Here is a 103,922-nt window from a genome sequence, read left to right as displayed (position 1 = left end):
ATTATTACCGTAAACATACGAATATGCCAACTGAAAATTTTGTTGCCGTGATACCGAAACTACAGCCAGAAATTAGCTGTCAATTTACATTACGTTGATATATTATTTTCTAATTCAAATTAAGCCAGCTGTTAAATGTCTTAAGGTTAATATTCACCAGCCTGCCTACGGTTATTAAAATGTAGACCAGTGACACCACATGGGATTTTTTTCCCTCATTTTTTCCCCACATTTGCTCTTTTAAAAAAATGTCATATTTATGTATGTATGTGTTTGAGATGATAATTATATCATTCAGGCGTTATGCCCATTAAGATGTTTGTAATCTGTTAAATAGCTGAAGTACCTGAAATGCTTCTTCCTTAGGAAGCAACAAGTACCCTACATGGAGAGTTACTTCCCACGTTTTACAAACCCATGCAGTTTAAAGAGGCCAAAAAGACACATTTTCTTTATTTCATCCCCCAGCATGGAAAAGACAATCATTCAGGGCGTCTCTGCAGCGCACAGCCCATGTTAGACGAGGGGGTTTAGCTCCAGAGAAGGACAGCACAGGTAAGCAGGGTATTGGATCGCTCTTGGAGGCCACGACGGAGGGACAAAGCGGCCTTTGCTGAGCCGGTAAAGGAAATGCTGTGGCGGCCAGGAATTAATCGAGTTTAAACTATGCAACTGTGCGGCGCTCACAATGTTACAGTCATGCTATTTGCAGTTTTTGCTATTGTTTATTATTGATAATAGTCATTCATTTTAAGGAGAAAATTACCAACATGCAAAAAACAGACCATCGTAAACAGTATTCTTAAGGATTCATTACTTTGGCATTATGTTTTTTGTGTAGGATACATGTCATTATTGTGTATAGTGGGTATTTTGTGTAAGGATGGCTGTTAGTGTAGTGGTTTGCATTTTTCCCTTTAGACTGAAAGGTTGTAGGTTCAAATCCCCTCTCTAACTGTAGTACCCTTGAGCAAAGTACTTACCTTAAGTTGCTCCATTGAAATTAACCATCTCTGTAAATGGGTAAGTAATTCTAAGTAACTAAATGCTGTAAATTTCTTTGCAGAGAAGCATCAGCTAGATGAATAAATGTAATTCTCCAACACAGAAAGTTAATTTTTTCAGACATTTGTGGAAAGGTTCAGACTTCAACACTACAGCACAAATGATAGGTTTCAGGGAGGAAAACGTGGAATCTCCTTCTCACATAACATATGCACAATAGGAAAAGCAATTACTGCAAAATGAATTTGATCATGAAAAACTGGTGGCTTTACTAAGGAATGTGATTGAGTGTGCCTACTAGGAAAATAGTATAAATTAATATGAAATATACACAAGTAAAAGATAACATCATTGCATATAGTTTTATTAGACCATAAGCATTTGTTTTTCCCCTGCACTGTAACACTAGAAAAGAACCAATTAGATGCAAAGGGTGGAAGTTATAGCTCCATTATACAGTAATTATGAGGAAATAGGGCTTCTACAGCAGTATTACAGTGATCTGTGGACCAGAAGCTGTCCTCCTTTGGTTCTGTGGAGCAGCTGATGTTAAAGAAAAACAAGAAGATGAAATTGAAATGATTCAACGCATTAAATGTACAACTGAATCTGTACATGTGTTCTGTAACTGTTGCAGACAGCCCATTGTGTGCGAAGCAGGATGTATCAAAACTGCGCCCCCAAGGGGTAATCGACACTGGCTGGTCCTGAAAAACAAGAAAATAAATAATGTTGGCAGGTTGAAAGATATGCTGAAGGGCTGCAGGGTGCTTGCTATATGATGTGTATAACCTACTTTAGCCTATAGGAAATGTCGTAGATAAATAAGTAACAAATTAGAAGTAAAAACGAGCTGAGCACGCGTTGATCATGCAAAAAGAAAGCCAATGAGAAATGCTGGATGGAAAATTGGATGCTCGGGGAGACTCCCTAGACTCTGACACAGGGGACAGGGAACTCTCCCTCCAGCTGGGGTGAAATAAAGTAAGATACTCTCTCCTGTCTTGGGTCCTTTGTTTGAGTTATGTCGAATTTCTTCCACACTGATATATAACGGTGGCTTGGGAAGACACCGAAGTCAACCGCGGCACCGACCACATCAGGGAAGCCGTTACTGTGAAGCTTATGGCCATGTAGCTCTTAATGGCATCGACAGCAGAATTGTCATGTCTTTGGGCACTTCTTTATTTTTTTACCGAGCCCCAGGGAACAAACAAGTTGAATAGGCATCAGGCACGTTGTGGTTTGTGCAGCCCTTCCTACATCATTGTTGATATTAGTCGTCCTTTGAATAGAGGCTTCGGAGAAGAGGAAGGAAAGGGCTTCGTTTTTTCCAAGAGATAAAGTGCTCTCCCACCTGGTTTACTGGCAATTGAAAACGCCTAAACGTGGCCTAGTTCACGAAACCAGCCTCTGGGTTTTAAAGCTTTGCCCATCATGAAGCTTGGTGTTGCCATCATTCCCAGGCAATCCAGTCACGTAAAAATCAAAAAAGTGGTGAGAAATGTAGACAGCTGTAAATTAATAACACAAACATGGTTATGTAAGTCTGTATTTGCTACATGACATCACTGCAAAACATGGCAGTGCACAGGCCTTTTAAAGAGCAGCTGAAAAAAGGCTGCAAACATGCATTTCTGAGCTGGCCACAAAGCGCCTTTCGGACAGCGTGGCCAGAAGAGCAGGGACTTAGGCTCTTGTGCTCATTTCTCTGAGGAGTGAATGTGCAAAAACTGTATTTTACTTACTCTGACATTGCATGAACATGATCCAAAGTTGTGGATAGTGAATGCTTGTCTGATGACTGATAGAATTCACTCAGCTAACATTACTGGACAGGTTGACAGGTCTGCCGTTGTTAATCCAGCAAAAATATTCATTGTTCACACTGGGAAAAAGCAGATTTTATTTTCATTTAAACAGACTTTAATTGATCGGTTGAACTCAGGGGCACTGCAGAAATCTGTAACACTTATTTCCCTTGGAGGGCACAAATGTCATCCACTGAAACAGTATAATAGAATGAGCCAATGTTTGAAAATATGTGGCTGCACTGGAATTTAAAAAAAAAAGATATATGGTAGCTTTAATGGGACTGAGTTATGCCCTGAAATATAGTGATTTTGCTTTAGACGTATTACTCCTAGCTGATATTCAGTGCCACACCATGTTAATGTACATTTCTAAGGTTTGGGGCTGTAATCCTAAAGTTTTTCTCTGTGTTTAAATTGTTCTTTGTTGCAATACGTTTAGAATAGGGCAGACGTACAGTATAAAGGTTAACATATGATTAATTCAGGTATATTTTACAGATACAGCATCCCTGATTAAATACATGTATGTAGACATTCATTCATTGAGCAGGTGCTTTCCTCCAAAGTGATTTATAATGAACATGATTTAAAACTTAAATTGAACAAATACCAATTTGATTTCCTGGATTTAGGCCAACACATGCAAAAAAGGCAGAGACAGAAGCAATTCCTTTTCTTTGAAAATGGCAGCAGCTTGACTGGTGTAGCAGAAGTCATTACCACAAAGCTGTGGTAATCTGTGCATCTCAGGCATTGTGTCCGTAATCTCTCCATCTCGGTGTCCAGGTGCCCATTCTCACCCTTTCTCCCCTCAAAAGGGGAAGTGCAGGAGGCTGTCGGTTGATATTTAAAACTTCTGTGGTGCTTGCATTTGATGGGGACACTTCTCAAAGAGCTGCTGTTTGTTTTGAGAGGAGTCGGGATCTGTGTCGCACACACACGTTGTGGCATTATTCGAAATTAGCTGTTTTTACGTGCCCTGGTTGAATGTGAGTCATGGTCATTCATTGGTGCTCAAGCAACCGATCCGAACACTTTCTCCGCGCAGGACTTTGTTCTTTTGTTCCCAAAATGCTTCAGTTCACCACTTTCCATTGCGTGTCAAGTATGATATTTTAATGCAATATTCCGTCACAAATAATTAATCTGTAGTTGTAATAATGGGTTGAATTCTTTGAATCTGACTTATTACGAGTTCAATAAGTTGAATTCATACAAAGGAGACACTTCTAGTTAGATGGGACAGCTGCTAGTAGAGTGGTAGTGCTACTGCCTTTGGATCGGAAGGTTGTAGGTTCAATCCCACCTCTGCTTGTAGTACCCTTGAGCAAAGTACTTACTGTAAAATACTACAATGAAATTACCCCCCACTAAATGCATAACTAACTATAACCTTAACAGTGTAAGTTGCTTTTGAGAAAAGCATCAGCTAAATTAATAAATGTTAACTGATGTGCGTGAGTAGTGTGTACCAGCAAAATGATGATATGACAGACACAAGATGTGTGTGTTAACATCTCTTTGTCTTTTGTTTACTTTGAGTTGCTCATCACTTTGGACAAAAGCATTTGCTAAATTAATAAATTAATGAGATAAAATGAATGTAAATGAAGAAAAAAATCAGAGCTAACCCCTTCCTATATCTGTGTTGGTGTTAGTCAGAAAGGCAGCCGTAAAGGAGGTGGGGAGAAGAAAGTCAGAGGTAGACGGTGCAAAACAGAGGCCCATTTCTCACTGCGACTGAAACAGGTTTCACCACTGAAGGTAAACAGGCTCCAGCCTTTCGTATGATTTAAAACCGATCTTATTTATAAGGTAGGATGTTCTGCTTGTGACACATTTTTAAAGTGTGAACAGTAAAAGCTTGAATTTATCTCACTCTACGTGAGAGATTTAAGGGAACTAGAATCCCCTCCCACTGCCAAATCATTCTTCTTATCGCTCGCTGCATTGTTCTCCAGGCTATAAGTAGATGTCTTTAAAAAGCAATCCCAGCAAACTCCGCTCAAAACCTCTGGACAATGTGTAGGTACTACGGCCATGTTCCTGGATCTTTTGTTATTCACTGGACCAGCATAATTCAATTTATCCATATGACATAGCAGTAATTTGTGTGCAATGTGCAACCAGATTGATAAGAGCCCAGAAAAACATCTATACCATTTCTTTCTAAGCTGTTTTCACATTAGAAATGCCCTCCTCTTAAATATGTGCTGGTGTATTGGTTAGAAAACCAATAAAGCCAAAAGGACACACACTCTTGAGGAAAGTGCACCATTTGTTCAGTGGGTTATTTCAATAAGGGTGGGTGCGGTGGTGCAGTGGGTTTGGCCAGGTGCTCTGGTTTCCTCCCACAGTCCAAAGAAATGCTGTTCAGGTTCTCCCATAGTGTGTGAGTGTCACAGAGAGAGTGTGTTTCACTAATGAATGGATGAGTGACCCATTGTAAGTAGTGTATCTATCAGTGTAAGTCACCTTGGTGAATAAGGTGTGTGGGCTGATAACACTACATAGTATCCATTGTAAGGTGCTTTGGAGAAAAGTGTCTAAGTGAATAAATGTAAATTTCAATAAAATGTCAGCTGCACAAATTATTGTTATGCATTAATCACAGTCCAGTTTTATTGCAAAACATCATTCAAGCAATTTTCCAATGAGAATGACAACAAACATCACACACACAGGCAGAAGCCACTTGTCCCAGTTGGGGTCGCGGTGATCCGGAGCCTAACCCGGCAACACAGGGTGCAAGGCTGGAAGGGGAGGGGATACACCCAGGACAGGACGCCAGTCCATCACAAGGTACCTCAAGCGGGACTTGAACCCCAGACTCGACCACTGCACCCTGCCTCTACAAGAAACATGACGTATTGAATTACTTAATTCATGCTGTACAAACTGTAATCATTGTCATGCGTGTAAAGCTTACATGCGAATAGGCTGTGTCATGTAAATATTTCTAGGCCACCTGTGTAAGTGATAAAATGTGTATGTAATTTCTGGCAGCAGTTCCTGTAAGCATGATGGCATCTGTACAGTGTCACGCAGTTGTTAAAGAGGCCAAAGGTCATTCATCCATTCTGTTCTCCAGGGGTTAAAGGGGGCCAGCATTACACTGATATATTGTACTGTGTGATATCTGGTATTCAGATGAGGCCTGAATTGGTTAAATCCTGAAAGCTGTTCAATGATTAAAAGTTATTGTCTCTTATGAGCACTAAGTATTGTGATGGAAATGAAGATTATGCAGGAAATTTGGCCCGACTTCCCTATGTTTGCCATACGAGAAATTATAACAGTCAATGTTACCATGCTAAAATATAAGGGTAAGTATCAGAGTAAATCCTTCAGCATTGTCCATTTTGGGCTATTGACATTTCTCTAATAGCTTCACACGTGTTCTGTGCAGATGTGCAGCAATCATCCAGCAAAGGTGTTCGGTTTCAGAGGATTCGTAGCCTGAGTCCGTGGCAATGTTCATATGAAAAGGGTGATTGTGAACTGACTATCTGATCATTTACAAAAAGAGAAGTTTACTCCAGCTCTGCTTGTCCTGTGAAGAGGTGACGTTGTATTTAAAAAGCAGCCTATGTCTTTATCTGACACATCACTTGTTAGGAGGGACAGAGGTGCTCATGGTATATATACCTGCATCTTACCTGGCTGAGCTTCACATCCATTGGCCATTAGCACCACTTTTATGCAATGGTAAGGTATTTTTTTGCAGTTAACGAAAAGAATTTGTCTCTGGGTGTTTGCGGATGGCAGTAGCACTCACTGGTGCCTTGAATATATATTTCACATATTTATTACGCTGAAGCAATATTAAACAGTAGTGTTCATTATATTTCAGCAGGCAGCGGTAGATACTTATTCCTACGGTATGAGTGTACAATAAGCTGGTGTTTGAACATTATTTGTCCTTCAACAGAAATGCTTTTACTATTTTAGTCACTTTTTAGTTGTATGTATGTGTTACTTTTAGAACCACCTGGACCAGGATCTTTTGAACCAGGACTTCCAGGATGCCATCGACGTAATTCAGCGGGACTCTGACAACCCACAGTATGAAACAGGTATTATTACGACGCAATAAAACATTTATTATATTGTTTTTTTATACTTGCTCAGTGTGAACCTGCTCTTTGGCACGTGCTTTTCTTTGAAGTGATGAACAACACAAGGAAGCAAAAGTATATTCCACATCAGACAGAGGTTTTAGATACAGACCCAAGATTATTAAAGCACTGCTTGTTTGTTTGATACCTCCTTTTTCCTAGCAAACATTTTCAAGTAGCTAGTTAGTGAAGTGGCACAGGAACAGAAAAATATGTAGATAAAAGCAGCTGATGGTGAAAGACTAACTCGCGTAGCCATTATTAACTCAGGAGGGAAATGGGTCTGAAAGAGATGTGTATTGAGAACTGTTATACTATGCTCTCTTATTCTTTTAAATAGAAAGCAATTAACCATTGATTGGTTAACCAATCATGATTTCCAGTCCAGTGAATAAATTACTTTATTGCGTACATAAAACTACTGTTATTTTTGTATGGGAAACATTACATTTACATTTATTTATTTAGCAGACGCTTTTCTCCAAAGCGACTTCCAACGAACTCTATGTAGTGTTATCAGCCCACACACCATATTCACCGCGGTGACTTACACTGCTAGATACACTACTTACACTGGGTCACTCGTCCATACATCAGTGGAACACACTCTCTCTGTGTCACTCACATTACATTTGTTCATTGCATTAATTTGTTCGTTTTTATCACTTTGTGGTCTGGAGGTTTATGTTAGCAGAGCTGCAGCTAGATAACTCTGTGTATTTCCATGTTCTCAGAATCTAAATGCTACGAGATCCTGGGCGATCAGTTTCTGACTGGACGGCCCAGTGTACCCTACTACTCTATTAACCCCATCCCTGATGCTCCCGGACCTGCGTACAACTGGAGCGAGACTCCTGTGAGCATACAGTCAAGTTGCACCTTCGCATACCCTTTTTAACAGTGCTGCTCTTTATGTGTACACCTGTTTATCTTCTCGTATGTTCCAGACTGCATATTTTACTTTCTGTACAGTCATGTAAATCAGTTATGTTCCTGTCTCACAGTGCATCCCAATGTTAATGTATCTTGTTAATGTATACATGTCTACGTGAAAGGTTGATCAGTATCACCAGATCATCTTCTCTTCTGCCCTCAGTCCTGGGCTCATGGGGCACCTGATAGCCATATCGCTTCTTCTGTGGCGTTCCAGACTGCTCAGGTCTGCCCTTTCTTCCCTTTAGAGCGGAGTGGAAAGAGTGGTAAAGGTAAGTAGTCAGGCCTTTTGGGAAGTGAGGTCTTTAAACACTGTCCAGGATTTGTGCAGTTTTGCAATGAATGCATCTGAACTGGAATGTGCCCAACCCCCAATCCTAGGTCGTAAGAAGTTACGTCTCTATGAATACTTGCATGAGGCCCTCCACGATGTCAACATGGCCGACTCCATCCAGTGGGCAGACCGGGGAAGCGGAACCTTCCACTTTGTGTCTAAGAACAAGGAGAGACTGGCAGAAAGCTGGGGCAAGCGCAAGGGCAACCGCAAAACCATGACCTACCAGAAGATGGCACGTGCCCTACGAAATTATAGCCGCACTGGCGAGATTGTGAAGATCCGGCGTAAGCTAACCTACCAGTTCAACCCCGTGATCCTGCAGCGGCTCAGCTCCGGGTACACCTCCTGCCACACCCCCATCTGTACAGTGAGCCACAACCCACGAGAGACCCTTCCACATCACAGCGGCCCTGCCGAGCAGGTGTACTACGACACACTAACACCCACTTGGAACGGCTGGTATGGACAATACACCAGTGACAGCAGCTATGACCACAGCTTCACCTACACATGTTCCAGTGCAGCTAAAGTTTGAATCTGCGCTTTGAGTGCTCTAATATTGGCAGCCATGTCAATAAACATTAAAAAAACTGTTTTTTTGTCTGAGGATGACATCACAAATGGTGAACTGTATACAAATACATAGCCTTGAGGTTGCAGATTTATGTTTCATTTACATTTTTGTCCTCTGTGAGAAAACTGCTGTGTTTTGGTTTGCTCTGCTATGTATTCCTGATTTACAGCATAATGCAGCTAGTTTATGTTTAGATAGTGTATTAAAGCTATCTTGCACATCGTATGTAGTAGTTACTCATCATTGCATTGTCTTGCATAACTATTTATTAGTTATCAGTTAATGCAAAAGTATTGTTGAATGTAAAAAATATTTATATTTTGATTTTTGGGAACTGGTACTTGCATTCTTTCGGAAGGAATCTAATTTCTGTCTTTCCCCTTTGGACTGAATCGAATGGCACCAGCATACGAGCTTGTGAAAAAATAACTAGAATGAAATCTTTCATCGCACTATAAATATGAAAGAAACTATTAATCTGGAGAAAATGGAAACACTGTTTTTGAAGAACTAGCTAGCTATTTTTTGATTCGACGTCCAGATTGTATTTTTGGAGAAGGATAATAAACAAATGTGCGTTCATTGTTCTGATTCTTTTCTAGTCCGTAGCTGAGATGTGTTGAACGGGACTGCCGACAGGGGGCAGTAAAACTTAACTTAAACTGCAGGCCGCGAGACCGCGGTAGCGCACCGTACACGCTTGGGTTCTGAACGTGCTGCGCTCAACGGGAAGCGCTAGGACATTTCCGTGCCACAATGCGAAGTGCTTTTCGCTCATTTGGGAACTTAGGTCTGATAAAGCAATGATTTCCTCAATTTCGGACAGTACGTTTAATAGTTTCACATCTGAGGCTTCAGTTTGAACTATTAAAATACACAGTAAAATTCTTAAGTTAAAATTCTTTAGTAACGATAGATCTATTTACGACGCTGGGTAACGTGTAAAACTGAACAGTGTTAGAAGTAAAATCTTAAAGCAGCCAGTTTTCCATACGCTCCCTTAGACTTAGCTGTATCTGAAAACACTATTCTAAGATACTTTCTGTACTGTTATGTATTTACTTTTCTCTGCACTGCATGATGATGGACATTTTTGTGTCACCCATAATAAATAACACGACCATTTTGAATTTAAAGCCAATAAGTTTTTCGGCAGTAACGCTATAACGCGTAATAACGTATTCCTTTACGTTATTATTTTAATAGCTTTTTAGCACAATGACGAACAGTAAGAGAGACAAAGCAAAGGTACGTTGGGTCGGGCGCGCGGTGATACCCCGTCGCGTGCCAGTATAGGAGCGCGCGGGCGCGCTTGGCGCCAGGAGATATGTGAAAGAATTTTGACAAAGTTGATCTTCTTTTCAAAGCCTGACTGCCTGAAATAAGTTAAGAATGTTTGTATTATGTCGAGGATATGTGGTAAGACTGTAAACTAGAGCTTTAAACACTTTTTAAAAGAATCTCTTAGTGCGTTTACACTTACTAACGCAAATTAGAAGCCCGCCAAATCATGAAATTTTACCCTGAGGCAGCGGAGCCTGAAATCATTACAAAAAGACTCAGTTGATATCAGTTCGGCTCCCTGAAGCCATTGTTTTGTTTATTTCTTGAAAGGTTTTTACGTTCTCTGCATCTCTAGACTTATTTTTTTCCGTAATAGTTGTCAGCAGGAGGATGAGAACTCAGGTTTTGGACTAAAAACGTAACTACTAGTAGTTCTCTCAGAGGAGTTACACACACCTACTGTGTTATACACACTGACTGGGACGACTCCTTAGGCTTGTTGAAACATCCCATCTTGTTAAAGGCGTGACAGTCAGTGATTTGATATGTAACTGTCCACTCAGGTAGTGCTTTAACTGACCTGTATGGCGTGAATGTATGTGTTGTCGAACCCATCCGGTTTAACCCCTGTGATGGTTAAGCAGTTTTTGCAGCTGTCTGCCGTGTGGCCGCTCCTCTGCACTTCCTGCCAGGTGAAGCATTCTTATGAGGCTCGCCGATCAAGGTGGCCCACCTTCACAGACCCATATGATCTCATGAGTCTGTTTATGGGACCTAGTTCGAAAACAAAGGTGAAGCAGATGAAGGGAGGTGTGCTCTTCTGAGAACACTGGGCATATTTTTGGGCCACAGAGCGTGTGAGTGACAAGCCAGAGGGGTCAGGTATCACGACCCAGAATACCTTTCCTTTCATCTCATCCAGACTAACTGATGACAGTCTCTTGGCAGAGAATTTGGTGATGTGCAGTTTGTTATGTGTCTAATTATAGGGAAAAGCCCCATATACACAGTGCTTTTCAGGGATGGGAGGTGGGGGGGGTGGCTGTTTGAAGAGATTACTCGGCAACGAGACTGATTTTCACGCAGCTGGTAGAGGGGAGCAATGGATCGTGTGTGCAGGAATACATGTTCTCACTAGTAGATCCTTTCTCTGAGGCCAAAATTCTAATCGTAGCTCCGGGTCATTTTCCATCTCCATATTTAATAGCAGAGATGGAAGAATCTATTTATGCTTTCATTGACCATACCATCCTTGTTGGGTCAGAATTTCCTCTGTTCCACAGGGAGTGAAACTGAACAGGGAGCAGGAGACAATAAATGAATGCCCTTTTTCGCAGAGCATGTTTGAAGCTCTTTGTTATTTCATTAATTTTTATATATGAGTTTTACATTGCTTTAAAGAAAAGCATCCGCTAAATATAATAATGTAAATTTAAAGATGTAGGGAGGAGGGGGTGTGGTGGTGTGATGGTGTGGTGGTTCAGCGGGTTTGGCTGGGTCCTGCTCTCTGGCAGGTCTGGGGTTCAAGTCCCGCTTGGGGTGCCTTGTGATGGACTGGTGTCCCGTCCTGGGTGTGTCCCCTCTTCTTCCAGCCTTATGCCCTGTGTTGCTGGGTTAGGCTCTGGCTTGCTGCAACCCCCCTTGGGACAAGTGGTTTCAGACAGTATGTGTGTGTGTGTGTGTGTAAACATGTAGGACCCATCTGACCATATCTTCATTATCTGTTAAAAGCCTGCATGCCTCTGAGAAACAATGGTATGTACTATAGATTGGTGTTGGTCAGCAGGGGCCACTGTAGGTCTTTGAAAGTCTTGTCCACATGGCCCATGCCTCCTGTCCCCTGCCCTCAACTGCTCAGTCTACGATGATGTCAGGTCTAAAACCAGTTGATGATTCGAGTTCTTGTCTGGCTTGGGCACTTCCAAATGGTTTTGGAGTGCTTTGTGTCAGACCCACATGATAATGCCCTAAGCCCTGCATTTCTGAATGGAGTCCACCGGGGAGTTATATATGGGCCTATGTCTGCTACCAATAAAGGGCACATTCTTTAGAAAAGGCCCAGCTCTAGAACCTGTTACATAATTCAGCTTTTCAGGATCATTCTCCTAACTGTGAGAACTGTTAATTTTCTGTAACACAGCACTGTCCTGCTTACTCCTCAGAGTCCTGCAAAGATAGTTGTAAATAAGACATGGAATTACCAAGTTGGTAACAGTGTGGCATTTAATTTTCATTAGAGGAGGCTGACTTCGTAAATACCAGGGGACTTATGCTGTAGTATCAGTAATTAACACTTTCAAACACATAATGGTTAATAAGGATTTCAATGGAGAATCTTATTTGATCCTTTCCAATGTATCTACCTTGATCTGATTACACAATTGCAGTCCATAGATGACGCCTCATTTTCTGCCTAAGGTTCAGATGTCTTTTTGGATTACATTAGGATTTCTAACATGAGGGATTGTAGTTTGATGTAAGATAAAGAGATGCATCTGGAACATATTGTGCGTTAATGTTTACTTAGGCCTCTAGTAGTCGAGAACTGCATAATTATTTTGCACCTGTCATATTGAGATTTCGACTGGCAGAGAGACACAAGTTGTATTGTAATCATAATCAGATGACTGTGATGCATCTGTGTCAGATGTTTTGGCCCCCAGTAAAACGGCATGGTGTGAGGGTAGATGAATATACCCCTCAAACTTCTTTTGATTATTCTGTCAGATTTTAGCCTTGTTGCGCAAGCTCTCAAGGTATGGTGAAGCCCACATATTGATTTATTACTTGCACAATGCGTTAATAGATTAATTAGGAGTTCAGCAATGAAATAAGTCTTAAAATTCACAATCAACCCCTTTTTCCATGTCGGATATGTCAAATGTCAAGGTTTATGAAGACTTTCTATGTATAGGCAATACTTCGAGCTCCCAGGCACCCCCCTCAGTATTTATTGCTCTGGCTGTTTCAGCCTGCTGCTCTTGGATCATATCCCTACCAGATTAAACTGATCTGTGACTTGGCAGGAGGTCTGCAGACTCATTGGGTGGCTCAACATTTCACGTATAGGCACTACTCATAAAACCCTTCATTAAATTCAGAGTTTTGCTGTAAAGGCTCTTTGTGTTCCGTTTCAGAGAGCATTTCATGATGTGAAATTTCTAAGCCAGATAATTTAGGATATGAGAAGAAGGGAGAAACATTCCAACTGGATATTTGATTTTTGACTTGTTATTCAGCCATGTCCTATTTAAATATCCCGTACTCATTATATTCAGTTTGAAGGGGCGTTAAGTATGTTCTTATTACATAACATTCAGATACAACAGTATTAAATTTTGTTGAAAACAAAAAGTATTGTCCAGCATAAAATGCATTATTATGAAATCCTGACGACAGCAGAACACCCCCATCCTGTGTCTCCCTGACAATATGACACACTGCCAACGCTCACACTCTCCACTGTGTGGCTTTTAATTTAGCAATGCTGATGTTATATCCTGTTTCATCATCGTCCTCAGCAGCACTCTATCCAGTTGTTATGTTAAAATCTGTGCTGCTTTTTATGGAGCTTGACAGAAACCAAGACCTCTTGTCCACATTCTGACTGACAACAGTGGACAACAAGGCAGGCTAAGGATATCCACTGAAGAACCAAGTCATATGGCAAGAAATCTAAAAATAAACAGCCTTAATTCTGTTTCTGTCATGGTGTAAAAATGCAGCCTGCTTTTGTTAAAAAAATACTGAGAGTGGAAATATCACAATGTGAGAACTGCATCTGATGCACTCTGATGTTTAAGACTGTAGAAATGCAATCTTCAGAGATAAAAGTTTCTCAGTGCTGTTGAACATAATCCTCCTGGATTCCCACCCCATCTCTAAACACCCCAGCACATGGCACATAAGGTGTGTAATTCAATCTTGTTGCCCTTGTTTGCCATCAAAGGTTCCTACAGGAGTTCCTGTGGAGAGACTTGTTATCCTAAACTGGCCAGCACACCCATTTATTGAACCAATTGGTTTATTCTGAAGGAAGTTACTGATGTGTGTGGGTTGGTCCAAAAGAAAACTGTAGAGAGGAATGATGCTTGAGTAGGAAAGAGTGGGCTACATTGTCATTTACTAAGAGGAGGGGCCAACAATCTCTCATATAAAGAGGAGGAGCCTGTCACCCCCTGATCTGTCACTGCACTGCCACTCAGGGTCCCTCTTTGTCCTGTTCACCCTCCATCTCCAATCTGATCATATTTGGTCTGAAGTTATCAGAGTATCCATTTTGAATCCTGCCTCTGTCTCTCATTCCCTCCAGGGCTTACAACCCTGCCACTCTGATCCTTTCTGCGCTGATAGTGGGACACCGTTCAAAATGCCAGAACCTACCAAAAAAGGTAAGAGCTTTTCTCCTCGATTCTCATTTTCTTCATCATTATCCTTGAAGAAGGCTCTGGTGCACCATGTGGTTGAAGTGACTGACTTTGATTTCTGAGTCAGTTAGTGAAATGTCAACCCCGTCAAAGAGGGTCAATCCCTTGGTCACAGTGACAGATGTACAGTCCATCTCATTGTATACTGTGTAGATCTTGTCCTCAGCTGAAGTGATATCTGTTTCTTTACCCTTGTTTCAAATTTTATGAAAAGCATTTCTTTAACTTCACCACCCTTTGATCTCTGCCTTTGACCACTACGTGTGTTGGTTCCTGCAGGCCATCTCTTTTTACAAGTTAGGGAGCCAAGACTGGCCTTTGACAATGGCAGGTTAGTTTTGTAGGTTCCATAAAATATGTATTCATTGAAATATAAGGGACATGTCTCAATGATGACCATAGAGGAATACTGATTAGGAGTTCCTGCTTTGTCTGCTGTTGTCAGCTTTTTGGAATTCAGAATGTAACTTTGGTATTCTATTTCTTCTGGCATGGTACTGGCTGGTCAAGGCTGGCACCACCCTAAAAACATGTTAGTAGATCCTAGAATTATGTGTAAAAATTTTAAAATTTCTTAATTTGGTATAGATAATGTGTTTTAGACTTTTACTTTTTTGGTGAGAGATGGACTTATGCAAATGGAAATGATATGCAACTGTCCTATCCCCGCACCCCACCAAACCCCTTGAATCATCCCACTGGCTAATGTTGGTTGACCCCTAACACCTCTCTCTTTCACACTATTCCCATGGGCTCCTAGTGGCACTTATTTGCTTGATGCTAAGGATAAGGATAAGCAGAGCGTGATGACAGTGTCCTTATATCACCACCTAGTCAGTTTCTCAATTTTCTTGTCCCTAGATGACTGCAGTAGAGGACTCATGATACCCCTTTGTAGTACAGAAAGAGTTGTGGATGAACATGTTTATCATTGTGCTTTTTGTCCGGAGCAAATGCGTGGCACTATCTGTGGCAGACCTGTAGGCGCACATGCAGACACACCAACACTGGAGGGCACAAGAAGGTATCTGCAGCTGCTGTGCAGTTCACTGTCTTGTGTATCATAATGGCTGTTTATAAATATGTCAGTTCGCAATTAGTGGCGCCTGTTGGCCACTCTCAGCCATCACTCTATTAGGTGTACAAGCCCTCCTTGATTGATAATGGAATTTGATTCCTGACGATGTGCTTCACCATTCTGCTTTACTTCTGTGCATTCAGACAGTCAGTGAGAAATCAAGGTTATGTAGGTGCCACTAAATGGACTGTCTTTCCAATGGGCAATAACACAGGACACTCGGCTGCCCCTGTTATTCACAGCGTGACTTTGGGTGCATGATTGTATTCCTTGTCACAGATAGAAGAGATTTATTACACACAGACACTTCTGCAGGAAGCTGAAGATAGTAGAGGTAGTACAGTTCCAAGCAGGTGGTCTTCACTGACAGCTGAACTAAACAGAAAACAATAAAATGTACATGTGACTGTAAAGGCAATAATTTCAGGAATACTGACTGTTAGACCGAAATAAACAAGGATCAGAATTGGCTTGAGTCCACATACTTTAATTTTATTGGGGGATATTTTATTATTTAAAGTACAAGAGCAAGACTGTGACTGCAGTACACTTGGGACAGGGATTCCAGATCCCCGGAATAGTCCGGAATGACTGCCCTTTTAATCTCTGTCCCCCTCTCTCTGTGAGGGAGCTTCAGAATATTAAACCCCAAACACCCCTGTGGTGAAGAAGATCCATCTGGCAGAGAGTCTCTCACACGCACACACACACACGCACACACACACACACACACACACCGTGCCTACGCTGACTTTGGTTGAATTACATGTCCTCAATTGACTGAAGTTATGGCAGCCACAACCCATTAATCTTGCTGCCTTTAGACAAATATAATCGTTTGCATTATCAATTCTGGGCCATTTGTCAGCCCTTAGAAAAACATCCCTGGTGGTATGCATTCTGCTACTGAGTGTGAGCCAGGGTGTCATTTTGCTCTTGTCATCTGTGCTCTTGTTGGATCTTCATTACTGCTGGGTAAAATGTCAGGTTTCCACTGGTTATTATGCAGTGGCCTGTCTCTCTGAGTGACCACACAGGGACAATAGGGTCTCTGCAGAAGACTTTGAGTATGTGTGTCGAGCCAATGAGCAATCACTCACATGTGAGGGTTGGTGAGTTTGTCTGTCTGCAGCAACCGTGGTGGTGACAGCTGAAAATACCTGCCTCGCTGTCAGCTGCACTGGGAGTTGTGGAGTTGGTAGGGGAAACAATAACTCAGTGAAGTCTCTGGTGTGGTAGACAGTAGCTATCCGTGGAGTCCGTGTAACTAACTCCACCCCTAGTCCTCTGTTTTGGTCATAGAGAAGATGGTAAGCTCTTACTAAATACAGATAATGCAGGGCACTTGGAGCAAAAGCATGGAAGGGGAGGGTCAACCCTTACAGGACTTCGACAGTGTCTCATGTTGGCACAGCAACAGTCGATATTCCTTTGGATCTTTAACTAAGACACTTTAATGGCAGCTTGTCGGAATCCACAGAGAACTGTGCCAATGCCTGGTGCTGGTGAGAGGAGAAACAAGATCAGAAGGACATCCGAGGGGCCAGATGTCAGAGAGAAATGTTTCCCAGGGCTCTAGTTCTCGCATGTTCTACTCTCTGGCTAAGTAGAGGGAAATGTGGTCTATTGCAGCCTCAGCCAGGTGGAGTATAAGCTATCAGTGAAATACAGAGATATTCATGCAAAATTATTGAGGAAAGTTATTGGGAATGCTTTGGTTAGTCCAACTTTTTTTGTTGCTCCATTTCCTCATTGTGAAGTTTTTAGAAAGTTTAGAATTTTGTCATATTGTGGTAGGTTGTATGATATAATACAAAATTTAAAGCAATACAGTCATGTTTAGTCTTTGTGACCAGTGCTGCTAGAAAACAGTGTAGTCTTGAAACTTGTATAGAAAGGACACACTCATCAGATGTAATTGTTTCTCTGGAATGAAAGCAGCTATCTCCATAGTATGAAATGAGGTGGATTTGCTGATGAGCCAAAGTAATAAAACATGTATGATACACATGGTGTAGATTGATGCTAATCGAGAAATGTGCCAGCCGGCACTGACAGGAACAGGACCAATGGGAATCTGTCTGCAGTATTAAAGCAGGGAGCTCCTATTAGATCCTAAGAAAGGGCATGTCCTCCAGGTCCCAGACTCTGTTTTTACCCTTTTCTTTCACAAGTGATCAAAATTCAGGCACATTCTAAGTTGTGTACACTACCCATAGAAAGTTCAAGGACACTTTCAGTCAAGTCAAACAAATTGCTGGTTATTTCCATTTATCACAGAATGGAGAGGCCAGACTAAAGTTTACATGGAAAAACCAACAATGGCGATATTCACTCACCCTCATTTTGCACTATTTCCAGTCACTCTGACCAGCAGCTTATTCGTCCATTTTGATGAATTCTCAGATGGTAGCAGCTGGTTGTCATTAATTTAGGCTGTAAGAGGCAGGCAATGGAAGGCCATCCATGAAGGTTTTCCCTTGCCCCCTGCCAATGAATCACCACTCACCAGCTTGTACAAATTTTGTTCACAGGTATTTGGTTAACATGTTTGAACAGCAGATTAGTCAACATTTCTTCCTTGCTCTTCTCGAGGAATTTACAAAGATTGAGGACATTTATACATTAGTTTGCTTATGTCTAGTTTGCCCTATACAAGTATTGCCCAAGTGTACTCAGACTTGGGGCTGCAGTAGTGCGCAGTGGATTTGGCCAGGGCCTACTCTCCAGTAGGTATGGGGTTTGAGTCCCACTTGGGGTGCCTTGTGATGGACTGGTGTCCCTTCCTGTGTGTGTGTGTCCCCTCCCCCTCCGGCCTTGCGCTCTGTGTTGCCGGGTTAGGCTCCAGCTTGCCGTAACCCTGCTTGGGTCAGGTGGCTTCAGGCTGTGTGTGTGTTTGTATTCAGACTTATGCTGGAACTGTAGGCTTGTACAAGGCTTGACTGATAACTTCCCTACATACCCATAAGGTTAGGGGAATGTGTAGTCAACCTTTCAAACAGGACTGTAAGTTATATTGACAGGTATTCCCTGTCAATATAAAATATTAAACTAAGCAAATCCTCTATCGTGCTCCATTTATGTAACGTATCACCATAGTTGATATGCATTTAAAAGTGCATAGAAACTGTCACCAAATAATTCTCAGATGTTGGTTTTTGGGAGTTTCTAACTGTCCTATAATAAATCTGTAAATATGTGGTATAAAGAAGCAATATGTTTTTTTGGCATTGTAAAAATATTGAAACGGATTGCTTTTCTTTCTCTTTTACAGATGAAACATCTAGTGCCCCCCCTGAAGGTGAGTCAAAGGAAACAACCCAGTATCCTCTCTGTCTGTACTGCAGAGATCATAGGCTAAGGGGTTTACTCTGCTTGAGGTTGGAAGTAGAGGTGTATAGATAAGGAGGCAATGAAGGTGTGGATGAATGAAGTGAATGAGTCTTGAGACTGGAAAGCAGAAACTGGATGTGACATTGAGGATGATGAAATGGGAAGTAGAATACATTCTTCTATAACTCATGACAGGAACCTTTAGTAAGCTGGTAAGAGGATTAATGAGGCAAGTCTGGGAGTTATATTATGTAAGTCCTCTTCAATTGGAAATACAAATAGTTTGATTTTGCGAAGGATGATCTACAATTGTTTTTCACATTAAGGTCCTGTTTCGTGCAGCACTGTTAGTGTCCAGGGAATGTAGTTCAAAGAGCAGCATAAACCTGTTAGCCTGCAAAGGGGGTTTTCTTACTTCACAAAATACTCCCTTGATGTAGTAGTGATTGTTTGTGTGTGTAAACATGGAGCTGAGCTGACAGGCGTACTGATACCAGCACCAGTGTGGAAATGTGCTGGTTGCCATAGCTGGGCCGGGTGTAAATGTGGAAACAGGGTTATTACAGCCATAATGGCTGTCTAGTTGTCCACACTCTTCCTGTGCTCATCAGACGCTGCCTGAGCTGCAGTTTTCCTTCCATGTGGAACAGATAGGATCCTCCCAATCCCTCAGAATTCCACAGGTTGATCCCAGCCTGTTGATTCAGCTGGCATAGGCCTTGACATGTGACTGTTGCAGTGGAGTCCCATTGGCTGTGGGCCGATGACTGGGTTGACCTTGGTGGTGTAAGTGAATTGAGCAAGTGGTATAAAAGTGTTATCAGTTGGCAAGGAGGGTGGGGGGAGAATATGGAAGTAGTAAGTATACTTTCCTCACTGCTTTCAAAGACAACTTTAAAACATTCACTATAGCTTTGAACATATTTGCAATACATTTTGTCCGGGTGCCATATCAGTTTTTTACCATTGTTCATGTATGTGCACACATTGTCAAAATTTCCTCCATGGAACACTCACAATGCTTCACACCAGACGCACCTTGTATTGCTGGCAAAGTTATATCTTGGGTGTCATACATAACCGATCCTTTGCAGGGGAATGGCTGTATAATCAAGTATATAGGCAAGGCATGATCACAGTTGCATATTAGTTCCCCACCATCTGAAATGAACCCTACTTTTAATGTGCCTTCATGGTGATTGTGTCAGTGTTCGTGTGTGAAGGCGTGTGCATCAGGTGAGTTTGGACATGACTGCAGCTAGCTCTGTGCCCTGCTACCATTGTTACTGGTTGTCTGTGGCCACGCATGCCTTTGCACTCTGTGACTTGCTGCCCTGCTCCAGTGGTACCAAGTGTCATCCAGCTGTGTTTGTCATGTGTTCAGAGAGTGTTGGTCCAGACAGTAGTGAAGCTCCACCCCTTCCTGAGATCTCGCTTGAGATTTCTCCACCAGGTGGGTAATTGTACACTTTGGTCTTACCAGTGCGGTCTGTCTTTATCATCTTTACTTCTAGTGTCTTCCTCATTTTCGGCCTCCCTCCATTTTCTCTAAGCCAACTCTATACTTCACTTGGCCGCTGCCTTTCTTGTCTTTGTTACACTTCCTCATTCCTCATCCCTTTTCTCTCTTTCATTCCTTCTCTCATCTTCCACTCTCACTATCCTTCTCATCATATTGTTACTACAGCCACTTATTCCTCTGTCATACCACTCCAGGCGTTTGTCACGTGTGTGGTTGTGTTTGACCACTTTTTTTTTAGAAATCACTTTGTGTTTGTGATCCTCCACATCTTCACTGCCATTACACACCTGAGTGTCCTTTATCCACAATGCTGTGGTCCCATCACGCAAGATCATACACTTACTTACCAGCCTCTAACAGTCTCATGTGTCCACATATGCACACATATACATCCAGAGTCATATTACCATATGTAGACAGTTGTGAGAAAGTTTATGAACTCTTTGGAATTAACCATTAATACAGAAATCAGGATAAGTGTAGCTCATAATAATAAATAAAGACATTATTATTTAACAAACAACATGCACAACATTTTACATTGCCACATTTTTAATGAACAAATGAACAAACATTTATGGTCACAAATGAGGAAAAAGTATCTGAACCCTTATATTTGGTCATTGGTGTAACTTTCTTTATTGCCAGTAATTTCAACAAAATGCTTCTGAAGCTGCCGATGAGATCTGTGCAGTGGTTGGAAGGTATTTTGTCTCATTCCTCTAAAACAGTTTCAGTTCATGTATATTCTTGGTTAAGTCTTGCTTGAACGCCTGCTTTGTATCATGCCACAGCATTTCAATAAGTTTGTGGTCAAGAAGATGACTTGGCCATTCGAAAATACAGAATTTCTTCCACTTGAGCCACTCTGTTGTTGATTTACTCCCTCATCATTATACTCCCATCTACCATGCTTCACAGCTGGGAGGAGGTTTTGGTTTTTTGTTTTCTGCCACCAAAACGATGTGTAGAGTTAGAAAAAAGTTCAACTTCTGTCTCATCTGTCCACAGAACATTGTTCCAGCAGTGCTGTGGAACATGCAAGTGGTGTTTAATAGATTTGAGATGGACAGTGTTTTGTTTGGAGAGTTGTAGTTTTCTCTAGGGTAGTGTCGCATTAATAGTGCTTTTGTTCGTTGTTCTTCGTTATGCTAAACTCACAGCCACAGACGTTATCAAGTGCAAGAGATGCTTGCCTATGCTAAGCTGTCACCATGCGGTTCTTTGTCACTTGTTCAGGATTGTATGGATCCAGTTTACGTTTGGACTGATTTTGTAGGATGCCCACTCCTAGGGAGACTACAAACGGTGCTGAATTTCTTTCATTTGTAATCAATCTCCATGAGTGCTGACGGTTGGAGGCGCAAGTCATTAGAAATCCTTTTGAAACCCTTCAGTTGAGTTGAGGAAGGAGTGGTAGGAATATCTGACTCTAGTAACTCCCTTTTCAATGACTTCCTTGTCACTGTCCTAGAGGCTCACATATTTTTGCCTTCAGTGACTTGGATTGTTTAGACAATTTTTTTAGTAAAGATATGAAAATGTAAAATGTGTGTTCTTTATCTTAATTTTCTTTATTATGAATTATGAAGATCAGTTAACATTTTCAGATCCATTTTTGCTGAAATCCCCATAATTCCAAAGTGCTCACACTTTCTCACAAGTATATGTACACTTTTTCACATACACAAATGCGCATGGTGTCAGACTCCCATCAGACGAACAGTCGCATTTTAACACACAAAGTCATACCCCTATATGTATATGATCACTCGCCATCTCAGGCACCGCTACACCCCACACAGTTCGTGCACGGCCTGTTGTCCAGCTACACAGTTGCTATGCCTGTCTCCTATGCATTGTTTGCCTGGTTTTTGCATGTGAATGAGGTGCAGAGAATAGAGGAGGCAGGCACAGGCACTGTTCTCGTTCCCTGTGCAGTGCAGAGCAGGAACTGCAGTGTTGCGCCCTCTGCTCAACATTCAGATGGGATGGGGCCATGGTGAGCATCTAGCTTGGAACACTCAGCATGTCTTTTATTCCTGACAGAAGGCTCTCACAGTGGGTGTGGGCAGTCCTTACTGTACAACATCAATTATATATACATCAAATTTATGACTACATATATAAAAATGAGTGTAAACATAGCATTTTAATTGCCCTCACACTTCAGACTCTTCTACACAGTGAAGTGCAGGAAGGACAGGAGAGTGGAACTCTGCCCCCACCATAGATCCAAAACAATTAGACTGGTGTCTTGCCCCACATCTCTGGGCCAGCATTCAAAGTGGAAGTAAACTAAGTGGTGTTCTGTTGTCAGGTGCAAGCAGATATTTATGCTTCATCCTGTCCTTATACTACATCCAAGTACTCTATGTAAGTTAGCTTTAAGAGGATGGGACCAATCTAGTCACTCTGGATCTATGCTCTGCATCTCACATACCACAGCAGTGTATTCAGTGTGTACATTCGTTGCCTGGGCGCTGTGTTGGAGGCCTGCTGCTGGAGCGCTGTATGTGCCGTACAGAGGCTGTAGAGGAGGTACTGGAGCCTGTAGAGGTTGAGGTGAAAGAGTCCATAGAGGCTGTGGTGGAGGAACCCATGGAAGGGGAGGTGAAAGAGCCATTACTGACTGTAGAGCCAGTAGTCATCGAGAAGGCACCTTGCATGCCCCCTCCTGCTGGTAAGTAAGTTGTTTCAGTAGTGTGTGCATGACCTCCCATTAATGGGTGGTACCGCAGAGCTGTTCCCATTCCCACAGTGCTCTTCAGTTCTCTTTTTCAAAGTGAATATACTAAAGTCAAATTTGAGGATATTTTGGGAGGACAGGGTTAAAATCTTAGCAAATATCATACTTGTTCACATGAATTATAAGAGATTTTAAAAAAGGCTAATCTGAAGGATAAAACTGATTCTGAATGAAAATCTAATGGAAATTAAATTGGTCTCAAAGGACTTGTATATTCTAATTGGCAGTCGATACCTTGTGCTGAAGAGCATCTTCTTAATTTTTCAGCTAACAAAGAGACGTCTTTATTCCTCTGTGCCGTAACTCCTGTAATTAGGATTTCTTTGAATGGGCTATGTGTTCAGCTGCATTTTTCTCTAGAGGTCCTCACAATACTGCAGTAAAGCTCATTATGAAGTTCATTAGCATAATTTTATTTTTATAACATTGCATGAGTTCAATCTGCATACTATATGTATTATACTGTTGCCATCCACTCTAGCATAATATTTAGAGGTATCACAATTAATTTTCTTCCACTTTAAAGAAATCAGTCAATAGGGGGCATTTTAAGATATCGAATTTAAACTTCGTAAATTAATTTAATTTTACTGAAACAGGAAAATTTTGTTTTGTTTGACAAGTTACAGGACTAATACAGTACAGGTGTGGAGGTCCCTACTCCTGCAGCAACCCATAGAATCCTTACAGTCTTTCATGTGTGCTGTGTAAAGAATGTATAAACTATGTGTATGTTTTTAATCTCTGTTCTAAGGTTCCTGTAACTGTTAGGTGCTTGCAAGTTGTCTCACACTTGTGTATGATGTGAAAATTTTTTTAAATTAGTGTGTAAGTTAAGCTATGTAATATAGCTTTGAGTGAGAGTTGTGCGTAATCAGTGTATGAACTATAAGCAAGTTGTGTGTAACCAGTCAGTAAGCTGTGAGAATACAGTGTGAACGGGTTGAGTTTGGTGAATGTAATGAGTGTCAGCCATGTCCCATCCAGAGCAGCCAGTAGCTGTGGAGGAGGAGGAAGCAGAGGCAGGCCTTGTGGTGGTAACCCTACCTCCAGTCCCAGAAGGTCTGAAACTAGGTGTCACCTTTTAGCTCTCTGTGTGTATGAGCGTTTATAAACTTGTGTGGTTGCGTCTGCCTCCCCATCCCAGCCCTTCCCTTGGAAAAGAATTGCCCCTCCTGGAGTGCAGAGCCAGCAGCTGCAGGATCAGCCCAAATAAAGAAAGGGTGGCTCAGGTTTCGTTTCCAGCAGCAGTGACATCACATAGAAGCCACACATAGTGTGGATCACAAAGACCTGTTGTTTTCCTGGAAGCTTCCGGCACCCTGCCTGTCACTTGTCAGCAAGGCTCCACTGACCTTGGACTGGGGGAGTTTTGACTGCATGGCCCTCATCTCTCCAGCGATCTTTGATTACCACACAAAAAGCCTTTGGTTTATCATCTGAAATGCACTGGCATTCATGACAGACTTTGCCTAAGCAACTAGTTTATCATTTCGTCCATAATTTTATTTTGAGGCTTTTCATCTGCCCTCAACTTGAATGCTGAATGAGATGACGTTATACTAAATGAGTCAACACAAGTTGATGTATATTATGTTTGGGCTGTCTCTGCTTCTGGGAACAGAATTCTGTGACCTTTTTTCTCTTTGAAAAAACAAAGCTCTCCTGGAGGATGTTGTGATGAGACGTCACTGTTCCTGAAATGACAACATCAATACAGCACAATTACCATGCAGTGCATCTCTTACAGGCATCCCCAGTGCTGTTTTCTTCTAACCTGCACCTATAATTACACGCATGTGGGCTTACACCGTCATGCTTCAGTGTTGCAGAACACGTGTGCTTCCACCACTATCCTCTGTGTCATATACACATTTGGCTTCACAAGTCACGCCTCCATCAAATGGAACTCATATGCGTTTACACCATCCGTTTTCCCTGTGCAGTACACATGTGTATCTTGACCATCACTCTTCCATCTCACAGACACGTGTGTTTACTCTCCTCACAGCCTGCTAGCCTTTCATGTTACAACATATGTGTGATCTTACATGTTGTGTGTTGTTGCTTGTTTTACTGTTCTTCCGGTGATGGACGTGGACCTCCGTGATTGGTCGGCCTGTTTGTCAATCACACCTTTATTAAAGATAAAGATGATGATGCTGCTGCCAGCACCCCTTCACCACAACCTCCAGCAGGTTGGTAACCATATAAACCATTTCCATCCCATCCCTCCCCTCTGTTTTGACAGTAACTGTACCATATGGTACATCAGAACTTTGAAGCACTCTGCATAACAGCATAGTCATAACATCAGTTACAACATAAACATCTCCATGATTAAGTTTTTTTTTAGAATAGCTTTTGTTCAGTAAGTTTCCTTCTGCCATTCAAGAACTTCTCTCCAGTACATAGAATTCCAGTTCTGCAATAATATTTTGAGGTAGACACCAAAACCATCTTTAATCATTTTTTTCAAGGATGTGCAGCAACAGTTAAATAAAGGTAAAGGGTACTTGCTAATCTGTTCCAGTGCTTTTGCAGCAGAGATCTTTGTTCAGCTTTTACAAACTAATGATATGTATGTAAATATGCATTACATACATAAATGCTATTTTTATGTGTGCTATATTTGTATGCAATATATTTAAAAAAAATATACTTGGCCATATGTTTATGTTTAAGTTTATGTAAGGTGAGATGTGAGAGCTCACATCTAACATATATACACAAACAATACATATGTGCTGTGAATGTATAGTCTGTGTATATATTTAAATGTAACACATATATGCTTGTACTGGTGTAGCTTTGTCTCTGTGACGATACCATCCCTCTCTGGTCAGTTTTTTGATGCTGAAAAGGAAAAATGGCAATATATTTTAGCTGGATTAGGTTCCACTAGGTATCAAGTATTTTGTGTTTTTGCATTCAACTGACAAACCTCAGAATAATTTACTACTATTTATTGTGACTTGCATTTTGTTTAATTCACACTTTTATTCTACACAAGCACACAGGTTTTCCTACAACCTCTTTAGATTGGAGGATTATCACCTGTTTACTGTCACTGTGCTTTCTTTCACAGAGGATGCCAGTTCACTCAAGAAACTGTCTATTGAGCTACCTAGTAAGGACGGCTACCATTTGTCTCCATTTCAGTTATGACTTGTAGCTTAGGTCACAATTGGAAAGATTGCCTGTTTTGCAGGAAACATGTTCTAAAACATGTTTATTTTTAGAAGTTCATGTGTGAATTTGGAAGCCACTGATCATTTACGAATAATGGAGATACAGTAAAGTGTTTATACAATAAAGTGTTTAATATTAACACTGTAATTTAAAGAATGCTTTCCTTAGCTGTTTTAATGTGACAGATGACCTACTTTGTCTTGTCAGTTTGTCCATGTCTAACTGAATATAAACTACTGTCTAATGTAGAAATGCACACTTGACTTAACTTGTCTTTCAGAATTCTTACACTGCCTGTTTTGTTTATATATGTGTAAATTAAAATTTAAGAAAATAATTATTACAAATATACCTCGGTTAAATTTTAAGTTGCTTGAACTCAAGACTGTCCTTCCTTCTTGGTGAAACAGTCTCACAATATCATATTCAGCCCCAACATATCGCATTTTTGAATAGCTACAAATAAAAAATGTAGCTGTAGCTTCTAGATAAGTAGGAAGGAAACTCCGGAAGAATGCCTTTAGGAGGAAACTGTCATGCCCCCAGCCGTGTGCCTGACGACTGCACCTGTGTGTGATTAGGGAGGATGGCCATGTGGTTGGGGGTGTGACAGAAACATGAGTACCTGGAAGAAACTCATGCAAATGTTGGGAAAACATGCAAGTTCCACTCTGACAGAGCCAGATTCAAGCTCACATCCAAACCCATAGCCTAGGAGCTACAAGGCACCAGTGTTACTCACTGTACCACCGTGCCTCATACTTACTTCACATAATAATAAAATCTTTGGGTACACTATAATTCAGATTTTATTAGGGACATCTGGTTAGAGACATCTGGGACAGCTACTTCCTTTGGATCCAAAGATTGCAAGGTTCAATCCCCACCTCTGGCTGTAGTACCCTTGAGCAAGGTACTTACCCTACATTGTTCCAGTAAAATTACCCAGCTGTGTAAATGGGTAAATAATTGTAACCTTAACACTGTAAATTGCTTTGGAGAAATCCCTCAGCTAAATGAATAAATGTAAATGTTCATATATATAACAGTTCACTTTTAAAATATACACTATTAATATATATAATAATTCATATGTAATAATTCACTAAGATCTTTTGATATGGATTACCAGGTGTATGAATTCAAGAAAGCAGAGCTTAGTGATATGTTTTTCTAGTTGCATGCCTGTTCCACGTGTACCTGTGTGTGCCTGCTGCTATGGACTTTACAGTACTATTGCACATAATATGCTGTAAATTTGTCTTTATCTTCGTTTAGATGATAGCGTCACTGAGTCATCCATGGGGAGAAAGGACTCAGGTAATGCCATATGACAGTAATTGCTATAGTAACAATAATAATAACAGCAGCAGCAATAGTGGCAATAATAGCAAACAATAACGCTGTGGCAAAGCACTGTCCAGCTTCTCAAGGGAAAACCCCATGGAACAGCTGTGCATACCCATGTCCTCCCAAGTCTGAGTTTTCTTGTAATCAGCTTGACATACTTCATCCTCTTGGATACCAAAAAAGTCCCAATATGTGTTGTCTCCCATATTAAGACTGGAAAAAAATGAGCTCTTCATCCTGGTTAGCTGCTTTCAGGAAGATTTTGCAACAACTTTGTCGAACGTCAAACCAATTTGGGGTACTTTTCTTGTGGGATGAGAATGAATGCAGATCTGTTGAACTTGAACTGCAAGGGGAGAAAGGGACAATTTCTGAGCAGGAACAACAGCAGATGTTATTCTTCACATACACACAGGACAGAAGAAAGAAATTTAAAAAGAAAGAGAGAAAAACAGGAAGAAAACACTAGAATGTTAATTTGAAAAGATCTTTTTTATTTTTTTAATTTTTTTGGAAGCATCATTCTGACGAGGCCTCTTTGTTCTTGTTGTTTGTGTTTTGTTTTTTCAGTCATGTTTTGCTTGTTGCCAAAAGATTTATTTCAGCAGGCTATGGAGTGGAGAAAGGAGAAGGAAGTGAAATTGATATTGGTTTCTGTATATGTGTGTTTCTGTCAGTGTTTTTGGTAAAGATGTGATCCCATTTCAGTTCTGCTATAGTAAGTTTTGACTTTTACTTGGACTTGGTCTGGTTATCCCTGTTCTCAGTGTATCATATGAGGGGACACAACTGTGTGTCAGTCTCTTGTGGATGTGTATAGATGTCCCTGATTCATGGAACTTCTCTCCTGAATGAGCAGTGTGGTCTCTGGGGGATGGACAACCTCCAGAGGACCTGGAAAAGCCAGTAGAGAACCCACCACTCTCCATCTTGCTCATTGAGAAACCCCTGAGTGGCTCTATCTCTGTGGGTGAGTCATGTACTCACAGATTACTCTCATTTGGGTGTAGCAGGGCAGTTTCTTGTGAAGAGAGACAGGGAAGCTTGTAGCTTTTTTAAACTGTATGCTGGAAAGCAGAGGTGCTTCCCAATGGAGCGGTTTAGCTTTTTGTTTCTTTTTTAGGTGGAGACATCACTTTTGTTGCCAAGGTGGAAGCCAAAGATCTGTTGCGGAAGCCTACAATTAAATGGTTTAAAGGAAAGTGGATGGACTTGGCTAGCAAGACTGGAAAACACCTTCAACTCAAAGAGAGCTTTGACCGCTTTACAAAGGTAAGCCTCAGCTGTTTTAGTCAACATCATCCAGTGACCTCTGTGACCTCTGACTTCCTTGTAAACATACTGGTACCACTTCACCAGTTTAACAAACTTTTATGCTTCATAAAGGTAAGTCTTGGTAAGTCCTTGGTAATTCCTAGTAAGTGTAGTCCAGTGTGGTCTCTGAGCACAGTGATTCTAAAACCTGGTCCTCGTACACCTTTGTGTATATTTTTTACTGCCCATGTCTTAATTTATTATGTTTTATTAAGCTGTCAATTGAATGAGCTACATGATTCAAAACGTGAAAATAAATGTTAGCAGATGGCATCGTACACTTACTATGAAAGGAAATTGTTAGAGGTCCATCAGTATAATGTTATAGCTCCTGTCGTTCTACTCCAGATCCACACATTTGAGATGCACATCATTAAGGCCAAAGAGAACTATGCTGGAAATTACAGGTGTGAAGTCACCTACAAGGACAAGTTTGACAGCTGTTCCTTTGATCTTGAAGTGAAAGGTAAATTGTGCTCAGTCCATTGTAGTTGGCCCTATAAGATCCCTGAGTTTAATGTGTGATAGTGATGAAAGAATAACTTGTGCTTTGCTGTCTTTCAGATGCCCCAGAGGCCTCTCAGAGTATTGATATCCGTTCAGCTTTTAAAAGGAGGTAACAGGAGAGAACTCATATTAGCCTGGAGTATTTCCTCATTTTAAAAAAGTACAGCTGGTAGTGTAGTGGTTAGAGCAACTGCCTTTGGACCCAAAGAGTGCACGTTTGGTCCCCACCTCTGGCTGTAATACCCTTGAGCAAGGTACTTACCCTCAGTTGCTCCAGTAAAAATTACCCAGCTGTATAAATGGGTAAGTGATTGTAGACATGTAATAATTGTGACCTTAAGATTGTAAGTCTCTCTTGGAGAAAAACATCAGGTAAATGTAATTATCTGAAGAACATTGGAGTAGTGATATTTCTTTCAAATGCTGGATTTCATCTCAGTTGTTCTTTCACTATGCTTTTACTTCAGTTAGATAAATATATTAATGTTTTTATCCTCATGTGGTATAATGTCCAATGATGAAGTGTTTTTCTTTAATATATTTTTGAGTAGAAATGAACATGAAAATAGGGGTATATTAACCAAGGATGGATTACCTTTATGGAGCTAATGAAAACACCATGCCAACAGTTACAATCTATGCTGCATATTCATTCCATATTCATGTAGTACAGATGGCTGAGTTCACAAATCTTATGATTCTGATTGCAGTGAACTCACTGCATATAAAATATTCTTGCAACTTGCTTAGGAAAATGTAAAAGGAAGTAAATAACTATTCTTGGTGCAGTCATCTCCCTTATGAAAGTTTATACTGCTGAAACACGGCACACGCACAGTGACTTCATGGTTGAATATGGGGAAACATTGAAAACCATGATAATTATCACAGACTCCTGTGACAAACCATGAGGAAGTATGGTTTGGCAAACTGCTTGATTGCCATGAGCCTTCACAGTGATAAGCCTTCATAAGGGGTATTCACATGTACAGCAGTCCAACCAACCAACCCAACGTGTTGAATTGTTTGAAACAAAAAGGCCAACTCTTGCATTTAGAAACCCTCCCAACTTTAAACAATGTTTCAGAAAGCAACGCAAACATCCCAGCTGGCACATAGCATTCTCACCACATAGTTTTGTGTAGCAGGATTGTTGGGATGTTGTGAGAATGTTGTTATGTTCTGGCTGGAATCACTGTCAGTCACCTTCTTACACAAACCAGTTCGTTCGTAGCCCATTGTCATGGAAACAAAGCGAAGGGTTTTTGTGTAAGCAACAACAATGCGTTAGTGTGGACCTAATGCATAGACTGCAGTATGTTTCTGTTTTGCGTTGTTCTTTTAGGCATTGTTACTGTAGTGCCTGTGTCTCCTCTGATCTTCATTAATCTCTTCTTGTTAACAACAGCAGTGAAGGACAAGACGATGCAGGAGAGCTTGACTTTAGTGGTCTTCTTAAACATAGGTGAGAATCATAGACCACCCTCTAGTGGTTGGAGCCTTTTGTGTTTTCTTAGCATTGCAGGCCCGTCCTGAGTATGCTTCTTTTTTAACCCCTTTTTTCAGACTAAGGATGACAGTATGTATTTACCATTGAAACATTTCTTTTTTGAAAATAAGTAACTTCAGTGATGTACAAAATAGCATATTCTCCTATTTACAGTTAAACAGAATATTATTTTCTCAAAAAAGGAGTACTTTTCATAATACAGGCTTCCCTCGCAAAACAAATGTAATTTGTTCCTGAAAATCTATTTGCAAGGTAAAATTTTGTTTAAAACTTCTAATTACATTAAAAAAAAGAATTAATGCATCCTTGTGCCACAAATTGTTGCTATTTTTTTCAACATAATGCACAAAATTACTGTCTCATCTTTAGAACACAGAAGAAATGTAATTTAAAACAAATTTCACAATATCAGGACTACTCTTGATGTCTTTAGATCCAGGCTTAAGACCCACATGTTCAAAATAATTTATACATAATACATTTGCACGCTCCCATATCTCGTTCCTCCCATCATTTATATTACTCTTATGTTCTCTTTTTAGTCTTGTGATCTTTAATTGTAATTTTTAAAGTGCTTGTATTTGAATTTCTTTGTTTTATACCTGTATCTCATGTCTCTTTTATTGTAAAGTGCTTTGAAAACCTGCCTTTAAAGGTGCTATATAAAATAGTGATATTAAAGTAATATATAAAACTAATAACTGTAATCTCTCCTAATGCTTGTAACTCCTTTCTGCTGAGTTATTGTGAAGTATCATTTGTGATAAATTAATAGTAAATCAATTCAAAATCATTTATAATAATTGACTTTCAAGAGAATTCAGTGCTTTTTAGTTATAAAATGATAGATAAAGCTTTCCTTTGTCTTTTTGAATTTTAACACATTTTAAAAATTGTTTTGTTGTAGTTCTCATTATTATGATAAGTGAAGGCTGTACACTATGACAAAAAGTTACAAGATTTCTGAGAGATCCTTGTGAGTGGGCACATGGCTGTGAAAGAACTGAGATGCATGGGAGAAGCCAAGCCATGCTGGGGTGGGAAGCTACATGCCTTGCGTGGTACTCAACATCACCAAGACTGATGTTTTGAATTCAAATTTGTTCTTGAAAAGGGCTTCTTGTAAAATAATTTTTAGTTTTTAGGGTACAAATTACATGTGCTAATAAGTCTGAATTCTCATAATATGATGGCTCGTTATGCGGGGGAAGACTGTATATAGCACAATTAAAAAGTTTTTCACGATATGTGTACTACAGTGACTTTGTAAGCTGGTATATATTTTTCAGATTGAGAAGAAATGCCTTAAGAAATGTGTTGAATATTTCTCATGAGACTTCAAAATATGGCTTCAGCAAGTCCAGCTCCATATATATGAGCCACAGAAATGAATAATTACCTTTTCAGTGTGGATTTCTATACTCAGGTTTAAATTGTGACACAACAATGTAATGATACTGGTAGACAGTGACTCCATTCGCGCTGGTAAAAATCCCTCTTCTTTTTTTCCTACGCATTCAGAAACAGCAGGTTAGTAGAATGAATAAGTAATTAAAAGATTAGGACTTACTCTTGGTAAGTACCATAAACCTGTAGTCTCACCAGCATGGAATGTACCTCAGTGAGCTGGACAAGCAAGAGTGTTGGCCTACAGTAGCCTGGTAACACTTCATTTAAAGGCAGCATTTATAAATTCTCAACAGCTAAGACCAAATGTGGGAAGGTAGCTCTGCTTTACAGATCTACTACCAACCATAGAGTTCACACCATTCCTGATTCTGGTAGGTTTTTGAACTCTATGGTACATCAAATACATCCAAGAAGCTCCATCTCACAGTTGTTTGTGTCCTGCTGATAAACAGGTTTATAAATGATGCTACAAAATAGTGTTACCACTACAGTGTCACTGAACTTCAGTTTTTATGTATGTATAGTTTTATATTTATTTTAGTGTTTTTAATAAGCTTTGGATATCAAACTCTTTAATACCTGCCTGAACAGAAATGTAAATGAAACCAAGATAAATATGGAAATGAGCTTTCTTGCAGTTTGCCTCACAACTTTCAGACATTGGGAAATGTCTGGGGAAAAGGACTGATGAAAAAATGAACATTATGATCACTGACTAATGTAACCCTTTTTCTTTAATTTTTAACACTGTTAACTGATGTCCCAGTAACAACGGCTCTGCTCCACTCACAAGTCTCCTTATCAAAGACTTCTGGGTGTTGTCATGTCTAACATATTATATAATGTGATGTCTTGACACCAGGACAGTAAACCAGGGGATGGGCAGTTGTTCAAGGCATAAATTTTATGTATAGGAATCCACAGCAGAACTTCCTCAACCCAGTTTCATATCCCTTTCCCATCTGCTACAAATAGCGCTGCATGCTTTGCACTGAAGCTTATGGTGCACACATCTTGGCTTCCAGTTATTTACATTTTTGATTTTCTGTGTAACTTTAAGATATCTTGGCAAAACAAGCCAGGATCTGAAAGATATATCTATATGCAATGCTTTTATTGATTAATTTGTGAGATTAATCTATTAATAGTTACAGCCCTGATAAATGCAATTATATTATGCTGCCAGAGGATTGCTGGTTTTAGTGACACATCATCAAGAAAGCAGAGCACTGTGTGACCACATACTTAAGGCTAGCCCCATAAAACTCAAACTCTTGCAACAACAGCTGACTAACATTTCCCCTAAACTGTGGAATACTCTGCTTTCCCTCCACCTGTGGTCCCATCTCTGGACAGGTAGAGTGTAGGCATAGCACTTCCCATGGTGTGACATGACCTGAGGAACTCCAGAGAGAGCTTGGTGGTAGAACAATATTTAAATCACAGTACGAAAATAACTGAAGAGATGTATTTATAAACTAAGTTTTGCTCCTGGATTCACTGAAAAAAAATGATTTTCCAATGCTCACTCCAAAAGGAGGAATTACAAGGATGGTGGTTTTCTGTCCGTAGTTCACTGTATGCTTCATATCTTCACATATCTTCATATATATCACATATGTTCTCCTGCTTCACCTCTAGTCTTTGCTTCCTGAAGGCAGTTCCTCAGAACATGTTGCGAACTCCACAAAGCAAGTCCCATCCTAACTCACCGTCTATGGTATCTGGTGCCCAGGGAACCCAAGCAGGAAGAGGTCCCCGAAGTGGATGTATGGGAGATCCTGAGGAATGCAAGGCCAGATGAGTATGAGAGGATAGCTTTCATGTATGGCATCACAGATCTGAGAGGCCTGCTGAGGAGATTGAAGAAGACCAAGAAGGAGGAGAAGAAAAGCGAAGGTAGAACCACTGAGCCAAGTCCTATCTAGGACATTACCCAGGTGTTACTAAAGTATGGCCTAACCATTTGCTCTGTAAAATCTGTGGACCCGTTAGTTTGCTGTAATTTTGTCCAAATGTTACCCTCTTTGGTTTTTGGGTGGCTGGTGGTCATCTGCTATTCTTTATAATTAATCACATATTAATAATCTTAGCTGTTATCCTTGCCAGCTTCCCAAAACAACAGGTGTGTCCTTGTAAGGGATCTAAGCTCATTAATTTTGATAATCAGTCAATTTAACTATCACTCATCTTATTCATTATGTCATGTCCAACTCTTTTGTGCACATTTACATTTTTCTGGATATATTTCCCATATACTTAAAATTTCAGAGATTTTCAACATTTATTTTATGGTGGAATTATAACGTTAGGGTAAATTATGACACATTAAGGCACATAAACAGTTATGACTTTGTCAGTGGACAGCCTTCAGTACATTCGCAATGTTCCATGTATCCTGAAGCTTTTGCCAAGAAGCTGGAACCTGCGTATCAAGTGGATAAAGGAGGGAAGATTCGACTTGTGGTGGACCTGGCTGATCCCACCGTGGAGCTGAAGTGGTACAAGAATGGGCAAGAGATTCGCCCCAGCCCCAAGTAGGTCCCCAACTTCTATAAAAGTTCACTATTATTACATGTTTTTACCTTCCAACTCCTCACAGATCAAAAAAAACACAAGGGGCACTAACCCTGTAAAATGAGTTTCAGTCATGGTCTTTTCCTCTCCTCTGGTCTGATATTCGTTAGTCACTGTCCCCAGATCATCACTATCATGAGCAACTGCCAGTCTAAACCTGAGTGGCACACAAACTCTCCAAACTTTGCCTGTGACTTGGCTGTCACGCTGCAATGTTGAGAGAGCTGTTTGTCAGCCGGTTAATGTGCTGTCATGAGCTACATTTGAGAGTAAATGTAGTATATGATGGAAGCAGTTCTCCTTGTTATTAACTGCAGGGTCTTCTCTGTTTAGGAAAATGGCAGTACCTCCCCCACAGGTCTTTAACCTTGAAGCGAGGTCTTCTTTACCACTACCAGGGAAAAACTTAGTCTTTTTGGGGCCAAATATCAAATTTTAGCAGAAGCTATAATTGATATTGAATATTTTGCTTCACAAAATCAGTCAGTATCCCATTAAATTCAATGGTGTTGTTTGCTTCTGACCACATTTCACATTTTTCAGGTCAACAGAAACTGCCATATAGATTCAGCAGAAATTGTAGCCTTAATTTACAGCTTAATAACTTACAGCTTTACAACTTTATTTTATAACTCTATAACGTATTAGCCTTAATTTACAGTAATTCACATACATACATAATTCCACATAATTATTTCTTAGAAAATGACTCTACAGGATATGCAACAGCCCATTTCTGACAATTTTGTTGTTTAAGTCTTATAAGTCTTTGTATGACACATTGTGGCACAAGAGTCTGACATTGACACAGTGACTGGACTGCAAAGGAGTGGAGGTCTCAGATTCTCTATCAGCATAGAGGAGGCAAGACTATTGCTGCATTGGTAGACTTAGTAGTGATATGGGGAAGGATGATAGCTTATTCACTGACTGTGAGAATGGTAGTATGAGAACTCCTCCAGGCCTGGTCCAATTTGAATAAGGTTAAAGCCATCTGGGAGGCTATTGCATTTTTTCCGATCCCCAGTCTCCAGTGGCACACGTTCCAGGATCCCCATTTCTGACAACTGTGCCCACTGCTTTTTGTTCTTGTTGTCGCTAATGATTCTTCCAGTCCCCTCTAGGCATGATGTCTTTCTTTCCTTCTGTGCCCGTTGTCTGTCATACGTTACCATGGCATTCGTTCCTCTGTGCCATAATCTTCTCTTCCTGCGCATTCTGCACTGGTGCCACCTCAACTGTTGCTGAACCCAAGTCAAAGAAAGTAAGTATGCCCCTCTGCACAAGACCCCTATTGCTCCTTGACAGATCTCCTTCCTGCCTAGGATACTAGCATCACCCAGTTGACTGGATATTAGAGCAAGACAAGAGAAGGAGAAAATGTGTTTATGCCCAACGTGTAAAGTGTCCATTTGCAGACATTTATTTTCCTGGAGACAAAGACCTTGAGTTTGGGATAGTGCCTCTACTATGAACATGAACATGGCATTATGTCCACACTCTCACTATGTGTGTCAAATGGAATACAGTGCTTAGGGGAATTGCTTTGATCGTACCTTTGTACTGCTTAGGGGATTCTCTTTAACTATATTTAGGCCAAGCCACTCTTGCTCTCCAAGCAAGGTATGTTATCCTATTCTGTGTCTGCAGGGCCTTCTGTGAATGGATAGTGTATTTTCTTAACTGAGAAATCCATTCTCTAGGTACATTTTTGAGCACAAGGGCACCCAACGAATCATGGTCATCAACAATTGTACCATGAATGATGATGCTGCCTACAGTGTCTCTGCTGGAGACGAAAAGTGTTCGACTGAGCTGTTTGTGAAAGGTACTTCTTCCTGTCCTAGCAAGGATAAATTTTGACAGCATTAATATATTTTATATCCATTTAGTTATGTAGTTTTAGCATTTTGTAAGTTGGAGAAATAAAATAAAATCGTTTGATTTTATCTGAAGTACATCAGTATCATTGTTACATGTACCTGGTAATAGTCTACTGATAAGAAAATTGTCCAAAGAGTGCACATTTGTGGTTGACTTTATGACTGCTGATGATGTTGCTTTTTTCTCACCACTGCTGTGTAGAGTTACCAGTGAATATTACCAAAGAGCTTGAGGATGTGAAAACTACAGTGAATGAACGGATTGAGCTGGAGTGTGAAGTGTCTGAAGAAGGGGCCCAAGTCAAATGGTATACTTTTTTCTTACACCACCATTACTAATAGTCATGGTTGAAGTGTCCAGATCTGATGAACATAGTGTGTGTCCCACTAAAATGGGGAGTACTTGCCTCATGAGTTATGTCGGTGTGCCATATTGTCTCCCAGGCTGAAGAATGGCGTGGAGGTCCCAACTGGTGTCCGCTCACGTTTTCGCACTAAGTGTGATGGAACTAAACACATTCTGATCATTGACGATGTCATGAGGGAGGACTCAGGCACCTACTCCCTGATGGCCACTGGGGGTACAACCCAGGCCAAAGTACAGATTGACTGTATGTACTATTCATTTTCTGTCTTTGTGACTCCATGGAGTCACAGGCTTCTTAACGTAATTCTGTTCATTTTTTCCATTTCCTCTGCTTCTGGCATTCCACACTATCCCCACAGTGAAGCCTCTGGTGATTATCCAGGATCTCAGTGATATGACAGTCCGCCTAGGCCAACCACTGAAGCTTCATTGTGAGATCTCCCCTGGGAATGTGCCTGGCCGATGGTATCGCAATGGCCAGCTGATTCAGGCCAGTGAGCGTGTCACCATCATACACAGGGCCAGGTGTGTCAATGCGTTTTTCCAATTAAACATTATCTCTTACTCCAAAAATGGGTTTGAAATCCTCATATAATTAAAGCGCATCAGTTGTTTCAACTAATTAAAGGCTCTTTTCAGACCCTGTTCCATTATCAAAGGGCTCTCTCTGCTTCTTAATTCAGTCAGTAGCTCCTTGTTTCCTTTGAGTGGAAAAACAATGTTCTTTTTCACATTTTCCTTTTGCTGGGTGTTGTCTTAACAGAAATCACAGACTAGAGATCGAAAGTTGCACAATCAGTGATGCAGGTGATTACACCTTTGTGCCAGAAGGCTACACTCAGAAACTTTGTGCCAAAGTACACATTATTGGTAAGTATTAACCCTTCACCTCACACTTCAGAGGACTTGTTCTCATTATGACTTGCTTCATTTCCAGCCCTCTAGTTGCTATGTCTCCTGTTGCCATATTTGTTCATGGCTGACTTTATCCTTGGGCTGTTCCTTCAGACCCCCCCAAGGTTCATCTGGACAGTCTGAACTTCCCCGACAACACTGTAACAATAGTGGCAGGGAACAAACTTCGGCTGGAGATCCCCATCTCAGGCGAGCCTGCCCCCAGAGTAGTATGGATGAAGGGAGAGAGGGTGAGTGAAGGGTAGTTAGAGGCACTGGGAGATATAGGATAGGTATAGGTGTATGTGACAGGGGATGAGGAATCTTGTAGAAGTGGCATGGAGAAAAAAATTTTTTGGGACTGCTTGAACTAGTTCAACATGTGGTAGTGCTAGACAAAGATAATGTGAATCGTGTGATTTCTTTAGGTAATCCTAGATACTGGTAGCCGCGTTCATGCCGAGACCTTCGCTGACCACACCAGCTTAACCATTGATGTGACTGAGCGGGAAGACACAGGCAATTACAAAATTGTTCTGCAGAACGAGGCAGGCGAGGACACAGCCACAGTCAAGGTCAAGGTTGTGGGTAAGACATCTAAACATTATTTAGATGGAGGTCATTGATTCAAAATGGTTACTAGATTAATGGTTAGGTTGCTGTGGCACAAGGGATATTTGTGGGACTTGGCTATTGTTTTAGTGTAAAAATCTGAAATGGATTATCTGATGGATTACAATGTTTATGGAAAAAAACAATAATTAATTTTTGTTCATTTTCAGAACTTAACTATTCAACATACATTGGCAGGGATAAGAAAAATATTTAAACTATGACTATATAATAGTCTTTACTAGTCCAGGAGTATTAAGTTTCAAATTAAATGGTAAATCTATGGGTCAGTGAAATGGATTATCCATTCTTAGATATACCTGATGCTCCGGAGGCACCCACAGTCACTGAAGTGGGAGGAGACTGGTGCTCTATGACTTGGAACCCTCCCCTTTATGATGGGGGCTCACCCATCTTGGGTAAGTTACCTGTATTTGATTGAATAATGGGGGGATGCGGTGGCGCAGTGGGTTGGACTGGGTCCTGGTCTCTGGTGGGTCTGGGGTTCGAGTCCCACCCGGGGTGCCGTGCGACAGACTGGCGTCCCGTCCTGGTGTGTCTCCTCCCCCTCTAGCCTTACCCTGTGAGTTGCCGGGTTAGGCTCCAGTTCCCCACGGGACAAGTGGCTCAGAAAGTGTGTGTGTGATTGAACAATTGTGTAGGGATTAATGAAGATTTTAACTCATTCCAAAGCAATAATGAAGATTCCAAAAGTTTACCCCATGGGTGATTGACAGGAATTGACGTGTTTGCAAGCATGGGTGTTCATATAGGCTTTGTCTTATTATGTCTCAAATGCATATGCACTCATTCTTATCCAGGTTACTGGTGGTGCATTGATATTTGATAGCTATTTCCTTGTATTTGTCTTGTGTGTGTCTTTTTATGTATATCTTTTGACATGACCAGGGTACTTCATCGAGAGGAAGAAGAAACAAAGCTCTAGGTGGATGAGGCTGAACTTTGACCTTTGCAAAGAGACCACTTTTGAGCCTAAGAAAATGATTGAGGGGGTTCCGTATGAAGTGCGCGTCTTTGCTGTGAATGCCATTGGTGTGTCCAAACCCAGTGACCCCTCTAGAGCTTTTGTGCCCCTTGGTAAGTATTCTGATATCATTTTAAGGCTCTGTCACCCAAAATGAATACCTTAATACTCTCTAAAATAGGGGTAGGCAATTATGCCCTAAGAGAGTCACAGAATCTATTATGTCCAACAATAAACTGATTAATTTACAAACTGACCCACTTTCCAGTAAGCAATAAACATTTTTTAAGTCACTTGAAATATTTTGAGATGGTGTCATTAAATTAATCAGTTATGATATATAACACAACCTGCAAACCCTGCAGCCACCATAGGACATGAGTGCTGACTCCAAATTGCATCATCATTGTGTCAGTAGAATAAATTTTAAAAAAGTGCTAAGGTAATCTCATTCATTGCTCTATAATATGCATTGAAAAGTTAAAAAGTCCATCCACCTGGGTTTTTCCTGGTGTCATTTTGTTGCCTAATTTAGGAAGGGATCCAAGCCCCTGGCCTTTCTCGTTGTCTGCCTTGCAGCTGTTCCTCTGGATGCCACACTATTTAGATTCTTCTGTCTGTGACCTCTGTTGGGGAGCTTGAGATAGCAAATATGTCTTTACAATGGCTGCCAAATCACAGCAGGCTTAAAGGACTTAGTAAGGGTTCAGAGTAGTTCTGCCTCCCTTTCCCAAAGCACTGCCACTAGTTGGAGGCTTCAGTAGACATTAAGCATGTGTCAGATTGTAAGAATAGAAGGTTGGAGACCACTTTAATAAGAAGTGATTGAACACGTAGCATTATTGGCATACCTACAAAAACGTGTTCATAAGTATGCATACTTTGCCACCACAAATTGCTGCTCTGTCTGCACTAATATACACAGTGGAATAACAAAAACCCCACACGTGTTTATCGTTTGAGAGTTACCATAGTGACACCTGCTGTCTCTCCCTAAAGCCGTGACAAGCGAGCCCACAATGCTGGTGGTGGATGATGTCACAGATACCACAGTGACAATGAAGTGGCGCCCCCCGGACACAATTGGTGCAGCAGGGCTGGATGGATACATGGTGGAGTACTGCATAGAAGGAAGTATGAGGCTAATCCGAGTTTGACAAATAATGGGATCGAGCTTGGCAGTAACATACCTCAACTGTATTTGGCTGCTATAGATTAGAAGTCAGCAGGTTTGGAAGGCCTGTGTTAGTCTCTTGTCTACATCACTTCTGTAGTTGGTTGAATGTGTCCTTCTTAGTCTGACACTCCATGACAGTGCAGTGTGAGCATGATCCTCTGCATGAAATGTAAGGCTGTAGAACACAGATGTTTTCTTCAGGACTGAGCAAAAAATGGTGTCATTTCTGTGAGGAGTATTGAAGTAGCTTGTATTCTCCTCTTTACATTATGACTGCTAACCCTGGTAATGATACCTTTGACAGCGGATGAATGGATCAGAGCCAACAAGGAACTTACGGAGAAAACCAAGTACACCATCACTGGGCTACCAACCGAGGGCAAGATCTTTGTACGAGTGAAGGCTGTGAATGCAGCTGGGGAGAGCATGCCTAGGACGACCCAACACTCTATCCTGGTCAAAGAGGTTGTAGGTGAGTCCACCAAGCTTCCATGTTCCATGATGTAGCTGTTGATCTTGCCACATCTAGGGTGAACTCACACATATATGGTAATGTAGACCGGTAGCACTCATACTGTGGTGATGTGGCAATGAGTGGATAGAGAGTATGGACTCAGTGTCAAAAAATGTATGTATTTCCTATCAACCCCCATTCTCCAATAGAACCACCCAAGATTCGTGTGCCTAGACACCTGAAGCAGACATACATCCGCAGAGTTGGGGAGGCTGTTAACCTTGTAGTTCCTTTCCTGGTAAGGCTACTAGATCAGTAGGTCACAGTTCATTTGCACTAAGGTGTTACGGTAAATCCTGTTTCCTGGAATTCTGCCTATTGCCTTTGTTTGGATAGGGTTGCTATACCGATTGCCTGTCTGCTGTCAATTTTCTACAACCTGTTTAGGTCATGCTAAAGATGTGAAGTGTAAAAGCAGCTGTTCCTAAGTTTCTGGGTTTTGACTGTCCAGGGCAAACCCAGGCCAAAGGTGAGCTGGCTGAAGGAAGGCCAGGTTGTGGATCCCACACAGGTGAGCATCCGTAACACTGACTGTGACAGCATCTTCTTCATTCGAAAAGCTGAGCGGAAGCACTCTGGGAAGTATGAGATGACCGTACAGGTGGAGAATCACGTGGACACTGCCATTTTAGACATCCAGATTGTCGGTAAGTGTGTAGACGTCTAAATTTTTTCCAAGATTGTTTTGTATAGTCAGAATCGGCAGACAGTAGATTATTTTGTTAGAACGTAGTCTTAATTTTTGCAAATTGGGCTAATCTATAAAACAGTGTTATCAACCCCCTTTGCTCCCAAAAGACCTTCCTGGCCCCCCCCAGGCTGTAAGGATCGATGAAGTGTGGGGGGTGAATGTGGCACTAGACTGGACCCCACCAAAAGACAGTGGCAACGCCCCAATTACAGGCTATACAATTCAAAAAGCAGACAAGAAAACAATGGTATGTCTTAGTCTGTAGAGGTGAGGTTGAACTTGTACCTCTGTGGCCTCATTTTTTGTTTCCCTTTTGATTTTACACTTTATGTAGGTAACTCTTTGCCATTTATGCCGGGGGATGTTTTTTAACTGAAATAATTTAGATTATGTATAAAAATAGTAATTAATAATTAATAAGACCGATTATCTAAATACAATTGAATAAATGTAAATTTAATTTAAATTTATGTGCTTCACTCAAGTGCCGTTCCAAACTGTAGAAGAATAAAACCCTGACCTGACCTGGTGATCTTCTCGTGTCTGCTGAACTGCTGCTGAGTATGAATGTGCTTGTAAACCTTTATTCCTTTACCCTTTACACTATTCCAGGAGTGGTACACCTGTGTGGAGCACTACCACCGCACCTGCATCACCATCTCAGATCTTGTCGTTGGCAATGAGTATTTCTTCCGCATTTACTCAGAGAATATGTGTGGCCTGAGCGAGTCTGCCACTGTCACAAAGGACAGCGCTGTCATTGTCAAGGAAGGTGGGCACTTGCCAGTTAGAAAACACAGCTTTCCTTTGTCTGGTGTGGAGTATATAGTGTTAGATACTGCAGTAAAACCCATACATTTTGATCCAAAAAATAGCATAGCCCTATATGTTGTTCCATGAACTAATGCCAAAGTGAAAAAATAAAAAAACACTTTCTCTTTCCATATGAGATCTTCCCCCCATGATACAGCGGTGAGCCAGTATCATTCACAACACCCCTCTCACCTTACTTTCCCAGGTTTGCATCTGAAGATCCCTGAGTACAATGACTATGACTTCACAGAAGCACCCAAGTTCACCCAGCCACTGGTCAACACCTCTGCCATTGCTGGCTACAACGCCACACTTAACTGCAGCGTCCGCGCCAATCCACGGGTGGGTCCTCCACTGAACCTGCCCAGATCCACAATTGCTCTATCCCTGTGTAATTCTGCCCTGATCATTGCTCCACCCACAAGTGTTCTTGCTGTCGTTAGCTGACAGCATTACACCTGTAGGCTCATAATTCTGAATAAATATAATCCACCTCAATTAGGTTCTTATTATCTGCCTTTGTTGAAATGTAAATCTAAAGAAATGTGAATTTAAAGAAGTTAAAAACAGTCTAATATAAAATATCTACAACTGGGCATGAAGGTGATAGAAAAAGACCCGAGAAACCCAGAAGGGAATGCAGTGGCCTTTTTTCTATATGCTTATTTGAAGCAGCAATCTTTGTACTTCATATGGACTATTTTCAAGAAGAAAATTAACTTGTTGCCACTTTTCATTTTTGGCCACAGCCTAAAATTATGTGGATGAAGAACAAAATTATAATCATCGATGACCCACGGTACCGCATGTTCAGCAACCAGGGTGTGTGCACGCTGGAGATCCGCAAACCCAGCCCCTTTGATGGGGGTGTCTACACATGCAAAGCCATCAATGACCTTGGTGAGGCACAGGTGGAATGCAAACTCGAGGTCAAAGGTCAGTCTTCAGACTATGAAGTTAAAGCATGGCTTCCACTTAGACAAAGTGAATGTGTCAGGTCCTTCCAAGTCTTGCATGAACATTGAACTACAATTCAGGTTCAGGCCTCACTGAAGCATTTTTGCAATACTGCAATAAAAAATAATAAAGATACACTCATAGTATATATGATATTATCTCAAATAAAACATTTTTTATTGTAGAAACGACACTACAGATGCAATACAGAAATCTTAATATAACAATGTTGGAAACAATCAGCCATGAAAAAAGTGTTAAGGATGGCTGTGAGCAACAGGGGCTTTGGTGCAGCTACCAAGCATGTCCATGTGGTATCCATCCCTCCATAAAGACAGCTCATTGCTGTATTCTGTTCAGTTTACAGCAAATCAGAAGGCTGCTGGCATGCTTACTACACACACAAAACACTACTAAAAAATTACTTATTCCGGCAAGTAAAACAAAAATGCGAACCTAACCACGTGGTTCTGTGCTCTCTTTAAATACATTTCGTAATAATGCTCTGTATGAAATGACACTTTGACCATATTACAAATGACAATGAAAAGAGGACCAGAAAGACTACAGAAACACTAAGGAAGACAGGAAATCCAACATGGACATGTATGGACTCGCACATCAACATTTTTGCTGGGTTGGAAGAAAAGTGTAAGTTGGTTTTTCACACTGGACTTTTACATTGGCTTATTAGGATGCTCATGTCTGGCTCTCTAACCACATGTCATTGGATCCAGGGTTTTTACCCTTACTTTTCTGTGAAAATAAATATGAAAATGGGGCTCTAAAACTCTAGCAGCCCTGCAGTGCCGCCCAGATGAATCTGTTTTGGCTATCCATTTGTGACATTCTGAAAAGATTTTTTTCTTCTGTTTGTTTTTTTTTTTTTTCTTGTCTGGCCCCTTTTGAAATTAATATCTCAAGCATGGGTTTACTTTTTCTTTCCAGGAATCTTGTACATCTTGGATAATTTTGTTAGCATATATTCTGACACTACTCTCTCATTCATTCATGGATAGTTTTTATATTGTTATTTAATACATGCGGTTGGTATGCAAAAAGTGGAAACTCCACAATAAGCAAGATACGAATAGTAGGCCATTGTTTACAGCTTAGAGCTGTTCTGTCTGGAGTTCTGTATCCCCCACAGTTTGATTTAATTCTGTTAAATCTATTTTTTATAAAGTGCTCTTCTCAACAAGGTGACACAGGGCTCCCAGCAATAGAGGAAAGAGATGATCTGAAATTCCCACCAGTATGCTGTAGTCATGAGTTCTGATGGTAAGAAGTCGCACAGAAAAAGGGTAACTAAAAACCCATTGTAAAAATAGCCTTGTAAACTGGAGCACTATCACCCTGAAAGGTATGAAGGGAGTAAAAATCACATCAAGCATGTAAGGTGGTTCCTGATATTGGACTGACTGCTCCCATAAATTTTTATGGAACTGGAGGGAAAGTTGAGTTTCTCAGGTTGTCACCAGACATGTGTAGACCATATAGTACAAACACTGGCTGAAGCCACTTGTCCTAAGTAGGGTTGCAGCAAGCCAGAGCCCAACCTGGCAACACAGTGTGTAACACTAGAGGGGGAGGGGACGCACCCAGGACAGCAGTTCGTCACAAGGCACCCTAAACAGGACTCAAACCCCAGACCCACCAGAGAGCAGGACATGGCTAAACCCACTGTGCCACCGCACCCCCTTTAGACCGTATAGCTTTTGTGTAATACCTAAATGTAAAAACAGTTAACTTTTTACTTAAACCTGGTCATAATTAGATTAACTTCTGGCAGAACAGCAGAATACTAAAATATGGTTTACATCTCTCATACACAAGTCACATGTATGGTTGCCACACTTCACACATTTATGGTCTCTGAATCTTGGTGTTTCCATTTTTTAGAATACCACCTGTATATTTAACTAAAGGCAATTGGGTGCCTTACAAACCATTTAAAACTGTATTCTTTCCTTTCTCTCCTGACTTACGTCTGCAAAGCTAATGTCAATAGCTCACATTACTGTTAAATGTTTCAGGATCATTGCAAAGTAGTGAGCAAAGATGTTTTGAATGCTTTCACATACTTTTTAAAGACATAAATGCACAATTTTTTCTTTAGGCTGGTTCTAAGAATCCACATATGATTTTTTATATCTGATTTTTATGTTTCCTTTTTTACGGTGTATCTTCATTTTTCTTGTTTTGCATTTTTACCCTGATGCAATATTGGGGGCCCCAGCCTTTTGTGAAAGGAGAGTTTTTCCATTTTTAACCTTTTGACCTCCTTGTCACGTCACTCTTTCATGCATACTTGTGGTGCATGCATGTTATAATCATATGACTCTACTTTTTTCTAAACTCTAACACCTCTATTCCTCCTTGCTCTTTAGCCAACATGTCATATTTTACAACATTTTAACTTCAACACATCCACTCCCCTAATGCACTGCAGCCTCTTTGTTTCAATTTTATAAATTTAGAATTGGTATCATGTGACCTTATGGCTGGAATAAACATGTACCACTGTAGAATTGTATGTTTAAGCTGCCAAGTTATCACAGAAGTCATCAACTAGTACCTTGCCATATGGAAGCATGGCAAGGTGGATTTGGGAGAATATTCTACAGTACTTTAAAATAAACTAAGCAATCCATTATACACTGAACAGCTAAAAACAGCTGCTGTAACCTGTGTAAGTCCTTTATGTAGATTATGGGCTACTGACAACCAAACTGTTACACCTTTTTTTATGTAAATTTCCATGACAGATTTAGGACAGTGTGAGTATTAGTTAATTACGAGTTTGTTCATAGTTGAAATAAAAACAGCAATTAAAGAAGCACATTCTTAAATGTTCCTGTCAAGTTCGGAGTGAAGCTGGTTGGAATACATTGACCTGGGTTTCAGACCGATATACGCACAACTTTATCTTGAGCGCTCTGGACACCAAATCGGTGATGTCCCTGGAACACATCTGTTTACCCCTTTTCTCTTCTCTTCCACCAGTCCCCAAGGAATTGTGAGTGTATGTTCTCATCCAAGGTAAGCTTTCATATGGTTCTGGCATATGAAGCTTATGTCATCCATTCAGCACATTTCAATAATCCCATGTTGCTCAGGCAGTGGCAGATGGGAGGAAGATAGGGGATTAGTACATTAGCGCAAAAGACAAAAAAACTACAGAAATCATAAAAAATAAACTTTTGTCTAAATTATTCATGATTTGTAAACAAATTATAAATAGATAATGTGCATTTTTAATAACGGAGCTTTGCATGTTCAAGCTCATCTATAATGCTAAATGATTCACATTTGGTACATTAACCTATTCCAGGAAACTCTTCTCCTTCAGTACTTCAAGACTTAAGCTGTCTGTTACAAGTTTTCATACTACTGACTGCATGTCCAACCTACATTTTCCTACTAATTGCTACGTGTTCTTCATGTAACTTTTGCCACAAAAGGTGAGTAACCCCAAGACGATAGTAAAGTCACACACTCCATATGCCCAGCAAATCAAGGCTTGAATCAATCAGCGTAAAGTACATAGCACTGACAGACGAGTCAAAGAACAAGTTGCAGCTCAGTTAAAGTTTGGAAATGCTTAACATCTGTAAACAACTTTGTGTTTGATTTTGATTGTTTCTCGGTTATGTGGGTCAAGTCATCCAGTACATTTTTTCCTTCACTGGAATTAGTTTCTAGAGAATTACATGCCACATTCTGATTTCCTGACTAGTCACATGAGTTCTCTCGTGTCACACCCCAGCATAATCATTTACAGACTGTTCCCTCAATGGCTGCTGACCTCACACTGTCATTTAGTTCAGATTATTTCTGTGTAGTGCCTTTCCTAACAGGTTGCTTCAGAGGGCTTAACAGATGATCAAAAAATAGCAAAGAAACATGCAACGTGTGGAAAAAGCAAGAAAGCATCGGAGAAGAAGAAACAAAACTCAGAAACAGAAGGCTGGTAAAGAAGAAACCTCTAGGGGCCCAAGGCCAACTGGCTACTCAGTCTCCAGGGCATGATGACATAATACAATAAAGAAATGAGTTAGTGTTCATTAAGCCAATTCTTGAATGGTCTACTGGTCATCTGGACATACTGTTTGGTCACTAAATGATCACTAACTGATCAGTGAATTAGTTGGTACAGACAGGGAGGGCTTACAGGTGTCAATTAAGTGAAGTTTATACGAGGTGTGCCAATGGTGGGTAATATATGAAAACCTGCATCTTTTGATCAAACAGTGCGTTCTGAGTTATATATACTGAGTTCTCATAAATTAGTAGGAGCTAAAACCTTCACAACCTTGTAAACAATCAATAATTCTTTAAAATCTGTCCTAAACTTTACTGTGAGCCAATGCAGTGAGCTGGGGTAATAATAATACATTCTGGTTAATATAATGTTCAGTTCTGTATTTGTTGTAATGTGGCAAGAGTGGCATCTGAACTCCATCTGAGAAAGACATTGCAGTAGTCTGCTGTAAACAAATGCATGTACTAACTTACCTATATCTTGGAAATCTGAATTTTCTTCCTAAGATGCAGGAAAAATATCGTGGACAGAGGCCTGAAATTGGTATTAACAGAACAGAAAATGATTCCTATGAAGTTTCATTCGCTGACTATTGATAACCAGCTGTCCAGTTCAGGGTCACAGTTGTCCAGAGCCTATCTCAGATGCACAGGTACCAGGCTAGATAGAGTACACCCTAGTCTGGAAGCCAGGCTTTTGCAGGGTAGGTACACACACCATCACTCAGACAGTCACACAGTAAGGGCAATTTAGAGTGACCGGTTCACCTGGATCAAGTTTGATATGTGGGAGGAAACCCACAAAAACAAGGAGAATGTTCAAACTCCACACAGACTGAACAAGGATCAATGTTAGGCTGGATCTCACACACCTGTGAGGCACCTGCACTACCCACTGCACCACTGTGCCATCCAAAAGCGTTTCCATTCATCCAATGTTTAATCTCATGAAAATGGTGGATTATAGCAGCTGTAGACACAAGGGCATTTAGTGATGCTGATAAAAATCTTTGGATATACACAGCACAGGAATGAAAATGAATGTTGTTCCTCTGTAGGAACCTTGCTGGTGGTTATCAGAAATCTATGCATTCTGAAAACACTTATCTGAATAAGAGGTTTAACCGGGTGAACACAAGTGCAGTCAGTCCAGTGTAGGATTTTAACGTGTCTATTTGGAGGTTATGATCTGTTGTATGAAAGATAGCAGTAAGGTTCAAAAGCTTTACCCTCCTGCATCAGAGGATAACAGTTTAACAACAAATGTGGCTAATGCAGTTTTAGTGCTGTGGCCACTACAAAACCCAGACTGAAAGGTTTCTTGGGCTTTAATATAAACGTGTGGTCTTTGTAAGAGCACTCTCTACAAAAGTTCGCTCTATTCTCCTCCCTCCTGACTCTCACAGCTCAGCCTCTAACAGCAATCTTGACCCTCTAGATAGCCCAGATTGAAGTGCTGCTGCTGCCGCCATCACCCTCGGGTCCCGACTGACTGATCTTCTCCTCTCTCCCTCAGGGGGGTTTACCTTCTATGAGCTCCTGCAGCGTGGCGTGCCATTACACCTGATTGATAAGTACATGAATGATTCCAAACCCGCAGAGTCAGAGAAGAAGTGACTGCAGCAACAGCAACCAGCGGTGCGCTTGCTCTTTCTGAAAACCTGTCACCCATAGCTACTCATCCTTCGTAGTTCCCAGGAGCCCAAAGCCTGTGGACGATGGGGGTGGGTGGTGGACTTTAGCAGGGCGTACTATCTGTAGCTTGTTTCAATAGAGCATGGAACTCGTTTCAGTAGAAGAGTCCATTTATAATCAGCCATCTCATACCCAGCCTGTTTTAGGCTGGCATTTAAAGGTGATGTGTTAAGGCCTGAAGCATGTCAGTGATTGATGTTTTTGGCAAGTTGTTTTGTGTTGCAGATAAGATTGTGGTAGTGTAAACATTAGAGCTGAACACTTACAATTACAGTCTTGTGGGGAGAGAATGTCTTCTAGTATAAAAATTAAGAAAGACCGTTTATGTGACGTCTCAGTTCAGCATGATGTGTTTGTGTTAAGGAATCAAACCTTTTAGGCACACAGTCACAAAATCAGAGTAGTGGTAGTACAGTGTTTCTTAGTTCATCTTCCAGATGCCAGTAATGGGTTTAATCTTCACTTGACTTTCCTTAAAGTGAATAGTTGTGTGCGCCCCTAAAACTAACCGAGGACACATTTAGTGTAATGTAGGACTCCTTTGGAAATTTTTTTTACCTTCTTCCAAACAGACTGAGATAAATGTGCTCATTTCATTTCGTGGCACTGAGAAGGTAAAATATGGACTCAGAGTTGATATATCTCAACACTTTAAGCAGAAAGTGCTTCTTTCTTTCTCCTTATTCTTGTTTTGCATGACATGACGTGCAGGTTCATGTAGGTTTTCAGCTCCCACTATTGTAGTTTGGGAGTTTCTGCAGGAGGTCCTGTCACAGTCCGCGCATCCCGGGTCCCGCATGTCTTTACCACACCCTGCCGCGCAGTTCAGCTGTAATTTATCATTTACTGAATAAAATGTCGTGTATATACCTCACTGTGTTGGACTGACTTATTTATTTAAAAAAATAAATTCCAAATTAAACAACCGAAGAAATAATAAGGCACAGATTCAAAGAGTCGTTGCTGCACACGACAAAGTGAGCCATCGCCTGTGGGCGGACAATGAATGAAACAGAAAGAGCTTCACGGAAACACGCAGAGCTCCAGCGGTACAGCCTCAGCAGAGGGAGACCGGGCCAAATAAATGCGTAGCGAAGTCACTGGAAACAGGGTCAAAGGGAAAAGTCGGCTGCCTGGAGCCAAGCGTAAGGAACGGAGAGCGAGACGCTCCGTGTTCATCGCCTCAGCGCAGCAGACGGTGCGATACTCGGACTCCTCGCGCGCGGATACGGGGAGGCTGCAAACCTGGCCCCGCGTTTGTTTCTCTTTAAATTTCGCGCTGCGACCGTCTTCCGGGCCCGTGTTTCCTGCCCACACACACACACACCCTCATCGTGAGCTCGGAGACCCGCGGAGCAGGAACGCGAGCGGCGCCGCCGCGCTCAGCAACATGCGTGTCCTCGGGGACGCGCGACGCGTGTGAACGCCGCGCCCCTCGGGACACAATGGCGCGCTGCCTGTGGCCGGAGCCGCTGTCTGGGCCGCAGCTGAAGCGGCTCGAGGAGCACAAGTACAGCGCGTCGGGGCGCTCCGTGCTCGAGCCGCCCTGCCAGCTCTTCTGGAACTGGCTCGTGCAGCAGATTCCGGTCTGGATCGCGCCCAACAGCCTCACCGTGAGCGGCCTCGCGGTCAACGTGCTCACCACGGTCATCCTCGTGTGCTACTGCCCGCGCGCCACCGAGGAGGTGAGCCCACGTTACGTACAGACATTCTGTCGCGCGCGCGCGCTCTCTCTCTCTCTTTTACACACACACACACACACCGAGAGATGCGGGCCGCTTGGCTTGAGTTCGCCCATTTATTCACACACACATAATTCGCTTGAGCCAGTAGCACTTATTTACTCTTTCTTTGTCACATTGTTTCCTCCATTGCGGGGTCTCGAGCTCCTGACGGAAAGGAAACCCCCAGTAGTGAAAGTAGTGTTTCCGGTTGTACCGCGCGGCGCTCGGACGGTGTGTCTCGCAAACACCGAGACGAGACGGACCAGTTGTGCAGTTCTTCTCCTGCCCTACTTTTACCCTAGTCTTTCTATCTCTTTCTCTCACACACACAATATCATATAATTATGATTCCAAGCGCAGGGCACCACGGAGTGTGAGCTGCGTCGCCAGCTCCGTCTCGCGCTTCGCAGTTTTCCACGAAAGAAAAGTGTTATCAGGTGACCTCGAGGACAGGAAACCAAAGCCTTGGTGCACGAGCTGCTAGAGGCGTTTGTGGTGGCGCGCGGTGTGCGCGTGCGGGCGGGGGAAGGACACATCTCCATGTCATGTGTCACCTCCTTCTCCTCCTCCAGGACTCTCTCGAGACACCGGTTTCGTTATTGCAGCAACTAGTTACTGAGCACAGTCTCTAGCAGAATTACGTGTCCTTATTATTACTCCTATTATCTATATATATGCTTTTCGACTAATAATGATCAGTCATAATAATTATTTGTGCTGTTAGTATTGTTATTAATTTAGGTGACACTTTTCTCCAAAACGACTTATAATGTCAGATTAGTTTACTTAGTGATATGAGGGGTATGACACCGGGAATGGGATTCGAACCCAGGTCTTTTGATTGCAAAGCAAGAACCCTAAACACTGCATTAACTGCCCTGTTGTAGTAGTAGTAATAATAATAAGATGAAGAATTTTCACCTTAGTCCATTATTATCACTTTAGTCCATGCTTATGTGCCACGTAGTCCCGGTTCGGAGCAGCCGTTGAGGTTCTGTGCTCTTGTTCAGGGGGCTGCAGCCTTTGAGGACTTCAGCTTCAAGTCTGTGCGTTTAACCATTAACCACCTACTGCAGTGACTGTAAATTATTAGCGCTATAATGTGCTATCGGAACCTAAAGATGTTAGTACTCATTTTAAAGTTGTGCCGTGTTACACTTACGTTTATTTAGCAGACGCTTTTCTCCAAGCGATTTCCAGTGAACCTTGTGTAGTGTTATCAGCCCACACACCTTAGTCACTGTGGTGACTTACACTGCTAGATACCTGACTTGCACTGGGTTACTCATCAATACACCAGCGGAACACACTCTTTGTCACTCACACACTATGGGGGAAACCTGAACAGCATGTCTTTGGACTGTGGGAGGAAACCAGAGCACCCGGAGAACATGCAAACTCCACACAGACTGAGTGGGGAGCGCACCAGCGTCCTTTCTTACCACCCAGGTGCCGTGAGACAGCAGCGCTACTCGCTGTGCGACCGTGCCGCCCGTGTTGCAAGCTTTTTAGTGGGGATGACTACACACATCGTCTGAACTGCTTGTCCCATATGGGGTCGCGGTGAGCCGGAGCCTAACCCGGAAACACAGGGCGTAAGGCCGGAGGGGGAGGGGGGACACCCAGGACGGGACGCCAGTCCGTCGCAAGGCACCCCAAGCGGTACTTGAACCGCAGACCCACCGGAGAGCAGGGCCTGGTCCAACCCACTTCGCCACTGTGCCACCGCGCCCCCCCGGGGATGACTAAGTACACAATATTCACAGCAGAAGGTAATGCGATTTTAAGCATTTTTATGCAGCCTTGAGTATTTTCAAGTTTTATTTGTCACGTACACAACCATACTTAGTACGACGTGCAGCGAAATGCTTTTCCGACTGTCTGCGGTACAGATAAATAAGGCAATACAAATAAGTAGAAATTAGGAACATGAGGAATATATAATGATGAAAACAGGAAAGAATAAATAATAAAATAAAGTAGGATACAAATATGTGTAGTCCAATATTAAAGGTTAAATAAGATAAAATTTTATGTGCAAGTTGGTGCTGTGCCAACACCGGTTTTCTGTATTCTGTACAAGAGTTATGTTGCTGGAGCTGTTGCTGCTGATACGAAACATCGAAATGAGGTAAAGAGCAGGAAAAAGTGTTTTTTTATTATAATGATCTCCTTCTGTCATAGTCAACGAGAGTCAATCAGTCCGTTTAACAGGAATGTAAAATTGCGTACGTGAAAAATCAGAACGAGCTTTATTGCCAAGTATATTCACACATACAAGGAATTTGTCTTGGTGACAGAAACTTCCACAGCACAGACAGGATGACAGTGGCAGGACACAGATGAGAAGATAGAATATGTGAATAAAGAATAAAAAATATATAAAAATATAAAGTACACAATATACAAAAAATAGTCACTAGACATAATATGTATGTACAGGTATGTTCTATACAAATGCAAGGGAATGTGAGTAAGACATATGATGTGATAAATAGATATAAATATAAATAGCATTGTGTATTGCACTGGTTTGCTCTCTATGGGGGATTTAGCTGTTCATGGGTAGATGGCCTGAGGAAAGAAACTTTTCTTGTGCCTGGCTGTCCTGGTGCTCAGTGCTCTGTAGCGCCGGCCAGATGGCAAAGGTTCGAAGAGGAAGTGGCCTGGATGTGAGGGGTCTAGAATGATTTTGCTAGCCCTTCTTGGAGAGCTCGGGGGGGGGGGTGCCGATGATTCTTCCTGCAGTCCGAACTATCTGCTGTAGTCTTCTGATATCTGATTTCGTAGTTGAGCCAAACCAGACAGTTATAGACCAGACATATAAAATGATGCACCCTCTTCCCACGCTAAGCACTATGTGCTTCGTAGTGTGTGATTGTGGGGGGAGGGGGGCACTTCGCTCTTCTCTGCGGTGTTTTCACACGTCTTCTCCAAGGAGCTTGAGGAGAAACGCAAATGAATAGGAGGTGGTGAGCAGCGGAACAGCTGGTTCCTGCATGGGAAGCTCAACCATTTCTCACACACACACACACACACTCACACTTGCAGACACTTTCTAGCTGCGCACCGTCTGGACAGCAAAGTGCTGAGGAAGTAGAACTTCCCGGCGAAATGACGTGTTCAGCTCTTGCAAATGTTGCACAACAACCGAGGCACTTGCTTACTTACTTATGCCTACCACCCCTCTTGGGGCATAGGCCGTCAACAAGGGCTCTCCAGGCATCTCTGTCCTGGGCCAGTTTTTCCAGTTTTCCCCAGGTGTGGCCCATCCTCTTGGCTTCTGCATCCAGGTGGCGTCGCCATGTGTTTTTTGGCCGGCCTCGCTTCCTCTTGCCTCGGGGGTTCCGCGCGAGGGCTTTTCTTGCAGTATTTGAAGCTGGCTTTCGCAGGGTATGGCCGATCCATCGCCAGCGTCTTTGCAGGATATCATCTTCTACTGGTTGTTGTCCTGATCTCTGCCGTAGCTCTTGGTTGCTGATGATCACGGGCCAGTGGATCCTGAGAATCTGTCGCAAACAGTTGTTGATGAATGTCTGTATCTTTTTTGTGGTGATGACGGTGGTTCTCCGGGTCTCTGCTCCATAAAGTAGGACTGACTTCACGTTGGAATGAAAATTCGGGTCTTGGTCTTAACTGTCAGAACTCTGGACCCCCACACGTTCTTCAGTTGCAGGAAAGCTGCCCTTCCCTTGCCTTGCCTTGTTCAGGGACAGCTAGTAGTATAGTGGTTAGAGCAACTGCCTTTGGACCTGAAGGTTGCAGGTTTGAGCCTCACCTCTGGCTGCAGTACCCTTGAGCAAGCTACTTACTCTGAATTGCTCCACTAAAATTACCCAGCTGTATAAATGAGTAAATAACTGTAACCTTAACCGAGGCGCTTAGTGCGAAAAGAAAGTGGTTTTCAGGCGGCCGACATGAAGCCTGGATGGTACTGTATCTGAAGTTGAGACTCTTCAGGCCTCTCTTTCATTACTGAAATTTTTAAACTATTAGCGGATACCAGCGCAGTTAAAATTTTGACCGGAGTCCAGTGTTGACAGTCCGTTGCCCCACCCGTCTGATTCAGCTTTTCCTGCTCTCTCTGCAGCTGCTCGGCACGTTGCTTCACTTTAGTTCCAGCACTCGTGTGTGTGTGTGTGTGTGTGTGTGTGTGTGTGTGTGTGTGTGTGTGTGTGTGTCCTGTACGCTGCTGGGTCGTAAACCCTTCACTTCTAGCCTGTTTAAAGTCAAGAACCAGGAGTAGGAAACATGAGGGATGTTTCTCAAACATTTACATTGATCTGACACTTTCCTCCAAAGCAACTTGGTGTTAATCTACTTAGAATTATTTAGCCATTTATACAGCTGGGTAATTTTACTGGAGCAATTTAGGGTAAGTACCTTGCTCAAAGGTACTACAGCCGGAGGTGGGATTCGAACCTGCGACCTTTGGCTCTCAAGCCAACAGCTGGGAAGCTTCTATGATGTCCGTGCTGTGAGGGCACCGTACCCGGTACCTTGTTCCAGCGCGGGTTTGTGCCGTACCTGTGTTGTTCTGGCAGTGCTTTGCGCTTCTGCCGGTCGAAGTGAGTTCTTTACTTTCACCGCAAGATGCTTGAGAGGGCTGCAGTTTGAGCGCTTTAGCCATATTGTTACACGCTGGCCTGTTTTGCTAAATTCTGCCTCATTTGCATAATGTGTTTAATAGCAACATAACTGCAAGTTCATCTAAGCTTCCTGCTGGAAACTGACTAAAATTATAATTTTAAAAAAAAAAACTAAAAAGCAGTTTGTAGACACCCCCCCCCAATTAAATCGGTCTACAGCAGATGGAGTATCAGAATTTTTTTGGGGGGGAGAAAACTGTTCAAATTGTTGCTGTTAAATGACAAACACCACAAGAAAAGTAGAATTTGGATGAATACATGCAATTTAGTTTTTTTTTTTTTTTTTTTTTTTTTTTTTTAAATAAATAAATCCTCTCAGCTAGATGAGTAACGACAAGAGTTGCGCAGCAGAACTCTTGACTGTCATCTCTTTCTGAGTCACAGGCGCCGAGTTGGGCCTTTGTCCTCAGTGCGCTGGGCCTCTTCGTCTACCAGTCTCTGGACGCCATCGATGGAAAACAGGCGCGAAGGACCAACAGCAGTTCGCCTCTTGGGGAGCTCTTTGACCACGGCTGTGACGCCGTCTCCACAGGTATGTCCCCTCCTGCGGAGCCCGAGTGTCCAGCTGCAGCTCTCCCTGGCCTAGTTGATGCTTCTTAAAGAGCTTGCTAGCGACAGGACTGCTTTCGAAGAATGACTGTGACACGTTATGCATGTTCTGCCTGACGGTTTCCCCATGTTCGTTGGACAATTTTTCCATTTGTTAATTTAACGGATGCTTTTCTTCAAAGCGACGCATAACAACACGTACGTAGTATTTAGTTGACGCCTTTGTTTTCGGAAGGTCACTGATGCTGCAGCAAAGCATGACTGGCACCTCCTTGACTCTGTCATCTGTTCTGTCTGTAGTGTTCGTCGCCGTGGGAACGTGTATATCCTGCGGAATGGGAGCATACCCCAACTGGATGTTCTTCTGTGGCTTTGTGGGAATGTTTATGTTCTTCTGCGCACACTGGCAGACCTATGTGTCCGGGACACTTCGCTTCGGCCTGTACGCAGAACTTATTTTTACCTTGCAATATAATATCGTACAGCTTTATATACACATCGTATAATTGCGAGAATGAATTCGTTCAAAGTTCAACGGTCCTGAGCAGATTAGAAGCTTTGTCGCCCATTTGTTCATGTAGCTTTCATCAGTGGTAACTTTCTTGAGCTGTAAGAAAGCAGTGTCATCACTGTCTTGTGTTTTTCTTCTAGGGTGGATGTGACTGAGGTCCAGATTGCCATCATGATAATGTACCTGATGTCAGCCTTTGGCGGAGTTAGTCTTTGGGAGAGCAAGGTATGGCCTCGGCAGGGCCACAGAACGATGTGTGCATCCAACATGGATTTTGGTGTGAAGTAAGGCAAAAGTGAGAACAAAAACAGTAACAGGAGCTGCCAATGATAGTACAGTGAAGCTTTAATTAAAAACAGTTTATATTAATATGTCAGTAGACTATCCAACAAGAGCATCTTGTTCCAAGGTTACGCTCCTTTGCATCATGTTCCCCTTTTCTGTACCACCCCAATTGCTCAGTGTACTTTAGCTAAGGGAAAAAGAGTGTCAGTGTGCTTAGTGCATGGATGTGGGAGTAACAGTAACACTTGAGACATGTACAGGTGTGACACACAACACAGCCGATGAGCCCTACTGTAGCAGGCCTGTCAGAGTAATACCATACGCAGAAATTCACCGGTAAAATAACCCGCCGTGAGCAAAAAAGCAGCAGTGCAGTGTTACACGACTCCTATTTGAATAGAACCTCTGTTTCACTTTTGCTCTGTGCTGCCCATGGAAGCTTCACTAAACTGCATAAGGGAAGGCGAGAAGGTAATTATGGGTTACTGTTGTCATGGCAACAGGTCATTCATGGACATGACCTCTTTCAAGCAGCTGACACGGCCTCCCCTCACATTGGCTTCTCCTCCCATTGTGCTCCGCATGCTCATGTCTTCCTGCGATTGTATTTCAGTGCCGTTTGTCAAATCTCAAGAGTGTGACTTCAGCCCTCATTTCTGTGTTCCTCTACAGCTGCCCATCTTGGAGATGAAACTGCAGAGCATCCCCATCCTGGGTATAATTGGTGGAGCACTTTACTCGTGTTTCAACTACTTCCAGGTCATCCTGAGCGGAGGTGTGGGCAAGAACGGCTCAACTGTGGCTGTAAGTTTGTTGCCTTTCGAAAGTTAATGCCAGCGCACCAAAAGGAGTGATTTTTTTTTTTTTTTTTTTTTTTTTTTTTTTTTTTAAGGTGCAGCCACTGTACCCATTTGTGTTATACATTGACTTTTGCTTTCCACCCTACAGTCTCAGGAGTGTTTAAATCAGGCTAAATATGAATTAAGAGCAGAAGTTAACTGCTTTTCACATAGTCAGTGTCCAAAGCTTTAGTTCCTGAGTAGTGCTGAATACTTGTGTCTCGTAGCAGTGAAAAACCAGGTGTGTTGGATTTTCTGCAGGACACCAGTGTGCTCTCACCAGGGCTCCACATTGGCCTCATCCTCACCATGGCCTTCATTATCTTCAAGAAATCATCCAGCCAACTCTTTGAGCTCCACCCCTGTTTATACATAATAACCTTTGGCCTGGTCATTGCCAAGATCTCCAACAAACTAGTGGTGGGTTCGCTCTCCTTGTGTGTCCTCTGTGCCCCCGATTTGTTGTTAAAATATGTTCCGAATGTACGTGAGTGTATATGGTATATAAGGTTTTTCACATGTGAGCAACTGGTTAAATGATGAAATACTTGGAAAGGGAACTGAGGGTGTATCTGTTGTAGTGCTGAAGAGTACGACATTAGTAGACATGCCAAAGTATATTACTTAGACTGAAAAAAGACACAGGTGTTAGCTAAGGATTTAAAGACTGCATAAAGCAATGTACGCCACGTCGGCTCTCTTCATTCTCAAAGGCTCTGAATCTGTGGTGCACATGGTGAATAATGTATTTGGAAATTAATTTTGCCTGCTCATTAGTTCTCACTTTCACAATATTTCTTCGATGGCCGCAAATGACTAAAAAGAGGATCCCGTGAGCCTCGCGTTAGATGAAAGTTCTTAGTAGCTCTCCTCCCCCCTAAAGCAAATCCTTTCACTGGGACTGTCCCCAATATAGGTGGCCCACATGACCAAGAGTGAGCTCCATCTACAGGACACAGCCTTCATTGGGCCTGGTCTGCTCTTCCTCAACCAGTACTTCAACAGCTTCATTGATGAGTACATTGTATTATGGATTGCTCTGGTAAATCACTGTCCCTTACTGGATCACGTAGTTGTGACTGTTGTAATTTTAAGGAAGTTTATGTAATGTTTTTCTTTCTCTGCTATCTGTATCCGCTCAGCTTCTGTCACTGGTAGACCTGACACGCTACTGCACAGGGGTGTGCCTCCAGATTGCTGCCCACCTGCGGATCCATGTGTTCAGCATCAGCCCACAGGTCTACACCCCCTACAACTGATTGCTTGCCCAGCGGGAGGAGACCAAGGGGGCAGGGGAAGGCAAAGGTGCCATTGCACTGCTCAAGTCAGGACACCTGTTAGGCCCCCACAAGTATAACCTGATCAGCCTTGACTCGGGTAGATGAGCGCAGCCCCTAAACAAATCTGTCTGTGGTCATAATGTCAAACTGTTCTATACAGTGTTGGAAATGGTTACAGAAAGAACTTGGTCTAAAAATTTAGTTGAGCCTGCTCAGTCTCGATCTGCCTTAGCAACCTGGTAGGTACTCTTTAAAAGCCCTGACACAGAATATGTTTAATTCTGAACATCTCTTTGGATCCTTCCTTAATGGAAAGGCTCATCCCACAAGTGGCAAACCTGAGAGTAACTTTTTACTCAGTGGTGAGACCATTCTAGAACTTTTTTCTTAGCAGGCTACAAAAGCATTATGCATTTCGTAACAGGCATTTTAAACCAGTTGTACCAGTCCTGATGTTTATCAGCACTAACACTGACAGACAGTTATCTGTCAAGAGAAAAAGTTTACCATTAAAAAACAAAGGTGATGTGGATTTGGCTGTGCCTGTTGCACTGTCCTCATTTACTGTATATCTAAATTAAGGATTAAAGTGGCTCAGGTTTTGTCATTATTTCCAGAGAAGTAAATGTTGATTAAAAGTGCAGATGTTTTAATGATAGTTGTTTCTCAGTCTTGCCTTCTGTTTGTTAGAATGAAAAAAAAATGCAGGTAGCTTGATGCAGGACTATGCACAGAGGTCAAATGAACATATGGACCATGTTTAACAGCATTTGTTTTGTTGCAGTACAGACACCGGCAGTTATGTTGCTACACCATCTACATATCTAGCTGTTCATCACTACATTCTATTGGTTACTGTAGTTTCATCTTGTGCAATTAGGAAAATAGCTATTGTCCTAAAAGGGAATAAATCACTTGAAATATCTAACACGGTCAAGAATGGCTGCTATTAAATATACATTTATTATGAATTTTGGTGAAATCAAAATGTACATGTTGGCTACAACATATCAGAAAAAATGTAGACATTCCAGCAGGAATGTATAATCATACTTTAAGCCAAAAATCTGGCAAAGGCTGCAGGTGTAAAAGACTCTGCTATTGCTTTCTACCAAAGCAGAACAGATCCCCTCTCCAACTTTATAATAAGCATAACACTAAAGCCCTGCCTGCATACAAAATACTATTCATGGATGGTCCTGGGTGTCCAGAAAAAATAGTATTTGTGATGTTGAAGGATGGATGTGTGCTAACAAGAGTGCACAGAGTCTCCTCCCTAAGGGCTAAGTATACAAAACAAACTTTGGGATTTAATGCATCTGCTCATAGCCTTAATTTATGTTGACAAAATTATACTTAACATGAAACTAGATGTAGGACAGTTGCAATGCCAGTGGTCCTACAAGAACAGCTTTTTGCCATCAAAAGATGACACAAATGTATAAATTAATGCAATATCAAACATTTTAACACTTGTTTGATTTAATAGTTCTGTGAGTTTAGTTTTTGCTCCACAAAAGTAAACACAAAACATGTAAATACTTAAAAATGTGTAATATTCATTTGGTGCTTTGTTTTGTGATAACCTTTATGTTCTTACCTGGGTATGATTTGATAGCATCTCTTTGCTTTTAGGTGACGGCACCAAAAAAACTATGCGATCAATGACTACGTTGATTAAATTTGGGCCAAAACTCTCACGGAGGACTGCAGATGAGGCCTTATAAAGTTCTCCCTTGTTTTATTAAAGTAGATTGAGATTCTGTCTAAATAAATGTTTTTGCCATCTAATGATTTATTAAACATCAACTAGTCAGTTCTAAATTAAACTAACAAGTGTGAACTGAATTAAGTGCTCTAGTTATGTAACAGTAAGCATGTATTGGCAGGGATGTAAATAATGTTGTGGAAAATCATTCTTGTGTTAGTGGTCAAACAGCAGAAATTATCACCATGGTAAGTGATGGAAAGAATTTGTTTTTAGTAAAGTATGACCTTTGTTATTGAGGATGTATTTTCTGTCATGAATTGTTACTGACTTCAAGTTTAATCCAGATGTAAGTTTGGAATTCTGAACTAAGGGACCACAACATGTGAGAAATAAAGTCTGACTTGAATTACACCGTTCAGTGTGTCCATGTGGGTAACGCTGAAGGTGTACAATTTGAAGAGCACTGGCCTGGACTATGGTAACATCTGAACTGTCATGTCACTGGTGTAGGACGATGGATTCTTCCTGGTGACGACGGGGCCTCAGAACAGCATGGACTGAAGAGATTTTCGCATGGTGGCCATCTCCTGCTGTTGCTGTGGAGGGCAGAGACAGTACTGGGGAGGAAGAATGGGCCCCATTGTACTAGAAGTGTGATTAGCATATGGGTTACTACCATCCTTCTCTCTAAACCCTAGCCCACACTTGCAGCCAGAAAGTGTCACTGGGGCTTTGACAGCTATAGCATTGTAACAGAGACAAAGCTAACTTTGAACTCTGCACTTTTTAAAGAAATGGGAAAATTTCTTTTTTTTCTGTGTTTAACCGATCAAACAAATCCCAGCAGTGTGTTTTGACGCACTGTGTCAATCATGATCTTCTTCTGTAGCACTGCCATCTCCTTCTTCAGCTCTGCCTGGGCTCCTACAAGGAAGGCCTCATGGCTCTTCTCCATTTCCTCCATGTTCTACAACACACACAAACATCTTTAACATTTACTTCACCTCTCCTGCTGGTTATCCATGAGATACAGAGATTCTATTACTGCTCTGAGATCAGTCAGTCTGTATCATCCTTATCCTTGTTTACCTTCACAAACTGTTCATACAGCTGTTTAACAGACTTCAGTCTCTGGCTCAGTGTGACTCTGGACTGCTGAAATAGCTTCTGTTGTTGCCGGAAAAGGTTCTACAACCAAGACAAAATAAGATGCAGAATAAAAGCTTTTACACATATGAAAAATTGTATTATGAATTACGTGTACACAAACATTAATGGAAATAGCCTGGTTTTTTAAAGTGTAAATCAGCAAAAGGAATCCTCTGGTCAAACATTTACTTCATTATATACCACTCCACATGACTTTCCTGTTATGTCAGTGGTGGAAATAATCAGTGCTAGGTTTTCTTTGTGTGTATAAGGCATTCACATTATTCGCTAACTATTTATGTGTTAATATTGTGAGAAAACTACATTAAGTTTTGTACTAACATTCAGCTTCTCCTCTTGCTCTCCTGACTTCTGGACATCATTCTCCCACTGCTGGAGTAAGGAAAACACCTGCTGGGAGTAGTCCTGGGTCAGCTTCTGCCTGTGGGAATACAAGTATACTTACCATTCAAAGCACTGGGAATATTGGCCTCACTGCTATTGCCTGGGTTAACGTTACCTCTGTCCCTGTTGTGTCTTCCACAGTTGCTCCAGCTTTTGGTTGCTGCCTTTTAGCGAGGCCTTGGTAACTACCTCCAGCCGCTTTTTCTTGGCCTGCAATGCCTTCCCAATGTCAGCTAAGGAGGCAATTAGCAACTATCAGTAAAAATTTGTTGGCACAAGATGTTATGAGAGTATCTTCAGTATCTTACAATGAATACTTGCATGGTAGAATTAGCAGCCCATCCCCAATCAAAAACCCAATACACCCTTCTCTCACATAATGGGGTCTTGTATAATGAAAAATTTCTATAAAGGTTTATGAAAATATTATATTCCTTTTTCATTCAAAGGGCTTATAAATTCAATACAGCAGCATGTTTGCCTGTTATGCAATAATAACACTGCGATAAATGTGCTTTGTGTGATGTTGAAAAAGACAGTACAACCACAACTGTATAGTTCAGTTCTTCATAAGTGATTCCAACCAACAAACTCCCATCCCTGGTTATTGGTTGAGAACAGTCATTTAACACAATAACAAAAGGAACAGTTATAAAATGTAAAAAATACAATTAATTATGTATCAAAACAATTATGCTTAAAAATAATAGGAAAACAATATCCTATCACATTGTCTCATCTAGTTACAACCATTGATATCACTGAAACTGAAATTTGCATTATTACCATTATTATTATTGGCCAATAATGGCCTTGATTTTACTCTTTTAATCTTATTTATGGAAGTTCTGATGTCTTTAATTTTGTTGTTTGATGTTTAATATTTTACCTTTGTCCCCGTTGTGTCTTCCATAGTTGCTCCAGCTTTTGGTTGCTGCTCTTTAGCGAGGCCTTGGCAATATAGTAGTAGTATTTAATATTTTACTTTTTCTACTTCTACTCTATTACTTTCTACAATATTATTGGCCAATTATTATTGATAATAATTTTGCTGATGCTTTTCTCCAATGCAAATTATGGTGCTCCTTACAATTATTTATACAGCTGGTAATTTTTACTAAAGCAAGTCAATGTAAGTACCTTGCTCAAGGCTACTACTGCAGGAGGTGGGACACAAACCTGGGTCATTTGAGTCACTTGAAATGTAAATATTACATTTATTAATTTAGCTGATTTTTTCCCAAAGCAACTTAAAATAATTTACCCATTTATACAGCTAGGTGTTTTTTACTGAAGAAATTCAGGATGTGTATCTTGCTCAAGGGTTTTATAGCAGAATTAAAACCTTTGACCTCCAACTCCTGAGGCAGTAGCTCCAGCCACTGCACCACTGCTATTAACTCTGTTACTGAAATCACTGCGACACACAGCTGATGACAGATTCAATGTGCATATCAAAGTTGTGATTTTAGTCTTGCTACTTAACAGAAACAATGACTGACAGAATAACAGTCAGGGACTGGATCTCCCTCTTAGCTTCATGTTGCCATACCTACAAGGACACAGCCAAGCATATGCGTGCCACAGTCACACAGACAGCTTTAATAACAGGTATAACCCAACATTAGCATAATTAAAGCCTTAATTTTGTGATCAAATAAAGCTCACTTAACATCAGACATTCGATTGCAATGCAACACAGTACAGCATAGTGTCCACATCCTTTATAGAGTGACAGTGTTTCTGGGAACTGTGTTCATATCATAAACATTTGTGAGCCAGTTTATCAAAATGTCTCCATCCACTGTGTCATGTCTCACACCCTGTGCTTGAGAAATAGATTGCAGACCACCACCATACTGCAGCTTTTGCCTATATAATTGAAAGCAAAGTCAACTTCAGAGAATGCCCTTAGAAAACACAAAACCTCACTGGCCCACTGAAATCCACACTGGTATTGCCTGACCTTCATCTCACATAAAGTTTAAATCAGCTTCACTACCTGGAAAAGGTCAAGGAAATATTTTACTTGCCTCCAAACCTCTCAAGCATGCTCTGAACCTCGTTCCTGGGGGGTAAGAGTTGGATGAACACTTAAAATCTAAATGCAAAAAATTGTGAAAATAATGTGGAACTCAAACATCGTGAAAGATACCAACAGACACAATTTACATTACAATTAACACTTGTTCCTAACCCCATGCCCAGGTTTACATCTTCATCTTCCAAAGGACAGCTCCTTTTCTTGACTAGTTTTCCCAGAGATGAGGCTTCTTCTGCTCAAACAAGTTGACAAAAACAAGACAAAGTTATAACAGAAATATCCAAGTCTTCACCTTCTGCAGCCCCTCTCGTCACATTCTGCAGTTTGCTGAAGTACTAATCGACCGGACTATTGACACAATTGAGGATCTGTACCAGTGTTCAACATTACTACCTGACAGACAAATTCAACTTGCATTATAACACGTTCGTCTTACAATGAATGTTCCTATTTTCCGCAGAGAATAAGAGGCAAAAGCAGCAACCGGTTCTTCTTGAAAACACAAATGAAATATGAGAGAACCGCTAAGACTTAGGTCCTACTTACGAGAACCTTCTCCCTCATCTGTCTCCAAGCAGCTACGGTCTTTCTTGTCGTCCCGCAAGTCCAAGTGGAACTCATCCACGGCCGACTCATTTTCTCGACTTTTCCTTTTCTCGTTCCTCCTCGTGAAAGCCATTCTCTTCCTCACTGCGGCCTCCCCTGACGCAGGAACACAGCAGGACCCGTCAGTGCTTTTCCAAGTCCATCATTGCTTAGATATAAAATAATGCATGTAAAACGCTTAAATTTTTAAAACTCTTAAATTACGTTTTATTTTATTAAAAGTAATCCCCATAATTCTCCTTAATGCAGCCTTTCCAATGCTTCAGTTACTGAGTGCGTCAGCAGAAATCCACTTCTGAACATTTCCTCCTAAAATAATTCCGACTAAGAAGAAAGAATATCCTTTGCTGGGGTTTTCATACATGCTGGATTACGTACATTAAAATATGACTCATTACATGGCATTTTCCAGAACAAAAACAAGACAAACGTATCATTTTTAAACAGTTTCCTTTACATAATTACGGCCAAAACCACGGTGACGGTAAGATACGGCCTTTGCGAAGACGAGTCGGTATTTTCATTTGTCGGTGATAATTGCCTGACAGAAATGCTAATATGTTAAATTATTAAAAGTAATTTTTTCATAATATATATATTATATACAAAAATCTGCGTGGACTTGGACTAGAGCAAACCTTAGTCCACACATTTACCTCAAGCTGCAGGTATGCCGATTTTAACCTTGAAATTCCCAAGAAGGCAAAAGTAAAACTTATATATTTCCAAGATGTATGACTAATAAATATAACTATTTAAAAAAATAAAAATAAAAACAAGAGAACATTAATTGGAGCGCAGGGCAGTTCTCGGTAGCTCGCTACAGAAACGCCGCCGCCGCGCGCGAACGCCGACCTCAGACCCGAACCCCGAGCCTCCCGCGCAAAACGGGCGCGAGCTCTGCTTAACGCCACCAAAACTGTGACAATGTTCGTTTTCCACTCTGTTCCCCGAGAGAAACAAGTATTGACAATACCTCACCAAGACGCAGATTTAATTTCGATAACGACAGAGAGACGTAGGTTCAACAAATTTACTGCATCAGCTAACTCAGTAACTGAAGAAACAGGCACCACTGGGCAGTATTTGACCATAATAAATATATACCAAAAAGCTGCAGAGCAAATACATTTTGTCTGTTGACTTAGGGTCACAAATGAGGGAGGGGGGGGAACGAAAGATGCAGGGATTTTATTTGCACGAAAAAAGTGGTAGCTTCACATACCATATGTTTTGAAAACACTGTGTGGCACAAACATGCTGTAAACTGGCATTAACTAAATGTTATTCTGGAGCAGATACCTCGTTTACTTCTTTCCCCAGATCCATCACAAAACTTAATTTAGTAGTAGATTAATAGAAAATTAGCAACGCAATTAACTAGGTTCCCCCCCACACACACACAAACCACAATCACTTTCTCATTTGGACTGGCAAGTGTACACACACAGGTATATCACTTACATAAAAAGGCATGTAATTCTTCAAGTGGATTTTATTAAACATAACATGTAACCTCTGCAACATACCAAGACAAGTCTTACGTGGTGCAGGCATGCTCATCGAGAGATCAGTGATATGCACATGAGGGATGGAGTGTTCAGTAGTTTTCTGTTGGTAGTATTGTGTGTTTGTGTGGACAGGGCAGAGAAGATTAACATTTAACATATTTATAGGGGGTGGAAATTAATCGAACAATCTTATGTCAAGACTTCATATGCACGAATCAAGAAATTTTCCATTACCAATTCATACAATCAAACTGCTATTTACATGCAGAGGACATCTGAATTTCAGACACTAAAGCTCTGGTACACATGTAAAATGCATGGCTTTTCAAAAGCAGTAACACCAAAAGGTCAGTTACAAAAAAAAAGTGACATCAACCTCTTATCATATAACGTGCAAAATTAGTCCACTGCAACATTTTAAATGGCCTTTGAAAACTGTTGTTTTAACAGTAAAGTGGAACACAGCAGAAACAATGGCATGAAGCCTGTTGACTCCATGGGGAATGTGTTCAGTTCTGTCACTCCGGAAAAGGCACTTGTCAGGGGGCAACTGGCATATGGCCTCCCTTTGTAATCCTCTGTTATTTAAGAATAACCAAGCCCCTTCACAAATGTCCCTGCAACAACTTTAAGGCAGAACAGGACTGTTCCTTCACGAGTCTGTCTTCACAGTTCCAAGTTCCTGGACAATCATCACCAGAATTTTAATGAACGGTTGACCCAGTGTCCACAGATTCTGGCCTTCTGAAGCCATCCCTTACACCTCCTCACCCATCATCCAAATATATGGCACCAGATCACCAAAATATGCATCCTGCATCCCTCCATGCATGTTTCTCACAAGAGGAAATGCAAGCCAGTTGCTGTCACTTAAAACATGAGAAGTCAGCAGAGCTCAACAGGCTTCTCCTTCCTTCAAATGTTCTTGCTAGGAGATTCTTCACAGCAAGGCGTAAGTGCACTTCTCTCCTTTCTCTGCCTACTTTGCTCATCATGCTGTCTCAGGATGAGCCAGGGGAGATGCAGCAGAAATGCAGCAGAAAAACAACAACTCCTTCACACTCGCTCCGGGTTGCTATCTTTGTTGATCCTTCGCCTTGGCAATAACCTCCGCTTCAGGAGGATCAGCTGAGAGAATACAAGGACAGGCCGATTAATGAACTCTAAAAAGCATTAGAAATCACTCAACACCAATGCTGGGATGTAAAGCCATCAGATTAAACTGACCTTAGCTCTCAAGGCCAGGTTGTCCCTTTGACTTTGTCCAAAAACTTAAGATGAAATGTATTGTGGGCAGAATACTCTGAAATTCTACTATATCCTATACTTCAGTTGATGTATAGATCAAATGTACAAAATATATTGCAAAACAACATGACTATAATGCAATAATTGCTGAACTGTAAAATACAGCATTGCTAATGTTCAGTTTAAAAACACACAAATATTTTATATTTTAATTGCAATGTTGTGTGGGAGGGAAAAGAAACTGCTAGCAGCCAGATAACCTGTGGAAGAGTGCACTCAGAGAGGAAGGGAAAGGGAAGGTACTGGGAAGAAGTCTACGTCACAGAGAGAAAGTAGGTTTTCATTAGGGGGCGGAACTTACGGCATATTTCATATATAACATGTATGACTATAGTACAGAATCTTGAAAAATTTGTCTCTGGTACTGACAAACCACTGATAGCAATATCTCAGTATCTCAACACCATACACACGTATCATCCAAAGTCAAAGCTGAAGTATGGAAAGGTACCTTTACCTGTTCAGCGAAGAATGAAATTACAGTGAAGACCACCAATGTCACCAGCACGCAGTGAGTCCAGAACTTCAGCTTATCCCGGTACACACGCCTGCAACACGTACATACTCGGATGTCACTGCACACATGCCCAACCCACACCTGCAAGCAGGTATCACCTCAACATACACACACACACACACACACACACACACACACACACACACACACACACACACACAACTTGCTGAATTTGCTCAAGGTAAACGTTTACATTAAAGAGTGCTTAAAAAGCATTTTTTGGCTCTCTGAGAAGCTGTTTCTCTCTCCATGTCACCAAGAATCTGCTCACTCTAACCATCAGCAGAAAGGAAGGTGTGAAGAATTCAGCCGGGATCAGGAATGTGTTGCAATCTGGTCCTAATGACTCATTTTTACCAGCCTCAGTTCCAAGCAGAAAGCAATGTGTCCCATAAATTTATAGGACGTGTTCCAGTTTTAGCCCTCGCCTGTATTTTTGACGATAGTGTAGCCCACTCAAACCCTGGCAGTGGTTTGGTCCCGATGAGTGCTGACAGCTAACAACTCTCATCTACTCCACTGTGCTGACAGGAGAGACTATTAATTACTCTTCTACAGCAGAGATGGCAGCTACTTAGAAGACTTCATAAATTAACAAGAGGACAAATGTGAGCACATATAAAGAAAAAGTAGTGTGATATGGTGCCATTTATGTGTACTTACAGAAACACCTATATCACTAAGCAGACAGAAGACAATAGCCTACAATCACAAACCCGCCACAGAACAGATGGATTCTACACAGGGACAAGCCATTGGATTGATTCCTGAGAACTGTCCATCATCCCTGGACAGGATGACAATTCACTGTCACCCAAGGGTATTGCACGAATGGGAACCTGACATGTTCATTCACAATGGCATCTGTTGTTCAAAAGAATACCAACTGCTTCAAAATAGAACTTCCTAATGTACAAGAACTGCTAAAAGGAATTAAACACTGGTGTTTATCAGCACCTTTCAGAAAAGGAATATATAAAACTGGCATAATGAAGAGATTACCAAAGCCCGTTTGGCCTCAACACATTTCCTGTACCTGGCTAAGTGTTCCACTGAAATTATGTAATTTATGTCACAGGCGGAATATGTAGAACCGTCACAAAACAGAATTCACTAAACTTTACAGCTTTATTCCTGATCCTGCGAGGGCAAAAATGTGCAGATTTTTCTCTTTACACACCTTCCCCGGAAATGCACAAAACACACACACACATAACTTATCCCACAAAAATCACTGCTTTCATCAAACACTGAAGAATCATTCTAGTAACGCACAGTCAGAAATAAGATTCAATAAGTTTCACTGATTCAAGATTCATGGGCTAAAAATGCCATCTGCTTCCATCAAACTAACATGCTAGGCTACATACTTGCTCTGCTGTCTTACCATTCCTGGAGCTCCCCCATGTGGAGAAATCGGTTTCGGTACTCCCTGGGCAACTCAAACTGGGAGGGGATGGGGAACATAGACTCATAGAAATCTCTGAGCACAGCCTTCACAGTAGGGGCATCTTTATGGCTGTGGTCAATGTTATCGTTCAGACAGATGAACTTCCTGTACAGAACATAGGCCACAGCAAATCACAAGGAGTTCTAGGTTTAAAAAGTTAGAGGGCAACACTTTTGAAACTGACATGTGACATCTGTGACATCTGCTACAGAGAAAAAAGTTACTTACCTGGGATTCTTCCTTATGTCATCCAGTTGTCCCACCACATGAGACACATTGGTCCGGACCATCTTGAAAGCAATCTCTTCCTCACCCATGATCTCAAACCTACACGAAGGATAGGGTGAGCACTCAGCTTTGTTTTTTTTGTGTGTACATTAAACAAACCATTTTTAAATAGATAAAAAATCTGATGTGTTCAGAGTACCAAAACAAAGGTTCTAACTCTGGCTGCACATGTCCATGGAGAATACCATATGGACTCACTTATACTTGTTCTGGTCTCTGAAGGCCTTGTGTATGCGCTCTGTGATGGGCTTACAGTTCACAACCAGACCTTTAGTGACGGGAGGCTGTGGAAAGACAGAAAAGAATAATTTTTCACTTTCAAACTCAGCCCAATGTTATCCTACCTGGGTCAAGCGCCACGAAGGACTTCCTCATGAAAAAACATTCATACTGTGGTATCCTCAAATGACTAGCAGGTGGTCCAGGCAGAAGTCAGAGAACTGGGAGTACAACTTAGCTGAAGAAGATGTTTTTTGGGTCCATAGCTTCTAATGTGAAACTCACCATACTTGGATCATAGTACGCCTCCTGGGTTGGGTTGACCATATTTAGCTGGGTGAGGTTGGTGGGCAGGGTCTTGGAGCAGTTTATTAGCATTTGCTCTAGACCTGTCAGATCCTATACAGAAGTGAGAATGTTATATGTCACACGTCTAGATCAGTTAAATCCAGGTCCAAAATACCTACTTGCTTTGGATACAGAATGACGGTCCCTTCTTTTTCACCTACAACTAGAAGTACTAAATTCAGTGTTTAATCTCCTACCAACAACAAGGGCACCCTGATGGTTTAAGTTACTCTAGACCATACCTGTAAACTGAGTGGGAGCTCGTGAATCCGCGTGGCCAGTGTGCGGATCTCCCGGTCAGACAGGACACCAGACTGGTCAGTGTCTATCTCATCAAACACCTGAGAGATGTTGAGCTGCTGGCGGGCACTCATCAGGAAGTAGAAGTAGGAGAAGGCAAACTGCATGTCCTCTGAGTGGCGCACTTTGTGACAGGAGGTCTTGTCAAACTCATTGGGAAACCTGGAAAATTCATGCAATTCATGCAAATTTAACACTGCAAATGAACATTAAGGTAAGTTAATGCAATTTGGAGTTAACGGGTTTTTAAAATTACACTATAACCAGTCTTACTATAGATATCTAAAGAAACCTCTTTGAAATATCAAAACCATTATGAAAACCCAGAAGTTTTTAATGAAATAAAGTTTTTAGCACTTTTACATCCTCCATCCACACTGTATACAATTTTGCCTCAAAAACAAAGCTGATTTCATCTCCAACAGGTTCAAAGCATCAATCTGTGCCATCCATGCCAGGACTCCCAGCAAAGCTCCATTCCCTGCATTTCAACCCTTCTCAGAAAGTAAAATATTCTGCTCCCTCCTCCTCTCTTACAGACCATTTTCCCACAAATGTTAGGGTATCTTTGATTTCTCTCCTCTCAATGGGGAAATTACAGGGCCAATGGAAACAGTGTAGATGAATCATTCTCTAATCTTCTATCATTACGCTGATAACACCCAGCTCTTCTCTTATCCCCCAGCTGCAACACATTTATCCTCATGTATTCCAACTTGCATCTTAGACATCTCAACTTGGATGCCTGACTACCATCCACAATTCAAACTCTCCAAGATAAAGATCCTCCATCTCTCAGCAGATCCATCCACCCATCTGGAGCCTTCTATTGAATTCACTAATTTCTTCTGCTTCATTGGTCAAGAATCTGGGAGCAGTAATTGCATCAAACCTCTGCTTCCCCCAGCACACTGAAACCTAAACTTGATCCATATAAAATCTGCAGGATCCACCCATATCTCACAGCACTTTCCATGCCATGACATGGTGATATCCCACCTGTACTAGTGAAACTCCCTCCTGTCTTATCTTCTGCCCTATGCTATCAAGTCTCTCCAACTGATACAGAATGCTGTGGCACCACTTTTGTTTGACCTTCCAAAGCATTCTCATTCATCTTGCCACCTTGTATTGCTCCATTAGTTTCCTGTAGCTACCTGTATGAAGTTCAAAACTGGTTACAGTGTACAAGATAACCAAAGAATCTGCACCCTGATTCCTACAGGTCCTGATGACTCCCTATACCCCAGAAAGAGCACTGCACTCCTCCACCTCTGGTGTCTTGGTGGTCCCATGCACAGCAGGTTCAAAATTGAAAGTCTGTTCATTCTTGGTTGGTCCAGTTCTTTCTGATGTGGTGAGAGAGCTCCCTTTCTCGTTCAGAACTGCTGAATCCTTTTCAAGAATCAAGAAAGGGTTTGAAACGAATCTCTTTTGGACCCGCTTCTCTCCTGATTGCCTAACGCTCCATAAATTTACATCACCAGTTATGATCACCTTTGCATGTCCCTATATTAGAAAAATCTATAGGCACCTAATTGTGTAATGTGAACTGGAAAAGACCATGGAACTAGACAAGCTGACCGGGAAATGTGTGTCTACATGTTTACATAAATTTCAGTAAACCTCGGCAATACAAGTACTTAATAGCTTACATGTCCTGAAGCTCCTGCATAATGAGGCGGTCTATCATGTGGGGCATGTGTGCAGGCACTTTGCGAGAGGTGAAGCCAAACTGGCCATTAAGCAGTTTGTTGACATAGCGCAGCGAGTCAGCAAAGGTGTCCTGCAGCCTCCGGCTAGCGGCAGCACTGTTTGCGCGGTATGCCAGCTCTCTCTTCAGCCGTTCACTTTCCTGTGGTAGAACAGGACATGTTTTTCAGATATAGTGCAAACAAAAAGAAGGAGCTAAACTGCTCTTGAGTGAACACTTTCCTACCTCCAGCAAGTCTTGGAAGTATTTCCTCCTCTCCCAAGGGAGAAATCCTCTGTTCGATGAAGTGAAGTAATGGAGTTTCCGCCCTTGAAAGGCCTGGCCCTCTGTCTTCTGCTCCCTGACTACACCTTGGGGTTCATTCATCCCCATTCTTGCATCCTCTGAATCCCTGACTCTGGAGCCAATACCCACCAGTGCACTCAAGGATTTGGCTGCCAATGGGCCTCTAGTAGGCATAAGAAGCGGATCATGCACATTACCAGGAAGCTCATCATCAATGTGGACCTTGATCTGCTCTAGCCGTTTAGGCTTATCTGGACTGACAGCTGCTAATGGCACTGCAACCCTTTGTTCTCCGGTGTCCTCCATCCCTAGGTGTTTGTATGGCTTGTGAGCATCCACCTTTCCCAGCACCTGGACCTGTTTTGCCATTTCCTGCTCAGCTGATGCCTTGAATACTTGCAGCAGTGTTGCCTTGGTGAGGTTGAAACCTTTGAGAGTGATATCACCTATCAGGAGCTTTTCCTCCAGCTTTAGAAGCTGGCTGCGAACATCAGCTGGCAGCAATGACACGTTGAAATCGGGCACCTTCACAGCTACATTTGCCATAATGCCTTGAGGTCTTTTTTGAATTCTAGGACCACGTTTCTCCAAAGGAATGTCCTCAAAGAGAACCATAGCCTCTTGAGTTGTTTCAGTGGGCTTAGCTTCCATGTTGCCATTCCTCTGCCCATCATCAGAAGCATTTGATCGGACCACCTCACGGGTATCCACATCCACAGTGAAGATCATAGTGAAATCGCGGTCATCAAACCCCTGGAAGGTAAGGTTGTACTGGATCTGGGTGGCGTTCATGCTACTGTGCAGTAGCAAGTGGATGGTCCGCCACTTGTTCGCCACAGATGTGTGACGTACCACAGGGTTGTCGCTGACCTGGGCCTCAGAGACCCTTCGGCCCACTGCAGCAAAGCTGAAATAGGGCCTAGTCTCTCCAATGGGCAGAGAGTATCGAGTTTGGTTTTTCCTCAGTGTCATCCTATACAGTTGACCAAAGTTATCTAGGAGAAAAAGCATAATGAAAACAACAAAATCATATAAGTGGATGCAGTGCACACATTAACACAAATGTGCTACAACATATTTACGTGTATGTAAATTACAAAAAAAAAAAAAAAAAACCAAAATAGAGACCTCTTGGTACTCACCTTGCCCACAGTCCCCTACATCAAACCCACAAGCCAGCACGTTGCAGGCTTGGTCACAGAACTTGTCTGCCAGCCAAGAGTTGGCACATCCCTGGTTACAGTAGGATATACCACCCACACCACCCAGGCCCCCGGCAAACTGCCAGGGCTGCCCATTCCCTACTCCTGCAACTCCACCCACAGCACCAGGACCAAAGCGATTGTTCCCCGCCGCTCCTGCAGAAAGATGAGAATTCAAATTCAACCCAAATAAATATCATTCAGAGGGCTGATCAAACTATTATACATCATTAATAAAATGTTCAAAGTAGAGATAGATTAGACAAGCTAAATGTCTATCGATGGCACTAGGGGCACAGTGAGCAAGAATCCATTTCTTAATAGGTTCTTTACTGTTATGGTATGAAAACTATGTTCTTGTTTCAATTTGAATAACTTGACTGCTCTGACTGAGTTGTGTTTTGGGAATCAAGAAACAAGAGGATAGTAGGTATAAAGCCACCACTCACCAAGACAGTCCCCACCGTCCCAATCGCAGGCACTGTTGTTGCATGCTTTGTCACAGTAGCCATCTTTTATCCAGGACCCAGGGCAACCTTCGGCGCAGTTTGGCACAGGCCACGTCAGGTATACCTTCAGGCAAGACGGATGAGAAAAGGAGAAGGGGGGGGGGGGGGGGGGGGAGAAACAAACTGGGTGCACCAATTATACACATATACTCTCAGTCAAATTATGAATTACAGCAAATGCTTTTATACTAATGAAATTTCATAAATTAAAACTTAAGCATAAAAGTAATGGAAAGCAAAGCTATACTGGTCTAATACAGAGCAAGAGCTTCTGCAGAAGTCTAAACCTAGAACCTTTTATTAAAAATCCAGAACCTTTATTGTCATTCTATCTTTTGACGATGTTGGAGGGTGGAGGACGGGGGGAGTGGTCAACATTTAGCTAAAGGGTCCTGTCCAGCTGGTCTCACCTTCTGTCCTTTGGAGTGGCTGTAGAAGTCATCTGGCCACACATCCTTCCCAAACATAACATCATCATTGAGGTAGATGAACTTGCGTGAAAGGCCAGGAATGCGGTGGATGTGTGTCTCAATGGCGGGTGAGCTAAAGGTGGGCAGGTGCGAGATATTCCGGAAGATGTCCTATAGAGGACAGCAAAGGGTACTAAATCAACCAGAACATGTCTGTATGACCAATGCTGCCGTGCTGAAACATCTATAAATAGCTTACTTCTCACACACATTCTAAGCTCACACTATATGAACAAGAGGATATAGAAGGAATTTCTAAAAACAGCTTTTCTAAGGTTAACACCCACCACTCCCCACACTAGCTCCCAAAATGTACTCACTAAGCTAATTTTTTCAGGGATACACCACTTTTGGCCCGAGCCTTCTCAGGTCAAATGCCACAAGGCTCACCAGGAGCATATGGCCTCGCAAATCAATAGCCACAAGACTCACTAGCTATATTATGGGCTCTAAGGTCAAAGGGTGCGAGACTCACCTGATGTGTAACAACTGTGACACGTGGGTTGTCCAGGTTGAGCCATGATGGGATCTGCCCATTAGTGACAATGAAAATGTGGCGCACCCAAGGGGCATGTCTCTCCACAGACCGCAGAGAATACCGAAGCTCCTCATTATCCTCAAAGCGGCTTGCTGAAATATCCTCGTCTTGCTTGGACTTTTGGGTGAAGGGAGCAAAAGGCAGCACTAATGGGTCATTCTACACAGAGCTAGGGCAGCACACAACAAACTGCAGGAATCAACAGATTACAGGTTCACTTCCAAGGAGAAAGTATGTGTCATACCTGACTAATAGCACTGAGGTCCCAGAACAGGTAGGCAGGACTAACGATCAGTTCCTTGCTATCCAGTGTCAGGTTCTTCCGGGCCTGCTGAGCGAGGTCAGAGAAGTCCTGAGGGCCATTCAGATGGAGCAGCGCAATACTCGCCTCAGAGTAGAGCTGTAGCTATGGGATGAAAACAAACACTATTACAGAAGGAAACATGTTACAACATAAAAGAATCATTGCAAACAACTCAAACAATACACACCCCCAGTAGGGTTCATTAGAGATTTTAAAGATGAAGGATTTATTTTAGCCTTTCAACTCCATTTCCTCTATGAAACAAAATTCCCAAGTGTTGTTAACATTAAACCCTTTCCTCTACTAACTGTAGTATGAGTCATTGAATTATCTGAAATGAAAAAAATTGAAGGTTAAATGGAGGTTAGAAGAGCCTGAAACTGAGCAGAGGGCTTGCTAAATGGTGACACCATGTCACAGAGATCAAGTGACAAATGACACAGCTAAAGATGGATGAAATGGCCAGGCAGAAGAATGACAGAATGACATGTAGGCAGTTAAGAAACATTGCAGTGTTCACCCACAGTGCACTCTAGTGACAGACCACCATCCCTTGTTCATCTAAAAAAGAGACCGGATCAAAGCCACATTCAGGCTCCCCCCTACTCCCCATACCCCCAGCCAATTGCAGTGAGCATAATATTTCCTCATCCTCAGGATGGGGGCCTCGGACCCTGGGTTGACCCGCATTCTCTCCATAGCGTACCTTTTGGCCATTCTTGGAAAATGACGAGGTCACTCGCCTGTGGAGGATGGACCTCACCATAAGGCAGTTGGGTCTGTCTCCCTGGTGGCATCTCGGGTGTGATCCGAGGACTTTGGACTCTGCCATTTGGATTCCATATGTTCCATGTCTCTCATCACTCGCCCCTCATTACCGATATAAACAGCTCACAGCATTTCCGTGACACCAAGACCCCTTTCAGTCATGACCGCACAATGACTATGCTACTCCCAACACATATCAGATTCCTGAAAATAGTTTTAAAAAATTACTGTCTAATTTTATTCCATATTTAATTCTGCACAATTAAGATTGTTTTGTCTTAAAATACCAGTTCATTAAAAGCTGTGAAATTACTGCCATTTAGCAGATGCAGGAATTCTACAGCAGTCAACTTGTGCTTGTAAACCATATTTTGATATCCTCCTGGTTCCCACCAGGGGATTACACTGGCACCATGAACACCAGCATGAAGCCAAGGCCATGTCCATCAATTGGCACACATATCAAGGCCACACTCTAGATCAGATTCCCACTTTTATTTCAGGCAAGGTGGGTCAACATTTCCATTACCATGGCTAACATGGCTCTTGGGCTGGATGGGGACAGAGAGCCATCAGACCTTTAACGTTCCCATAAACACTGGTGTTTAGTGCCAGCAGGGGCTGGTGTGATGGTGGGGTGGCATTCCTCAGACTGAAGAGTGATGAGGTAATGCCAGAGACTGTTTCACCTATCTGAGATGCAAAATGGTCTACTCCGAAGCTCTCATGTGACACATTCTTGACAAAGTCATAGGTGTATATACACACACACACACACACACACACACAACTCTGTGACACATTTGGTAAAAATTCTATAGGTTATTGAGCAAAAATCATTGAAACACTGTTGGCCAAGGTTGAGTTTAGTTTCATCAGTAGCTTTTACAGTTTAAACACTGCTTCCCTCTAAAATATGAAAATAAAAACAGGTTGAAATCTGATGTTCTATCTCATGGACAATCCAATACACTAGCACCTAAGCTTCAGTGACCTCTGCTGTCTCTTCTTCGCATCATCTCAATATCCAAAAACTATCATCAAAGGTCAAACAAAGGAAACCAGAGATTATCAACCACAGCCCAAATCATAACTTGGCATTGGTTAGCACACAAAAAAAATCCAAGCCAAGTATTTTCCTCAAGGGGACAACAGTAAACCTGCCCTGGGACTGTAATCAGTAATGTTTTGATCACAAATTTAGGATGTTAACCAGCATGCTCCCTGCTGTCCACTTTACACGCCAAGATGAGCATGTGGCCTAATGGGACACAAGCAGGCATGGGCTGGCAGGGTGAGGGGCAAAGAGCACAAGGTAGAGGTTGACAAAAAAAAACCCACTGACCTTCTCCATGTGCCCTGGCATCCTGCCACTCCAAACAGTTGTTCTAAAGTTAACCCCCACCCCACCCCAGTTTTCCCAGTTCGGGTTTCAACCTAATACCCTGTGCTATTATCACATGACAGTCCCCAGCTAGAATTCCAAGCACAAAGCCCTCCAACTAGAGGGTGGAATGAAGCGAGTGGGTGGAATTTGTGCCACAGAGCGTTGTCACTTTTAAGGCAGGCGTTATGGTTACCTATTAAACTTAATGTATTTACTCAAGAGCCCCATTAGAAATAAAAGTAAATTAAACACACTAAACTAAATACACAAATGTACCAATTTCTAATAAAGGCCTATGACACAATATATACAGGAGTTCAGAAGAGTCTTCTGTGGGGTTTACCTCATTCATCTTTTCATTTTAATTTTTTCTTATATTTCAATTATAAATATACATCTGACTATACATTACCACATATTCATAAATGCAGCCATAAGTCAGGGAACAGGTTTAGAATGAAAACCAACACAGAAGTGCTCTCCTGGGACATCATTCTTGGTGGAATGCATTCTGAATTTCACAAATGGGGGACACAGTCCAAAGAAAAAGGCAGGTAACCAAGTGGATGTGTAAAACCCTAAAAGAGCAAGCTGGGGACTTGATGGTATGGTGTGGGCACAAGAAAAGGCAGTGAACAAAAAGCAGGACTGGTCTCTTATTTTCTTTTAATTATCTGGAAATTATCCCCCTCGTTTCAGGCATTCCATCACCAAAAATCTGTCCTTGCAGTTTTGATTGGAGAAAAATTTTTACAGGGAGTCTGTCTGGAGGGAGTAGGATACACTCTGTAAATGTAAAAACAGAGGGCAGTTATTCACAGCCCTTCAAGACTGAAGTCACCCCTCAGCCTCTTAAAATGTCCTCACATGTCAAAGAACTGCCCTTTCAGCAGTTAATCTAAGTGCTTTGCTGTGATGAGAGCAAGAGATGCCTATTCCTCAGGATAAAGTGTGATTCAATCCCAGGCAAATCATCTTTTGGCTGGGGTCCTTTTGTGGTCATAACCTGAGAACAAATCCATATCATCCAGGAAAGGACAATACGCCCACTTTGTTGGAAAAATAAAACACGCATTGTTTACATACATGGAGGCAGATTACGATATTTTACAATTAAGAAGGAATTAAGAGAAAGGGTTAAAAATTAATTTCTGTAGATATCTCAGCATATCTGAAGACAATCACCTAAAAGAAACAGATGAATAGAGAGACTAAAACCAAAGCTACAATGAAGCCCATTACATTACAGACACAGTGACTGACAGGCACAGACAGCTGTGGTCACTGCCCTGCAGAAGGCTTTCTCAGGGCAACACCGCCCTCTGCCGGACCTCATCGTGGGTGACGCCGAAGACACTGAGGCAGTTCTTCACTAATCAGGCATAAGAAAAAGGAATAACAGGAATAACCAAGGAAAAAGCATGAAGCAGTCTGACCCTACATGTACACGTACCTGTAGGTGAACACAGACGCTGCCAGATCAAACAACTAAACCTTCTGTCTGCTGAGCATGACACTTTCTGACCCTGCTGTCACTGGACAAAACCTGTCTAAAGGTTTTGTTGCTGAGACTGGTGTAATTTAGAGGCCCTCACCTGTTTGATCTTGCTAGTGATGACTGTTGGCAGCTTGACCCTCAGTTGTTCAGTTTCCTTGATGGATGCCGGGAAGCCACTCAGATAGGCCAGAGAGTGCAAACGCACCACTCCTGGGGCTTCCTTATCTGTAGTCTGTCAAAGAAAAGCAGAACTCAATAGCCTAGGAGTCTTTGTGCAAGGATCACATGTCACACACTATCGGTGTGTTTCTTCAAGGTTATCAGTGGAGAGAGGAAGCACCGTAACTTACTAGGTACCCTCGGTAGAAGGAATGCTTGAGGGCATCATTTCGCACACCTGTGTAGGCTTCATCAGCTGGGAGACAAGAGAAAGGGGGGCCAGGGATAGTTGCTTATAAGACTGACTTTTGGAGGGGAACTCAAAGGAAACCTACATGGTCACTCCCCCTTATGGACCAGTTGAAGTGTAAAGGGTACCTTCAGTCTGTGAGTGGAACATGACGATAGACACACTGGTGGAGGGGTTGCGAGGCTTGGCCACCTGCTGTAGATGCTTGGCCGAGGTAAAGGCTGCAGAGAATGTGGGCAGCTCCTTCAGGGTCAAGTTGGCTGGAAGAGCAGGGTCCAGCACCAATATGGGTGCCACAATGCAGTGGGACAGCAGGCACTCTGGCTTCTCACTGCACAATGTCAATGCAACATGACTGCAGCATGAACATGTTATCGTAGGACCAACAGCAAGTCAACTCCAATGTCAGTACCACTGCGGCTTCCTGTTACTGTCATCAACCAAATTCTAGCTCTGGAACAAGCCCTCTCAGCATCTTTTCACATTTGTAGGATGTGTTCACATTCTAACCTTGCATGACAACCACTAGCCTAGTGACATGTTTGCTTTTTCCTTGCTAAAAACACATTCCTTTCTTCGCTCTCAGTGGTCACTTGGTAAGTACCCGTTTCAGATTCTGGATGCAAATCATACTCAACCTGGTCTTTGGCACTTCAGTTGTATCGCTTGCATTCCGTCCCAGTTGTTCCCTGTGTTACAAAACAGATTTCAAATGCAAGTACGGAGTGTGAATTCAGAATCAGTATCTATTTTGATTCAATTTAATTTTTATCTAAGGTAATTTACATAGTTTAGATTTTAAGCACATTGTAATGCTGGATACGTGGCTAAAGAATTTAACAGCAAACCCTATTACTGGGATTTGAACCTACCATGTCCCAGATTTATGCACAGTTCCTAAAGGTGTGCTGCTCTTACAGTGCACTTGATCAGACTGGAGAGTGCTAGGCATTATTAGGCACTGCTACAAAATTATCGTATCAATCGATGTCGATGTGGTGCGTCATGTTAGTGTGTTTCTGCTGTCAGGGCAAGTCTCAGTGCAAATACTCACAGCACTAATGTGTAGCATTGTCTTTTTCAAGAGTGGGACCAGTGTATGTCGGTTTACTGTGTAATGTCAGGTTGGGCAGAACCATTTCACAAAAGTACCACTGTGTGTGACATCCAGTGGGCAGTTCTGCCAGGTGCGGGGTACCTCAGGGCTCTTTGTTCTGCCTTCATCTGTTCTCTCACAGCACGTAGCTCCTTCAGCAGGGCCGTGTCAGTGCCATTGACCCACGTGTACACCACATCAATAGGCATGGGTAGGCACAACCTAGGATAACAAACAGGGACATGATCATGAAAGTCACAGCAATGACCAGAAACGAAACCTTTTCACTGCAATAACCAGCACGATGACACAATAACGGACAAAATCAGGAACCATCGACTTACACCAGTAAAAAGGAACCGGCATCATCAAAAAGCACTATGTGTCAACAAAACAGCCATAAAACGGAATCGGCATCAAACTATACTGACAAATGGGAACCTAGTATTATTTAGAGCAAAAAAAGGCAACAGATGACAATTTACAGTGAGATAAGTTAACCCCTCATCTTGTCAAAACAACAGAGGGACATTATGATAAACAAATCGCAGTTGTTATGGGCCCTGGTCAGGAACTCACCGATTCTGAAAGGACTTCCCCGCCACGTTGTCGCGATAAGAGTCAAAAAGCACATGGTACTGATCCCGGCTCCACTCAACCACAACCTATGGGACAGTAACATTGTTAATGATCAATTGTTAGCTCAGACAGACTGGAACATGTACAGTGAAAAAGTATTTGCCTCTTTAATGATTTTCTTTATGACTGCAAATGTTTTCACACTAAATATTTTCATGTCTTCAATACATAATAAATAAAGGGCACCTGAGTGAACAAAAACCTTTTAACAATTCATTTATTTAATGAACAAAGTTATATAACACCAACAAACACAGTGTGGAAAAAGTAATTTCTCTTTACACTTAACTGGTCGTACCACCATTTATTGCAATGCACCACTTCCTACAATTTAATATATCAGTCCTTCACAACGCTGTGGATGAACTGTAGCCCACTCTTCCTTGCAAAACTGCTTTAATTCTGAAGCACTGACAGGTTTTGAGGGTGAACTGTTTGCTTCAGGTCCTGCCACAATATCTCTGTTGGATTTAGGACTGGACTTTGACTAGGCCATTGTTAATCTTTAATTCTGATGTAGATTTACTCTTGTGTTTTGGAGCATTGTCTTCCTGCATGACCAAGCTCCAGCTCACGGATGGATGAGCGGACATTCTCCTTAAGACTTTTCTGACACAGAGCAGAACTCATGGTTTCTTCAACTATGGCAAGTCGTACAGGTCCTGAGGCAGCAAAGCACCCCCACGCCACCACAATGCCATTGCCATGTTTGACTTTTGTTACGATGTTCTTACTGTGGAATGCTATGTTGGCCTTACACCAGACATAATACATTTACATTTATTCATTTAGTTGAAGGTTTTCACAAAATATGTAGTAGTATCAGGGTCCTTTTTGACTTTCTGGATGATTTTAAACTATACCCATGGATAAATATTTTCAGGCTCATGGGAAAAATCACTACTGTTCTACATTTTGAGATTATGGCCTTCACTGTGGTTTGGTAGAGTCCCAGAACCTTATAAACAACTTTGTTACCTCTTTACTTAAAAAGTTTGTAACCCTAACATAGTTATCGGCAACACCTTTCAGATCTCTTGCCTTTGACTCTGGCATAAGATTCAAGAGTTTATTGTCATGTGTACAGTAAACAGTTTGTTATGCCATACAATGAAATTCTTACTCTGTGAATCCTCTCAGCAGCCTATGACATAAATTGTAAGAAGATAAGGAAAGAAAAACACAAGGCGTAAATCACAAATTTACAAAAATAACATGGTTGTTGAATCTTTATTGTAACAACTGCAAGGGCCAAAATTAGTAGTCTGTACTGAGCAGGGCTGGCTGTAATCAAGTATGGCTGTCTTCAATCAGCTGAATATTTAACTGGGTGGATTTATATTTATTTAGCTGACGCTTTTCTCCAGAGCGACTTACAATGATAAGGTTACAATTACTTACACATTTATACAGCTGGGTAATTTTACTGGAGCAATTTAGGGTAAGTACCTTGCTTAAGGATATTACAGCCAGCGGAGGGGACCAAACCTGTGACCTTTGAGTCCAAAGGCAGCAGCGCTAACCACTACACTACCAATTGTCCCTACTTATATGATTGGGGGCGATCACTGCTTTTACTTGCAGTAACACATTTATTAAATTTGCTAACATTTTTCTCCAGAGGAACTCACCATTTCAGGCTCTGTAAATTGTTTTACCAATTAATACAACAGGGTCATTTTTACTGCATCAATTTGGGCTAAGTACCCTGATAAAGTATACAACAGCAGGAAGTGGGATTCAGACCTGGGCCTTTTGAGTGGAAGTTGGCAGCTCGAACTACAGTTGACCCTTGAACAACAACACGGAAGTTAGGGACCCCCCCGTGCAGTCAAATTTGCATATAACTTTTGACTCCCCAAAAACTTAACCACTAATAGCCTACTGTTGACCGGAAGCCTTACTGATAACATAAACAGTCGATTAACACACATTTGTAACAATGGGAACTATTGTTGTATATGCTGTTGTAGCAGGTGCCAGTTTTAAGAGTGCACCGGAAGAAAACTGTCCCACACAATGTGAATGCATAAGTGCAGTGTTCTGAGTTTATTAAACAGTCACTTTTACAACTGGAATTGTCTGTCTTTATTGTAGAAAAGAGGCAGAATAAAACAATATTTTGTATATGTATTATATACTGTATTCTTACAATATAGTAGGCTAGAGAAAAGAAAATGTTAAGAAAATCATAAGAAAAACACATTTACAGTACAGTACTGTATGAACTCCTCACGTGGTAATGATTACCCGCGTCATCCCACAAACCATGCAGAACTGCAGTTATTTTGTGGACTGTAACTTTAAAAAAAAAAAAGAGACATATTTGTTAGTTAATGAGAAAATAGATCAAATATGCCAATATTTCATGCGAACCAGGCCACTTCCTCTTCGAACCTTTGCCATCTGGCCGGCGCTACAGAGCACTGAGCACCAGGACAGCCAGGCACAAGAAAAGTTTCTTTCCTCAGGCCATCTACCTCATGAACAGCTAAAGCCCCCATAGAGAGCAAACCAGTGCAATACACAATGCTATTTATATTTATATCTATTTATCACATCATATGTCTTACTCACATTCCCTTGCATTTGTATAGAACATACCTGTACATACATATTATGTCTAGTGACTATTTTTTGTATATTGTGTACTTTATATTTTTATATATTTTTTAATATATTTTTTATCCTTTATTCACATATTCTATCTTCTCATCTGTGTCCTGTCACTGTCATTCTGTCTGTGCTGTGGAAGTTTCTGTCACCAAGACAAATTCCTTGTATGTGTGAACATACTTGGCAATAAAGCTCAATCTGATTCTGATTTACGATGTACTGTATACTGTACTAGACATCATTTTTTCTTTGGATTGGTATCCTTCTCTGCATCATCTGCATTTTATGTATGTGCATAAAGTTTTACAAAATCTTTACTTTTTATTTCCCTTAAGAAATGTGTGTAATTTATACTAGTACACGATAAATTAGGCCATTACAGTAGTACAGTATGCACTACAGTTAATTTTATGCAGTTATGATTTAATACCGCATCTTTGCGTTTGTTTACATTTCTCTCGACTGCGAATGGAGCCATGTAGGGCCTGTAAGTGTTTATGTGCGTAAGTTTTGATAAAGTTTAACTTTTATAAAAGATGTGTATATTTTACAGTAGTAAAAAATAAAATAGACTAGCATCTACATATATTTTATGCATTCATGACATACCTAAACGTTTATTAATTTTTTAAAAATATTTCTAGGCTACGCGGTTCGTCTGAATTTTTTCAAATTGTTGCAAATCTTCAAAAAAATTTTCCAACTAATATATTTATTGGAAAAAATATGCATTTTAGCGGACCCGTGAAGTTGAAACCCATGTTGTTCAAGGGTCAACTGTACTATGCTTGCCTCCTGGCCCAATATGGCAACAGTATGATATCCATGGCTTGAAATACATATTCATTCATTCATTCATTCATTCATTCTCCTGATCACTCGTCCAACTAGGGTTGCAGAGGCAATAGGGAGAGCAGAGAAGCCCAGACGTCCCTGTCCCTCAGAACTTCCTCCAGCTCAACCCGAGGGATCCCCAGCCAGTCCCAGGACAACTGGGAGATATAATCTCTCCAGCGGATCCTGGGCCGACCTCAGAGCCTTGTCCGAGTTGCCCGTGCCTGGTATACCTCCAAAGGGAGGCATACCCTGGCCGGAATAGGGTCACCGGGACCTACACCTGGAGCCAGGCCTGGGGGAAGTCTTCCTGGGAGAACGCCTGGTGGCCGGGCAGCCCACGTCATCCAGCTGGGTTTAGCCTGAAAAGGCAATGTCAGGGGACCATGTGGGCCCACCACCTGCAAGGTCCAACATGAGGGTTGGATGCAATGCCTTTCAGGCAGCAGGAGGGGGCAGGGCACTGAGGACCCTCGTGACAGAAACAGGCTTGACATACACATATACAATATATTCACTTCACTAGTTATGCATCTGGGATGAAGGTAAAGAGTACAACATCAGGACCTCTCCATCACAGAGGCTGAACTCAGACTACGCTACGGTACCTGTCCGGGTGACATCTGCTTGAGGGACAAACTGTGACCCAGACAATACTACATGATAAAATGATATGGCGTAGAAAAACTGGATTTGCTTGTGTGTCCATGTCATTAAAGATTATTTAATTTTTCACTCGTCAGTTACTGCTACACTGACACACCCACACGGAAGTTCCCAGAGAACACACAGCAGCAGCGCTCATCTGAGCGCACCTGAGGGCCATGTTACTATGAAATTATTAATATTATTATTTTATTAGACAAGATGATGGAGCCCAGTTTCTCACCTCCCCAAACTGGAACGCGGAGACAATCATGAGCACGACCCCCCCGAAGCACAGGTACAGTCCATATCGGTGAGAGAGACAGGTGTACGTCTGCCTCTGCACGAGCTTCAGCACGGAGTTGACGATCACCATGGCTGCCATCCATCCAGCGCCGAGCCGCAGTTCAACAACAAGGAGCACTGTAGCGAGACATTACACTCTCTCCCCCCCGCACCTTGCCGTTTCCCACGCGTTTACAGTCCAACGTCCCCGTCACCTGACCGCTGGGAAACTGCTACCGCCACATTAGCCTCAGCGCACTTCCGTACCGGATCACGTGGTCCAAGCTGAATACACACGTCATTCCGTTCACTGCCCCCCAGCGGCGGGAGGCCGTCACCACACCTACACAAATTCGTTGTTCAGGTAGTTAAAAAACAAAAGAAAAAGTTTTACAAACCAAAGGAATAACTGAAACAATGTACCAAAATTAGTACTGACAAAACATTACGTTTAGTACTTTTTACGCACACCGTGCAAGGAAAATGTCCGTCTGTGTGCGATATACAGGGAAAGTTTTCACGTTCCGATTTAGTCCTGCAGTTTTTCATACATACAACTCGCCGGTCTTCTGTCTCATTTAAATTAGGGAGAACTGACAATGTAGAAGAAAACAGACGGCGTGCAAAGCCGTCTCCGTTCCACAAGCACGACGAACAAAACACGACTTGTGTCGCTCCTTTTTGTCAAATACGTTCAAAACGAATAAATCCGCAAGGGCGCAAAGAAATTACATATGATGATTATGCAACAGTCTGGTATAACAAAATCAGTTCACCAGCAATAGGTCACCTGCGAAGCCGAAAGCAATTTTTTTTTATTGCTTTATTATTTTTCCACACGGGCGGAGGCATAGCCGAAATAACACGCAAAGGCGTGTGTTTAAAACAAATACGTGTGCACGGAAAACGGTAACTCGAAGCATTTTTTTTTTGCCGAAAGAAATGAGTTGGGTGGTGTGACGAAGTGCAATGAGGAAGAAGAGTCATGTACGGTCACCAGAGAAGTGAGACCAAAGCACCTCCTGTGTGTGTGTGGGTGGGTGTGGAAGACCCTGTGTGTCACACATCACTAGTGTTAACTGTCCCGATAGAGAAAGCAAAGACACAGATGATGTGCGATCAGTGCTCATGAGCCAGCCTTGGACCTGAACCTGGACCTGGACACAGAACTGCTGGACTTAGACCTGGACCCTCCGCCGCCAACAACATGCTGTGGTTCATGGAGGGGTCGTGCTTCCTGCCCATCTTCCTTGTCATCTGGTCCTCCAGCACCTTCATCGTGTCCTACATCGTTGCGCTACTCCGGCACGATGTCGACGTTATCTTCCCCTACATAAGGTGACTTTCTCCTGCTTAATGGCTAAAATGGCGCACAACTAACTAATATTAATCATAGCTCATCGCAACTCCGTGTCCAGAACGTAGGATCATTGATGGTGCTTTACTTTACACATGAACGATTATCATGTTGTACTAGCTGAGCCGAGCCAGGTGTCACACACTAAGTGTGCTCCTCTACTTTTTCCGTCACTTCGCGTGTGTTTTGGTGGTGTGATGTGTCGGAATGGGTGTCAAGACGAGTCAGAAATAACTTGTTTCGCTTTCGCGGAGCGGAGCGCGAGACTGTGTAGCGGATTACAGCTGTGTTCGGCAAGGAGTGCGCGCGTGCGCTCGCGCGCGCGCGCCTGCAATGAATTCCTAAGTGTAACTGACAAGTAAACCATTAACAACGGATTCTTTAACAGGAAGAAAAAAAAGTACCTGGGAGTATCGACGCGTAACCAGAACTGTGTTTTTACACTTTTTCTGCTTCAGCCTTGCCAGTTATGGTTGTATGACACACATTTTTCTCAGTATTACACCAACTGTTCAAGAATTCCTCGACTTATTGATCATTATTTGGCCTAAACCACAGGTGTGAGAAGGGGCAGGAGCGCGTGTCCCCTTTGTCCCCCCCTGCCGTCTCCCTCCGTTGGTCCAAGCAGCCCCATCATGACCCCAGCATTTGTGTATAGTTTGTGTATGTTTTGTGTGTACTTGTAGTATTTTTGGTGCCCCAGTACCTGGCAAGTGGATGCAACACTGAGTTAAGTTCTGAGAGACAATATATACTGTATATTACCAGTGTTGCGTTTCACTCGGGGGGGTGTGCTGGCGCAGCAGGTTTGGCCTGTGCCTGTCTTCTGATGGGTTTGGAGTTCGAGTCCCTCTTGGGGTGCCTTGTGATGGACTGGCGTCCCGTCCTGGGTGTGTCCCCTCCTCCTCCTCCAGCCTTGTGGACTGTGTTGCTGGGTTAGGCTCTGGCTCACTGCAACCCCGCTCCGGTCAAGCGGTTTCAGTTGTGTGCGCGTGCGCGCGTTTCACTCAAACCCTGACCTGTGTGACCTGTCTTCTGTCCAGTGACACGGGTGCCGAACCTCCAGAAAGCAGTATATTTGGAATAATGACGACCATTTCCGCTTTTGCAGGTAAGAGGACGAAAAACGGTCACAAGATACCCATGTGGACACTATTCCCGCTCACAGCCGACCCTACACGGTGGTTTTTCTCTCAACAGTTTCTATTACCATTTCACGATTGCACAATGTTTATGGTAAAGGCAAAAAAAAATAAAAAATCCACGTGCATTACGATCCCTCAGTGCGGAACCCTGGCTGGGGGCGGCAGGCCTCCTCCTCCCTCTCCTCCTTTCGGTGTCTTTGGTTACTGGAATTTCCAAGCTGCAGTAAAGAATGTGCAACCATTCACTGGTGAAGAAAACATTTTCAGTCATTGTTTTCCACACACTTAAAATAACTACATTCCTTTTGAAACATTGAGAAAGAACTGTTTTTTTTTTGAGGGGGGAGAGTTGCCCATGTTTACTCATTCCCATCCTCCACTGGTAGCAAGGAGGATATGTTCTCCTCTTGATCACAAGGGGTTTCGGGGGTGGCATGTAGTGTAGGCATTTACCTTGCACCCCGAGACCCCAGGTTCTAATGGTGTGGTTCCTCTGTGCAAGGTACTTACCCTGAATTGCCCCAGTAAAAATGTCGCAGTTGTATAAACGGGCAAGTCATTGAAAGTCCCTTTGGAGAAAATAAATGTAAATATCCTCTATAGTCCCCTGCTGAAGTGTAATGGACTATTAGTGGGGGTGGAGATAAGTGTATTTGGGTGCTGCACCCATTCTCTAGCTCTTCCCCCCTCCAGGCAGAAAATAGGATCATGTGAGAAACTTTGAAATACCGCAGGCTTAACGTCTGTTTCTCAGGAAGTGAAAGTAGGAACTGGCAAAGTCAGGAGCTCCAGGGCCTGATAACACTAACTCCCTGGTTGTTCATTTGATTTAATGCTATGCATGAGCTATACTGTTCTGATGTACTTAAATGAAAGAATAATTCTCCACAAAGAGGAAAAAATAAAAAAATTAAAAAAAAAAAACAATTCAGCTCTTTCAAACGGTGCAGGAGCAAATGATTCCGTTAATCATACAGTCAAATTTTATTCAGGTTGTCTTTTTGGCAGGAAAAATTGCATTGACATCTAATTCCTCTCAAAATCCACAGCAGTGTGAAATCTTTCTGCCCTGTTTTGGACGTCTTTTAGGTGTGACCACCATGTTTGCCAGGTACAAATATGTGGAGAAGATAAACAGCATGATCAGAAAAATGAACCCCAGGCTGAATATGGCTGCCCTGTGGATTGGATGCTTATCCTGCTTGGGAATGTGTTTTGTGGCAACATTTCAGGTAAAACATGTGTCCGTTCTTGGACTAGTACTCATAACCACCTTTTCTGCATCAATAAAAAGTGGCTTGGAATCTAATACGGTGATCCAGGTGCTGTGCTTCTTCCCACGTGGCTCCCTGTCAAACCAGTAATCTGAACAGGAGACAGTACAATAGGTGGAACCAGGAGGCAGAACCAGAACTAGGAGCATTGTAATTTATTCTCTTTGCTTCTGTTCTAAACCATGCTCTCTTTTTGGAGAAGTGAGTGTAATCTTTCAAGTGGATGTTAAATAAAATTCTGTAGTACATATTTAAGACCCAGGTTGCTTAGATGAAGTATTGCCTAACAAACTGGCTGTTGCTGTTTTTTGGAGAAAAAAATGATGCACCAAATTCACCACCCCGCTTCGGTACCAGATAGTCATTTCTTTTCTGATTAGGACTTCCCCTAGTATAAATCTTAATAATGCAGTCTTCATCATCTGTCTGTTCTTGGGGTACATTGAATCTAGACCTAATATGGTAGTTCTCCAAATTGTGGAGAATATTCAGAGCTAGTTACGGTTAGGATTTGGTGAAGGGTATCCATGGTGTGAGAGGTAAAAGTGGGAGTGCCACTATCAGGTCAGCTTGCTGACAGTAATGAATTTTTTTCTAGAAAAGCCTTTGCAAAATAAAATGTTAAGAATTATCTGAAATATGATTATTAGAAAGCAGGAAGCTGTAGCCAGTCTGCTTAATTTCTAACACTGACATGGCAGTAGTCTGGAGCCTCACCTGGATGAGGTACAACTTTGTACGGGATGCCAGTCCATCGCAGGGTAGCCACCCACACATTCACTCACACATTCACACACTATCGGCAATTCAGGGTCACCAATTCACCTGAAACTCATGTCTTTGAATTGTGGGAGGAAACCCACACAGACATGGCGAGAACATGCCAACTCCATGTAGACTGAGGTGCATTCGAACCTATATCCAAACAACCCAGGCACTGTCAGGTGGAAGCACTACCCATTGGACCTGTTACAGTGAAAGCCTCCTAAGAGATGTCTTGATATCACATGAAAAATCCAAAACAACCACAGAAACACTGCTGTTATGCGGTTGTATTATAGAAACTATTGATCAATGTCATCAGAAGACAGTGGTTCTCTTCATGTTGATGGGAACTTATCTCCACATTTGCTGACCTATACAACTCCCTGCTGCTGTTGGAAATCTGCCTTTGTGTTGTTTTCACAGGTGACCGTGGAGCCATTGGTTCATGATATCGCTGCTCTATGTTTCTTCGTCTCTGGAGTGATATACGTCATTGTTCAGTCCGTTATCTCATACAAGATCCACCCTTATGGCTCCTCCATGCCTGTGTGCCATATCCGAGCAGCGATCGCCACTTTCTCCTTACTAGCTGCCTTTCCCAGTATCCTTTGTGATTTGAGATTTGCAACTAAGCTCTTCCCTGGCTGGTTGGGGGGCTGAAATGTCCTGTTTTTCTCTATTAAAGTGTGAAAATAACTTTTAACATAGAGTCCAGAATTATTGAACGTGTCCTCATGATGTTAAGTTTCAGCATTGGGTCACCGCTGTCCATTCTCCTCAACTCCACCGTCCATCAGTGATCGTGTGTGCGGCATTTGTGAAGACACCCGGGATGCACTGGAAGATACATGACAAGGTAGAGCACGAAATTTCACAAGCACTGACCCAACACCATGAGTGACCACAGACTCAACAGCAACTCAACAATGTGAGCACACACAGCCAATGGAGCAAAATGCATCTAAAACACAGTGGAAACCCTACATGGGAAAACTGATGTAAACTGATTTCTGGTTTTCAGCAAGGAGTTTTATTTTCATCATTTCTAAGATCACGTGAACATGTATAATTCAAAATCAACTTTTACAGTTACCTAACTGGAAGCACATGTACCAATGTGAATTACATCTACTCATTTAGCTGATGCTTTTCTCCAAAGAAACTTACAATGTTAAGGTTACAATTATTTACCCCTTTATACAGCTAGGTAATTTTTACTAGAGCTATTAAGGGTAAGTACCTTACTCAAGGGTACTATAACCAGAGGTGAGGCTCAAACCTGCAACCTTTGGGCCCAAAGGCAGTTGTTCTAACCACTACACTACAGACTGGCCTTAATTCACATTGAACATATTTTCAAACATACATTAATAGAACAAAGTAAAAATACATATAGAATCAATGAACAGTGGATATGAAGAAAGTTGCTGACAAATATTCTTCATCCATCTCCAACAGGAGTATGAGCTGCATGTAGTCAGCGCTGTCAGCGAATGGATGGTGGCATTTGGCTTTGTTTTCTTCTTCTTCACCTATATTCGAGAATTCAAGGTAATTCTCTCATTCCTTACACCTGAAAGCAACTTTCACATCATGTCCGTAAATTTTCCCTCCATACACCTGCATGTCTGTCCTTTTAGGTTCTTTCTGTATATTATATTGTTTGTTTTCCTTATGAAATCAATAACTGTTAGGAAATGAATTACCGTCCAGAAATATTAGGCTGAGTTTCTTTACCAGAAAAATTGTCCCTTTTTTGTAAAAACAACAAAGTTTGATTTTTGACGTTTGCTCATACTAACACCACACTCTGACCACCAGCAGCATGTTGCAATTCTTTAATTGTAGTTCTTATTTCTCTCCCTTGCAGAAATTCACACTGATGGTGAATGTGGAGATCATAGATTGACAAAAACTTACATTAGATTTTCATTTTATCCATTACAGTATCTTTAAGGAACTTTCTTACTGTGTATATATTTTTGTATTCTAACTTTTTATAAAGTTGCCTCATTCACAAAGGCAGCAAGCACTTTGGAATAAACTAATTTATTTACATGGGTGTTTGTATTTTTGTGTATATTCACAATTTACAATTTCCATCCGCAATTCTACTCTGTAGTGCAAATCAATGACTCACTGGACCCCCAGTAAAATGTCAAAGGATGAGTGTTTGATAAGAGGAGATCTGGTTGAGTTACTCCAGAAAGAACAATTTATAGTTCATCAACATAATAATGGGTAAGGCATGTTTTAAGACAGAAAATGGCAATCAGAAAAAGTAAACATGAATCAGCAAAAATGAAATAACCATAACTATACATATTCAGAAGCACTTGATCATTTCCCATTCTTGGAACCAGTCACCACAATGCCCAAAGACACGTTTTAAAGTGACAGCATAACTAATAGCCTTCATCTTGGTCAATATGGCAATTTAATACTAAGGAATGAGAAGTTAAGGCCTATGGAACATATTTCAGTAAAACAATACTGGGTGCGAATCACAGGATTTCAAAACATCCTTCTCCACTTTATTAATAAACTTCAAGTGGATCCTCCATATATTATTCACAGACATATTCCAGGATACCTTCAAATATTTGTAAAGAACATACAAAAAGACTATATAAATTTTCAGTCCTCCTCCCTCTATTGCTCCCTCTCTGTGCACTTCTACACCAGCAAAGTATAGTACTAAAAGTGCAATGAGTAATGAGGACACCACTACCACTATGGAATAATGGCTGAGTACGAAAAAGGGCCGAAGGATATGACAAAAACCACCAGCAGAGAGGAGTAAAGTGTCAGGGCCTTGCTTGTGCACATCAGTGAATGGAACAGTAAGTCTGTAGCTCTCCGGGCACCTCTGTCTTTCGGAAGCAAGCACGTAAAACCTACAACTCCAAAAAAAAAAAAAAAAAAGAAAAAAAAACTTCAGTGCATGCCATTTGACAGGACATTGTTGGATTTTTCTCCAATGCAACACAAGACCTTGAGTTTCAATTTGCATTGTGGGGTACCCCACAGGAGATGGCACTTCCCCAACAGTGTCATAGCGCCTACACGCCTTCCACTCACATGTGTCCTTTGGTAGCGATTAGCAGCTACAAAGTAGTCTGTCTGACAGGGACACAGCACAGGGGAAGGGGTGAAGCCCAACAGTATTGCTTTCTGCCTGGAAGCGGGTTAGGCACAAATCCCGAAGGACAATTTGTTGGGTGTGTCGTGTGGAGGTCGTTTGCTTGCTGATGCCTGCTGGGCGGTCAGTCGCTAAAAGAGGAATCACTGTTGGAGCTATTATCTTCATCTTCCTCTTCTACGCTCTTTTTCCCGCCATCGGGAACTGGAGCATCAGGAGTACTGCAGAGTGTCAAAGACAAAGTTAGCAGGGTGTTGGGAAGTAAGTCACACAGATGTTTACGCAAGAGGAAGGAGCATCTGTGGGAGGCTGAAGCCATTAAGGACCATACAGATAGTCCAACGCTTACAACATATGCGATAGCCTGCAGTTACAATGGTTGTCCCATCAATCGTATCATTTTCGAGTCCCAACAGCTGGTCGTAACATTAACATTGTTTGCTCCACTGACTGTACGATAGCACTAGCTGGTCACACTACCGCAAGACACCGTATTTCTGCTAGACTGTGTCAGTGCCTCTAGCTACCATTTTGTTTTATTCACTAAAACTTTTGTTTGATTTACACATTTTGTTTGCGATTCCATTTGAGTTACACACCCCCACCCCCACAACAGCTGCCAAGTGAAACCATGAGTACTGTTTTGGTGCTGAACAGAAAACAAAAGAAAACTGGTTTAGAAATGAAAGTGGAAGTAACAGTGCAGCTTGACAATGAAATATTGTACTACATTTATATTATTATTCTATATTGGTATATTAACATGCACTGTAAGTGTATAAATAATAGGTGGAAGAATATAACAAAGGTCTATTATACAAAGTAGCATTGAAGCATGTTAATTGTTTATAAATCCTCATGGTTCAGGCAATACAGTACAAGGGGATTTGCAACTTACAATGAAGTTGACCTACGAAGAGGTCGCCCAAATGAAACCCTGCCATAAGTGGAGGACTACCTGAACAGGTTCGAGGAGTAAGAGTAGAAACAAAGTTTGGCAAAAGGTCGGCAAACTCACTCCAAGAGGCTGGGATCGAGTCCCTCCAGGATCATCTTATTCTTTATGGCCATAACAGGAACTCCCTGGAATTAAACGCAAAGCTATGAATCGTTCCTTGACTTGAGTTAATTATGACAAACCCTGAATCGAACTGAAAGTCAAAGAGTTCTTCTCACTGAAATAAAGAGGCAGATTAGTGACAATTTTCCTAATGGCAATAATCATTACTCAATATTTACATGATGGCTCTGCCCAAACTAATTTTCTATGTTATCCAGCAGGGTATTAATACACTTACTTACCACTTGCACCATTTTAAGATATCTGGCATACCGCGGATCCTTGGCCACAGTCATTACATTTTCTCTGGCTCCCTCGGACTTCTGCTGCTCAGGTGTTTCCTGTAAATTTTGAGGTGTCTGAAACAAAGCACTACCTTTAGACCCCTGCAATAGCCACACAGTTTAATGAGCTTTCTCACGCACGTACGTCACACAAATACCAAAGGGCTGGAGGTGACATTTGATTTGTGTCTGTGATCCTGTGACGAGATGAAACACATTACAAACGCGCGCACACATGTAACAGCAGAAATGCTAACACGTATATTTCTGTAAGTGTAAACGTCAGGTCTCCGGTGTGTTTGACTGTGCCAGGTACCTCTGAAGCAGAACCAGGTGTGCTGGCCTCCAGCTGGCTCGATGTGACCACTGGACCGTTGGACTCTGCAGTCGGCCTGTGACCGGTTCCCTCCACCCTCACGTCCTCGAGACCGGGGATAGAGGAGAGCTAGTCGGAGTAGCAGAGAAACAAGGCGGTACTTTCAACAGATGTCTTTAAAGTGCGTCGTTTGTACAGCTATATGTGTTAGGTTACACACTTACATACCTCATGCTTTCCTCCAAAGAGACTTACAATGTTATGCTTCTCTGATTTATCCATTTATACAGCAGGGCCACTTTTACTGGAGTAATTTCAGCAAGTAAAGGTACTCAAGGGCACTAGAACAGAACTGGGGACTTGCCACCTTTGGACTCAAATGGTTCATCTCTAGGCACTACGCCACCTGCTGCCCTTGTCACTGTATAGGCAGCTGTTTAAAAAAAATAAAAAGTCATCCTCAAATATGCTGTGCGAAAAAGGAACTTGATTTTGGAACAATCTGATCCTGACAATAAATAAATGAATAACTTAAAGGGCATACAGGGAACTCCAAACTTCACCCAAGCAAGTGGTGTAGGGGTTAGATCTGCAGCCTGGCACTCGAAGGACCCCGGTATTTCCACGGAGTTGTTCCAGTGAAATTACTCAGCTCTAGGGGTAAATCTCTGTAAACAGCCTAACACTGCAAGTCGCTTCAAAGGAAAGTGTCCGATAAATACGCATAAATGAAAGAGTGACCTCGGATGGGACAAGCAGCACAAATAAGGGGCGCAACGAACCTTCGCTTCCAAAATGCTGAGAGTGGTTTCGATCTGCTGGATCCGTAAAGAAACTCCGGCCAGTTTCTGGAAGAGAGACACAGAACAGTGGAAGCGCCATTTCCCCCATCATCATCCTCCTGCTCCTCATGATCATCATTATCAACATCCTCCTTATCCTCCTGCTCATCATCATGCTCATCCCCCACCATCCTCCTCCTGCTCCTCATGACCATCATCATCCCCCTGCTCATCATCATGCTCATCCTCCCCATCATCCTCCTCCTGCTCTTCATTATTATCCTTAACATCCTTCTTACTCTCCTGCTCACCATGATCATCCCCTCCTGCTCCTCATGATCACCTTTATCAACATCCTCCTTATCCTCCTCCCCATCATCATGCTCCTGCTCTTCATTATCATCCTTATAAACATCCTACTCTCCTGCTCATCATGCTCATCCTCCATTATCCTCCTTTCTCCTGCTAACGCTCCTCCTCCAGCTCCAGGAAGGGTGAGGGCCGCCTCTTACCTCTTCGCACACGGTGGAGAAGCGGTTCAGGAAGCGGACCGTGTGCACGAGGAACTGGTTGAGAAACGCCACCATCCGCTTCTGCTGGATCGCGGGAACCTGCGGGTCGGAGCCGAACAAACCAACGGCGCTGCTGTCACTCGTACTGATTACGGAGAGCACACACAACGATCGATACCGACCGGCGTTCATCAACCAAACACTCCCACCTTGGTCAGATCCACTCCCGACCCCACTATAGGAAGGCCGTCCTCGTCCATCTTTACTCCCCGCGGCTATTGTCAACAAAATACCCCAGACCTTTCCGAAAACACGCAACAGAACAGAAAAATCTCGGGAAAGCGTAGCAGTGCACCCTGTCAGGCTTGTTTCACGTGACAACCCGAACCCGGAAGCATTACGCGGTATCTACGTTCATAACCCGGAAGTATTATTCCGTATATCGCAACATTAATTCAAATCAAATCAAATCACTTTATTGTCACTTCACCATAACTGTACAAGTGGTGAAAATATTTGGTGCGTTCTCCGCAGCTGTTCGGCATAAGTTACAAATATATAGACTACAACAAATATACGCAATAAATTTAAACACACAAGGCTGTGCAGTATCTACAATATTCACGTAATGCGATATACTTCACATGTAGGATTCAAATATACATGTAGCGCTCAAAATGTACAGATGCACAGACCCTGTTGTGTGTGTGGTGGTGTTACTAGTTAGAGTTCAACAGTCTGATGGCCTGCAAGAAGAATCTGTGGTGTGGGATCTGATACTGCAATACCATGATCTGCCTGAGGGTAGCAGGGAGAGCAGCCCATGATGGCTCGAGAGGCTCGAGTCTCTTATGATCCTCTGTGCTTTCCTCACACACCGCCTCGTGTAGATGTCCTGGAGGGAGGGAAGCTCACCTCCGACATTGTGCTGGGCTGTCCGCACCACTTTCTGCATAGTTGAGGGCGGTGCTGTTCCCATACCAGGCGGTGATGCAGCCAGTCGGGGTGGTCTCCACGATGCAGGTGTACAATGATTTGAGGATGTGGTGGCTCATACCTAACTTCCTCAGCCGTCTGAGGAAGAAGAGGCGCTGGTGAGCTTTCTTCACCACTGCCTCAGTGTGAGTGAACCATGTGAAGGCCCCAGTGATATGAACACCGAGGAACTTGAAGCTGTTGATCCTCTCCACTGGCGTCCCGTCGATGGTGATGGGGGTGTGCTCCCTGTCCTGTCTCATAAAGTCCACTGCAAGCTCCTTGGTCTTTTTGATGTTGAGCGATAGGTTGTTTTTCTGGCACCAGTGTGTCAGAGTGTACACCTCTTCTCTGTAGTCTCATCGTTGTTGGTGATCAGACCTACCACCATTGTGTATTCACTACACATATTTATTATTCGGTGGGGGCGTGGTGACGTCGCCGGTTTAGCCGGTGCCTCCTGTGTGGTGGGTCTGAGGTTGGAGCCCTGCTTGCAGTGCCTTTCAATGGACTGGCATCCCATCCAGGGTGTGTCCCCTTCCCCTCCAGCCCTGTGCCCTGTGTTGCCAGGTTAGGCTCTGGTTTGCCGTGACCCCGCTCAGGACAAGCAGTTTCAGGCTGTGTGTGTGTATGAGTATGAGTGAATTTCCTGAAATGCTGCGCTAGATGGCAGTGCAGTGCAGCCTATAGCCAGTGTGTTAGCCTGAAGCGCCACATTAGCCAGTGTTGTTCATTCATTGCTTCCTTGATGCTTTTATTCAAAGGCAGTTAACAGTACTCTGGCATTTTAATACAGCTGGATATTTTAGTGCAGCAGCTCAGTGTGTAAATGTCGAGAAGTCGATAAAGCTCTGAGAAATGACCCATGTTCCTCGTACAAAGCAGCAACCAGCTGCCATTTAACTCACTGCGATTCATGCTTTTCCCACTTCATTTAACTACAGCATTTGTTGAGGAATGAGAACAAAATATGTAATATTTCAGCGCCACTTAGGCTAATTGTATCAAGCCGATTTTACAAAAGAGACAATTGCATGGTTTCATTCAGACTACAGTAGTAGTAATTCTAAGAAAAGCACTGGCATATGTGTTAACCTGCCACAACAGAAGGTGTGTGCAGTACCTCTGACCCAGAATGGGCATAAAACCCACATCCATCAGCCAACCACACTCTGAGTACAATTAAACCGCCCTTCCCACGCATCCAAACCAACCTGGCTCAAACTTAACACAGGCCAGTTCCAACCCCACTGGGTTCTGAACTTGCAAATCAAAACAAACTTGAATCATACCCTGTCCAGGGATTTTTAGGAACAGATCACTTTTTAAACCAACTGCAAATTGATTTATACGAGCCTCTAATTGCTTCAGTGTGTCCTGGACAACTCCCCCTTGGGGGGTGGCCTACCCCTGTTTGTACGCACCTCCCCAGGCCTGCGCTCTCCACCCATGATCCCACCCAACCCCTCACACTTCTCCACTGCCCAGCCTCTCTGCCTGCAGCCTCACTCGCCCAAATCCCTTCACACACACACACACACACACACACACACACACACACACTCTGTAACTCAACCTAACCCTGAACAACCCCACCCCTAACCCCCACAACAAAGACATAGTGCTACATGCATAATGCTTGTATGATATCTTCTTGTGGCTCCTCTAGTCACCCCGGTTCACATATGCAGGGTGGAAGCTTGTGATGCGGTGGAGTATCTATGACATCATCAAGCTAATTATTTCATCACGTGCTGAAGCAGCGTACATCTCCATGCCATTGTCATACGTTGCCGAGATACACTGGAGGAAGAAGTGGCTGGAAGGTGCAGGACTGATGAGGAACCTCATTCTGTCCATCCCAGGGAAAGGAACAGCACTCAGCAGGATCAGTTCCCTGAAGCAGGACTCCAAACCTTCAAGGAGGGACAAGGAGTTGTCCCTAGAAGGGACCCGCAGGGGCTTGAATGTGTGTGTGTGGGTGGGGGGGTTGGCAGTGAAGCAGCACTGTGAACAAGCCCCTCTATTTCTAAAGGGGCAAGAGCTTGCCAAAAACGTGCTGTAAGAGCATGTTAACAATTACTTTTAAAAAAGATTCAAAAATCAAAACTGCAACTGATACTTTTGTTATTGAAGAGCGCTCCTTCCCCAGCGCACTCACTATTTGCCAAAAGTGCCCCTTAACTGCTAGCTTTTTAACATATGCTTATTTACCTTCGGTTTCTTGCCTTTTTCTAGCAGACAAGTCATATGGTCTGGTCTCGGTGGACAATCGCTCTTGGGCTCCGTCATGTCTCTGGCCAATCAATTGCCAGAGCTTTAACCTCACTAAAACAAACATGTGTGTGTTTGTTTTCTGTTGTTTTTTTTTTCCCTGAATTTTGCAGTTGATTCAGCCCATTCTGGACTTGCGGTGGTTATAAAATGGAACAAAGTTTTTGTTTGCTGTTCACTCGGCCCAACACAATGCGCTGCAGATCAGTTCTTAGCTCTAAAGACGCTTAAATGCCAAGGCGCTCCTTCCCCAGCCTCAACCTCAGACAGCGTACCCCAGGATGGCAGGACAGCACGGTTGTTCCAGAAATTTCTTCGCAGTGTCACTGTGCTCAACTTGGAAGCATGTCTAAGAAGATAGAACTAATTCAGCATGGTTGCCAACAAGCTGCACAGACACTTCTGCCATGTTGGAAGTTCAGCCTGGCCCCCCAAAATCAAACCTTCAGAACTATTTCGCTATTTCAGTTTGGTTTTAATAATCAACTGGCACCGTGGAATTTCCTCTACAAATTAGCGAAAACATCCTGAGCCCAGTGTGTTGCTGCAGCAACACGAAGGGAATCAAAACACGAAGCCCTTTTCAATTCTGCACAACATCCCTTTATTTCTTTATTTCACGGAGTGGAACTTTGCGTAAGAGAACGCACGCTTTCAAACACACGCAGGCTGACTCCCAGAAATATTGTTCAATGCTTTATAAAGTGTGTTTTAACCATCACTGATCGCTCGCAGTTGTACAATACCGTCTGATGCAAGAAACAAGAAAGACGGTGCCAGCAAGTTAAAAATAAAGCGTGTTCGCTTTACAAAGTCCAGTCCGAGGGTTTGCTGTGATAATTGTGTCAATGACAGGAGTATGACCACATGGGCCAGGGCTGGAGGAAGAGCAGCAGCTCCTGTCAGCAGGGAAGTAAACTGTCCCCTCAGCTTGGCAGCATCCTCACATGAACTCCCTCATCTCCTTGGAATGATCTTCTGCTCTGCACATCCTCTTTTCTCTTCTTTCCATGCTTTGTCAGTGTGTTTGCTGCTGGCCAGTCTAGACCTTGATGGATTCAAATGCGCTGTCCGTAGCTGAGCGATGTTACTTTCGCACCTCGTCATGACTCTCTGCAGCGATGACCACGGATTCCACTTCCCCTTCTAAGCCAAGTGCACTGATGACCTCAGACACTTGCTACTCTCCACACACAATCATGACCTAAGAGTGTGCTTCCTCTCCATTGGCCGAGTGCAGCGAAGACCCCCGATGACCTTGCTTTTCCTCCGCTTCCTCCCAGGAAGAGGCACACTGTGCGGACATGCTCGCACGGTTGGGGCCAGACGCAGTGCACTGACAGCACCAGCTCCATTCCCCACGGAGTCCTGTGTGGGGAAAACAAGCCCTTTCCTGGTCATTGAGTTCGTGTGGGCCGGCGGCTTCCCAGACAAAGGGGGTTGGCGGGGGTACTGCAACGCAGGCTGCTCAGCGGAGGAGGTTACAGGGAGAGTGGTACGGGGAGTTCACCCCTTCACTTCAAACAGAGTCCAGGAAGGAGACGGAGAGAGAAGAAAACTCCCTTGACACTCCCCAAATACTCCCTCTGTTTATTTTATCCGTCGGAGGAGAAAAAGCTGACACGTTTTCGAGATCAAAACAGGTCATGAAAACAGAGCAAATTATACTTAGTGAGGACTAAAGGCACAAAATATGGTGCAGCTTGGCTCTCCTCTGCATCACACCCCTGTCATCGGAAGGTCTTGGAAACTGTTTAGCGTCAGGTCATCACCCAATACTTAACCACAATACTAGTTCACGAGGAAATAGAGAAAGAGAGGAAGAAAGCGAACCCTTGTGTGTTTGAGCATGTGTGCATGCTCTGAGGTGGCCGTTCTGTCCACCCTGGCATTATCATCTGTACTTGGACGCTAAACACCCTTTAGGCTGCATCAGTTCCAGTGTCACGCGTCACCCGTTTGTCCACCTGTAGTTTTCCGAAAGCAGCCCATCTTCAGCTCTTCTCACTGGAGGAACTCTGATCCCAAGCGGCGACTGTCAGTCTAGTCTGCAAAATTATGCTTCACGCTCTGAGAAGAGACTCCAGCAGCAGAACAATGCAGTTTATGGGCTTGAAAGGATGTCATGTGCTGGAGAGCTTTGAAACTCGAATCAAGCGAAACAATGGGTCCCTGCCGAACACAAGGCTTTCTGTTCAACTTCCTTGTGCTGGAAATCTTAGCGACCGTCCTCACCAATGCTGCAGTGTTGCACGGGGAAGAAGGACTGAAGACTGAAGTCCCAGGAGCGAAGGTCTGGCCCACTACATGTAGACCGTCCAGATGTGCAAGTGGGTAAGCCGTGCCTGTTGTGAGTCGGCCCACGAAACAACATTAAGAAACCACAGTGATGTCCACAATGTCGTTCTGTGAGTGTGATCTCGTGGAAGTCAGCATGTCAACACCGGGCCTTTGTGGACACAGCATCCTCTCATATCCAGGTCATTTCGAACGACTGCTGAGATCATAGTGCAGAGCCTCTGGAGCTTCGAACCGCCGCAAATCTTCGCCCCATCTGCTCTGTGATTCCCGCAGTCCTTTTTATAGGTCTTTCTCCCTTGATCAAAATCCCATAATCCCTTTGACTCAATTTCCTAAATATCCTCACACACGTGCCTCAGCCACGCTATACACCCCCTTTCGCCTCTGTGGACCACCGCATCCACAGCAGCTGTTAGGATTTTATGGTGGGGAGGTAAGTTTTGGAGAGCAGGGCAGGGATTTCAGAAAACAAAGGGGCCTATTTGGTTCTGGTGTTCCCGCCCCAAAAATCTCCCTTGTTATAGTGTGACATCTCACGCGAAGCAGAGCCAGTGTAGTTACATAATGACAGTTGCGGTAGACATGTTTCTACCGCTTTCACATTCTCTTTGTGATGCGATAGACTGAACACAATGGTGCTGGTTCAGGTTCAGATTGCATTCAATTACAGTTGTGGATGCCACGTTGTTGTGCAGTGATGGGAAGGGAGGGCTTATTCCACTGCAATATTAAGATGTAAAAAAATGGATGATGGTAAAGATGTCACCACGCTGTGGGAACTTGACAGCAAGCAGAATGATGGAAAGAACCAAGAGGATATACATGATGAGGATGGCCCATGCAAACCCAAGAGTTGCTGCCACCCCCCCCCGATTCCTGACAATGATTTTGGTGGCCTGCTGGGTGCAAGTCTCTGGTGGAAATGTCTCATCTGGCAGGAAGGTGCTCCACTGGACAGACCATGAGGAGATACTTGGGATGACTGCTGGATTGTGTGTCCAGAATTGTATCTTCAGCACACTAGGCTCAGGGCTTTGCACTACTGCAGCAGACTAATTGCTATTAAGGCTCTGTGCCACTAACTTAGTACTCTAGTTTCTGTGCATGGGAATGAATCAATGTTGTTTACTCACTTTGTGTGTTTTGCTGACCGGGTCCTGCTCTCCGGTGGGTCTGG

At 42.4% G+C, this 103,922-nt stretch overlaps 7 protein-coding genes across 13 annotated transcripts; 4 read left to right on the top strand and 3 right to left on the bottom strand.

Moving 5' to 3' along the window:
* Positions 1–6,467: 6,467 nt before the first annotated feature.
* Positions 6,468–8,742, top strand: LOC108931394 (transcription factor Spi-C-like). The gene is made up of 5 exons (XM_029259558.1): positions 6,468–6,527; positions 6,805–6,895; positions 7,672–7,793; positions 8,034–8,133; positions 8,252–8,742. Exons 1-5 carry the CDS (start codon positions 6,525–6,527, stop codon positions 8,740–8,742), a joined length of 807 nt encoding a protein of 268 aa, XP_029115391.1. The 5' UTR covers positions 6,468–6,524.
* Positions 8,743–9,538: 796 nt separating this feature from the next.
* mybpc1 (myosin binding protein C1) lies at positions 9,539–49,849 on the top strand. Its single transcript, XM_018747039.1, has 35 exons — positions 9,539–9,606; positions 9,988–10,029; positions 14,378–14,456; positions 18,845–18,871; positions 20,288–20,356; positions 25,322–25,372; positions 26,263–26,304; positions 27,645–27,686; positions 28,576–28,686; positions 28,840–28,988; positions 29,379–29,496; positions 29,595–29,646; positions 30,946–31,002; positions 32,569–32,577; positions 34,193–34,356; positions 34,862–34,994; positions 36,290–36,298; positions 36,738–36,862; positions 37,120–37,225; positions 37,362–37,528; positions 37,644–37,809; positions 38,048–38,154; positions 38,293–38,429; positions 38,607–38,766; positions 39,105–39,209; positions 39,700–39,888; positions 40,775–40,909; positions 41,257–41,424; positions 41,616–41,704; positions 41,918–42,113; positions 42,265–42,404; positions 42,770–42,929; positions 43,176–43,312; positions 43,720–43,906; positions 49,488–49,849. The coding sequence occupies exons 2-35, from the start codon at positions 10,000–10,002 to the stop codon at positions 49,586–49,588; spliced, it is 3,717 nt and encodes a 1,238-aa protein (XP_018602555.1). The 5' UTR covers positions 9,539–9,606; positions 9,988–9,999; the 3' UTR covers positions 49,589–49,849.
* A 962-nt stretch (positions 49,850–50,811) lies between these two features.
* On the top strand, positions 50,812–61,987 carry chpt1 (choline phosphotransferase 1). Of its 2 annotated transcripts, none has more exons than XM_029246276.1 (9): positions 50,812–51,351; positions 56,424–56,571; positions 56,889–57,030; positions 57,240–57,324; positions 58,057–58,188; positions 58,485–58,643; positions 59,140–59,265; positions 59,366–59,461; positions 61,725–61,987. In XM_029246276.1, exons 1-9 carry the CDS (start codon positions 51,112–51,114, stop codon positions 61,773–61,775), a joined length of 1,179 nt encoding a protein of 392 aa, XP_029102109.1. In that variant the 5' UTR covers positions 50,812–51,111; the 3' UTR covers positions 61,776–61,987. The 2 variants fall into 2 exon arrangements, with proteins under 2 accessions (XP_029102109.1, XP_029102110.1); XM_029246277.1 differs by lacking the exon at positions 61,725–61,987 and adding an exon at positions 61,139–61,709 and having other exon boundaries at positions 50,813–51,351.
* Positions 61,731–66,513, bottom strand: sycp3 (synaptonemal complex protein 3). Of its 4 annotated transcripts, none has more exons than XM_029246284.1 (9): positions 66,395–66,513; positions 65,359–65,514; positions 64,966–65,044; positions 64,802–64,836; positions 62,884–63,001; positions 62,706–62,805; positions 62,304–62,402; positions 62,077–62,181; positions 61,731–61,810 (listed from the first exon to the last, which is right to left on the bottom strand). In XM_029246284.1, exons 2-9 carry the CDS (start codon positions 65,489–65,491, stop codon positions 61,757–61,759), a joined length of 723 nt encoding a protein of 240 aa, XP_029102117.1. In that variant the 5' UTR covers positions 65,492–65,514; positions 66,395–66,513; the 3' UTR covers positions 61,731–61,756. The 4 variants fall into 4 exon arrangements, with proteins under 4 accessions (XP_029102117.1, XP_029102116.1, XP_029102115.1 ...); XM_029246283.1 differs by lacking the exon at positions 66,395–66,513 and adding an exon at positions 66,075–66,333 and having other exon boundaries at positions 65,359–65,566; XM_029246282.1 differs by lacking the exon at positions 66,395–66,513 and adding an exon at positions 66,075–66,333.
* Positions 66,514–66,518: 5 nt separating this feature from the next.
* On the bottom strand, positions 66,519–86,804 carry gnptab (N-acetylglucosamine-1-phosphate transferase subunits alpha and beta). The gene is made up of 21 exons (XM_018747349.2): positions 86,518–86,804; positions 82,119–82,204; positions 81,642–81,761; positions 81,082–81,132; positions 80,572–80,774; positions 80,385–80,449; positions 80,132–80,266; positions 76,322–76,483; positions 76,015–76,194; positions 75,480–75,650; positions 75,010–75,133; positions 74,501–74,716; positions 73,299–74,353; positions 73,015–73,214; positions 71,302–71,521; positions 70,997–71,110; positions 70,691–70,776; positions 70,433–70,531; positions 70,142–70,309; positions 68,695–68,785; positions 66,519–68,057 (listed from the first exon to the last, which is right to left on the bottom strand). The coding sequence occupies exons 1-21, from the start codon at positions 86,656–86,658 to the stop codon at positions 67,986–67,988; spliced, it is 3,759 nt and encodes a 1,252-aa protein (XP_018602865.2). The 5' UTR covers positions 86,659–86,804; the 3' UTR covers positions 66,519–67,985.
* A 782-nt stretch (positions 86,805–87,586) lies between these two features.
* Positions 87,587–93,351, top strand: dram1 (DNA-damage regulated autophagy modulator 1). The gene is made up of 6 exons (XM_018747102.2): positions 87,587–87,896; positions 88,959–89,026; positions 90,150–90,292; positions 91,523–91,700; positions 91,897–91,955; positions 92,558–93,351. Exons 1-6 carry the CDS (start codon positions 87,766–87,768, stop codon positions 92,798–92,800), a joined length of 822 nt encoding a protein of 273 aa, XP_018602618.1. The 5' UTR covers positions 87,587–87,765; the 3' UTR covers positions 92,801–93,351.
* Positions 93,352–93,616: 265 nt separating this feature from the next.
* Positions 93,617–97,564, bottom strand: washc3 (WASH complex subunit 3). Of its 3 annotated transcripts, XR_001965903.1 has the most exons (8): positions 97,405–97,564; positions 97,196–97,294; positions 96,684–96,749; positions 95,902–96,030; positions 95,544–95,660; positions 95,260–95,324; positions 94,181–94,462; positions 93,617–93,996 (listed from the first exon to the last, which is right to left on the bottom strand). XR_001965903.1 is itself a non-coding variant. In XM_018747103.2 (7 exons), the coding sequence occupies exons 1-7, from the start codon at positions 97,453–97,455 to the stop codon at positions 94,366–94,368; spliced, it is 624 nt and encodes a 207-aa protein (XP_018602619.1). In that variant the 5' UTR covers positions 97,456–97,564; the 3' UTR covers positions 93,617–94,365. The 3 variants fall into 3 exon arrangements, 2 of the variants coding, with proteins under 2 accessions (XP_018602619.1, XP_018602620.1); XM_018747103.2 differs by having other exon boundaries at positions 93,617–94,462; XM_018747104.2 differs by having other exon boundaries at positions 93,617–94,462; positions 95,544–95,642.
* Between the last annotated feature and the right edge of the window lie 6,358 nt (positions 97,565–103,922).

Source organism: Scleropages formosus, chromosome 2, assembly GCF_900964775.1.
Source record: "Scleropages formosus chromosome 2, fSclFor1.1, whole genome shotgun sequence".
Lineage (NCBI taxonomy): Eukaryota > Metazoa > Chordata > Actinopteri > Osteoglossiformes > Osteoglossidae > Scleropages > Scleropages formosus.
The sequence above is the reverse complement of the archived record's forward strand: the minus strand, read 5'-3'. Positions and strand labels throughout refer to the sequence as shown.

Coding starts and splice junctions, on each gene's coding strand:
- dram1 (XM_018747102.2), top strand. CDS start 87,766: ATGCTGTGGTTCATGGAGGGGTCGTGCTTCCTGCCCATCTTCCTTGTC. Junction 89,027..90,149: donor GACCATTTCCGCTTTTGCAG/GTAAGAGGACGA, acceptor GACGTCTTTTAG/GTGTGACCACCATGTTTGCC. Junction 91,701..91,896: donor CTTACTAGCTGCCTTTCCCA/GTATCCTTTGTG, acceptor ACCGTCCATCAG/TGATCGTGTGTGCGGCATTT.
- sycp3 (XM_018747350.2), bottom strand. CDS start 65,650: ATGGGGATTACTTTTAATAAAATAAAAC. Junction 65,045..65,358: donor AGATGAGGGAGAAGGTTCTC/GTAAGTAGGACC, acceptor TTGTTTGAGCAG/AAGAAGCCTCATCTCTGGGA. Junction 62,806..62,883: donor AAGACACAACAGGGACAGAG/GTAACGTTAACC, acceptor GTATTCCCACAG/GCAGAAGCTGACCCAGGACT.
- chpt1 (XM_029246276.1), top strand. CDS start 51,112: ATGGCGCGCTGCCTGTGGCCGGAGCCGCTGTCTGGGCCGCAGCTGAAG. Junction 51,352..56,423: donor GCCCGCGCGCCACCGAGGAG/GTGAGCCCACGT, acceptor TCTGAGTCACAG/GCGCCGAGTTGGGCCTTTGT. Junction 59,266..59,365: donor TTGTATTATGGATTGCTCTG/GTAAATCACTGT, acceptor GTATCCGCTCAG/CTTCTGTCACTGGTAGACCT.
- gnptab (XM_018747349.2), bottom strand. CDS start 86,658: ATGGCAGCCATGGTGATCGTCAACTCCGTGCTGAAGCTCGTGCAGAGG. Junction 80,775..81,081: donor ACTGAAGTGCCAAAGACCAG/GTTGAGTATGAT, acceptor GACATTGTGCAG/TGAGAAGCCAGAGTGCCTGC. Junction 68,786..70,141: donor ATGGGGGAGCTCCAGGAATG/GTAAGACAGCAG, acceptor TACGTGTTGCAG/GCGTGTGTACCGGGATAAGC.
- mybpc1 (XM_018747039.1), top strand. CDS start 10,000: ATGACGAACAGTAAGAGAGACAAAGCAAAG. Junction 10,030..14,377: donor GTAAGAGAGACAAAGCAAAG/GTACGTTGGGTC, acceptor CATTCCCTCCAG/GGCTTACAACCCTGCCACTC. Junction 37,529..37,643: donor GGCCAAAGTACAGATTGACT/GTATGTACTATT, acceptor CTATCCCCACAG/TGAAGCCTCTGGTGATTATC.
- LOC108931394 (XM_029259558.1), top strand. Junction 6,896..7,671: donor CAACCCACAGTATGAAACAG/GTATTATTACGA, acceptor CCATGTTCTCAG/AATCTAAATGCTACGAGATC. Junction 7,794..8,033: donor ACAACTGGAGCGAGACTCCT/GTGAGCATACAG, acceptor TTCTGCCCTCAG/TCCTGGGCTCATGGGGCACC.
- washc3 (XM_018747103.2), bottom strand. CDS start 97,455: ATGGACGAGGACGGCCTTCCTATAGTGGGGTCGGGAGTGGATCTGACC. Junction 95,661..95,901: donor CACCTGGTTCTGCTTCAGAG/GTACCTGGCACA, acceptor GCTTTGTTTCAG/ACACCTCAAAATTTACAGGA. Junction 94,463..95,259: donor CTCGATCCCAGCCTCTTGGA/GTGAGTTTGCCG, acceptor GACACTCTGCAG/TACTCCTGATGCTCCAGTTC.